Genomic DNA, 144179 nt, shown 5'->3' with positions numbered 1-144179 from the left:
ACCAATGTCTACTGCTGAAATACATTATAATCCATTGAGTAGTTTCAAAGATTTGAGTGAGCAGTCAAAGCTAAAAACACACTCAAAAATTACAATAATATTAAGATTGTAAAATTGCGCATACTACTGTCTGTATTCTGTACATTGGAAAAGCCATTTGACAATGACTGCCACTGCCTCTATGTATAGTCTAAAAAACATTTGGTTTCCAACCCTCACTTTCTAAGTTTCTAATATCATCATTAAAACCTACACCATTAACGCCTGGGTTTCTGAGGTATTTTTTAATCTATCAATCCCCAAGCGGCACCCGGCTGCCGCATTACAATTGAAAATCGATTGTATCTGCTATTCCCACGATCAAGGTATAGGTTTATGTTTTTGACGCTTTTTTACCGGCCGCTTTTTAAAAGGCCGGCAAGCAACGCACCTGCAGCTCTTCTGATGCTGCAAATGTCCATTAAAGTTAATCTCTCCTAGTGGATAGACAAACTGCCATCAGAAAACCCTTAGAAACTGAACAATACATCAAATAAAGCGCAAACAAATGGAAGAAGTAACAAATGCATCAGAATTATCATACATACAATAATGTTTAAATTTTACTATCAACAAAGGATTTGTGTAGGAAGCTTCTTAGATCTTTTATAAAAAGTTCAGGATTCTTGAAATGCAAGTCATGATCCCCCTCTACAGTAATCATTGTGCAATTCTTCTGTTGGCTCATGTACTCCAGCAGCTTCAGTGACTCTACCCAGGTGTCTCGGTAGGAAAACTTGCTGTGACTCTGGGTACATGCCACCATAAACAAAGGTGGCGAGTTTTTACTGAATAGCTCCTTCTGATATTCCAATGTATTTTGTAGGGGATAAAGTACTTTTAAACGTCTCTCCCAGGACAATCTGAAATTTAAAAAATAATTTATTACTAATACTTTTAAACATCTCTCTCAGGACTTTATTTATTTCATCCAAAAAAAGTTGTCTTTGAGTTTAGAGTTCTGTAAACAAGAAACTCTTATTGTTCAGCTCTTTTTATTGCTCAGATAATTCAGTGTGTAGAGATTACAACTAACAAACATAGAGACATTAATTTTTAATTAATTAATAAAGAATAACTCACTTGTACTTATCTTCGCCAACTTTAATTAAGTTTCTGGACAGCAATAGCTCTGCCTGGTCTCTGGTCATGCTCCTGTTCCTCATGACAGCTTTAATAGCACTTTCTTTAGTATAAACTTGATCATCCTTCGTAAAGAATTTGTAGTTATCATAGTAACTTGCACACAAGTCTTTGAAATTCCTCCTGGGCTCATACGCAACTAAAAATTGAAATGACGGACCTGGGTCTAGGAGCACCATCTTTTTTATTCTGTTAGGATGTAGGACACTGTAGAAAAGACCTAATTCAGAGGCCATGGAATGCCCAATGTATATAAACTGTTGCCAGTCGAGGTGGTCCACAGCTACTTTCACTGCCAATACATATGTTACTCTCTGAATTTGAGATCCTGGAACAATAAAAACTGTACCGTATTTGATTTCTAAAATCCAAATTGAAAGATTTTTAGCCTAGGTAGACTAAGCTCATATTTGTGGCAGAGTAGCTAAAATATATATGTATCTCTAGAGCTCTTATCTGATAAGATAAGCCCTGGCCACAATGTATACAAAAAAAAACTGTAAACATTACAACTTTAACTACAAGTTGTGTGTTACTATTAACTATTTTGTCACCTTTTGGAAATCCATCAGACTTGCCGTGACCGGGTAGATCAAAGGCGACATAGTGGTATGAGTCCGGTAACAACTTTAGCAGAGGTTCAAAAGTCACCAAGCTGTCCTGGCGTCCATGGACCAGAAGAACAGGCTCCCCATTGGGGTTTCCCCATGACATAACTGTAATATTATCATTTGATATGCTATTTAGCAGCCGAATAAGTAAAGTTTACACATCGTAAAATACCATGTGTCGAAATTATGTAACTTTGGAGTATGTAAAGTAAGTTATAAGTAGTTAATTTACTTACATGCAATTTTTCCCCAAGGTGCATCTATGCACCATTCCTTTAAGACCTTCATAATGATAATTATAGTACCCAATGAAACCTCGTTCTTAAATCATATCAATTTATTCAATTGAATCACATTAGTAATGTTTTATTTGCCATATGTTTGCTATTATCTAAAATTAAAACTTAACCCTGTCTGTACCTACAGAGTATCTATTGATAATAGTTATCATTTCTCAATAAAATGTAAAGCTTATTTTTATCATATTACCTAAAATTTTATCAGGTCGGTACCAGAAAACTTATTTGAGTCGAGTTTGTAACAATTTTTTGGTTTCAACCTCAGACATATATATTTTTAGAAAAATAAGTTTTATCACGCAAGGCAAACAATTTATATAAAAATTAACTCCTTTTATTTGCCTAATAAAACTGGTAAACTTATAATTTTTATTAAGTTGGAATCACAGATTACTAGTATATATTTGTAGGTTGGAATTGCAACCTATTAGTTTCCTTCGAATATCGACTTGCTACTTGTCATTTCTGACAGACACTCTTTCCAAAAAACAAAAAAAAAAAAAGACACTTTTTTTTTCTTCTTATAATGGCACTTCGGCTATAACCATGGCCAGTGTCGAGTATAATATTATGACGGGAAAACAATATTCTTTAATACAATTTTTTCTATTATATCGTCAGGTCAGTCAAGTCTAAATTCTAGTCAAAGTCTAAGTATATAGTCAATACAGTCAAGAAGTCAAGTCAATCGATTCAGTAAAGTGGTAGACGCTTTACTGAAACTTTCGATGGAGTTTTGGAGGGAACACAAAAGAGCACGTTTCTGGTTATTACATCACTTTCCTACACTTGTGCACGATAATCTAATGGTTAAAATCCTACCCATATTACACATTAAACACCCAGATTTAGGAAAATAATATAAAAATACAACATCACTTTTCACATTCCCGGCAAAACTCCCAGACACTCTTTGTTCTGACACTGACATTGACTATTTTTTTTATGATGTGATGTGACAGCCATTGCTAATGCCAAGTTAAAGGCGGGAATTTCCCCCCGGGAAAAAAAATCACGGCACACTGGGTCGGTTGAGTTCGACAGTTTTTAGACAATCTTGTTTCACATAGACGAGCCAGACTTTACGATTAAAGAGAAGCAGTTGTGTCTGCCACGCGGCGCATACCAAGACGAAACTATTTTGTCTACAACGACGCAACGCATACCGCTCGGATCGGGAAACCAATTCTCAGAATGTGAGAAAATCTCACCTTCGGAAAAAAATACTCAATTATGAGATTTTTACGAACGTAACATAGTTTGTGTATTCTCAAAACTTCATATTCGAAATATTCCGTGAAAACGTTTAAACGTCGCTCGAGGAGTCGAAACGAACGAGTGCTAGGGACCGGTAGATGTCCGAATTCTAACGCAAATTTATTCTCCTATTGGTGGATAAATGTTGCAAAGTAGTTGTCAAATAAATAAGTAATGAACAAAAATTCAATATGTCCGCTTGCGTACTTGTTTATATTGCGTATTATAAATTATAAGTTTAAATTACAATATTTGCATACGTTTGTGTTTGTTTCGAGTTATTTATAAGTTTATGTGACTTTAAAAGAAACTATTTATAATTTCGATTAGACTATTAAAATTTGTTAAATACTACTTGGAAAATACTACTTGAAATGGAGGAAACTAGGTACACCGCTAAACAGTATTGTCGTTGATATGCGCGCTCGCATACACTTCATAGGGAAGCCGACAGTCGTTAGTCAGACTTGTCGCCGTGCATTTCTTGTACGCATTAGACAACTTTGTCTATGAGACGTTTTGTTTTAAATGTGCGCGTCTAGTACTTTTTATTATGCGATAGTCTGTCTATAGTTTGTGCGTTATAAGATGATATGGGTGACAGTTTTCATATTCCTTGCTGCGGGTTTTTTTTACAAGAAAACAAAAAAAAATTAAAATGCAATAAATTATATTCCATCTACAAAAACAAATGTTTCCTATAATTGTAAATAAATAAAAATGAAAAGTTGCTAAAAGCTAACTTATTAATATAAAATTATAAATATTAACTGTGAAATAGGAGTATAAAATTATTGTTACGAAAATATTTGAAAAATATCAGATGCATGAAACGGAACTTATGTCAATAGAGATTGACTCTGTTGAATCGAAATCAAATCGATAAAAAGGGCGGCCATCTTAAATCGCCGGCACCACTGAAATGTCGCGGTCGGTACGAAATCGATAATTTCGATTGCAATTCCTTTACGAAGTGATTCGATATTTTTAAATTATCGATTAATTTTTGTTAGGTAACTTCCCTACTATTGTCAATTATAATGTGTCACGCATATCAAACTATAAAAATTGTCGTGTCTCAAATGTGCGGTCGCCCTTACCCAAACTTGGGTAAAAAGTATATTTAGTAGCAGCTTTATAACGTGGTAGAGCCATGCTTTGGCACGAATGGGCCGGCTCAACCGGAGAAATACCACGGGCTCACGGAAAACCGGCATGAAACAGCGCTTGCGTTGTGTTTCGCCGAGTGAGTGAGTTTACCGGAGGTCCAATCCCCTACCCTATTCCCTTCCTTACCCTTCCCTATTCCCTCTTAAATGTTGATGTTGCAAGTGTCCATGGGCGACGAAAGTTGCTTTCCATCAGGTGACCCGTTTGCTCGTTTGCCCCATTAAAAAAAAGCTAGGCATTTTAATATTGACATCTGATCTTGTCTTTGTTTGATACGTAGTAAAAATCACAGGACAAGCAAGGGCTGTAATAAAAATCAATATCGCATTATTGCTTTGAAGTAGTAATTAAGATCATTGACCTAAGAAACTATAATTATGATCTCCGTAGGGCTGCTGGAAGAAATTTCCTTTTTGAAATAATATAGCAAATAATAATAATAGTACACAAGTATTGCATTGAGGCAACAGCGTACAGCCTCAATGCCAAAGCACTTGCTAGATTTTGTTAATAAAGTATAAAAAGGGTAAGAAGGAGTTTGCCGCGGAATTTTAAAATTCAAATAAAAATAGAAAAGAAGATTGAGAGAATTTTCCGAGCTCCGCGCGCTAACTTGTTTTTCGCATATTTTATATTTAATTTCATTAGTTTAATATTTACAATTTTGTTTTATTGTCATAATTTAGTTTTTTAATGTGTTTCTTTCAATATATTTTAATTAACTTTTACGCGAGTGTGTTTCTTATGACAAAAAGTCCCGCCACCCGTGTACAGACACCAGCACTAAATTTTCATTTACAATAATAATCTTTATGCCATCTTCGGTCTTTCTGTGCAATATTGTAAATTTCTCATGTTTAAATAAATTATGTAATGACTATATTGCTTATATCTTATATAAGTAGAGTAAGAATAATATTATGACTGAGAATCTATCATAATTCATAACTTACAAAAAATTAATGATCTTTTGTTACATTCTTCTTTTATAAAATTAATCATAACATCAGAAAATCTTTCGGGATTTGTAACGTGGACATCGTGAGTGCCAACCACGTTGAATATATGGAAATTAGGTATCGTGTCTGCAAACTTCTTTATAAGTTCAACACCAAGTACGTTTTTAACTTCGATGCTGTCTTGTGCGACTATGTTTAATGTTGGCGGAGACATTTTCATCAGGCTATGGAATTGTTCTTCAGTTATCGGAAGAGCGGCTACTTTTTTCATGGATGGTTCCCAGGAAAACCTAAAAAAGTAGTAGGTATTAGCTCTCACACAGTATGGTAAACCATCCGACGGGGTCCCGTTAGGCAAAGTTTAGAACGGTCGTTCTAAACTTTGCCTAACGACCTTACTGAAGGGCAACTTAATGGGAGTGGATCCGATCCGAGAAATTCGAGTAAGTATGTTATTGTGATTCTTAAGCTGTGATATTAGGGTAGTTAAATGTTGTGCTGTATTTTTATTGTTTTTAATTTTGACATTGATAATTATTTTTAATCGGAATGTTATTTATTTGAATCGTTAATTATTAATCGTTAGTTAGTTTAATTGGAATAATTTTATAAGAATTTAATATTTGAATGTAATGTACTTAATTTTTAATGTAAATTGATTGTTATGTTGCTTAAACTTAATTGGGATGAGTATTAAAAAAAACAGAATAATTTCTAATTTTCGAAGCGATTTTAACCAATACGGCAATAATCCTTATTCAATTAAATACTTTATATACATTTTTGATTATGGCCCTTTACAGCATTTTTTTAAATGAAATAAGGGGGCAAACGAGCATACGGGTCACCTGATGGAAAGCAACTTCCGTCGCCAATGGACACTCGCAGCATCAGAAGAGCTGCAATTGCGTTGCCGGCCTTTTAAGAGGGAATAGGGTAACAGGGGAGGGTAGGGGAGGGAAGGGAAGGGAATAGGGGAGGGTAGGGAAGGGAACAGGGGAGGGTAGGGAAGGGAATAGGGTAGGGGATTGGGCCTCCGGTAAACTCACTCACTCGGCGAAACACAGCGCAAGCGCTGTTTCACGCCCGTTTTCTGTGAGAACATGGTATTTCCGGTCGAGCCGGCTCATTCGTGCCGAAGTATGGCTCTTCCACGTATGAAAGCGTGTAAAGCATATTATGATTTAATTTTTAAATGAATATTTTCGAAGATATTACAGATTTAAAATTTGCGGGACGTAGCTTTTGCGGCAGTAGTGGCAGTAGGTACCGACTGCCGACCAATGCGGGCCACGGGTAGTAATGAATATAAATTATTTATCAAAACTACTGAATTGATTTTAATCATTTTTTTAGTGACCTAGGCTGTAATATATTTTATACCCGTGCGAAGCCGGGGCGGGTCACTAGTTACGTATAAACGAATTTAGGCGCAAGGGAGATGCGACTTGCGGGCGTCATCTAGTACCTACTACAGTACTTACCTGTACATTGCTTCTCCAGCGTTAACGAGGCCGCGGGAGAGCAGCACCTCTGCTTGTTCACGATTGACCTTTCTTTTTCGCATGACTGAATTCACAGCATCCTCATAGCAGAACGTTTTATTTCTTTGAAGGTCCCATCTGTAAAAGCGCAGAATACGGTAATACGGTGGTAACAACGAATACGCTTTAGTATCCGATGTTGGAACATATGGAACCTCCTTCTTTTTTGGAAGTCTGTTATAAAGCGCTCTTAATATATCAAAATATATTATGTAGTCCCACTGTACTTAGTCCATTGAAATGTTACATGAGCCTTGCATTTGCATACGTGGGAGAGCCATGCTTCGGCACGAATGGGCCAGCTCGACCGGAGAAATACCACGTTCTCACAGAAAACCGGCGTGAACAAGTGCTAGCGCTGTGTTTCGCTGAGTGAGTGAGTTTACCGGAGGCCCAATCCCCTACCCTATTCCCTTCCCTACCCTCCCAAATTCCCTTCCCATCCCTACCCTCCCCTATTACCCTATTCCCTCTTAAAAGGCCGGCAACGCACCTGCAGCTCTTCTGATGCTGCGAGTGTCCATGGGCGACGGAAGTTGCTTTCCATCAGGTGACCCGTTTGCACGTTTGCCCCCTTATTTCATTAAAAAAAAAATTAGAGGACGCAATTTTGGGACATGTGGAGGGGGTCAATAGAAGCTTAACCTAAAGTTTGTGGGGTCGCCGCCGCCTTTGTCCCCCGGCCGCCATCTTTCAGTAACATAAAATTTTTCTCCCTTTTTTGCTTAAGTATAACATTTTTAAATTTTAATTTAGGGTAAAAAGTTTTATGAACATTTTTGTAGGCAATGTAATTTGCAACAAATCATGATTTCACTAATTTTTCGTAAGACGAAGAGAGCAAAGTTTCTGAGATATCGCAAAAATAGTGTTGTCACCTCTTTTCCAAGATGGCGGCCGGGGGACAAGAGTGGCGACCCCAAAAACAGGTTATTATTATATTGACTGTTGTACTGGCTACAACTTGTCCCAAAAATAAAATTGCGTCCTCTAATAAATGCAATATTCGGTCCTTAAATTGTAACATTTCAATGGACTAATGGTGTTGACTGTGTCTTGTGGACTGTGGTAGGTATAATATGTGTTTAATTTGTTTCCAGTTTGCCGTATTGCGTAATGTGTAAACAGTTTACTGTATATATATATCATAGAACAACTAACTGGTTCTCGTAGTACTCCTCATGCGTGAAGGCGAACCACACGGTGAGGTGGTAGTGGTGGTAGCAGTAGGCGGTGAGCGGCGGCACAGGGTCGAGGTGCACCATCCGCGTTACCCGACCCGGGTACACCACGTTGTATAAAACACCTAGAAATACAAAAAATACATACTAATATTTTAAATGCGGAAGTGTGTCTGTCTGTTACCTCTTCACGCTTAAACCACTGAGCCGATTTTGTTGAAATTTAGTGTGGAGATACCCGGATACTTTTTATCCGGGAAAAATGTGCGGTTCCCACGCGTTAAACGGATTTTGGCACAACGAAATTGCAAATGTCATCTAGTTAAGTATTATTAATTTCACCTAAATGCATTTCTGCTTTACAATTGAAATTTTAAATTTCTAAATTCAAGTCATACGTCTATAGTTTTTAAATTTTTTATAAAACTACCGTACGTATTTAAAAGGAGTGAGCAGACTGTGCCGGGGCTCAGCGTGCCGCCGCATCGCAAAAATCCGCCTTCATACAATTTGTATGGAAGCGGATGCGCGTATCGCTCACTGTGCCGGGGCGAATCGGCGCGGATTTTTTCGCGGCAGATTAATTCCGTCAATGCGTCACGGCCCGGCAAGACCCGCTGCGCCCCGGCAACAGTGTGACCGCATTTAGTAGATTTCTACTTTTTGGTAGATTTGAGGTCAAATAAATGACGATTTAGTAGACAAAAATCGTTTAGTACATTTTAGTAGAAAATCGATATTATAGAATAAATAATATAAAAATTTTAAAAAGATAATGAAGACTGTCCATATAAACATTTTAGTTTTATTTTAGTTTCAACCACGTAGAATACATTGATTAATAAAGGTAGATTTTCGGTGGAAGCAAAAAACACGGTCTAGTAGATTTTAGTACAATATAGTAACGTTTTTGGTACATCGAGTCACGAGTGATTTAACCCATCAAACCCCATAAGCTCACCACGAGCCGGTGAGCGAGACACAATAGAATAACTATAGATTTCCAAGAATCCACGATCGAAGGATTAAAAGTGGTCACACTGGAGCTATCCAAACGTACTCAAAATCAAATCAAAATTTTGCGCTGCGCTGCAACCCGACCCGCCCCGGTACACCCCGACAAAGTGTGCGCGAACCTTTAGTCTACATCAGCCGGATTTATATATTTTATCATAACTAGGTATTCGATAAAACACGAATAAAATGATATTTTCTAAAAATGATTACTAGCTAGATCGATTTATCGCCCCCGAAACCCCCTATAATAAAAATTTCATGAAAATCGTTGGAGCCGATTCCGAGATTCCAATTATATAATACTAGATGTCCCGCGCGGCTTCGCCCGCGTCAGTTAGGAATTTTACAGAAACCGTACATTTACCCATAAAAATAGCTTATGTCTTCCGAACCACGGTATACCAGGTATACCTCGGTGCAAAATCTTACTCACTCTAACGGGAAAACGCTGCACTATATAACTTATCTCTCTAATAATCCTTTTCGTAATAATTTTACCGATGATAAATCCAACGGAATGCGATACAAAGATGAAGCTGGTCCAGCCGAGATGTTCCACCACCCTCCTGGCTGCCTCCAGCTGGTGCGCGTGGGACACTACCGGACCCACGGGGAATGGATCCGAGCTGCCGTGCCCTGAAATGCATCAAAATTCAAAGCATAATGGAGTATCGAATTAAAAAATAAGTTTTCAAAGTATTAAATAAATTACTATAAATTGTGTTTGGTATAATATAGGCCATGCACAAATACACTAGGAGACGATAGGGGCATTATTGTAAGTTACAGGAGTAGGAGTATCCACTGATCCTCTCCTACCTCATGCAGGCTACAAATTACAACTGCCAATAAAATGTCACCAATCAGACTAATTTTAACTTAACTCACTAAGCTTGTCCTGAGTGTCCGTGGCCTAATGGGTAGACCTTCGGTTCGCACTCGTAGAGGGTGCAGGTTCGAACCCGGGTGTAGGCGTGTACCAATGAGACATTTTCTGATCTCAAGTACATAATACGGACGCTCGTACGGTGAAGGAAAACATCGTGAGGAAACCCGCACATAGTTGGTCCCAGACGTATTGACTAGTTCTTTTCTCTGGACTAGGCCGACTATGTTGCGAGAATGCCGTATGTGTTTGGGCAACAATATATACTAGTAATCTGTGTGGGCAACCATACGGTCATTTAAATCTTGTCCCAGGCACTACAGTATTTGAGGAGTGGTTATTTCGCTCTGAAAATACTGTATAAGTAAATCATCCACAACGGATGCAAAGGCCTAGTTGTCCTGAGCGCGCACCCGCTTTTGATAGTCTAAACTTTTAGGCTAATTTTTTTTTAGCGCAGTGCAGCTAAAACATAAATTATTGTAATATGCAACCCAAAAAACATTACCTGGCATATCAATAGCGACGTAGTAGTGTTCTCGTGGCAGCAACCTGACTAGGGGTATGAAGGTTGCGGCGCTGTCCATGTACCCGTGCACCAGCAGCACCCCCGGGTCACGGCTAGAGCCCCATGACACACCTGACAATAACTGAATCCTATATTACCAACGCAAACGGCGGGCAAAAAGACCGCGCTGCAGGTGCCAGTCGGCGCATGTCGCCGCCCGCCGTGGATCACACAAACCGGTAGGCCTACTACGAAACTGTTTTGAGTGTCGTCAATGCGACACGGCCCGACAAGACCCGCAGCGCCCCGGCAAGACTCGCTGCGCCCCGGCAAGCGCGCGGATGTGATGCGATGCGGCCCGGCAAGCCTCGGCTCAAAATCCGTCAATGCGTTGCGCGCCGACCCGCCCCGGCACGCCCCGGTACGCCCCGGCACAGTGAGCGTTGAAATCCGTCAATGAGATGCGATCCGACCCGGCAATAGTGTGCTATAGCACATTTTGCGCTGCGCTGCGCCCCGACCCGCCCCGGCACGCGCCGACAAAGTGTGCGCGAACCTTAAGGCCGCAACTGCTTTTCTGAGTGCGACCTCATTCACGGTCCAGGGAATGCGATCCTCATATTTTGCAATTTGCATACCTTCTCAACTCTACCCAGCAAGCACCCGCTCTATAAGTTGTGTCATCCACGACCCGTAGATATTCGAATTTTACCGTGGCAAGAGAATGCGTCCATATTATGAAGAGGTTCTGGACATACATTTTTAACGACTTCTAAAAATGAGGAGATTATTCTGATGGATAAATGATTTTTTAAGAGCCTATGCAGTCCCACTGCTGGGCAAAGGCCTCCCCCAAGTCCTTCCATTCATCCCGATCCATCGCCACCGTCGGCCAACAATGGGCCGGCTCGACCGGAGAAATACCACGTTCTCACAGAAAACCGACGTGAAACAACGCTTGCGCTGTGTTTCGCCGAGTGAGTGAGTTCACCGGAGGCCCAATCCCCTACCCTATTCCCTTCCCTACCCTCCCCTATTCCCTTCCCTTCCCATCCCTACCCTATCCCCTATTGCCCTATTTCCTCTTAAAAGGCAGGCAACGCACCTGCAGCTCTTCTGATGCTGCAAGTGTCCATGGGGATGGAAGTTGCTTTCCATCATTTGACCCTTACTTATTTCATAAAAAAAAAACAATGATAATATAGGTACTTAAATTATTATTTTAACATAATAATATAATATTGTTCTAGTGTAAACTTTAATCACAACTCACAAGGTTAAGTTTTAACTACTCTTTCACCAACCACAGACGGCAAAATGCATCGTTATGCTTGAATTGTGGTTCATTTTAAATGCTCGTTTTTACGATGAAACCTTTTACGATTATGGCAACCATGAGGAGCTATCCTAAATAACAACATAAAACATGGGTGTTAGTTGTAACGCATTAAGTAAGCAGTAGCCAGTAAGATATCAGTGCAAGTGTCAAATCTCGCCGTTGTCCTTCCATTCAAAGAAGTTAATGTTTCAGCGCTGCTACTTTTACAGTGAACTCTATTTAAGGGACACAACATGTACCTTGAAAGTTGAACCTTGTTACCATTGTAATTGTTCACCCGGTATAATTTTTGTTATACTTACTTTACATTATAATAGGTATACAGGGTTAGCTCGTATGAGTCGTAAGTCGACCTAGATCCTTTTAGGGGCTATAGTTTAGATCATTTCTGACTGATTTGACTATGAAATACCCTATTATTGTACCTCCTTTTTGTAATCTGAGGCTATGGTATGTTTGTTTATACGTTTTATTTTAGAAGATGAATTGCTCTACCCATTACCATAAAAAAAAATACAATTGCAGAATAAAATGAGTCGTAAAAGATGGAGAAAAGTGAAAAATCAAACAAGAAAAAAACCTAAGATGTGTCTTTCTTTAAGCGATACTTTAAAAAAATCTATGGAAGTCTGTTTGCAGATGAGCTTAAAAACATCTCCATTTTGTCAGCTATCCAAAAAGGTATAACATTATAGGGTAATAGCAGTTTTTATTACAAAAAACTCAGATGATAGCCTCCCCGGGCATTGAAATAAAATTATTAGTTAGGTAGTTCTAAAAATTAAACAAAAAAATGTAAACAGTAAATATTTATTAAATTTTGTTTTTACAGTTCATTTTCTACATGTCCGCCTCTGTTTCGGACACAATATCACATTCTTTTTCTCAAAGCACTTTCACTACTCCAGTTGTTAGTGTAGTTCGCATTTTATCGGCAGCATCAATAATCTTTTGGCGTAAAACTTCTACACTCGTTATGGGATTGGGGTCGTCCTACACCAGAGTCTTCATGTGTCCCCATACGTAATAGTCCATGGTGGTTAAGTCGGGACTTCTGGCTGGCCATGGTGTAGGTCCACCTCTCCCAATCCACTTATTGGGATACGTCGTATCTAGCAATTGCCGACAATTATATGTATATATCCCAATAAGTGGATTGGGAGAGGTGGACCTACACCATGGCCAGCCAGAAGTCCCGACTTAACCCCCATGGACTATTACGTATGGGGACACATGAAGACTCTGGTGTATGACGACCCCAGTCCGAGACTGATCTTGAACTATGAATGTGCAGGACAACCGTCGTGTTGAAACCACATATTTTGGGTGATTTCCATCGGTAAGTCCTGCAATAGTTGTGGTAATTCTTCAGTCAAAAAGTTTTCATATGTTTCTCCATTTAAATTTTCAGGTAGAAAATATGGGCCAATTAAATGGTTACAAACTATACCCATCCGCACATTCAAACTAAATCACCTCTGGGATCCCTTTGCTCTTTTCTTTTTTGGATTTCCGTCTGCCTTTGAGGCCCAATAGTGAGCATTGTGGTAATTTGTTATACCATCTTTGTCAAATTTGGACTCATCAGTCCACAAAGTGCGTTTAAAAAAATTTGGGTCTTCTAAATCGGCATGCAGCATAAATCTGCAGAAATCCAATCTCCTCACAGGATCGCCTTCTTCGATAACTTGTACGGGCGTGTAATGGTATGGGTATAAGCCAGCTGTATGGATGGTGGACCACACTTTCCACTGCGAGCATCCAAGATCTCGGGCAACAACACTCGTTGTTGTAGTTGGATTGATGATACACCATCGCAATATCCGTAACACAATAACATGTCAGCATATTCCTCGTTCGTATAGGCCGCCATTTTCAACAGTTCCAAATCAGAAGCACAAAACAAAGTCCACAAAGCAAGCACAGGTACTAGGTAGTAGGGTTGCTGAGGATTCCTCTTCCTCTTCCTCATAATGAGGAAGTTCCGCAATATTTTGGGTTCCTCAACCGTTACCGCATCTTCATAAATAAAAATACAAAAATCCTCTTCCGCTATCGCTTCCTCAAAATTTAAGAGGAATTTATGAGGAATTTCACTGCGCATGCGCTTCGGGTATCCGATCAGCAACGCACACGCCAGAGCGCGATGCCGGACCGAACGGGCGAGCGAGACCTCCCCTCTCGCCACCCGCGCTGTTCCTTGCTTGTTTGTTTTAATTTGACATACCTATTAGCAAGCGTTGTTTTGTTTACGCGTGTACGCAGCTACGCACGCATTGCGAATAATCTAATAATTTGATTTATTTTATCGAAAATCGAAATTAGACCGAAGTGTAGTGCTATATCAGGTGTTCCCAGCCTTTTTTCTCCACTGCCCACTTTGAGGACAAAATATGTTTCGCGCCCCCATTGTTTCACGGTTCACCTACTTTCTTTTCCTAATTTAAAGTAAAGGGCATTTGCCACAAATTTGTCGGTAATATTAGCCCCCCCAGCCTCTACAAAACGCCGCCATTTTTGCTGAGTCCCACACTACCCCCCTTTAGATTCAGCGCCCACAAGGGGGCGTTATTGCCCACATTGAGACGCTGTACTATATGGACGTACTTCCTCTTCCGCTTCCTCATCCGCATCCTCTTCCTCAAAAAATATCCTCTTCCTCATCCGCATTCTCTAAATTTGCGCGTGACAATTCCTCTTCCTCATAATCACTTCCTCAACAACCCTACTAGGTAGTCACGAAGATAAAACGGGATCAGTCCAGAAATTCAAGCCGAGTCAAAAAACAGAGAGAGCACAGAGCAAGAATCGCATCTACCACGGACGAATAGCATGAGCAGACTAAGTAAAATCTTTTGTTTAGCCATCCAAACTCCAAAGTAACTCAAACTATCTTTTTTCTCACTCCCACATACACAAAACGTATCTCATCTCGTTCGCACGTATCCCATTCCAAACAAGGACACTTAACAAAAGACCGGAATTTTCGCTAAGTGTCCTTGTTTGAAATGGGGCCTTCTAACTAAGTTTTTTTATGAGGTTTTGATGTTACGAGTACCCTATAATGTTATACCTTTTTGGATAGCTGACAAAATGGAGATGTTTTTAAGATTATCTGCAAACAGACTTCGATAGATTTTTTTTAAGTATCGCTTAAAGAAAGACACATCTTAGGTTTTATTTTTGTTTGATTTTTCACTTTTCACCATCTTATACGAGTCTCTTTTTTTTTTTTTTATGAAATAAGGGGGCAAACGAGACAACGGGTCACCTGATGGAAAGCAACTTCCATCGCCCATGGACACTCGCAGCATCAGAAGAGCTGCAAGTGCGTTGCCGACCTTTTAAGAGGGAACAGGGTAATAGGGGAGGGTAGGGAAGGGAAGAGAAGGGAATAGTTGAGGGTAGGGAAGGGAATAGGGTAGGGGTTAGGGGATTGGGCCTCCGGTAAACTCACTCACTCGGCGAAACACAGCGCAAGCGCTGTTTCACGCCGGTTTTCTGTTAGAACGTGGTATTTATCCGGTCGATCCGGCCCATTCGTGCCGAAGCATGGCTCTCCCACGTATAAAGCACAAAACAAAGTCCACAACAATAAAAAATATATATTCTGAAATTGTATTTTTTTTTATTGTTATGGATAGTGCAATTCATCTTCTAAAATAAAACGTATAAACAAACATACCAGAAAAAAAGGAGATACAACAAAAGGCAAAAAATGGACTGTTTATGAAAAATACTTAAAATTAGATTATCTCGAAAACCATTGGATTTAGGATAGGGTGTTTCATAGTCAAATCAGTCAGAAATTATCTTAACTATAGCCCCTTAAGGGATCTAGGTCGACTTACGAGGTAACCCTGTATATATCTATATGATATTATACTACTTACCTAATATTATAGGTAAAATATTATTCTGTCTTACTTACAGGCAATTTTTCCCCAAGGTGCTTCAACGGAGAAATCCATTTTTCACAATTAAGTAGTAACTTAACGTATTTTAAAGATTTTTCTATTAACAAACGAAAAATATTAGAATATAACTAATCGTGTTGTGTAATCAAAGAGATTACTGTAATCACTGATGTAAAAATGTATTTTGTACCCGTTTTGTGCCGTGTTAGATCTGGCTTTGGATAAACTAATAAAGGTGGCTTTCCGATCCTTGCCGGAAGCGACCGCGACTTACAAAGAATCAAATAAAATGCCACTTTATGAACTAGGCTATAGGTTGCATTTTCTTCTGACATTGGTCTAGTTTTCCATGCCGTCGCTGCTTGGTATCATTGGTAGTGGCGTAGTGCAAAATAAAACTTATTGTCAAAATCATAAAGTGGCATTTTGTTTCAATTTTTAATGGACTCGGTCGCGGTCGCTTGCGGCATGGATCGGAAAGCCACCTTTAGGTTTTCATTGGAAGTCGCTTTATGAGATTTATAATATAAACGTTTTCTTTTTTATGTCCCAAAAGTTCAATAGTTCAAACTTCAAGGTCAAGGCAGTCTACATGCCGTGGGCCGTGGGCCGTGGCACAGACATCTCTGCAAAAAATACATATATTGCAACATTAATTCATACTTACTTAATATTATAAATGCGAAAGTCTGCCTGCATGATACCCATTCGCGCCCAAACCACTGAACCGATTTTGCTAAAATTTGGTATGGAGGATATATATTTATTCGCGAATTTTTATCGACGATGGAAATTAGATATTTTCCCGCAGTAAAATATAGCCTGTAATATTATGTTAATCTAGGATATCAGCTAACTCCATAGAATATTTTTTAAATCACTTCAGCCGCCGTAGACAAGTGGCAAAACGCTAACGCTAACGCTAACGCTAGCGCTACAAAATGTATGGATTTGACATTAGTATTCGCTAACGAAGCGATGATTTATATCAAATCGCATACATTTTGTAGCGCTAGCGTTAGCGTTAGCGCTTTGCCACTTGTCTACAGGCCCACTGTTTAAACGTGATTCGTGAAGAAGCAACAAACACACACACTCACACAATTCACGATCTCACAATATACTTTCCCCTAGCTTAATATTAGTAGGGTCGAAACTCGAAAGTTTTGTATGGTTGTTAGGGTAAACACCGTTATCCTAAAAACCATCAAATGAGCCCGTCAAAATGAACAACTTTTTCTATGAGGACAATGCTGGGAAGTGGGAACCCAAAAAAAATGCATAACATTGAACAACCTGTATGTATAACTGAGTGTATAGCAAAGTCTATGCATCTGTCTGTCTGTCTGTCTGTATGTCTATTTTTTCCTCGTCCACCCCAGTTTGTGGGGTCGCTAGTGTCGTTGGATAGTTTTTTTTTAAATTATGATTTATGAGTATTCAAATACCATTTTCCGATTAAGGGATCCATTTGTGAAATATGAAGTTTTAAAGTGGAAAAAATTATTAGAGTCCCCCCCCCTCCTACCAGCTAAACGGTTGCTTCTGGAAATGTGAAAAAATTTACGAGGGTAGGAAATATGCTGAATTTAAAAGGAAAACTATCACGGCTAAAAAGACTTCATAAGTTATTGAGTAATAGTCGATCAACTAAAAAAAATGTATTCGGCGAAGTACAAAGGAACTTTTCGTTCAAATATGAGATGATGTTGTTAGTAGTGTAAATGTACATTCATTGGACCATACAAAAAGTTTCAATAACTAGCGGTACTACGACATATAAAAATAAAAAATAGCACAACAACTAAGGAATAAATACAGAAAATCTTAAAATTAATGCCACAAGGAAGACATTTCAAATTGAATTAAAAAATACATTTAACGATTTAGCTGTAGAGGACACAAATATAGATAATATTTGGACAACAACAAGAGACACCATCAAAGAAGTTGCACTAAAAACGCTTGGACGCAAGACCAGGAAAAAAGGAAAGCTTGTTGGAACGAAGATTGCGAAAGAATCATTGAAGAAAAAAGGAAATATAAAATTTTGGCAGAACAGAATAGCAAATTTTTAGAATATTTTAAAGTATTAAAAATAGAATCGTGACGATTATTAACAAGAGCAAAAAGGAATCACCTAGATAGTAAAGTTAGAAATATAAATACCCTTTGGCAAGCAAACGAATCACGGAAATTCTACCAGGAGCTGAGATCTTTTAGGGGGGGCAACCAACCTAGCTCTCAAATACTCTTAGATGATAGTGGCAATCTTATAGCAGATAACACGGACATCAAAAATGCTTGGAGCGACTACTTTAAACATCTGCTGAATTGTCCTTCACCTCATATTGTATTTACACGTACAACCAGTGATAACCACGCCGAATTGAAACCTCTATCTTTTAGGGAAGTCCGACAAGCAATTATGAAGCTCAAAAATAACAAGGCTCCCGGGATAGACGGCTTACCATCTGAAATATGGAAGTATGGGGGAGAGACCATACAACTAAGATTATTTCACATTATAAGTAAGATCTGGCAAGATGAAAAACAACCAAAAGAGTGGAACACAGGCTTAAACAAGGAGATGCGCTGTCACCTGTGCTTTTCAATTTAGTTCTGGAATATGTCCTCAAAGAAGTGATTGCACTAGATGTAGGGCTACAACTGAATGAGAAACATAGGTTGATAGGTTATGCAGACGACCTGGCATTACTGGATGAAACTCCAGAGGAAGTGGCCAGCGCGGCCGAAGTCTTAGAAAACGAAGCCCTTAAGGTAGGCCTAAGTATAAACCGCGAGAAAACAAAATACCTCCACATTAAACGCTATAAAAACACGCGCACAAAACGAGAAGACCTGAATGTGAGAGGGATTTCTTATAAAGGGACGGATAAATTTAAATACTTAGGCTGCACCATTACCGACACCAATACGAGACAGGAGGAAATAAACACCCGCATCCAAAACACCTTACAATGCAGCGCGGCACTTCATGGAGTGTTAGTGTCCAATCTCCTAAGTAGAAAAAGTAAGATCGCCATTTACAAGTCTGTAATAAGGCCAATACTTATGTACGGATGCGAGACCCTGGACACTGACACTCGATGAAGATAATAAATTACTGGTAGCCGAAAGAAAAATCCTCCGCAAGATCTTGGGCCCGGTAAAGACAGAAGACGGAGGAACCAGAATCCGAACCAACGCCGAAGTTGAAGACCTCATGGCTGAGCCCAATATTATTGGCATATCAAAAGCCCAGCGACTCCGATGGCTCAGTCATGTTGCAAGAATGGGGGAGGATCGTGCCACAAAAATGGCGTTTCTTGGGCGTCCGATCGGGCGACGACCTGTCGGCCGTCCACGGTACCGGTGGCTAGATGTCGTGGAGTCGGACCTGCGCGATCTTCAAGTCACAGAGTGGCAAGAAACTGCGCAAGACCGCGACAAGTGGCGCAAGACCGCGACAAGTGGCGCAAACTCGTGTCGGAGGCCAAGATCCACTTTGGTTCGCTGAGCCATCGTAGTAAGTAAGTAAGTAAGCGGTACTACGGAACTTTATATTGCGCGTGGCCCGACACGCACTTGGTCGGTTTTTTTCCCTACTTTCGCTCTATAACGGTACGGAACCCTTCGTGCGCGAGTCCGACTCTCACTTTTCTATGGGGAAACTCGTGACGCTCGGGCCATACAAAAATGAAAAAAAAATTCGTCTTTCAGCGCTGCTACTTTCACTGTGAACTCTCTACAAGGAACACGTACACATCCTAAAGTATTATCACTTATTTTTGTTACACACTGTATATATATATAGGGTGTAACAAAACAAAGTGCTTTAGAGCGTGTATGTATGAAAGTCTTTAAAGGGATACTTAAAGACATTTTTTTGTGATTTAAGTAGGTATATGGGCAAAAGCCCGAGACGTCCCGACGAGCCCGAGACGTCGCAGGATGCTCTAGGAGTTTTTTGCGATCTCTCAAAGGCCTTTGATTGCGTGCAACACAAAACATTGGTCAGGAAACTCTGTCACTATGGCATAAAAGGCACAGCACTCGCCCTCCTAAAATCGTACTTGTCAAATAGAACTCAGAGGGTTGAGATAAATGGTAAAAAATCTGCTGGTGCAAAAATTGAAATGGGGGTCCCACAGGGGTCTATATTAGGACCCTTCCTGTTTCTTATTTATATAAATGACCTGCCATTCTTAATTAAAGATAAACATGGGATAGTATTATTTGCTGATGATACATCTCTTACATTCAATATCAAACGGCTTAATGCGTGTTATGACGAAGTAAATAATGCTCTCTCAAAGATTGTACATTGGTTTAGTGTTAATAATCTTTTACTTAATAGTAAAAAAACAAAATGTATTAAATTCAAATTGCCCAATGTAAGGCAAACGGAAACCAATGTGCTTTTAAATGGTGATGTTATGGAGCTAGTGGATACAGCTGTATTTTTAGGTATTACACTAGACTCCAAGCTTCAGTGGGGCCCTCATATTGCTGGGTTGGCCGACAGACTCAGTTCAGCAGCATATGCAGTAAGTAAGATTAGACAATTTTCAGATGAAACAACAGCACGTCTAGTGTATTTTAGTTACTTTCATAGTATTATGTCCTACGGCATTTTGCTGTGGGGCAATGCTGCAGATATAAATACAATTTTTGTGCTGCAGAAGCGAGCTGTGCGGGCAATCTACAAGTTGGCCCGTAATACTTCACTTAGAGAAAAATTTAAGGAAACTGGAATCTTAACTGTTGCTTCTCAATATGTCCTATCAAATGTATTATATGTTAAAAAGAATATATATCAATTCACGAAAAAATGTGATACCCATGGGAGAAATACTCGTAATAAACATAAGCTTGAAATTCCGGTGACTAGACTTACTAAAGTCAAAAATTCTTTTAAAGGTCAATGTATACGCCTTTATAATAAGATCCCAGAAAGCGTTCAAAATCTCTCAATTAATAGATTTAAAAAAGTTGTTAAAGAACGTTTGTGTACCAAAGCGTACTATAAAGTTACTGATTTCATGAATGATAGTACACCATGGGAATAAGGTCGCCCCCTGCAGAGCTGTTTCATTATAATATATTGTATAATAATTGTACATTCGTTGTATTTTATTTAGTCATAATGACACTGTTATTTTATAATAATATATTTTTTGTAATTTTCCATCTTTTTAGAAAAAGATGGCCCCGTGCGAGTTTCTTACGCCGGTTCTTCTCGCCGGGTTAGTTCCCGAACCGGTGGTAGGCATCTGTGTAGCCCCGACGTTCAGAGAATATTTGAAAAAATTTATTCTGAATAAAAATTTTTGAGTTTGAGTTTGAGTTTGAGTTTTGAGTTTGAGCCGTCGTGCGTCGTGAATTTTCCCATACTAAAGTAAAAAAAGCTTGTCTTACAGAGCTGCTACTTTCACAGTGAACTCCATCCAGGTTACTCTATATATTAAACGTTACAGTCAACGTCTTGACGAACTGTCCTTTGATAATTCTATTAAATTGTGTCAATTGAATTGCAGATTAAACCCAACGAATTCTTTTTAAACTAAACCAGATGACTGCGACATATACACACCCTAAGGCCTAAAGTATTATATCACATTACGGGGTGTACCCCGTAATTCCGCATGCTGCGGATAACGGAAACCCAAAAGGGAAATAATAAACCAAAACAAAAGCTTCGATCTCGTATAATTATAAAACTTATCTTCTAAATAATTAAATAATATAATTGAGCCTAAATCGTTCCTGGGATGTCTGGAGCTGGTGCAGCTTGTGTGGGAGTCTCGGTGCAGCTTGTCGTGGATGTAACCTTTCACTAACAAGCTGTTGAGGTATAGCCTGGGTTGTGTTCTCGTGTCGTCTGTGCTCGCTGATACTTCAGAAGACCTGAAAAAAGTAATGGGACACATTATTACAATGTTTTCTGTAGTATAGAGGCAGCACAGTAAACAAAAGTTTTGTCCGAAATTGACAACGTTTCTGACGTGAGCAGCGGGCATTAATGATAAAATTCATGCAAATTCATGCATATAAAATTGATGCATACGGCATACCTAGAACCTATACGAGTTACGACCTTTAATTTACAACACCTTATTTCGCTAGTGGATCACCTTGTTTTGCACAAAAACACTTTTACTTCCGTTTATTGTGGAATAATGCATTATAGACTAATAATGCAATATAGATGTTGCAGCCATCTAGTTTAATGGTCAGCCACTTCGACATTAGATTATTCTAAATCGTTAGTACAATAATATTTCTTAAGCCATCCTTAATTTCTTTCTAATCTATTTAAAGGTTCTCACAGAAAACCGGCGTTTCGCCGAGTGAGTGAGTTTACCGGAGGCCCAATTCCCTTCCCTATCCTCCCCTATAACCTCCCATTTCCATCCCTACCCTCCCCTATTACCCTATTCCCATATGCTATATGCTATATTTGCAGCTCTTCTGATGCTGCGAGTGTCCATGGGCGACGGAAGTTGCTTTCCATCAGGTGACCCGTTTGCTCATTTGCCCCCTTATGTCATAAAAAAAAGTCTCTATAGGTGACTCTTTAGTCTCTACTCTCCAGACATTTGGCTGGCCGATAGGATATATTATATATTTACTGACGCTGCAATGTTTTCACTATAGTCGACAGCACCAGCACTGGTAGTAAACTTAAAGTTTTGTTCGACAACGTTTCTGTCAAAATTCTGATATGACGTGTGCAACATGTCGGATTTTAGTCAGATTATCTACTGTATGTGCTAGTAGCGACCTCTGCTTTGACCTTTGCTGCAAATAAATCGCCTCCTTAAGCAACCAACATCATTCCCCATACGAGAATATTTACCATATTTGAGTTATTATTCAGCTTAAGATAGTCATTGCCTAGGTTCCTGTACAAAGATTCACTGCAAAATATTTACATACCACAAATATGAACGATTACAATATTTACATACTAAATTGTACCTAATCGTTCATATTTTTTGGTATGTAAATATGTTCCAGTGAATCTTTGTACAGGAACCTAGGTAATTACTATCTTAAGCTGAATAATAACTCAAATATGGTAAATATTCTCGTATGGGAATTGATCTTGGTAAATTACGTTTGTATGAGAATTTCGATGGCATCCGGACTCTTACGTATAGTGAGTTGCCACACTCAGTGCGCCCACCCGGCAAGGCTAGGCTGATGGGCCAATCAGCAGTATGGAAAAATAGCTGTATGACGCACTTTGCCACACTTACCTTCAATAATTATATTGTGGTAAGTCCAAAAATCTAACTTGTGTAGGTACTTCAAGTAAAGAGGCGAAATATCTTTTTTTTCTATCTACCTGACGCAATACTGCCTATATCTGCACAGCCAGTCGTCGAAGTCGGTGAGCATGTCCTGGAGGCCGCATATGCTCCTCCTCTCTTTGTCTAGAAAGTTATATAACAAGCTTATTAATAAACCGGACAGGTGCGAGTCGGATTTATGCTTAAAGGGTTCCAACCAAATGGTTCTGTTTCTTTTTTAGTATTTTTTTTGTCTGTTTTTAGGTAGGTTTTTGGTATATAAAGGGATTATTATAGCTAGGTATATGGCGCACTTGCCGGGGTGGCGCGCTTTGCCACACTCACTATAATTTATGTTTCTTAACTTACACTTTAAACGAAACTCTCTACACACGTATATTTTAATTTAATGTAAACGATTTCTCGGCAAAGTCTGTCAGTATCCATTCTACTATTATAAATCGAAAGTGTGTCTGTCTGTCTGTCTATTACCTCTTCACGCCCAAGCCGCTGAACCGATTTTGCTGAAATTTGGTATGGATATACTTTGAGACCCAGAAAAAGAACATTGGATACTTTTTATCCCGAAACAATGTACGATTCCAGCGCAATAAACGAATTTTGGCGCAACAGACAGCCTACTACGAAACCGTTTTGAGACTCAAACAATCGGACGAGAATGCCGCGTCCTGCTCTAACAACGTCATTTCATGTTTGTTAGAGTAGGAGGCGGCATTCTCATACGATTGTTTGAGCCTCAAAACCGTTTCGTGGTACGGGCTCAGATTTGCGGGCATCGTCTAGTTTAATATAATTTACGAGTTTTGACTCTTGGGGCTAAGACAGAATAATCTAATCCCTATAGTCCAGGGTTTCTCAAAGTGGGGTACGCGAACCCTAGGGGTTCGCCATTCGACGGTAGGGGGTTCGCGACAAGATTTACGTAATGGTGGCAACAGGAGTCATTATTATTTATTAGGTATATCCGTTGTTGAAACTCTTCAAGCTGATTTCAAAAGGATGTCTTTGATAGATTTTTGGGCAGCTAGACAGGTAGAGTATTTCGAACTCTCACCCAAAGCGGTGAATTCCCCTTCCTAAAGGGGAGATATTAATATAAGTAAGGGGTTCGCTGTCACCTGGAAATTTAATAGTTTTTAGAAACCGTTTGAGAAACCCTGCTATAGTCATTTTGGTCCAGTCTCGGGGTAACCGAGCAAACTGCAAAATATACTTCAAGTAGTTATTATTTTTTAATTTAACTCCAACAGAACACGTCATCATGGTTAAAAAAATACAGCCTCGATATGGATCTACTGACGAACAGACAGACAAGAAAGGTTCAGTAATAAGGTTTTTGCCCTTTGGGTACGAAACTCTAAAAAAAGGTCGTCTCAAAGTTAATTTTTCTGCGACCTTTAATTTATAAATGTGTATGCCAATTTGAAATGTAATTCCAAGATGTAAGACACAAATTCGTATACTTAAACATTAATATTTTGGTAGTCGTGCATCAGCTGATTAGTACAATTGGTAATGTTTTGTTTATCGTGTTTGTTTGTTACTGACCTGAGGTTGTTACACTTTGTATCTTATCATTGATTGTATATTATAATAAAACATATTTAAACATTACAATATAATGTTTAAAACGCACGTCATAATAATTTAGCTAAAATAAATTGAAAATATCAGGGAAAACATTCATACATATTTTTAAGGTTTTCCCAGGAATGCGAAGCGCTTAGGTAATTAGCGCTACGTAGGTACTTACGCAGCTAAATAAGTAATATTATGTCGTATATTATAGAATAATAATTAATTAAGATTCGTGAAAAAGGACTCAAAATAAAATATAATAAAAAGTTTTTACTACTCATGCAACTTTCCGTCCTGTAATAAAATTATTATCACATGATCTGAAAATAACATCGCGCATCGCGAAAATTAAATAAACAAGTAAGTACATAAGATGTTGCTTATATTATTTCCATTTTAAATTAAATTTATTGTTATGTTAAAATCAAAACAAAACACTATTACACTTTATAACACAAACACAATAATATTTCCGATCGAGAAAATTACTGGGAAAAATCTTGAAGTGCATCATTAAATAGTAGTTAATGATAATGAAAGAGTAATTACCTGTTTGGTTCGCCATGTCACGAGTCACGACATAGCACGCGGCCCGTTCGAGGTGTATACAAACACTGCGCCTGCGCACAGCCTTCGCTAGGGACGGGCAAACTTGTTTACTGTCGATAATGCATAATACTGACAGAAGACTGTTGCACTGGATTTGCCTTAAACTTCTGGTGAGGGCTCATCTTGAGCGGTGAATTGGCATTAGGGCTTCACACGAGACGAGAGTAAGCGAGAGTAACATTAAAAATCTCGTCTCGGTCACGTCAATCCTCAAAAAATTAAGTCTCGTTCAAGTCTCGGTCTCGTCTCGTTATCAGTTGTCTCGTCTCATCTCGCTTAATTGTAAATAATGATATATTTCTATATAATTAAGAAGAGAATAAAAAATATTTCATAACTAGCGTATTCATATAATAAAATGCATTTTTATAAATAAATTTAGTATCATCGGAAAGGTCTTGATCTGAATTTGTGCCTTTTCAAGGTTTCAAATTGTTCTAAGTAGACCTTTTCTGATTTTTCGAATAAAAACTTCATTAAAAAAAATTAACGAGACACATAACAAGACTCTCGGGTTGCCCTGTATGCAATATTTTCCAAAACGTCTCGTCTCGTCTCGTCTCAAAAAAGCGAGACGAGAACGAGAACGAGACGAGACGAGAAAAATCTCGCTCTTGCGTGAAGCCCTAATTGGCAATGTGCTGGTGACGCGCCAGGTCTCGGTGAACATAATAATATTGCCACCCAAAGTAGAGTTAGCTGTTAGGTGAGCTATGTTACGGAATACACTGTTTGTACTTCAGAAACTATAGATGCTACGGATTTGAGAAATACATAAAAAATTATTAAGTACATCAATTTTTTTTTCTATCATTCAACAAACAAATTATAGATAGTTGTACACTGCGAGACATCTACACGATAAGAAGTCGTTATTCTAATCAAGTTAGCCACAGTCTTTCGCAACAGTTTATGTGCCGATTATAGTATGGGTATTGGGTACACATTTACACAACTACATACAAAGTCACGTTTCTGCATTAATTTATCAGTTTCATATAACTTGTGTCATAACTCATAACAAATTCTTGTTAATACATACCTGATGTTAATTGCATATATTATTATGTATTTTTGATCTTATAATATAAACTTCGAACCAGTAGGCCTACCACGAAACCGTTTTGAGACTCAAACAATCGGACGAGAATGCCGCGTCCTGCTCTAACAACGTCATTTCACGTTTGTTGGAGTAGGACGCGGCATTCTTGTACGATTGTTTGAGTCTCAAAACGGTTTCGTGGTACGGCCCCAGTGGGCAGTGGCGTAACAATAGGGTGGCAGGGCTGGCTAAATGTCACGGGCCCTCAACCCTCAGAAATATACTTTTTATATAGTACCTGTTTTTCTATTATCGTGACGATTTTTACCAATAAGGCTAGCAAAAGAATTTGCCACGGGCCCTAAATAGTAGAGTTACGCCACTGATTCGAACCTGCAGGTCACTAGATTTCGTTGATATTTTGATAAGGGTTAATAACATTTTAACAAAGTCAAATAACATGACGCATCAGTAAAATCGTAAGTTTATTGTGCAAAATAGTGTAATCTTTTGTACACCAAACTTTATAATATTTATTAATACCTATTGATATCGACACGAAGAAAGTTGACATCACTAAGCGTTATCAACCATAATATTTGTGTACCAAAGTTCAATAGTAGCGAACGTTTTTGTTGTGGTTTTTGCTGTCAATGTACTCTGCCAAACGAGTTATCGAAGGAAAAATTTGAATTTGTAAAACCCACTCGAATTAGAGTATGTAGGACAAAACACTTTAAAAACTTCGTTTAGTAGTTTACATCAGTAATCCAGAGTTTTTCATAGTATGATTGACCTTTAATAGGTTGAAAAAGATACAATGAAATAGCAACATTAAATTTTAAATGGGAAAGCTTGTCTGTTACCTAGGCTCTACTGTATACTACCACAGTATATAGGGATTAGGGACTAATATTGCTATACTGTGACTCTACCTAGTTACCTAGTCTTTAACTTAAACTGCTGAACCTATTTTAATGAAAGTTATGGAGATACTTTGAGTCCCGGGAAAGAGAGAGAGGGAAAGAGGGAAAGGATACTTTCATCCTGAAAAATGTACGGTACCCAGGCGCTAAAAGAATTTCTGCGGACCGGAGTTGTGTGCGCCAACTAGTGCAGGTCTTTAAATACATCTTTCAAGTGGTCTTTAAAGTATATTTGTACATCTTTTCTACTACTTGTGACTACTCTACTAAACTACTTACTCCAATCCATGAAGTTGTCTTTTTCTGGTGCGTTGCAAGAGCCGCTTGATTTGCAGCGATTAGTGTAGATTATTTTTTTATTACTAAGCACCCTGTTTTTATCCTAATTGATAAGAGAGATGATGTGACATTTTTAAAATAAAAATATAAACAATCTTTTACAGGGGTAGAGAGAAACTTCAAAGCCACCCTCTCGTTTTTTGTCGCATTCACGTGCGGCCCTATTGATGTGCGCTGACTCCTACTGATTCGGCCTTAAGAATTTCATTAATCCATCCCTAAAAGTCAGCGGTGACCCTTTTTAACCCCCGACGCAAAAAGAGGGGTATTATAAGTTTGACGTGTCTGTCTGTCTGTATGATATAGTTTTTTGTGTGGAAGCAAACATGATTGAACTTACGTGGTTCTTACCAATTCATTCATTATCATCTTGCTCACTGCTAGAAGATTTGATTTAAGGCTCTATCAACATCCAACATCAAGTTGTTTAAGCGGTTCCAAGATTTTGCAATCTGACTCTTGAAATATTACTTTTCTTTTTTTTGGGATTTTAAAAGAATTCTTCACTTATTTTATTACAATAGCACCTTAGCTGTCAGCTGATTATTTAAGTGTTATCTAAACGCAATAGTTAATAAAACAGTTACGGCACTGTTACGTACCTAAGTGTTTTGCGCAACTTCGGCGCAACACGGTCGGCGGCCGCAATAGGAAATAAAATGTGTGCTCAATGCCTATTGCCAACCTGGGCCTCTATCATGAGCTCTTAAATCCATTCACTTTACGTCCTTATACTTACTGTATAAGGACGTAAAGTGAATGGATTTAAGAGCTCATGATAGAGGCCCTGTAGACTGTAGAGTGTAGAGTGTAGTAGACTAGTGTGCGATTTTTAGGGTTCCGTACCCAAAGGGGTAAAAACGGGACCCTATTACTAAGACTTCGATGTCTGTCCGTCTGTTTGTCTGTCTGTCTGTCTGTCATGTATCTCAAGAACCGTTATAGCTTCTGAAATTTTCACAGATTGTGTATTTCTGTTGCCGCTATAACAACAAATACTAAAAACCAAATAAAGTTAATATTTAAACTTTATTTTGTTTTTTTTTTTGTTTATACAAAAAACACATTTTCCCTACTATCGATACTCTATAACGGTACGGAACCCTTCGTGCGCGAGTCCGACTCGCACTTGGCGGATTGTTAAACATTGAGGAGACCTTTTAGGGTTAGTATAAACTGCAAGGCTAGGCTCTAGGCTCTATCACAGATCTAGAGGGACTCTAGGTTTCGCCAGCTAATTTATTGTAATTTTTTTGTCAAACTATTAAGCTACTCTCTTTCATAAAATATATTAAAATATGAAGTACTTTGTAACAGATTAAGTGTTATGGTTCTAAACAAAATGATATGTTTTCTACTCTATCACGCTAAAACTACTAAGCCGATTTTAATGATATTTTTAATTGCAATCGTTTATCTTTGGATTGATATCCTACTTTATATTCCAAAAAAGTTTGTTTATGTCGGGTGTAGTCATAAGTCACGACATACCTAAGCTAGAAAGTATTTCATTTCAATAAGTAAATAAGACAATTCCAATAAGGTTTAAACTACTTCTATAGGAAAGGACTTCAATCTACATTTCAATCAAACCTTTTTTCGTCTTAGTATATTTATTTTACCATTTTATTACAATATAATATTAATGTATTTTATTAAATTTATTAACTTACTCTATGACTAGATTTAATTTTAGAACTAAGTCGTCCTAAAGATATAAACACCAAGATGGACTATGAACGTAAGTCTGTCATCTGCCTATGACTCTATTTCACTGAAAACATAACGAATTAATAGAGATAAATAAATTATGTAGACGTAACTTTTTTTCTTTAATTTAATTAAATAAAATTAAAATAAAAGCTTTATGTTTCACTGTTAATTACTTATTCACAATATAAATTTCGTCCATCTTAGTCGTAGTACTTTTGAGCATTTTCTGTACACTATTACCCTTAAATGCAGGGGCGGATCTACTATATGGCTTTTTGGGCTTCAGCCCAGGGCCCCGCGAATACAGAGGGCCCCCAACCGATCTGAAACTAATTATAGACGATATTGTCAATAATAAAAATTATCTAGAATAAAAAAAAACCGATCATAAGGTTGGCGCATTATCCAAATGCCATAGACGAACATCTAAATGTGTGTAAAATGAATGAGTGCATTCAGTTAAAATCGTACTTACTGCAGTCTAAGACAGAGTCTTACACCTCTTGCAGTGAAATTTTTTGGCTAATTTATGAAAAGAAACTCGTTGATGTTTTCCCAAACTACTATACCATCTTAAAGATTTTTTAACGATGCCGATCACTAGCTGTGAAGCAGAGTCATAGAGAAATATAATACACGGGGAGCAGAGCGTTCTTTCTCCAGGATGTCGTATATAGAAAACAAATACAGGACAACAATGTTATCATTAATTATTATCAGTTCTTTCGATAAATTTTGATTTAACAAAGGACCTACAGTGCGATGACCAAATAAAAGAATTTGCAGTTTGTTTGTTAGTTTGAACGCGCTAATCTCAGGAACTACTGGTCCGATTTGAAAAATTCTTTCAGTGGTAGATAGCCCATTTATCGAGGAAGGCTATAGGCTATAATTTATCACGCTACCTGGACTAAAAGGAGCGAAGAAATAGAGGAAAATGTGGAAAAAAAGGGGAGAAATTATTTGACAGGGCTTATTTGAGCGCGCTACTCTCAGGAACTACTAGTCCGATTTGAAAAATCCTTTCAGTGTTAGATAACGCATTTATAGAGGAAGGCTATAAGCTATATTTTATTACGCTAAGATTAATAGGAGCGAAGAAATAGAGGAAAGTGTGGAAAAAACGGGAGAAATTATTTGAAATGACTTATTTGAACGCGCTAATCTCAGGAACTACTGGTCCGCTTTAAAAAAATATTTCAGTGTTAGATAGCCTACTTATATCTAAAGCTATATTTTATCACGCTAAGACTAATAGGAGCGAAGAAATAGAGGAAAGTGTGGAAAAAACATGGGAAATTATTTGAAAGGGCTTATTTAAACGTACTACAGCAATTTTTTTGCTATTTGGCACACATTTGATCGCGTATCTGAGTTCCGCAAGAGGCTCAAATGGTTACCCATCCGCTTTCGTCGCAATGCCCGTGCACTCTCCTTCCTTTATAACATCCTATTTGATTCCAACAGTCCTAAATACCTAAAAGAAATCTTTAACTTCCGTTCCCCCGACAGGCATGAGCTGCGTCCTTCAAAAAAAATCCTCCTTGATATCCCTATTCACCACACCAAGTATTTCCACTCATCCTATACCATACAATCCGTCTTACTCTGGAACTCTCTCCCCACCAATATAAGACTATCAAAAACATTAAACACATTCAAGTCATCCCTGAAAGAATACTATCTCAATACCTCTTCGTAATGGCATTACATTAATTGATTTGGAACTGTGCATAATTTTCATGTGTTATTTAACGCAAATCATATACCAAGTATTTATCTTATGTTATCTACAATATTAAATACTCAGTAATTATATATGTAATAGTATTATTGATAAAATATTTATTTTATAATATTTTGTGTGTAGTATTGTATTATATTGTAATATATATTATATTACTATTATAACATATATTATATATGTAAGTATTTTATTTATTATTTATGATTGTATTTATATATTGTTATTGATAGTGTTTAGTTTTAATCTTTCATTTCTAATCTTTTTATACTTTAAGCACATCGCCCTTTTCTCCAGCAATTTGCTTCTTTCTTTCAAAGGTTGCCTGGAAGAAATTGCTATGTAGTAATAAGGCCGCCTTTGTGTGCTCTCGCCATTTTATGTCTTTTTATTTTATGTATATTGTTATTGTAACTGTGATTGTGCACAATAAAGTATTCATTCATTCATTCATTCATGAAAAATAGACCACGTGAAAGGACATAGATTTCTTTTTTTGCGGAAAAATGTACGGTTTCCGTGACATTCCTAAATTACGCGGACGAAGCCGCGCGGAACGTCTAGTAGCCCATATAAATAAATTAAAAATTTTCTTCCTGAACTTAACATAATATACATACACCACTACAGAAAACAGTTTATTGTCAAAATGGCAATTAGTTGAGGTAGGGCCCCTAAGCATTATTAGCCCAGGGCCCCACAAATTCAAGATCCGCCCCTGCTTAAATGTCTAAAACCTTAACCTAGATCTAAAATTCTAGACTGATATTCAGATAAAATAGATTGCAGAAAATCAAAACCTATTGTTTTTTTTATCTACAAGGTGTAACAAAACTGAGTGATAATAGTTTAGGGTGTGTATGAGTCCCCTGTATAGCGTTCACTATGAAAATAGTAGGGCTGAATGAGCAACTTTTTTTAACTTTTGTATGGGCAAATTCTTGATGCTTGCGGTCGCGCGCCCATACAAATCACAAAAAACTGCGCTTCCAGCGCTGCTACTTTCAAAGTTAATTTTATACAAGATGTTAGTGTAAACACCGTTGTCCGTGAAACCATTATTGAACTTACAGAAAACCGGCGTGAAACAGCGCTAGCGGTGTGTTTCGCCGAGTGAGTGAGTTTACCGGAGGCCCAATCCGTAGGGGATTGCCTATTCCAGAGCAGACCCTACCCTCCCCTAATCCCTTCCCATCCCAACACTTCCCTATTACCCTATTCCCTCTTAAAAGGCCGGCAACGCACCTGCAGCTCTTCTGATGCTGCGAGTGTCCATGGGCGACGGAAGTTGCTTTCCATCAGGTGACCCGTTTGCTCGTTTGCCCCTTATTTCATTTAAAAAAAAAACCATCACTTGATGGTTTCAAGGATTCGGTGTCTGCACTAACATACAGTATAAAGAACTCATACACACCCTAAAGTATTGTCGCTTTGTTTTGCCATTGTGTGTGACCGCCATTAAAGATTTATGTTCCTTATAATGCAAGACTGGTTAAGGAAAATTCATGGAAAATTGAATTTATTTGTAATTTTAAATTGTTTGTAGATGTTGTAGGTTTAACGATCTATGTAATGTATGTTATTGGGCCACGGCTCGACCGGTCTTGCAGCTCGATACTAAATTACATAGATAACGGACTAAGTCATTTATGTAAATTGGGGGCTCTAGACGAGCAATTTTATTGTGCAATATCACGTATTGCGTAATATAATATTATTGACCGTCTAGGGTTGATATTGAACTTCGCGCGCCTTCAATCTAATTGTCTAATAAACTGTTCAATACAATTGAAGCGTGATATTGCACAATACAATAATTGATCGTCTAGGAGCCAGCATACCGGCAGCCGGCATACCATTTCGGTGAACATAATATAGCCATAACCATCTATGACGTCTGAGGACCACTTGTATGTATCTAGGTTATGTTAACCTTGGGTCACTTAAAATATTTAATGTTTGTTCCTAAATTAATTTGAAGAAACACCGAGACGGCATTGTAACTTTAAAGTGATTGCATAGTTATCATGCCGGATTTGAAGATTCGTATCGAATTTTTAGCATTGGGTTCTCAGAACCCAATGCCAAAATTAAATATTTTAAAGGAAATGTTATTCATAATGCTCTACAATTACTACCAATTCTGTGCAGTCACAGACTACCACAGACCATGGTAGTGCCAGAATAATGTAGTGTTGTCAAGTCTATTTCTTTGAAATTACTAAAAAATAAAATAACGTTTTTCGTTAAACGTTGCTGCAATCAATGATATTATTAGCTGCATTATTATTATACGCGTATACAGTAAATATAATACAGATTCATTCAAACGCCGGCTTTAGGGTAGAGCTAGTAATATTAAAGTATTTCTACTGCTTTATATTCTGTAGCAATAGGGAATAACCCAAAAATCGGAGCTGAGAATGTTACTGGCACATACAGTAATGAATTCGACTAAAGTGGCCCATTTACTATCCTGCATTGCAGTCCGCCGGCTTATGCAGAATTATTGTGAATGGTGTCGCAAGCCGGCCGCCATGCAGGTCCGCGATACCATTCACTATCCTGCATAAGCCGACGGACTGCCGTGAATGGGCCCTTCAAAATCCGACATACAGTTGCATACGCCATATCAGAATATTGACAGAAACTTTGTCGAACAAAGAGCGCTTACAGACGAACCGCACTTGTCGACGGCTGTCGACAAGTGCCGTTCGGCTGTAAGAAACCTTACTGTCTATGCTGGTCCTGTACGCTAACATGAAAACATGGCGATAATACTACGAATAATAAAAACTAAGAAAGAGTAGGTCACTGTGTCAAAAAATTTGTCCACGAGGCTACAAAATGTGACCCGAATACATGCATACTTTATGCATGTATTCGGTACACAATTTTGTGTATTTAGAAGTGCCAATTATTGTCAACTGCTTTATTTCGTTAATTTGAGTGTTAGTGTTTCATTGCTATTGCTATATTTTAGTGTGCGAAAAGGAACCAAATTCAAAACGTTTCAAGTATGGGAGTTACGTTTCCTTAGTTTTTATTATTTGTAGTAGTAATACATATTATATTATCATCCTATTGCATATAGAGAACAGACTCTACCTTGATAAACAGCTCTACGTCTAAAGCCAGCTTCTTCCCCCTTTCTATCTCTATCGGTTACTCTATCTACACGTCCTCTCCCTCCGGCCTGTGCCTCTGCAGCACTGCTAGCCGCTGCTGCGTCACCTCCAGGTGGTGCTTCCTCCACTTGATGCGCCGGTTCTGGAACCACACCTTCACCTGTAATGAGCAGACGATTAATATGTGTGCATTTGAGCTAGTGTGCGTGTGTGTGTGTTTGTGTGTGTGCACACATATTAAATGTGTGCATTTGAGCTAGTGTGCGTGTGCGTGCTTGTGTGTGTGTGTGGGGGGGTGTACCTGCGCCTCAGTGAGCTGCAGCGCGTGGGCGAGGTACAGTCTCTCGGGGCCGACCATGTACTGCTGGCGCTCGAACTCGGCCTCCAGCCGCTCCAGCTGCTCCGGCGTGAAGATCGTTCGTATCCGCTTGCTTCGACCTGAGCTGCCGGGTTGGGAAAGAAATAAAAACACTTATTGATGCACACAATCGCTCGGCAAAAATAAGAGAGGGCGCTGCAGTGTTCGATTTTAGCTCCATTTCTTTTGAGCGAGGCGAGTTCGTCCACGGGGGCACGATGTTGGTGGACCAGTGATCTAAGTGTAAATTAGTAGCTTGCGATCAAAACAACACGTTATTATTATTAATAACGTATTTGTACGTTATTGGCTGTGCCGGGTTTATATTTTATTTTATTAATGTAGGCCACTTTATTTCCGCCGCCCCATGTATGAAATCTGCCGCCACCCTAGCTTATATGGCCTATTTAGAAATCCAGGGCTGGTTATGGGTTGTATGATTATCAATTTACGCTGGTTAATGGTTATACTGCATATTCGACATACAGTAACGCCGAGCCAACATATTAATGTTCTAAAATGTAGGTATAAATTTTGGGCGGCATATAGATTATTCGTTTGAATATTTTTATTAGTAAGGATCATCATGCCTGGAAAACCGACTGTCACTTTAGAATTCAGTAAGTAGCAATATACATAGCGCTATTTTTATTGTTGGGCGATTGGTCACACCGATTTTCACGGTGACGCGCGAAATGTCCGCGCCAATCGTGTTTTTTTTTTAAATGAAATAAGGGGGCAAACGACACTCGCAGCATTAGAAGAGCTGCAGGTGCGTTGCCGGCCTTTTAAGAGGGAATAGGGTAATAGGGGAGGGTAAGGAAGGGAATAGGGTAGGGGATATAGTCCTCCGTTAAACTCACTCACTCGGCGAAACACAGCGCAAGCGCTGTTTCACGCCGGTTTTCTGTGAGAACGTGGTATTTCTCCGGTCGAGCCGGCCCATTCGTGCCGAAGCATGGCTCTCCCACGTTATAGTAACTCCCACGTGTTATACGGTGTTTTCCAATAAGTACTGGCTTTTACTGGTTTGACGTTTCATGACAAGGGTCTCCTATCTTCTTTGCAGCGACTTTGCTGTTCAAAATGGTAGACTTGTTAATTGTTATACCTACGTAACACTGAAAATGTTTAGAAAATGAAAAACGGCTTAATGTAGAAAGTTGCCAATACTTTTATTGTTTTTAGAAGTAATCTCCGTTCCTCTCTACACATCGTCACATTCGATGGAATCACCGAAAAAAGCAGTGGGCCCAGCCTTCCTTAGGGGTCTCTTCTGGGGCATTTTCGTACGCTTTCATCGCATCTTCAGGGCTCGTAATGCGAGTACCTCGAATTTTATCTTTATATCTTGGGAATAAATTAAAGCCGCAGGGCGCCAGGCCAGGACTATATGGCGTATGGCTCAATATCTCAACACGTGCCATAGTTAAATATTCAACAGTCCGTCTCGCGGAGTGCGCTGAAGCATTGTTGTGGTGAAGGAGTGTCCTGCTTCGAGGGCGCTGCTGTCGAAATATTTCCAAGACGACAGGCACACAGCGATTGACATACCATTTTGCAGTAACTGTCCTTCTAGCACAACTATCGCAAAATGACATTTCCGATCAAATAATGAGGCAATCATCTTTTTGCCTTGACTTCTTCCTTTCTTTACCTTAGTTGGCCAAACCTCGAAAGGAAACACCCCTTGAGCTGATTGTCTTTTGGTTTCGGGTTCGAAGCAATATATCCAGCTTTCATCACCCGTGAGGTTGTCAAATACAGCATTTGAGTCACCACCGTTGAACTTATCTAACATTTGGCGACATCAGTCCATGCGAAGGCGTTTCTGGTCGTCGATTAAAGTATGGGGAATGCATCTGGTACAAAGCTTCCTGACGCCTAAATGTTCATGTAATATTTGTTGAACTTGACTCATAGCAATGCCTAGGCTTGCCCGTATCTGCTGGTAGGTCACTCTTTTATCTTCCTCTATCATGCGTCGCACAGCACTGTTGAGAGTATTCACACAAAGATAGAGGAGGAAAAAGGAAAGTTAGTAGAAACGTTTACACAAGAAGTAGGGAAAGCTGTAAATATGTTGAATGGCACAATCGGGGGGCGGGAGGTCATGATACAGGGCGAACCGGAGCGGGAGACACCCCCAACATATGCGAGTGTCGCCCGGGGCAAGCCTAAGTACAGGACCCTCCACTCCCTGATTGTGGCAGACAAAGAAAACTTCATGCCGACCACTGAAATAGTCCAGGAGATGGGAAAGATAATAGAGGCGAGAAAGGAAGGCATACAAGTTGATAGGATTATAAAAGGGAAAGGGAGAAAGGTAATTGTGGGCTTCAGAGACAAAAAAAGATAGGGACAAAATTTTAAATAAGATAGAGAAATTGGAAGGAAAGTTGGAGGCACAAAAAATAGAGAATAAAGACCCCCAGGTTGTGTTATATGGGGTGCTTAAAAATAATACTGATGACGAAGTGTTAGAGTCCATCAGATCTCAAAATGGGCAGCTTGTGAAAGACATCCTGGGAAGATAGAATGAAGGTGAAGTACAGGAGGAAAGGAAAGGATGATCACACTGAGCATGTGGTGCTTACTGTGTCTCCGGGGCTGTGGGCGCGTTTCACCGAGGCAGGACACCTATATATAGATGTCCAACGCGTCAGGGTCGCCGACCAGTCCCCCCTAATCCAGTGCTCGCGCTGCTTGGGGTACGGACATGGGCGGCGATTCTGTAGTGCCACCGAGGAGAAATGCGCACACTGCTCCGGGGCGCATCACCAATCTCAGTGTGATGATCGTAAGGAGGGTGTCAGGCCGTGCTGCACTAACTGTCACAAAGATCATCTAGATGACACAGGCCACAATGCACTCAGTGCGGAGTGTCCGGTACGGCAAAAGTGGGATGTCATAGCGCGTGCAACAGTCGCATACGATCCCGACTATAAATAGAACTAATTATAGTGTTAAGTAGTCACGTAGCAATTGATAAATGTAGTTGGATGTGATTTATTATGTAATTAAACACACCAATGCAAACAAATTGTAAATGTGTTGTGTAAAAAAAAAAAACTTTTGCACCTACATGAGATTATTGATGGCAATAAGACGGCATGTAAGGCATAAGAAATATAATAGCACAACACATACTAAGACTTACTTGTAACGACACACACTATCAGCACCATTTGTAATTGCACGCGCTATGAAACCGCCACAAATAGCATGATGATATGTTATGATTGCATAACACAATGCTAACATTAACCAGCCGGATGCTCCGGGCTACTGCATGCAAATGCCTGCATATGAATAACCTGTACTTACCTTATTGAGATCTTAGAGACAACTCCAAAATGACAAAATGAGATTTAATATTAAAAGACAGGATTACACAATGTCAGACAATAGAATGTATATCAATATATGTACGATAATAAATAAATGAACATTTGTAAAATGAATCATTAATGTCGCAAAGAAATTTTATGTAAACTAGAGATAATAAAAATATATAACGATCTAATATCTAATTTAAATTAATTTTGAAACTTAAAATATCAATAATGAATCTCGCAAATAAATTTTATGAAAGGAGAGACAATAAAAATGTATAACCACTAATGTGTAAGTAATTTAAAAAATTTAAAATCTGTATTATGAATTATGAATGTCGCAAAGAAATTGTATGTAAATGAGTGATAACAAAAATGTATAATAATATAATATGTAAATTAGAAGTAATGAAAAATTTGCAATATGAATTATGAATATCATACAGAAATCTATGTAAATGAGAGACAATAAAAATGCTTTTAAAATGTATGTATTATAAGAAGAAATGTAAAATGAAGTAAAGAAATAAATGTAAAATTAGAATATAAATCAAATATGATATGTTAATTTAAAGTAAAAAATCTTAGTAAATAAAACCTAAAAAATTAATACAAATGTAAAAAAGTACATATATGTAAGTAATTGTCCTTCTCCTTGAAGGGGGAACAAGAGGTCCCATAACAGGGGCCATTAAAAAAAAAAACACTTTCAGTGTGACCCACGTATTTTAGATAGTTACGAAAAAAATATGTTTGAAAATTGAATACTTTGCGATTACATTAAGTTATAGCGCCTACTAAAATTAAAGTGCAATGTTGCCGAAAAAATAATATCCCACCAAAAACATTAAAAAAATAAAAAATATCCACAGCCGAACATATAACCTCCTCGTTTTTGGAAGTCGGTTAAAAATGTAGAGCCAAGTTCCATATAACTTTATTCTTGTCCATGGTCTTCGCCGTAAAAAGGATGTAGATCTAAATGAGTGCCAAGTTCTATGGAAAATTGAAATTTTCATCAGAATTATTACTTTTTAACAAAAAATTTAAACCGAATTCCCAGGTATAGGTATACTATTCTTAAAAATATTCTTTCAATACTATTCTTAAAAATATGATCTAAAAAGTATGAAAAAATTCTTATTCTTCATTAGTGCCTTTTTCATTCGTTTGAAGTCGATACCAGCCCAGAACTGAGATGCCTACTTGACATGAATCTTGGCCGGTAGCGACATCAAAAGAATGAAAATTGAGTATAGAATTGGTTGAGGTTAAATCGAATTTCGAAAAAGGCACTAATGAAGAATAAGAATTATTTCATACTTTTTAACCGACTTCCAAAAAAGGAGGAGGTTATATGTTCGGCAGTGGATATTTTTTTAGATCATATTTTCAAGAATATTATGGTTTTACCTTGGAAGTCGGTTTAAATTTTTTGTTAAAAAATAACAATTTTACTCTTTTTAGTTATCTACAAGATAAGGCTATATGCGTAAATAACCATTACGAATGTTAACTATTCACATTATGTTACTATAAGTGAAATTGTAGTAAATGCTTGCAGTTATCTAAGCGATGCTGCAATTTCCAAACTTTTATCTTTAAAGGTTCAGGAGTTCTGTTCAGTGCCTTTGGAATTCGGATCAAGAGATACCTTCGTATGAAATTTCACTTATTTTAACCATAATATTATGTTTAAGTTACTAGAAACAACATCGTAAGCACCATTTGTGTTTTAATAAACAAGGATTTACCTCGATTGCTGATCGGTGATCCCATCATCAGATCACCACTTTCGTAATGTTTATATGAAATTAAGATTCTATCTTATACAACAACACAAGATTTTTGAAAATCAGTCCACAAACAGCGAAATAATCATCAACATCATCTGCTTCGATGCAAAATATCATGAAAAGTACTTACCAATAAATGTGTAATAATGTGATGATGCATGGCATAATTATAGTTATGATGATGATGATTAATCAAATTTATATATTGGTTTATGCTTTCAGTTGTTTAAGCAACGCCAAAATCCCCGAATCTGTATAAAAATAGAAGGATTCAAAAGTTCTGTTGGATACCTTCGGATATAACCTGGTGTGAAATCTTACTTTTTGGTAGCATATGCCTCGAATACTTCAGAAACAATCAAAATCACTATATGTTTCCATACAAATTTTAAAGAGTCCCCTCGATTACTCATGGATCCCATCGTCAGATCACCACTTTTGTGAACATGGTACTAAATTGAAGTTAAACCCTATATAATACAAAAAGAATTTTGAAAATCGGCCCACAAACGGCTGAGTAATCGTTGAACATACAAAAAAGATACATACAGCCGAACGTATTACCTCCTCCTTTTTGGAAGTCGGTCAATTAAAATGTTCAATAACTTTATGAAATGACTGACGTAATGAAAACTGGCCAAGTTAAATCTAATCTACTTTAAGATCTCACATTATTTAAATAACATCAATTGTTTATATAGATCCATACTAATATTATAAATGCGAAAGTGTGTCTGTCTGTCTGTCTGTTACCTCTTTACGCCTAAACCACTGTACCGATTTGACTGAAATTTGACATGGACATACTTGGAGTCCCGGGAAAGGACATAATAATATGATACTTTTCGTCCCAGAAAAATGTACGGTTCCCGCGTGATACACGAGTCTTGGCGCAACGGAGTTGCGGGCGTCATCTAGTATTCAATTAAGCAAAGAAATAGACTATTATTTGTTCATAATGTTATTTGGTTCCTATACATAAGTACCATCGAGGAAGTTGATTCCTATGCAATTGACAGACCAACGTTATTTGGTCGAATATGTCAATTCAATGTTAATAATTTATTGTGATCTGTCAGCTCTCAGCTGGGTTTGACGTAACGCGACCAAACTACTTAGGTCCCCGATTTGCATAGGAATCAACTTCTCTGATAGTACATATTTCAATTTTCCATAGAACTTGGCACTCATTTAGATCTCCATCCTTTTTACGGCGAAGACCATAGACAAGAATAATGTTTATATGGAACTAGGCTCTCCATTTTTACATAAATATGTTTTTGGTGGGATATCATTACTTTTTGTAAAGTAAACTTTCCGAGCAAGGGTGGACAGCTGTGGACACCTTAATCTTCCCAGTTCAAACATAGATAATATTCGACTATATTCAATCACAACCTTAAGGGGCTGTTTCACCACTTCCCGACAAGTGTCGGATATGCTATCCGAAACATATCTGACAGATACTTCATCTGTCAGATAAGTTGTGGATAGCCTATCTGAAACTTATCAGTGGAAGTGGGGAAACAGCAACTAAGACTTGTTGAGTATCAGTCGAATAAAACAAAGAAAATCCAAGCGAATGGAAAAAGCAGCTACCTGCATCAGCAGGTATTGGAATAATACGGTATAACACAAGTGTATTTCCAACCATTAACTATAGGGTACAACTTATTGTGCGGAGGTTAAGTAGCTATTACATTATGTGAGCGGAAAATAGTTAAAGTTTAAAAAAAATATAAAAGTGAGGTTAAAGTTTATCTTTTCAGCTGCGCGAAAAAAGGTGACTGCTGTGCCAGGGAAAAGCGGCCTAGTTACAGCTGTAATAGCTACCACCAGCTGGGCTAGCATAGCGCTTAAGATTTGTTTCCGGTCTTCGTAGATAAGAAATTACTAAAGTTTTATTAACTTTGAAGCAGGAACTTTTATCCAAGGAGCTATAGTCATTTCTTCTTTACGAAGACTGGAAACCACTTCTACAGGGCCATTCTAAGCGGGCTGGTATGGAGTTGACTAATATACGGTTCCAACTTCCACTGTATGGTGTAGACAAGCCTTTCCCAAAGTAAGCGATAACGCCCACTTGTGGGCGCTGAAGGTCTAAAAGGGGGCGGTGTGGGACCCAAAAAAAAACAGGGGCGTTGTGTAGAGGATTTTATTTAAAAGTAGGTGAAACAAAGGGGGTGCCAAAAAAATATTTTTTCTCAAAGTGGGTGGTAGACAAAATAAGTTTGGGAACCCCTGGACTGTAGTTACCTGCTGGAGCACGTCATGGGGTGCGGGCGGGGCTTCAGCTGCGCGCCGCCGCCGGCCCGCAGCTCCGGCCGAGGGCCGTCTGCAGACAATAAAGGACATCAGGCAATTTCCATACAATCTATACTAATATTATAATTGGGAAGAGTTTGTTTGTTTGTTTGTTTGAACGCGCTAATCTCAGGAACTACTGGTCCGATTTGAAAAATTCTTTCACTGTTAGATAGCCCATTTATCGAGGAAGGCTATAGGCTATATTTCATCACGCTAATACTAATGAGAGCGAAGAAATAGAGGAAAAAGAGAAAAAAAAGGGGGAAATTATTTGAAAGAACTTATTTGAACGCGCTAATCTCAGGAACTACTGGTCCGATTTGAAAAATTCTTTCAGTGTTAGATAGCCTATTTATCGAGAAAGGCTATAGGCTATATTTTATTACACTAAGACTAATATGAGCGAAGAAATAGAGGAAAATGTGGAAAAAAACAGGGGGAAATTATTTGAAATATACTTTTATGATTTGCGCGTAAACTATTCAATCTATTTTGATGGAATTTGGTATGGAGATACTTTGAGTCTCGGGAGAGGACAAGGAATACTAATTTTGTCCTGGAAAATATACGGTTCCCACTCAATAAACTTCTCTGATTTGCGCGTAAACGACTTAATCGATGTACGGAAACAATTACTATAAACTAAGGTGTTGGTATAAAAAAGATACGCAGCCAGACCTAGGATTATTTAAAATAGATAGGCCATATTAAGAACTTAAAAAAATATATGGACTTAACCCTGTAACTGCATTTTTTTATATTATGATATAGTACATTATTTTAACCTAGCTATTAGAAATATTCTTAGTTCTGACCGCGCATTTATTTATTTTTAGACCAGAATCCTTTGTTATTAATTATTATTATATAATAAGTAACATATTTTATTACATAAATTATATACTTAGGAGAGCGGAGGCATGGCTCTGCCTACAGGGGTAAGCAGTTACACGCCTTTTTGTAGAGTCTGCGCCTAAAGGGTGTAACAAAACTATAAAACTGTCTAACAACGAAAGAATATTTGAAATCGAACCAGTTGTTCCTGAGATTAGCGCGTTTAAGCAAACAAACAAACTCTTCAGCTTATAATATTAGTATCTAAGATATTATCTATCAGTTTTTCTACATAAATAAAAATAGATTTTTAATTAAATTTTAATCAATTTAAACTCGAAAATGGCTGAACCGATTATGGAAATTTTAGTCTATATGATATATTCGTGGAAGTCCACAGGTGCTTAATTACATTAATGGTCCGAGTAAAGTGATACGAAGTTGCTAGCTCTGTCAGCGCTGCTACTTTCACAGTGAACTCTAGATAGATATTAAGAAATACATAAAATATACCCTAAAGCTAGAGTATTAACTATATCATTTTGTTTTGTTACCCCTTGTAGTAGCTTTACACGTTTCACATGTACTTATCGTTATTATCTATAGTCGGTTAAAGTTCCTTAGCATTTATGCTTAATATTATAAAGCGCAAGAGGGTCATCTGATGGAAAGCAACTTCCGTCGCCCATGGACACTCGCAACATCAAAAGAGCTGCAGGTGCGTTGCCGGCCTTTAGAGGGAATAGGGAAGGGTAAGGATGGGAATAGGGGAAGGGTAGGGAAGGGAATAGGGTAGGGAATTGGGCCTCCAGTAAATTCACTCACTCAGCGAAGCATAGCGCAAGCGCTGTTTCACGCCGGTTTTCTGTGAGCCCGTGGTATTTCTCCGGTCGAGCCGGCCCATTCGTGCCGAAGTATGGCTCTACCACGTTAAGGCTATAAGCTATATTTTATCACGCTAAGACTAATAGGAGCGAAGAAATAGAGAAAAATGTGGAAAAAACGAGGAAATTATTTGAAAGGATAAGCCCTTTCAAATAATTTCCTCACGATTCACAAACTACTGAAACAATTTTTCTGTTATTCGGCACACATAATAAGTAGACACGTGAAGGATCATAGTCTATTTTTGTGGACTAATTATTATTTGTCTGTGCAATACCGCGCGGAACGTCTAGTTTTATATAAAAATTCAAAAGGTTTTTTTATAAAGTTTATTTACAATTGACTTAAAGTATATATATTTGCCATTTTGTGCGATAACTTTTTGCCATCTTGTTGGTAGGGACATGATCCCATTGCTATAAAATTTTTGGGCTTCTGATGATAAAACTGCGACAAGTGGTTTTGGCAGTCCTCTTGTGATGTCAACCTAACACTGCCTAAGGAATTCTGCAACGACCGAAAGAGGGGAAAATCTGAAGGTGCAAGGTCAGGACTGTACGGCGGATGCATTAACACCTCCCAGCCAAACTCCCGTAATTTTTGCTGAGAGGCTAAAGATGTGTGAGGTCTAGCGTTATCATGGTGAAAACCCACACCCCTTCTGTTGATTAATTCCGGACGCTTTCTCTCAACTTCTTGTCCTAATCTCATCAGTTGTTCGCAGTACAGTTCAGAATATCGATCCGAATCAGAATCAGAATCGAATTCTGGACCATCGGGTCCTGCCTGGCGGTAACAGCTCATAACGAATAATGCCCTTCCAATCCCACCACACACACAGCATCACCTTGTTGCGAGTTAACCCGGGTTTCGCCACAGTCTGATAGCCTGACCGGCCTTTAACCACGATCTTTTTCGCACGTTCTTGTCGTACGCTTTTCATCACCAGTTATCAACTTCTTCAAAAATGGTTCGGTTTCATTACGTCGTAATAAGGAATCACAAAAGAGCACAATAAACCATTAGGTTTCTTTCAGGGAGCTCATCAGGCACCCAAATATCGAGCTTTTTTGTGTACCCAGCTTTTTTCAAATGCGCCAAAACCGTTTTGTAGTCAATGCCCAGTTCTCCAGCTACATGGTAACTACTAATATGCCGATCTTGCTCCACTTTTTCAAAAATGGCATCAGTTTTGTCCGTAACACGACCAGAGCGACGTGCATCTTTGATATCAAAATTTCCGGATTGAAAACGCTTAAATCAAATTTGCGCTACTCTCACAGATACTGCATTAGGTCCATAAACCTCACAATTTTTTTTGCGGCTTGTGTTGCATTTTTACCATTTTTGTAATAAAATTTTAAAATGTATCGAATTCAATGATATTCTACTTATACAGATATGTTACGTCCATACTATTTTCCGGCTTATATCTCTTCCGAACAATTTTCAAATTCAAAATTGCAAACATTGACAAATTTGACAGATAAGTGAAACAATAGATACGAAAAACCATTTACATAAAAGAGACAGTTCTATTTTTAAACGTCTAATCGTATCGCTGTCTCTTTCGTCGCCTGAGCTATTACGAAAATTCGACTTTTTCCAGATTGTTCGAAAAAATAATTGAAAATGTAAATAATCGCGGTATTTAATGCAATCAAGACATGTGGTAACAGATTCCATGTGTTTTGTTTACTTTCGAGTCATAATTGGTACATTTTCGATACACACACGACGTCATTTTCAATTTATTTAGGTAAGACAAGACGTGGCACTTTCGTGACTGCGCTCGATGCAGACTCAACAACAGACGGCCCAATTGGGCCGTATTTGAATCTTCACAACGCGCGCGGTAGTAACATATCTGCTTTAAGTTTTTCATCATTGATCGAATTTCTTCATTAGAATCACTCATTTTAACAATAATAAAAACAAATGAAAATCTCACGTTTACCTAATTTGAATTTGGAATTGTCTTCTGTACAAAATTAAAACTTTTTAACAAAAAACTAACTTGGCGATGATTCGCTTGTCGTCCTCTTTCACCTGGCGTGAGTGTGAAGAGAGCAGGACCATGTTTGATTGTTTGCTTTATTCGCCCTCTTAATCGTGATCTATTCCTAGTTATAGGTATATTATATTAAACTTGTACGTATGCTTTGTCTATTGTATATTTTGTGTACTTAAGTATAAATAAAGAATTTGAATGTTCATCTGAAGAGTTTAGTCTATCTAAAGTAAAGTATATTAGCTTCTTAATTGTAGTTCTAAATTAACTTGGAAATAAAACATTTTTTACGGTATGTCCTCTTACCTTGTCTCAGAGCCGCCGGCACGCCGAGCGTCCGACAGAACCCGTCGTTGAGGGCGTGCACATCGTGCGAGTACAGGTAGCTGAGCTGGCGGCGCTCCTGCAGCCGCTCCTGCACGCTCAGGTTCATGGCGTCCCCTTCCCCGCCCGCCAGGCCCAAGATGGCGGCGATCGTGAACGACTTGCCGCCCAGACTCGTGCCCTTCTCCGTCAGGTCCACCCCGAAGGCGGACTGGCTGCTGTCCTCCTCCTCCGTGGACGAAGGCGCATCGTTCTCCCCGAACCCCTCGAACTTGTCCGAGAGCCGCTCGATGTTCTGCTGGTACAGCAGGTCAGACAGGTTGGGGTAGCCCGGGCTGGGTCGCTGCTCCATCATCCTGCCGCCCTCAGTTCACCTCGTACCACTTGACTCTACACTCGCGCATCGTAGGAGACGGTCGATCGGAGGAGTAGTTTTAGGCGGACATAATTATCGACTCGATTACCGTAAGGTTAATTTATTAATTGAGCCCCCTAATTGCGATGCAGTCGACGGGCGCACCGCGCGGCGGTCGGGGGACGATTGACTTGCGGTTTATGATTAAAAAGCACATTTTAAAATCAGAGCGAGGGCGGGGCCGGCCGTCGAACGATCGGTTTGGCGGTAAAAAAATGACATCGCATAAAGCGGTCAATTGAGGGTAGATTATTGCGTATCGGGCGGCGCGGGGGGCGGGGGCGGCGGGCGCGCGCCGATTGGCCGGCGCGGCGCATGCGCGGCGGGCGGGGCGGCGCTGGGCGGGGCCCGCCGTGATTTGCGGTCGGAAAGCCTTTATTGAGCCAGGCACGTATTCGGAAACTCATTACGGGAAAATCCGAGCATAATTTTCGCGAGATAATTATCCTAATAATGTCGTTAGAATTAGGGGATTTGCATATTATTTACTATTAATAGGTAGACTTTGGATTTACAAGAAAGAGTTAGCCAAGCACCATTTAAACATCTGTGTTGCATTACAGATACTACAAGCGCGTACCTATAACATTAAAAGCAATCTTCCTAAGTGCACAACAACTCATGAATGTGATCATTAAACAAGACTTATATGCTGGCTACTGGCTAGCATCTCAAGTGATGTACATCTAGAAATTTTACAAGTAATAAGTATATTAAGAGAAATAATCCTGCCAGGTAACATGTTGTGCGAGTCCGGCCCCGGGCGCCGCCCGCCGAAACAATTTAATATCATAATCGGGCGATCAGACGCAGCGAAGTACGAAATTCGGATCCGCGCATCACACAGCTCTAGAATCTTGGATGTGGGATTTGGATCTGAATAATAATTTCACTGACATTATAAGCTTTTATGACAAATATGTACCATCGAAAATATTGATTCATAGGCTACAGACAGACCTACGTCATTTGGTCGGATATCAATTCTGTTAGCTGTCAGCTGGGTTTGGATTTGTGGGCGCTGAAGGCCTAAAGTGGGTGTAGGACCCATAAAAAATAGGCCAAGTGCGAGTTGGATTCGCCCACATAGGGTTCAGTAACATTATAGAGCAAAACTAGCCAAAAATTTGTGTTTTTGTATGGGAATCCCTCTTAATTATTTAGTTTTGGAGGCGACTTCTTAGAATATATCTATTTTGTTAAACAAAAATCTCGGAATTCCGGAGAAAAATCGGGAACGCAAAGTAAGTCGGTGGTAATGGTAAAAATATGTTATGAAAACGACTTATTTAGCATTTTTGCCCCTTAATTTAAATAAAGATAAGAAAGTAAGTGAAACAAGGGGGGCGCTAAAAATATTTTGTTCTCAAAGTGGGCAGTAAGTATATAGACAAAATAGGTTTGGGAACACCCGGTATAGGCCTTGTAGCTTCGGAGAAATGTGGCTGTGACATACAGACAGACTAAAGCGTTTATGTAGCTATTTTGTGCTACCTGGGATAATAATAATAACTCCCATATCGGTTTCAAGACCTCCGAGTCAAGAGCCACGCTAATACCACTGGACCACGAAGGCGTTACCTGGGATGACAAATCTATAAGGGTTCCGATTTTGTCTTTTAACTACGGAACCCTTAAGGCTCAACTCAGACCGCAGCGCGACGAGGCCAGGCGCAGATTTCAATTGCGTGAGGCGTCTTGCGAATGTGTCAAATCCATATTTTAGAAATGCATCTACGCGTCGTGTTGCGGTCTGAATCAACCTTAAGGTACAGTTGGAACCGAGCGACACAACTGCAACTGCAACTTTCCATGAAATACCCGTATTTTATACGTGGGAGAGCCATGCTTCGCCACGAATGGGCCGGCTCGACCGAATAAATACCACGTTCTCACAGAAAACCGGCGTGAAACAGCGCTTGCGCTGTATTTCGCCGAGTGAGTGAGTTTACCGGAGGCCCAATCCCCTACCCTATTCCCTTTCCTACCCTCCCCTATTCCCTTCCCTTCCCTACCCTCTTCTATTACCCTATTCCCTCTTAAAAGGCCGGCAACGCACATGCAGCTCTTCTGATGCTGCGAGTGTCCATGGGCGACGGAAGTTGCTTTCCATCAGGTGACCCGTTTGCTCGTTTGGCCCCTTATTTCATTAAAAAAAAAAAAAAAACCCTCCGCAGCTAGCGACACTTATTCATAGAAATACATGTAGAAACCAGTAGTGTCGTGACTCGCGACGACACGTCGTCTGCTGTCGATTCATGTAGCGGACTTCCAACTTGTAAGTTTTGTTTTTTAAAGTAACCTTTAAAAAACAAAAAAAAATGGAGATGATTGTTTTGAGTTTGTGATAATCGAAATGGATTTTGCTTATCACAAACTCACTTATATATAAATAAAGATTTTTACTTAGATATAAGTGAGTATTACGATAATTTATTTTTCTGCCTGAACGGTCATGTAACGTGCCTTAAATATCCGTATCAACTTCGGCGAAGCCAAGAGGAAGGGTGATTCGTAAGGAGAGAAAGCGAGATACTGGGTCTATATATTAAGTCTATGGGGTCTATGGACTTCTCTCTGAAGAAAAATCAGAGGCCATAGACAAAGTATCTATCTTTCGTTAAAAACGATTATGCAATTTGACATAAGTCATCTCTAAATGACAATTCGCTTGCGAAGACTAATGTCAAATCACATACATTTTGATAACGAATTTCGTCATCGTTTTTAACGAAAGGGACTTTGGCTACGGCCTCAGTCTTCAGTATGTTATGTATGTATGTTTTATTCAATGTTCACGTTATCTACTGACTTTGAATTAATGTTATCAGAGAAGTTGATTCCTAGGCAGATGACGGACCGATGGCGAAGTAATTTGGTTGCGTTACGCCAAAACCATCCGATCGATCGATCACAGCTAACATTGAATTGACATAAGCCGACCAAATGACGTAGATTCGTCAACTGCCTAGGAATCAATTTTCTCGATGGTACATTAGCTTCGTATTGCACACCTTGGGAAAAAAGTGCTGATAGACTGAAAACTGTTTCTATATACGAACATATTTTATGTACGTACTTAATTTATTTTAGGTAATAACCTACGAATAATATCTAAGTTTTTATTAAACATTGAAATTTATTATTCAGATATCATTTTATCTACCTTTTTCCAAAACTTCTTCCTTCCGATTTTCACAACGCGCCGGTTTTTCTCGCCGAGTTTTTTCGAACCATTTAACTATTCTGAAAGTGTTAATTTCTTACCAATATTGAAATAATTTTCATTTCATATTTTATTTACTTATTTCATTTTAAAAATGTTTCGCTATTCCATATTTGGGGGATCAAAGAAAAAGAAATTCTTATCCCAAATAATTTAATTATTATTCGTTGTCCCGCATCTAAGCATTTGCTATAATCTGCTCGCCTGTCCTGGATCCGTCGCGTCTGCACAACTTCTGTACGCGTGGTTTTATGTTTAAATTAAAACTGTAGCTACCTAACTATAATTTTACTTACCGTGAATGTTCGCTAAAGCCATAACAATAAAGGGTAATAAAAATGAAGGGTTCCGCAGCAGCAATAAGGTTTATTTCTATGAAATTAAAAGGTTATTGATTTATTTTTATATTTCAGTTGATTTAATGAAAGTTAAATAATTATTAAGGTTTACCATTTATGACGTAAGTATAAAAAAAAAACTACTTGCTAGATGTAGTTCAAACCAATTTTCGTTGGTAGTTTTTATAGTAATGTACATCATATATATTTTTTAGAATTATCATACTACTTTAGAAGTTAGAGGGGGGGGGGGGGGGGTATGTATGAATTTGATATTTTAAATTTATTTAGATTATTCGCGAATCGCGAGGCGCGTGCCGACGGGTCATTGCAAACATTAGATTTGCCTATTAAGCGGATACACCAGGGGCTAGAGAAATGAAAAAAAACTACGTGTAATATCTATAGCTGTCTCCCTTACCTCAAGCCTATACCGCAGAACGCGATAGAGACAACTGCAGAAAATCAACGATTCGTTGTCCCCTGATTCCTTCTCCAAAACTTAACCGATTTAAGTAATTTTTTCATTAAAGATTTAAAAAAGGCTTCAGCTGTGTTCCCTTGTTTTTTTTTTTTTTGTATAATCTAGCCAACGGATAGCAAAGTGTGGACTCCTCTTAAGTACCTAAATAAAATAGGTACTATATACCTATCTAAATAAACACTACAACCTATCTAAAAATATAGACTTTTACGGTCTATAAAGTTTAAGAAAAACTTTTTGTTTTAAACAGTTGTTTTATACTTTGTAGCATTTACGGTAAAACTGCAGTTCACAAAATGTTAACATATTGCATGTTAAAATTTAAAATGCGAAAATGTGTCTGTCTATTTGTCTGTCTGATAACACTTTACTCTGAAACCCTTGAACCAATTCCTCGGATAGTAATTTGAATATTTGATTTGAGGAATACGTTTTATGTAGGTAATAATATCATGCCTACGTAACTTATCGATCAGGGTTCCTCAAAGTGGCGATACTACATAAAATTAAACGCAATCTCCATACACCCCTCATTATCCTATTATATCACAAAATTACATCCCCGTTTTCAAAATTAAACAAACAGAACTCTTCACAACTTAACAACTCCGTCGGTGGCATATTGAAACAAATAATTGCCGGTATAAAATTAATTTCCGACTCCGGTCCCCCCCCCCCCCTTGTGTCAAGTGCCCCCCTCCCCCCCCCCCCCCCCCTCCGTCGCCATTTATTACGACGGGCGAGTGTATTGGCGGGGGTCACGGAGATGCGCTTTTTGTTAACTGCACAGCGCGCAGGGCTGGCAAGTGGCAGTTGAGAAAAGTGTTTAAAAGAAATAAAAAGAAGTTTTTAATATGGCTCGACGGCTGTTTAAGCCATTTACAGTGTCAAGTAAAAAAAATATTGTAGCACTATGTACTAATTTGAAAATGGAATGTGGAAGGGAAATCAGAATTTATCTTCGTGATACAATCATAAAGTTATTATACCTAGCGGAATAGAGAAACAAAGGCCTGAGCAAGAGAGATGTCACTATCAGTAACACTACGTGGTAAAAAGAGACGTGTGATACATGACAGCAGCACTCTTTTTTGACGTCCAGTCGGCACGTGCCGCACGTTGACAATTTAATCTCATAGAATTCATGTTCAGTCATGCTTAATGTGTAAGTGTCATACGTGCGTACATATTTTCACACAGATGAAAACCAATTTCGGTTTCGTTTGACAGCTCGAGATTGTTGCTCTATTCCGCTAGGTATATTAACTTTATGGATACAATTTTTAATTTTGAGTACTAACTCAGAAGCATGTGACGATTAAATATTTAAATATTAAAAAAAAATATTTTCAAAAACATGTGCGTCGGGATTTCGTAACGTTGCCTAGACGCACCGTTACGACGTAGCCCGTAGTAGTGTACGCCGTAGTGCTACGCCACGTAGACGGGCTACGTCTACTGAAACACGTCGCACGGTTACGCCGTAGCACTGCTACGTGGCTCTACGCTTCGTAGCCTGGATATTCATTTTTTTTCAGCATCCTTTATCAATTTTTTCCCCTGGAAATCGTCGTCTATCAATATTCTAAATTTCCCCGACCGTCCCCGATCGAATGAAACCGATAGAATGTAGCATGCGTGCGACTTGACGTATGTGAATTATAATTGCATAAGTTGATCAAAAATGCTACTTGTGGTCTTGTGCAATAGTTTTACCGCGGCAGTCCCCGAGTGCCACACGTATTTAGTGCTGTGCCAGCCCTGCGGGTGTAGGGGCTAGGGCGCAGGGCCGCGCACAGATTAAAATTCCGCGATCTAATATCAAACCCATACATTAGCGCTAATCGACGGAACTGACAACGGCTACAAGTGTTCCTTTTTGTGTATTCACTGCCTGCTCACTTGTGAGGGGAGGACAATTATTGTATGAGGAATTTTTATTGATACTGCAGCTGCTTGGGATAGGTTATTTATATTTAAAAGTTAACAAAAGAGTTATAGCATCTAATAGTTTAGTAAAAATCCTGAACACGTTGCCCTAGTTCTTCTATAGGTAATTATTATTAACTAGTGTGTTATGTTATTTTGCGCCGTTGTCAGGAACTATTAATTTTACCATAACAAAATCTGTCTTGTACTTTTCTGGCTTTCTAAATATTCTCTACCCGTCAAAATCAGTTTAATAGTTTAAACATGACAGGCGCGGTCGCAGCCTGAAACTTTGGAGGGGTCACTCGCTATACTAAAAATTTATTGGCAAAAATTTTCTTTTATTATTTGGTAAGATTAAAGATTTTTCAATTTGACCTGAGATTTTGAGAGGGTGGTCATGTCCCCTGTGACCCCTCCCCCCCTTCGGACCGCGCCTGAAACACGAAGAGTTAACTGAAATGCTTCTTCATTCATAATATTAGTATGATGTTTTAATAATATTTTGTAATTCCTTTCTAAAGGTGAACCCTTTGTGGACAAATATTTATCTCAATATTAAATCCCATTAAACGTTACAATATACGTTTAATATCGGCATCAAATAAAGACTTTAATGCGCCATTCTGTTGAAGCACAAAGTCAGAAACATCATAGGAATATTAGCGAAATTCGGCTTGGGATAAATCACGGGAATATCGGCCTTGTGTGCGGGCGTGCGGAGGCGGGCGGGGTTATAATGGCGTGGCAGGCGGCGGCAATATTACGCGCTACCTCACTATCTCATTATGTGCCGCGTGCCTACTGAATCAGCGACCCGAAGGCGTGGAGTTGACTTACCATTATTTATTTTTAACTAGATGACGCCCGCAACTCCGTTGCGCCAAAATTAGTTTATCGCGCGGGAACCGTACATTTTTTCGGGATAAAAAGTATCCTATGTCCTTTCCCGGGACTCAAGGTATCTCCATGCCAAATTTCAGCAAAATCGGTTCAGCGGTTTGGGCGTGAAGAGGTAACAGACAGACAGACAGACACACTTTCGCATTTATAATATTAGTATGGATATGTATAAGTTTAAGATTATCTTATATATAAAATTCTCGAGTTACAATGTTAGGCCGCGTACTCCTCCGAAACGGCTTTACTGATTTTAACCAAATTTTATATGCATATTCAGTGGGTCTGAGAATCGGCTACTGGGTACTTTTTATATTGATAAGTGCATTTGTTGAATAAATAATAGTAAATTATAACAACTCGAGATTGACGGCGACCATTGTTTACGGGACGGGATAGCGATGGACGTTGCCATGGTGACATACTTATTTAGTCACTTCAATAAAATAATACGGGCGAAATACTTTATATGGCAAAGAAACGTTTGCCGGGACAGCTAGTATTATTGTAATAAAGTGTACACAATAAATAAAGGTTTTTATTTTACTAGATTGTTCGTCGCAACTTCTTGAGCCGTACTTTAATCAGGAATTCTACGTCTTTTGAAACGTCGCTATCAATGATAATCTATGTTACTAACGTAACTAGATTGGAAGTTTACGGTAGCAACGCGTTGCCACTTCGAAGATGCCTGCAGGCATATCTCACATACATAATGACATAACGAATATATGACTTGACATTGTCTTTTGAACAAAAAAGTGGTTACGCATTTCTGAGAATCTTTTGTAAGACATTGCTACTCTAGTATTTTAGAAACTCATTGGTAAAGACAGACATAGAAATTAACTCACTAAACAGAATTTTGAATTAGATTTGTTATGATTTTTTCCCAGTACCTTAACTAGGCCAGGTAAAGACAGTAAACTAAAAATAATATTTTTAGTTTACTGTCTTTACCTGGCCTAGTTAAGGTACTGGGAAAAAATATTATAATAACTAATAATATTATATACAGCGTGTAACAAAAATAAATGATAATACTTTAAGGGTGAGTACGTGTTCCTTGTAGTTGTTGAGTTCACTGTGATAGTAGCAGCTCTGAAAGACGAAAAATTTTTTTCACTTTTGTATGGGCAAAGGCCCGAGCGTCACGTCGAGTTTCCCCATTACAAAAGTGAAAAAAAATTTTGGTCTTTCAGCGCTGCTACTTTCACAGTGAACTCTCTACAAGGAACACGTACACACCCTAAAGTATTATCACTTATTTTTGTTACATTCTGTATAATACCCCCCACACCGGTTTCGGTCACGGTGGCCGGTTTCATTGAATCCCAGCCAGGTACGCAGGAGTAATTTTACAGTGCCCAAGTAAAGTACTATACTGATAGACATACGGACATTTTCAAGTTTGTAATAGGTATATTTAAACATATGGAAGTGTGAATGGATATAATATTCACGTCAATCGTCATGTACGAGTAGATTAAGGATCATAATATATCCCTAATTAATTACCAGCAAATATTTACCAAACGCGACTCCACCTCCGTCTGTATGCGACAAACTCGCGAAGTACCCTCATAACGTCGCCAATAAACCTGATTCCTTTGTCAACGGCAATTTGTCATCCATTGTTGGGCCGAGCGGCGGGCGGCCCTCCATAACATGTTGTTGAGCGCCGGCACGCGACAGAAAAAACAATTAAATATTGTCTCGGGTCATTCATCGCGGGAGATTTTGTTCCACATTCAAATTAGGATTCGATGATTAAAAACAAAGTTATTGTTTGTTTAGAAACTTAATTAAATAAGTATTACGATTTTATGTTATTCATATTTCATATCTAATAATATTATAATAGTTATAAGTTTAATATAATGGTAATAAGCTTTTGACGTGGCAGAGCCATGCTTCGGCACGAATGGGCCGGCTCGACCGGAGAAATACCACGTCCTCACAGAAAACCGGCGTGAAACAGCGCTTCCGCTGTGTTTCGCCGAGTGAGTGAGTTTACCGGAGGCCCAATACCCTACCCTTTTCCTTTCCCTACCCTCCCCTATTTCCTTCCGTACCCTCCCCTATTCCCTTCCGTACCCTCCCCTATTCCCACCCCTACCCTCCCCTATTACCCCTTAAAAGGCCGGCAATGCACCTGCAGTTCTTCTGATGCTGCGAGTGTCCATGGGCGACGGAAGTTGCTTTCGATCAGGTGACCCGTTTGCTCGTTTGCCCCCTTATTACATAAAAAAAATTAAAATAAAAAAAGTTACGATTATTAAGTGAGTATTGTCTTGTACTATTATCTATTCTGTGGTATTGTATTATTTCGTATGTTGGAAATTATTTGGAAAACTTCCTGTCCATCGAAAAAGTGTAGACTGGTAGGTGTACCGTATCTAAGCTAACATGTTTTAACCATAGAGTTAATATTACCTAATAGGTAAAGGTAATATTAACTCTATGGTTTTAACATATTCCTAATATTTTGTGCTGAGAATTGAGATACACCTAGCGCCCCATACACGGTAAAGATAAAAGCTATATTTTATATGTACGATCCGTCGCGTCAAACCGATCGAAACGACGAATCGATGGTGTATCACCCGTGTTACATGTCAAGATCGTTAACGATTTACTCGAAGACGATGTCGGACATCGCAACAAAAAACCATGCAATATCGTAACGATGAATGGACAGTTTTTTCCTCTTTACGATCAACGATTCGATTTTGATTCACTCTGGCGCCACATTCTTCTAGAACCTAGGGCATTTTAGGCTTTCTTTTTTCTTTTGAATCCAATCAACTCTACCGCGCTGCTACCGCCACATAGGTAAGGAAAAGAAGTTCATTTTCCATTTTATGGGGCACGTATTTAATTACCTATTTGAACATTTAGCTCCAAACAAGTTAATGATCGATCGTTACAACCAATCGTTTCGTGTATGAGCGACTTTTTTATGCGAACAATCGTCAGGATTTTCATCAGATCGATCGTGTAGAGCAGAGGTTCCCAAACTTATTTTGTCTACCGCCCACTTTGAGAAAAAAAAATTGACGCCCCCTTTGTTTCACCTACTTTTAAATTAAAGCCTCTACACAACGCCCCCATTTTTTTTGGATCCCACACCGTCCCCTTTAAGCCTTCAGCGCCCACAAGGGGTCGTTATCGCCCACTTTGGGAAAGGCTGGTGTAGAGTATAGACGAATCGTACCGCATATGGGGCGCTAGTCTTAGTTCTATTTCAATTCTTAGCACAAAATATTAGGAATTACTATGTGAAAACATGTTACCTACATGGTTAATATATATTTTAATAGCTGGCATAATAATTAGTTGGTAAGCTTTTTAGTTCGATGTTACATTAATGGTATTAATAAAATATCGCGTAATTACGGATGAAATGGCGTTGAAACTTAAAACAAACTATCATTTTATTAATATTATGTGGTTATGATTACAGAGTTTAGAAACGTGGAGTGTGGACATGTTGAAAATTAAAATAATCAAACTAGTTTTTGTTGATTGCAACTTTTTGACCGACTTCCAAAAAGGAGGAGGTAATGCGTTCGGCTGTATGTATCTTACTTTTTTTTAATGTTCAACGATTACTCAGCCGTTTATGATCCGATTTTCAAAATTATTTTTGTGTTGTATAGGGTTTAGCTGGAATTTGGTACCATGTAGTATCTCAGTTCTGGGCTAGTACCGACTTCAAACGAATGAAAATTGAGAACAGAATTGGTCGAATTTCGAACAAGGCGCTAAAGAAAAATTAGATTGGGTTGCACCAGATGCGTGATTAAAGGTAAAGTTAATAAGTTATGGTTATAGTTAAATATGGCGTCCTTTAGCTTTAACTTTAACCTTAACTTTAACCGGAGAAATTCACAGATGTCTGTTGCGTTTATTTTTTTTATTGAAGCTACAGGTAACGGGATCGAGGGTATAAAAATTGAATTATCCGTAAAAATCGTCAGGAAATACATAAACACTGTAAAACATAGTAAATTTTCAGATATAAGTACGTATAAGCGGAGGTTAAATATGGCGTCCTTAGACGCCATATTTAACTTTAACCAAAGATTTGACATTTTGCACTGTAGTTATAGTTAAACTTACAGTTATAGTTAAAGTTAGTTGATGCAACCCAACTTTAAAGAATTATTTCATACTTTTTAGATCATATTTTTAAGAATATTGTTTTTACCTTGGAAGTCGGTTTAAATTTTTTGTTAAAAAATAATAATTAATAGAATTTAGATACTTTATAGTTTGAATCGTTTGCGACGGAGCGAGGCTTCTCTAGGTATAAGCCACACTAGCGCGGTAAACGTTATGCTTAGCATAACCATTAACCATAAGGTATTTAAAAACTATAAATGTGTAAGAATATTGCGATTTCACCTTTCGGGAATAATTAATATTATGTTGCAGTTGCAGTTGCTCTTAACCTTCCTTCTTACGGTGGTCATAGTCACTATGGTGAACAAGTTAATATACTGGCGGGTCTCCCCATCTCGAACCTGTGGTTCTGCATTCGGCCGCGTCCGCGTCAGTGTGGTGTAACTTTTGCAGATCATATTTCCCCGTGGGCGCCGCGGAATGCAATAATTATCCCCACCCCACCCCCGGTATGTCGGTGTTGCCAGGTTTCAAATTATTGAAAAATGTCGGTAAAATATTTTTATACTGTGTCTGTAACAGGCAACTTGGCTTAGTAGCCAATACTTACAGACTACAGTGAAGTTTATTTGCGTATATTTTAGATGAATAGAATTGAAAATGAGTATTAAAGATTATATTGCAATTTTGCAAAAATAAATATTAAATTGTAACAGACAGTGCAAAGTTATTTTGTACCATCTAGATAGAACTTTGCGTCAATAATTCTTATTATGTTCACGTTACATGTAAGATTTTAATTGATTTAATGAATAAAAATTATTGACGATATGAATTGAACAATTTAAGAAGAGAAATAAGTGGTCTAACCACAGATTTTAGATTTTCCTGTTCTGAGGGTCTAACTATTAAAAGCAGATTATATCCAGCCGACTTTAAAATTTTTATAAGTACGTCCTAACAAAGATAACGTAAATTAAAGTATAATATTATTGGTGATTATATTAATGGGTTCTCAAAATATAAATACAAATGTCACAATAATATATTTTACCTACCTACTATTATCCGCAAAATAAATCAAGTAGGCTGGCAACCCGTCGGCGGTATGCTTTGCTATGATATTGAATGTTTTTATTAATAACCGACGGATCAAAGGCGGGTTTATGAAATTATTCGCCGTTTGATGTCGAACCAACTCCACCACCGACCAGTGCAGGATACCAGCATCGCTGAGTGGGGCGCCCGGCAAGTTTTGCTCAAAAATTTTTGTTTTAATTTTTAAGTAAGTAAGAAACATAACACACCAGGGCTCCAAAATAATGTTGTATTGTAGCCTTTACGCGAATTATTTCTTTTACTATGTAGCAATTGAAATACTTTAATAATTATAGGTAGGTACGTAACAATAGGCATGATGACATTTTTTTTTTCTTATTGGTAATGTAAAGACCCTTAAAAAATAGAAACATTGGTGAAAGAATTACTCTGATAGCTTAAAAATTCTTCAAGATATGACAATTCAAACATCTCATAAAACAGATCTGCCCGAAACGCTCCATACAAAGTGCTACGAAATATGATGTCACTCTTTCGTAGTTTGTACGCATCGAGAGAGAACTTTGTTCGAAAGGTATATTAAGTATTGCGTTTATGAAAGTGGTTTCATAACAAAAGTGGCTTTTAATTGCATAAGTTATCGAATGGCATACAAATATTAACAAATTTAATTGAAAAAAAAATCGACTTAAATATTGAACAACTTTGAAGGCGCATAACAAAAAAATACAAAAGCTATCAAGCTGAAATTTTGGAAACATTTATTTTTTACCATGATTTATTTATTTTTTTAACAAAATTCGCTAATCTTTGACCTTGTCATCATCCCTATTGCTAGTATCTATAAAATCACTTTAATAATAATAATTACGAGCTTTTACTACTAAAAAAAATACTTATTTACTACTAAAGGCCTCTGTCTGGCAAATGGAAAATGTTGCGTTGTTGCATTATAATATGCGGTGTATAAATAAATATATTTTTCAGTGGTTACAGCATCGCAGCAGACGATATTTGTATTAAAATTTAAAGCCAAGCTCACTGGTTGCAAATCCGTTAATCCGCCACTGTACCGGGCGAAATTAATTCAAACACCGAGCTATTTATCATTTATTCGGGAACTTTGACTTTTGATTTGGGGTTGGGGCTATATTTTTGTATCATATTGTTCTTTGGTACTCGACTACTGGTTTGAGCGATACTTATAATTATTACCACTAATTAATTACTACATAATAATAAGTATAGGTAAATGATTATAATATTATTTAGTATTTTTTTAAATAATAAACCATGGAGGTCTATTATTATTATTATTGCTCTATGATTAAACTAAATATTATGTACTTACATAAATTAAACAATTATTGGTGAATTAGTTGAGTTACTTTTTAAGAGGGCGACTAACCCCAAAAATCAAACATCGTCCTTCTCTCTTCACACTCACGCCCGTCTTTCATATGCCAGGTGAAAAAGAACGACGCGGATTCATCGCCAAATTAGTTTTTTCTCAATAACTCGATAAATACTTATACAACATTTTTAAAATCCGCTAGGTCGATCTCTCAATGTGTATAAAATTCTATCATATTATATATTGTAATGTGTATAATAATATTAACTTGGTTCAATGCACGGTTATGGCAATAAATGAAAAATTCGTGAAAATTAGATGCATCTTTGTGATTTTTTTCTATCGAGAAAATTTTAAGATATCGTGTTTTTGCTCAGATCGAATTCTCGGAAATATAATGTAGTATCTAATTTTAGAAAATGAAACAATTCGGGGCTTATTTTCAAGTATAAAAATGAATTATAAAATCGACACTTTTGGGATAGTAGCCCCCTTAAAACAAAAGTTGGAGGCCTTGGAGCCAAATTTCCTCTGGAAAATTCCATTTTACGCGAAAATAGGCACCTATAACCTAGCATTCCATAATGGCACGTTATAGAACGGAATATTAGGGTACGCAATGGTCGGAGCAGAGGGCGTTACTATAGCACATACCTACACGGGCTACAGTCCTACAGTAAATATGTAATTTGACCAAAATCCGACATGTTACGGACGTATTAATAGAATATTGACAGAGCGTTGTCAAACGTCGAACAGGTTATTTGTTTACCGTATATGCTGGTGCTGCGCTCTAGCGTGATAACATTGCAGTATGCTAAGTAGGTAGGTTATAGGTATATCACGGTGTTGACACAGATAATAATGATGATGATGATGAGTTCTGCACGTGCGCTCCTTTATCAGCGGTAATTGATAACACAATCCCCGCACGGATCGATCGCGGCACAGTCCCGGACTCTGACATAAGTACTAATTATTAGAGAGTACGCATGTGACGTACATACCACACACCTAATATTATAAATTAAGTGAGGTGTATAGGTATGAAATATAGGTAGGTATTACGTACGAGTATTATAGATATCCATAATCCATATTAATATTGAAATGCGAAAGTGTGTCTGTCTGTCGGTATGTCTGTCTGTTACCTCTTCACGCCCAAACCCGCTGAACCGATTTTGACTTTTGAGTCCCGGGAGAGGGCAAAGGGTTCATTATTTATCCCGGGAAAAATATACGGTTCCCGCGCGATAAACGAATTCTGGCGCAACGGACTTGTGGGCGGGCGTCGTCTAGTTGCTTATTCCTTTGATCGCGGATTCTTGGAAATCTATTGTTATTCTATTGTTGTCGCGGTCGTCGGTGTCCTTATGGGTTTTTTTTTTCAGAGCATCTCGCCCGGAGATTCTTCGCACCCCTAACCCCAGCGCCAGGTCGACCCCCGTCCTGGTCTCCCCGGCATCTGGAGTTGCCGGGAACTTGGGGCCTGTGTCTGTGAACTTGTGCCATGATAAGAAGGGGGATGGACTGTATGGTTAAACCATATAACCCGCCGCGCTTGTCCAATGCGTGTTGGCGGGGGGGCTTTCGCCAGAGCCTCAGGGTATATATACCACGTGCAGGTGAGGTTGGCTTGGGCTCCTAAGGTGTAAGATGGGCAGGGGCCCATCTTACACCTTAGGAGCCCAAGCCAACCAAGGGGTATAAGGGTATACCCCCCTTATTTAATAGACCAACGTGTTGAGAAGGCATGGAGAAGCTTTTGGTCAATGAAACATCTGATGAAAGGGGACCTACCAATATGCCTAAAACGTAAACTCGTGGACATGTGTATCTTGCCTATTCTGACCTACGGTGCCCAGTCCTGGTCTTTGACAGCTTCACAGAAGTCCCGACTCGGAGTTTGCCAACGAGCTATGGAACGCAGCATTCTAGGTATAAAAAGGATTGACCGCGTCCGGAATACCACCCTGCGTTCCCAAACGAAGCTCGTTGACGTAGCCTTAAGTGGAGCTGGGCAGGGCACGTCTCCCGTATGCACCCGGACAGGTGGGCGCGTCTAGTTTCGGAGTGGCTACCGAATGGTCGGCGTAACAGAGGCCGACCCAAGAAAAGGTGGCGCGGCGAACTAGATGCGTTTGATAAAGAGTGGCCAACAACTTCACAGGATCGTGAACTTTGGAAAGAGAGAGGGGAGGCCTTTGCCCAGCAGTGGGACACTGTAGGCTGATAATAATAATAATTAAAAAAAATTTTTTTTTTGCTGAAGGCAGGTCAAGTAGCCCTGATGTCACTGCGACCCTTGAGGATCTATTGTGACTCCTTCGCATTAGAGTACCGTCCCCAACCCAATGCTGCTCATAAATTGAACGATGTGGTTGGGGTTGGTGCCACGAATTTCCTCGGTGGATGTGTATTCGTAGCAACCAAGATGTCTGTTCCTGCTCTGTAGTAGAGCAGGGCAGTCAAGGAGAAGGTGTATAGGTGTTTCATCCTCCTCCTCGCAGAATCTGCAAGTCATTGAGCTACTAACACCTATTCTGTTAAGGTGCTTATTGAGCTTGCAGTGCCCAGTTAGGCTTCTGGTAAGGATTCTTAATTAATTCCTTCCCATGGTGAGCACTATTCCTGACAGTTTCTTGTTGAAGCCAGAAATTAGTGCCTTAGAGTGTTCAAGGCCAGGGGTCTCAACCCATTGCTTCCTGCTCAGTTTGCGAACCCATTCCTCGAGCACTTGCTTTGTGGTACTGGGAGATATTCCACAGACTGGTTCTGGGCCATATATGAGACTCTCAGCCCCAAGCCTAGCCAGTTCGTCCGCGGTTTCGTTACCAGGGACGTTACTGTGGCCCTTACGGGACTTGCTCAACTTGTAAAACTCTCGTATCGTTCTGCGTTCATCATAGCATTTTTATACTAAACTTTGATCTGATGGAGGCAGGCGCGGTCCGAAGGGGGGGGGGGTCACAGGGGACATGACCCCCCCCAAAATCTAAGGTAAAATTGAAAAAAAATCTCAAAATCTTGCCAAAGAATAAAAGGAAATTTCTAGCTATTCCCTAACCACCACTTCGCCCAACCTTATGCTACGACGGAACAAATTTACATACTTACAGATTATAGACAGTAGAGTATAGACTATATAGGTAGACAATTACAACAATAAAATAATTATCCCTATATTATGTGTACTATAAGGTATTATGGCGACAGCCTCGCCGCAATCGAAGAATTTCAGACCATCCCCACCAGTTATGTCGGCTTTAAATAGTTAGACAACTTTTTGATTCTAAAATAAGTTGAGAATAATCTTGAGATATAAATATTAACGAAAAAATTGCAACTTGTAGCCGAAAATCTTTAAATTTCGTACTTATTGAAGGAATAAGAATTCCTTCAACTATAGTGGAATCCGGTCCTGTGAAGTTGGAATGCTCGCTATTCAAATTAAATCGCAAAGGGAGGCGGCGCTCCACTAAATACTAGATTTACAATCACAGATGTTATGTAATTTCGAGTGACAAACGTACCTACTTCGCGATTATTAGGTTACTAGATGTGGCCCGCAACATATCACAGGAACTCATACAGATACCGTACATTTTGCCAGTCATAACAAAATGTACCCCCCCTTAATTTATCAAAATGTAGGTACCTATTATGTTAATGTGTTTTGTAATAATATCTAATTTTGGTGTCCTCTACTGCGAAAAATTTTGAATCCGAGATGTCGATTGACAATATACCAATTACCAACCTGCGCCAAAATTCATTACCGCGCGGGTTCCCACATTTTTTCGAGGCCATATAAGGACATAGCCGATAGGATACTAGTCTAGTCCCGGGACTCCAAGTATATCCATACGGATTGGTTCAGCAGTTTAAGCGTGAATAGGTAACATACAGACAAACATACGGACAGACAGACACACCTTCGCATTTATAATATAATGATATGGATACAATTTTTTTTTTGTCCTGAATCCATGCTTTCATGCCTTCATAGCCCTGATGTCACTGCAACCGTTGAGGATCTATTGCGACTAGGGAATGTTATTATTCGACAAATTTACTATTCGAATAATTCGAATATTTTACAAAAGTTTTCGAATAATTCGAATATTATTCGAATAATTCAACATTTTTGAAAAATGCTGAAAACTCTGAACAAAAGTAACAAAAACCTTCGTACAACCATGTACAACCTATTTTGTTAATACTACGAAGTAAGCAATTCTAATTTTTACTTTTATCAACATAAATCTTTGTAAATGACATAGTTAATTTTTATCGTTAAACACTTTAAAAATGTAAACGGTATTTTAAGGTTACAGCTGGGCAATAAAAAAAAGGCTGTAAAGTGTAAACCGTTTTCGATCGTAGCACCTTTTACTTTTCTCATGTGATTATGCTTGAAAGAAGTCAACGGATACAGACCGTGAGTGACCATTACTGACGATATTGAAATCCATGACTGAAAGGAGTTTATAATATCTTCATTTTCATGTCTTTAGGCAAAATTGTTATTTTGCCTAAAAACATGCAAATGAATTTATTAGACGTTTCTAAAACATGGTCAACGGCGACGATGAATGGTCGTATACTCATTAGTTAGACTAATAAATTAATTAAAAATCAAAAAACCCGACTGCAAAAAATGTTAACTAAAAAGAACGAAACAAGACGCCGGAGGCATGGAATCCATGTTTTAATTTTTACGACTCTTGCTTACGAGTTTCATGCCAGGATAAATAGATGGTTACATAGAAAAATGTAGAAGAAGAAAGTGGATTATAAAATGCAGTCGGAGGCATGTCGCACCAAGTCTAACATTAATTCATAAGTCATAAAATATTAATTGTAGAACTTATAAATAAGTTCTACAATTACTTAGAACATTTCATGGTTCTATTTTTTATAGTTTAGGCAGCGTACGTAAAATAAGTAACTTTTCTGGTTGATTTTTTACACCTTGCGTCCGAAGAACCCAAATATCTTACGGAACCCTACTTTTTCCAAAATAAATTTTTGGCCTATTTTCAGCAAAAATAATGTAGAATTCAAATGGTGAAATAATTTTCCAAATCGGTCCAGTAGTTTCAGAGCCAAACAAACAAAAAATCAAATCTTTCCTCTTTATAATATTAGTGTAGATTTATCGTTCCATTTAATATTAAAACTGCAAGTTATATACATATTTAGAATCAGCGTTTAAAATCCTTTATTTTGATACCCCACTCGATATGCTTGGTAGAATTTTATTTTTTTTACCTCACAATATGGCGTCAAACATCTGGCATTTTAGTTTTTTTAAATGCCACCTATCTAAAAACACTTGGGTCATTAAGAAAAATCTAACGATACCTCAAATGTGAAAATCCGTTAAGCGGTTCTGGAGATACAAGGTAATAAAGAATATTACAAACATACAAGATACGCGCCAAACACATAACCCTCCCGGCAGTCGGGTAAAAACAGATTTATGTATAATTTAATATGACGATGATAAAAAAGATATGCATATTTTCTAGTCGTTTACTGAAATACATAATCAAGAATCAAGATATAATCTATCGTAATTCGTAGACAATATACTCAAATTCCATTACCATGCTAGTTTTTTAGACATTGTTAAACATATCATCAAACATCTGTTCATATCTTTTTTCATTGTTCTGACAATACTTTATTACTTTTAGAGAAACAGCTAATATCGCTATTGGACCGCCCGCGCCCACGCGCCGGGTTCAGAAGCTGCATGTCGAATTTATTGATTGATAATAATAATACAATAATAATATGTATATAATTGATGAAACTTGCACTACTCCCTAAGTTGAACAATACCTAGTAAAACGAAGTAAGAATTACTGAAATTGGACTGGTTGTTCCAGAGATATGCGAACACAAACATACATTACACACATACACTTTGAAATTTGGCACATTTGTTCAAACGCTGATATAGACTAACATATACGAAAACTGGGCAGTTCTGGAAATATTACATACATACGCGTCGAAATTATTGATAACCTCCTTTTTTGAAGTCGGTTAAAAATAGGTGCATTTCTGGCAGGCGCTTAAACATAAGCCATAAACAAGTGACCTATGTTTGGGAATCCCAGCATATTATTTGGAATAAAAAAAAATCTAGCCATCGTTAGCTTTTTTAGCCTACCAAAAACTACCAAATTAAAACTCGTGAACTAAAATATTGGTAACACGTATTTAGTGACAATATATAATATTTAAACGAAATTTAATTTTTAAAGGCGTCCATATTATATTTTTATGGCAGTAAATAATAAGAAAAATAGCATTCATTTGATAATATTTTAGGAAACGTAATTTGGTGATCAAATATCCATTTTGGTGATCGTTTCGAATTTTATTGGTAGTAAATAGGTACATTTTTGAGCATCGTTTAAACATAAGCCTTTATGTATTATAATATTATCATTAAAGATGTAGAATATTCATAAATAATATTATTTTTCTGAAATAAACTTAATTATGTTCTTATTCCATGTTAATTTTATGTTTGATAGCATTTTAAACAAACATAAAAAATATTTTGCTATTCGAATTATTCGAAAAATAATTTGGCGAATATTCGAATAATAATATCGTCGAATATTCGAATAAAACGAGTATTCGAATATTCGAATAACATACCCTAATTGCGACTAAAATGGATACCATACTCATTTTAATTTTTATATTGAACCACCAAAGAAAAAGGGGTGTAATAACATAAGAGGTGTGTCTGCATATCTGCTATCTGTCCCAATTCCCAAATATATTTTTTTTTTATAAAATAAGGGGGCAAACGAGCCATCGGGCCACCTGATGGAAAGCAACTAATGTCGCCCATGGACACTCGCAACATTAGAAGAGCTGCAGGTGCGTTTTCGGCCTTTTAAGAGGGATACGCTCTCTTCTTGAAGTAAGGCAGGTCGTGTTGGTCCGGAAATACTGCTGGTTTTACAGTGCAGCGCGGCAGAAAGTTACGCGAAAAACGCACTCTGGAAGGCTGCCACTCATCAAGGTGATGAGGATGGTGATTGGTAGGTTATATTTTTTGCGTGGAACGATGGCGAAAAGTTGCAGGAGGTAGGTATGATTCCGAACAATTAGGTTTTTTTTTGTTTAAAAGACATGTCTAAGGGTCAATTTATACTAGCGCAGAGTAGAAGCGTATCGAAGCGAATTATTAAAACTGAACATAACAAATTCAACCATAACTCCAAAGCGTTACACCCCTTTTTCTTTGGTGGTTCAATATAAAATTTAAAATGAGTATGGTATCCATTTTAGTCGCAATAGATCCTCAACGGTTGCAGTGACATCAGGGCTATGAAGGCATGAAAGCATGGATTCAGGACAAAAAAAAATAGCATCCATATCATTATATTATAAATGCGAAGGTGTGTCTGTCTGTCCGTCTGTTTGTCTGTATGTTACCTATTCACGCTTAAACTGCTGAACCAATCGGTATGGAGATACTTGGAGTCCCGGGACTAGACTAGTATCCTATCGGATATGTCCTTTCCCGGGATACTTATATACTTTTTATCTCGAAAAAATGTGTGATTCCCGGGCGATAATGAATTTTGGCGCAACATTGGTACCTAATGGGCATTGTCCAAAAAAAATCACATGCACTTTTTATATTTTTTTTCGTTAAAATAGAGTATTTTAAGAATATAAATTAAATAATTTTGAAATTCATTGGCTAGTTTTTTCTCAATACATTTTTAAAGTTTCACTCTGACGTCATCATGGGCGGCCAATAATTGACCTCTGCAGTAGGTATGTTTTTTCCTTTCAATCTTATTTATAATGGCTGGTTCGTCAAATGCAAGTTCTCATTACCTATGTGAAAGCTGATACGAGAAGCCTACCAAAAGTTCGAAACGTAATGTTGGTCGAATTTATTGCTAATTTAACGCCATTAATGGTCAAACAAAGGTGCAAAACATATTTGTTCAAAAATATAAGTGACTAATGGGTATTTTTTTCGTTTATATACTTACAGAAAAACGATCACTGACCTTATTCCTCGAAATGTTTTTGTAATGAGCAAAATTAAAAAAAATGTAGGCATTCTGGCGAACCCGCGCGCATTCGTTCTACTTGTTGCGAATTTGACGCTTCGACGCGCTTCGCTGTGCTTCGACTCTGCACTATTATAAATTGACCCTAAGAGGCCATAAAAATTCATTATACATTATATTTTTAAAAGATTAATTTTTTCCCATTTTTTTTTGGTAAAAAATGGGCCTCGTGCGAGTTTCTGTCGCCGTTTCTTGTCGCCGGGCACCGGTTATAGTAGCGACGTTCTAAAAATATTTGATTCAAAATTCAGTTAAAAATATTTTTATGAGACTTTCAGTTCAATATACTTGGGGTTAAAACGACCAGTGCATCTGTGCAGAGCTATAAAAGGATCAAAACTCCAAATTAATGTTCTTAAAATTATTATTAGAAGTTTTTATTTTAATAAATAAAAGAGTTTATTAAATAACAGATCTTGTGTATTTATAACTTTTTTAAAGCACCATCGCCTACATCTGAAAAAACCTATCAGCAACATTATTTGTGACCATTAAAAAAATTAGAATGTCTCGGTCTATACTTTTCTAGAATACGTAGCTTCTAAATGTTTACACAGTTCAGTATTTTCAGTCTCCATATAAACAGTTACTTGAAGAGTATTTTGATCTAGCAACTTAATTGTCCTCTTAAATCGCAACACTGCTGGCGGCTTTGCAAACGACATCCTGGATATTGAGACGGAGGTCAAGTCTATCACATGGGTTGACTCATCAAATTGCCCCTCTTCCAAGGAGGTCAGACCAAAGTTGTGGCTGACCATGAAAGCCAGTTCCTTAGTCCCAGGCTTGACGCGCAGGAACCCTCGCTCCTGATGCAGAGGTGTACCTTTTTCTGGATGCACCGCTTTTGACGTGTAGTTGAACATTGGTTGTCCTGGAAATAAAAATTGTAAAGTTGGTTTTATAAGGACAGCATTTTAGAATATTATGAGCTGTTAAAAAATAAAATGATTTTATGTGGGACCATTTATTTCCTGTTTTATATTACTTACCTGGTACTATGAACTAAAATATGTTTCATTTTGCCTGAGCCTCCTGTATATGATATTACCCCCTTATACTATTTGAATTATATTATGAGATATATTGTATGTAAAACTTCAAAATGTCATTGCAAGCATCATCACAATATATTATTATAATAATATGACATGTTATATGGGATGGTGGGATCAGAGGAGTTACCTAAGTGTTAGTTAGCCAGTGACGGATTAATCAAATCACGTCTGAGGGGGCACCAGAAGAAGGACAAAAAACATCTGTCCTTAGGGCATCACATCTCACCACTCTCACTTCACCAAAACCTCACCAAAAAAAGTTTCTAAAAAATAACTAATGTTTTTAGGAGGCAAAACAGATTCTAGTTGACATATGGATGGACGGAGGAGGGGGGGAGGGAGGCATGGATTGCTTAGGGCATCAAGTAGTCTTAATCCGTCACTGTACAGAGCACAGGTATAACAAATTTTCGTCAAGAGCTACTTTGGTGTAAGCCCTAAGCCTTAGGTAACCACATCTTGTCTCCCATCCCCTTTATTATTACATTAATAACTACCTATGCATATAAACTCCAACTCTTCATGGTATTGAAAGTCCTTCATGGTGGGATATTGACAGAGCCCATTCTTAGTCTCCCAAGTACCGGCGAGCCACGCCAGCGGCTGCAGATCATTGTGAAGGCCGGATGGAGTAGACATTTCCTCTGGAACAACAGAAAAACAAATGTAAAGTTTTTAACAAGAGCCATGTTGTTTTTTTAATTCAATACCCACTTGTATTTAGTTTTATTGTCTTTTTCTAGTCGTTTAAGAGTATTCATATAACATGTTCCCACAGGCCACAGCCCATTCATAGTTGTGCAGTGTAGCGGAAAACAGTAATTTAGTAATTGCTTTCAATCTGTATAAGTCCATGTTTTAAATTTGTTACTTTCTTGTGTGAAGTGTCAACTGCTTATTCATTATTTAGGTTAAGTACTTAAAAGTCTATAAAGAGATAAAAATAACGCAAAAGAAAAATAAATAATTAAAAATTAAATTGTTTACCTTTTACCGCTGAGGCCTGAGGCAGATGCAGCTGATAATGACAATTGACATTTGACAAACGTGAAATGACAGTACTGTCCTGTTGACAGTTGACGGTGACAACTAACAGATGCCCAGAGCTGCCAGGCTTAAAAATCGACAGTCGTTTAAATTTTCAGTCTATTCCCAGGGCTTCATAACGTTACCGATTACCAAAAAATAACAATAAAATTATCAGTAGAGTGCGTTTCATCGAATAGTTCCTTTGCCGTCATGTTGGCATTACTGTCTGTCAATAACGTAAACACGGCAGAAAAGCTCTGCGAGTATTAATAAGTTTTACTGTGATTTAGTGAGAAAATCATGCCGAAAACATTAAAGAGTGGTGAAAGAATGACGGTGTTAAGAGTAAAAGTGTTTTGTGAGCGTGAAAAACGTAACGGGGGCCCAATAAATATGAATAACTCAGGTTGCCGCCATTTCAGCTTAGTGAAATAGGGTTACCAGCATCACTTTAATCACCCTGAAATACAGTAAAACTTATGAATTATACTCGCAGAGCGTGTCTACCGTGTTAACGTTATTAACAGACAGAAATGCCAACATGATGGCAAAGGAACTATTTGATTAAACGCACTTTTAATGACGAAAACTACTTACATGCGTCATGCGAACGAAGTCGCGGGTAAAAGATAGTACTTATATTATTATTATCAGGGCGAGCGAAACGGGCCCTTGTCTTAGAGCATTAAACCAGGCTGGTTTAATGCTCTAAGGCCCTTGTATATCCCACAACCTGTACAAAATTAGGGAATTATTAAAAGTATTTTGTGATAACATATTATTATCTCCCCTAATTTAAAGTAGCACAGTAAAGATAATGAGGCAACACTAATTTGCATTAGTGCTAACATGACGGCAATGGAACTATTTGATAAAACGCACTATATTAGTAGGTAACGTTATTTTATACCTTAGATAATGCCCGTGTTCGTCGGCGTAATTTTTAGCGCATTCGCTGCAAAACCTAGTTATTGCGCATGTCCAAATCATGTCATGCCATGACAACGACAACTGTTTACGACTTGACATTTAACCCAATTGCAATTTGTTGGTAGCGTTGCAATGAACAAACTAGTGGGAGAGCCATGCTTCGGCACGAATGGGCCGGCTTGACCGGAGAAATACCACGCTCTCACAGAAAACCGGCGTGAAACAGCGCTTGCGCTGTGTTTCACCGAGTGAGTGAGTTTACCGGAGGCCCAATCCCCTACCCTATTCCCTTTCCCTATTCCCTTCCCTTCCCATCCCTACCCTCCCCTGTTACCCTATTCCCTTTTAAAAGGCCGGCAACGCACCTGCATCTCTTCTGATGCTACGAGTGTCCATGGGTGACGGAAGTTGCTTTCCATCAGGTGACCCGTTTGCTCGTTTGCCCTCTTATTTCATAAAAAAAACAATTAAATTTTTTAATTTTTCCAAGTGATCCATATCCATATTTTCCAAAATAAAATAATCAAACACTATCATAGTGTTAAATAAATTATTTGTGCTGCTGTTAGACAATTTAGGCTTATGTATTTATGTTTGGCTTTTATTATTTTAATCATGTATATACATATACAAGAATTGCTCGAGGAAAACATATTTCAGCCCAAAAAAATTACATCTGGAAATTCAAGTTCCTATGTCTATGAAACTCGATTTTCAATCCACTGTGCGGCGCTCTAAAGGTAGCATGCGGCCGCCAGCAGCCGCGAGCGTCCACAAGCGGCCGCCCGCGGCGACGCGAGCCGCCTCTGCCGGCCTCGCCGCGCCTCGCCTCGCCTCTTCGCGCCGCTGCCGGCCTCGTCGCGCCTCTTCGCGCCGCTGCCGATCCGGTGTGAATTGGCCCTAACAGTATGAAGGGTCGCAACCGCAGTCGCGATCGCGACCAAGTCGCGAGTCGCGACTGCGGTTGCGGGACGGGGGACCATTTCCATTTGGCTGTCAAAATGTCAAACTTTCCACGTGATTACGTAACTATCAAGTGGCGCTAGTTTCCTTTAGCACTGTGCGTCAAGCGCGGTGTGGTGTGTAGAAAAAGCTCCATTTGGATTTAAACATGTAAGTATTCATTTTAATTATTTCCTTATTATGGATTTAACTTAATTATGGATCAATCGCGGCTGTAAAAATTGGTCAATTCTATTTAAGGTGTAGTTTAAACTTGGCCTCTAATTTTACTTACGTAATGAAATTGTTTGCACGTGACCTTGTACTATAATTATTATAAATTCATAATTATCTAATTTTCACCAATATATCACAATATACTCTTGAGGGACATATTGAAATCGAAGTCGTAAGAAACCCTGTGCAAAAGCAATCAGCTGTAGGTACCCAGTTCTACCCAGTATTGATTGGTTCACCCTGTCGGTTGTCTGGCGGCGACAACGTATCAAAAATGCAATGCGTGTTAAAACTTAAAACTTAATTAAATTGGTAACTTAACTAAGTAAAGGAAATTGTAAGCGTCGTGTAAAACTAATGTATTTCTTTTTATTTACTTACTAAAATAGTATGAGTCTCTAACATTGTGACATAGACACTACTAACCTCTAACGTTTTTCTTCACAAGAATCAAAAACCAAGGGCCTAAATTTTTATATTCATTTTATAGAAACAGTGCAATAAATGTAGGAAATCGTTATTACCATTATTTATTTGTAGCCTATTGATAAGCAGCCTACTAACAGTAATATGGTCATATTTTTTCCAGCAAAATGTTCTCATCCCTGTTGGACGCAGCCCGGAGCTCCCCCTTCCGCGGCCCCCTCTCCCCGGCACAGTGCGAAGCCGCCCCTGGTAACCAGGTACATATAAAAACTCATTTTGACAATATACAAAAAGTTTTTGTATGCTACATAAACTTTTTTAGAAGCCTGAATTGTGAGCATTCCCTATTTCTTGCCCAATGATGACAACTCATGCTAGAGGGGGACTGCTGTGCCGAGGGCTGGTGGTTGGTGACTGACCATCACCTCTGCATCTGCAGCGTGGCCACTGGCTCTGGTGCAGCAGGGGTGCCCGATGAACAATAGATTATGAGAGCTGAGGGCTTTATCTTAACATTATTTTTTAGTGTCTAATAAACTTCTACATTAAAATTCTATGGTGCAACTGACACATTACAATTTTGTTGCATGGTATTATATTATACCATACTTGATGTTAAAACAGGACATTGTTTCAAAATATAACCATAAGAATTCACATAAATTACCATTAATAACTTATATTTATATTTTACATACTGAATCTAATTAACATAGTATCTGTGACTAATGAAGCTATTATCTCATAGTAATTGTGGTAAAGTTATTGAAAGGAAAATTAGCAAGAAACTTTATAGGAAATAGTTAATGGAAAGAAAGCCATTTTGATTACATCATACTGCAGCAAACTGTGTTATATCTTATGCCTCATCTATGTCGGTAATTTGCTGATGTATTTCACACTGTACCATCTTATTGTCAATGACATGTTTTTTCACATATTTTGTATTGCGATAGTTTAAAGCAAATGCTTGTGTTGATCAGGGTATGGCAGCCGCGGCCGTCACCAATGGGGACTCCTGTGAGTTTGGATCCACCAAATATTTTGCCCTGTGCGGTTTGGGTGGCATCCTCTCTTGCGGTAAGTGTATAATTTTTCTAATTCTTTGTCCTGTTAAATACAAATTGCTTTATTTTAAATATGCAATTACATACCATTGAGACAAAAATGCTCAACTTTTTTCCAAAGAATGTATTTTACATAATATTATAATTATACATGTATTACTTAAAATAATAGTCTTAATAATAATTATTGTAATTTAAAATATTTATAAAATGCACTGGTCATGTGAGAGTTTTGTAAAGTTGATAAAATATTCTTATCTAATAATGAACTGCACCCACTAATATTCCAAATCCAGTAATCCATTACATAATGACAAAGACTATGTTTAGTAAATCAGTTAATCAAAATATTAACTTATTAAACAATATGTAGTCTGCTTCTGGCAGTGGGCATGACTGTTTCAGTCTCTAAAATCAAAATCACAAATATTTTACAAAACATGAACCATAATTTAACTTATTATCTAAGATGTGACTGATCACATGAACATTGAGTAGAAAGGTAATATTGGGATTTGCCCAACGGAACCTTATTTTGTAGACCTAGTTTACATTAATTTTACCTAGTAAGGTTTGAACAAAATTACTTGATACAATTAATTTTTAATTCTTAGCTATGAAATAATTACACTTAAAGCTCTTCAAGGGCCATGTTATCACAATGATAACAACTAATTTATCAACTTAACATGTCCAGAATGTTTACATCTTTTATTAAAATTCATAAAACTAAGATGCATCATAAAATCTTATGTAAAGTTATGATTTGGCAGAGGACCAAATACAGCACACAAAGTCTGTTTCACCTTGCACTTTTCATTGAAGTATAAATAACATAAAAAATTACAAAATAATAGGTAAAAATACTAATATCTAGCTAAGAGTTACAATAAATTATATATTACTGATTTCTAAAGTAGATGTTCTGCACTTTAAACATAAACCTAGTTAGTGTAGAAGGGCATTTTCAAAAAAATGTGTACCCCTGGTTTTTACCTTGTCCCTTGACTTCGCTACAGATTATTTGTAAAAAATTACATACTAACATTTTGTAATTTTAATGTAGGAGCATAAACAAGTTTTCTTTTATTAAAATACATTCACGTTTGTATATAATTTTATTTAGTATGAGATTTATAAGGGTTTTTAAGTACCGAAACCTATTAAATTCACCTGTCCCTTTCCCAGAAGTTGTAACAAAATCTTTAATAACTATTTTTTTTCTTAAAGTAAGTTACTTAAAAAACATATGTTAGATTCTTAAATACTTAATGTATCAATTGAATGTCTTGTTATTGAAAAATCTAACATAATTTAACTACAAATTAATTAAAATTATAATCATGAAAAAACAACCCGGCCGGAATGTTCGGTTTAGTGACCGTTTTTTTTAGTTTTATAAACATACTACAAAAATATTTTCGGCACTAAATGATAGCACTATATTTCATTGTACATCGAGAAACTTCAATTTAAATTTAGTAGTTAAAAATCTGCTACAAGACGCGGACGCAGGTTGGATGGTTCTTCAGGAACGGTTTATTTGTTCAGATAAGTGACCATATTTTGTAAGCATTATTATACTTTCTCCAACTGTTTTTACTGTTGACACGTTGCAAAATTAGTTTAGTATTTAGTATAAAAAATGAAATTGTGATAACTATTATCGGTTATTTACAAACACTTTAAAAGTAAAAGAAAGTAATATTACGTGACTTCCGACTTGTGACTTTTCGTATGGTCACATATAATGGAACGGACAAGTCACAACAGGCGGAAAGCATAAGGCTTAGTTCACATTTTAAATTAATTATTTTTTTATTCACAGATTTTATTAAGAAAATTGGAGATTTTTAAACTGGTACGATTAACGTACAAATATATTTTTTATTACTTATGTGTTAAGGTGACGCCGCGTTAAAGTAAAAAACCGTTTTGGATATGTTTTAGATTGCTAGTTTTCTATGAAAGGCCGGCCCGGCCTCTCACAGAAAACAAGCAATGGAACAGCAAAAAATGGAAAGGGCGTAAGCGACAAAATAGTTTTGTCGCGTAATTTAAAAACCATAAATACATTTCATATAAGCTATGGGCAAATTAAAGTGTATGCTTGAACCAATCCATGTACATTTTTGGAAGCTTAAATCACTCTCCTCTGTAGGGAAAAATAGGAATCCTTTTTTTTTACACAGGTCTATTTGATTGATTATTCTGTGTTATAAAAGTTGACCAATCGTGTTATGCTATGGGTAAATCAAAGACAAAGACATGATAAATACTGCCAATGAACTTTAATTTCTTAGCTTTAGTTATTGCTGAGAAAAATCGATATCGCTACAGCCAAATCATAAAGGCGTCGACTTTACTTAACAATAACAAATATACTATTTAAAATTTAAGTACCTAAAAGTTTTATGTTTTTTAAAAATTTTGATTTTATTTCCACTACTTTTCTATCAGTAAAGTTGAAAATCATTTTGTGTCGTTGATATTTGCAGATTTATAATAACTAGACATCAGATTATATGCATTTGCATACTTGCATATGCAAATGCATATAATGTCACTTTTTAGGCGATAGTGCATATTTTGGCAATTTTTCGTTGATAGTGCATATTTCGGTAGTTTAACTTCCATGGGCATTAAGATTGCAATCGGAAAATGTTGGTAGAAAATTATTATTGGCGTATAATAAATAAATAAAAAGTCTTTATTTCAAGAAATTAAAAATCCTGGATTTTATGAAATTATAAAAATTGGCGCTTTTATTAATGTCACTACCGGAAAAGTCTTCAAAAAAATAATAAATTTTAATATTAAGTGACTTTTGATTGTGCATATTTTGTGCATATTTCGACCATTTTTCGTGCATATTTGCATGGATATTTCGGCACTTTGATCGTGCATATAATCCGATGTCATTAATAACTTAGGAATTCGTAGACATGTGAACACATCTTTATGATTATGAGATGTTCGTCCCTCTAATTATTGAAGTTAAATCTATGAAATCAAAGAATTTTTTACTTTTATAAGTAGTGCAACAATAAAAATGTTTAAATAAAAGGTTTTTGTGTTATAAAAACTCCTTTAAATATGTTAAATATTACTTACTCATGTAAAAAAATGAAAAATAACGTAGTGGTTGGGTCACATAGTCACACTATGGATTAAAAATAATTGCTACTCTTGTTGATCCTTGAAATTATCTAAATTTTTTTTAATAAACAATTAAATATGCATTTCACTAGATTAAATTAACGAAGAAATCCATTTATTGCTGTATTTTTTTGTATTAAATTATATTTTACATTTAGTCGCACAACGGAATCTGTTTCGTCGAAAATTCGATTTTGTTTCAATAATATCAGAATAATATAACGTTTTCAGCGTTCTTTTTAACTTATTCCATTAGTTCAATATTTTTCCTTGTATATGACATTCAAAAAAAGGTAAATAAATGACCTTAAAAAATATAGACATATTTTTGCAAGGGTACACGTTTTTTTGAAAATGCCCAGAACAGCTTTTCCCAAAGTGGATGATAACGCCCCCTTGTATGCTGAAGGTCTAAAGGAGTGTGGTGTGGGACCCAGAAAAAAATGGGATTATTGTTAGAGGCTTTAATTTAAATGTAGCTGAAATAAAGGGGGCGCCAAAAAAAATGTTTTTTTTTCTCAAATTTGTGATAGACAAAATAAGTTTGGGAACCCCTGGACTGTAGAATAAGGGTGGGTTGCACCAGAGGCGTGGTTAAAGTTAAAGTTATGGCCAAAATTATGGTTATAGTTAAGGCAAATTTAATTTTAACCTTAACTTTGACCACAGAATTTGACAGAAGACATTGCTGGTCCGACAAGGCTTTAAATGAATGTGGGCGGGGACGCTGCTGGTAAAGGAGAACTGTCAAAAATGGCGTTTTTGTACGATGACAGCGTTAGTTCCTTTTTTCGCCACGTGCATTTAAAGCCTTGTTGAGCTCTATGGTTATGGTTAAATATGGCGTCCATTTTTTACTTTAACCAAAGATTTGACATTTTGCATTGTAGTTACAGTTAAATAGTTAAAGTAAGTTAGTGCAACCCTAACTCTTATCATTCACAAATTAAAATGTTATGGTTGATTAATTATTTTTTGGACATGTCATAAAATATTTATAATTCTTACTGCCGCACTCATAGTGGAACATTAATTACTTCTTCTTCTTCTTTTAAAAATGGCCGCCTCGGTGAGTTGCCAATGTCAGAGTGGCTTAAAGGACTTAAATGTAATTAATTCAAAATTTTGACATAAGCCCCATACATTATCTGTCAAACTCTTCATTAAATTGAAGGTTAATCATAAATAAATGTCTCTGAGTATGGCAGTTAGTTACACTTTTTACTGTGTACCTATTTATTTTTAGATTTTCCCTTTACCAATAAAAATATCTACACTTTTTTGTCCTAGTTAGATACATTAGAATTGTCGCTTAATAGGCAAAAAAAATACATTGTATGACAATAATAGCTGTTTATACCATGTAAATCTTTTTGTAAGTAAGGTGGTATAAATAATGACAAGTTTGTATAAAAATTATAGTTACACTGAGAAAAAACATGAAATTGATCGTTGAGGTTTGCAGGAAACCTGAGAAGTGTACAGTAGGTAACATAATTAAGTTTGATGTTAGTGTTACTATGCAGAGCTGTCTAGACATACTTGTTAGATGACTTCATGCTGTGTTTTTATCAACTTAGGGTGTGTTGAGTATGATTTGACTAGATTTTTCTGGTTAGCTTGATATCAGATGGACCAGTATAAAGTAACAAGTTTAAAAAGGCACACTTTTTCATAACTTTTCTTCCTTAACAGCTTTGTTTGCAATAGCTTATCAATAAGTTTGCTTGTTCCAGGTATCACACACACCGCTGTAGTGCCCCTAGATTTAGTGAAATGCCGTCTCCAAGTAGACCCTGACAAGTACAAGAATGTAGTCAACGGTTTCAAAGTGTCAGTCCAGGAGGAGGGCATGCGTGGTCTTGCCAAGGGCTGGGCACCCACCTTCATCGGATACTCCCTACAGGTGCTATATTATTTTTCTTGCAGGTTTATCCAGATCCAATTTAATATCTTTAATAAATTGTTGTGCCATTTATAGTTTTTAACTATGTGGTTAACTATAAGGTATTTCACATTAAATTGATGTAATGCATGCACACTTTAACACTTTGATGGGTCATAAAATTTGTCTGAAAAATGCGGCCCTGCACGAAGTGTTAGTGTGTTTTATTAAATTGAATCTGGATAAAGAATAGCAAAAAGCTGGTTTTAATCCAATATCCAATGATTATAAATAAATTCCAATTGTTCCAACTGAAAGCATTGAAGACGTTACATAGGTTATGAGATTTTACTCACATTATATAAATTGGTTTCGTGTTGAACAATTCTGACATAGAATGTTGTTACAGGGTCTCTGCAAGTTCGGTCTGTATGAGGTGTTCAAAGTGGGCTACTCGGGTATGCTAGATGAGGAGACCGCATACACGTACCGTACCGGAGTCTACCTGGCCGCTTCTGCCTCTGCTGAGTTCTTTGCTGATATTGCCCTGTCGCCACTAGAGGCAGCTAAAGTAAGTTGATATATTTTTGTACAGTCTGTGGCCGTTGTCACAAAAAGCTTTATTAAATACATAATCACATAAGGCCTGATTAAATATAATAATAATTTTTGGTACCCCTTATTATAGCAATAATGAAATACATATTATATGCTTGATAAAAAATATGTGCTTAATTTCATGTAAGATTAAAACGACATGTAGGCAGTAGGCTTAGTAATTTATAAAGTTTAAAATTCTGGCATTATTATAGTATGCATATAAATACCTAAATTATTACATGACTACTTGTATGATAGCTAGAGGGAAATTTTAAAAAATTTCTGTTTAGGTGCGCATCCAAACTATGCCCGGTTTCGCCAGCACGCTCCGCGAGGCCTGGCCCAAGATGGTGCAGAACGAGGGTGTGGGTACCTTCTACAAGGGTCTGGTGCCGCTGTGGGGCAGACAGATCCCCTACACCATGATGAAGTTCGCCTGCTTCGAGAAGACCCTCGAGCTGCTGTACAAGGTAACATTTTTTGTCAAATTTGTGAAAGATTTTGGATATTAAGAAATATATTTTATACTTTCTGCACTTTGTATACATACAATGACAGACGTACAAGGTGTCTTAGGCATTTTCTGCCAGTCATTCTTGTTATATATTTTTTTATTGTGAAAAATGCCCAATGATGACAACTCATGCTAGAGGGGGACAGCTGTGCCGAGGGCTGGTGGTTGGTGACTGACCGTCACCTCTGCATCTGCAGTGTGGCCACTGGCTCTGGTGCAGCAGGGGTGCCCGATGAACAATAGATTATGAGATCTGAGGGTAAAAAACTAAAAAAAATTGGATTAAACATCATCTAATACTAGTATTTGCAAGTGCTGTTTTGGAGCAGAGTACCTAGTGATCTTTCATATTAAGCTAGTTTTGATAGCGAAGTTAGATGACAAGAAGTCGGTTAAAAATGAATAAAAAAAGGAGTTATGTCATATTCCAAATATTCGACATGTAACTTTGCTATCTAAACTAGCAAATGCAATATTTCTAAGCACTCTGGTTAAAATTAAAAAATCAAGCTGGAATTAACATTATGCGGTTGCGGTGTTAATTAGTAAAATTAACACCGCAACCGCATTCCAGTCTAATTTTCCACTATTTTGCAAAAAGTAACCTCGTACGAGTTTCATACTACTAGTTCCCGAACCGGTGATAGGTAAACACTTAGTTATTATGAAAGATTTGTTCTAAATTTCCTCAGAAATAAAACAATTTATATATATTTTATTTCTAAACGTTATCGTGTGTTCCAGTACGTGGTGCCGAAGCCCCGCGACCAGTGTACGAAGGGCGAGCAGCTGGTGGTGACGTTCGCGGCCGGTTATATCGCCGGCGTGTTCTGCGCCATCGTCTCCCACCCCGCCGACACCGTCGTGTCGAAACTCAACCAGGTTTGTCCCTTCGCTATATTGCATATAGGATCTGATTCACCATATTATTTGTTATTCGGATTCGACAATTCTCCTGCACAATAGACAGTAACGCTTTCCGCGCCTTGTAATGCCTAAAAATATGTATATGAAAGTTTTAAAAACCAAAGATCAATTCTTATGATGAGTGGCGATCACTATATCTTAAAGGCTGCCTTACAATCGAATGAAAATCGGAGGCACGAGACGGCAAAGCCCTTGAAAGCAAAAAGTACTTGACGTTGTATCTAAATGATATAAAAAATCTTGCCCAATGATGACAACTCATGCTGGAGGGGGACTGCTGTGCTGAGGGCTGATGGTTGGTGACTGACCGTCGCCTCTGCATCTGCAGCGTGGCCACTGGCTCTGGTGCAGCAGGGGTGCCCGATGAACAATAGATTATGAGAGCTGAGGGCTAAAATATTATGTTAACAATAGTAAAAAGCTAAAATAATAAATATGTTGTTGCTAAACATCACTGGATTAAAGAAAATATTTCCAAGAACATGAAGATTACAAGAATATTTTTGTATATTTTCAGGATAAGACCGCGACAGTGGGCTCCATCATCGGCAAGCTGGGTATGGCTGGAGTATGGAAGGGTCTCGGCCCCAGGATCGTCATGATCGGTACCCTCACCGCCCTGCAGTGGTTCATATATGACGCCGTCAAGGTAACACACTCATTCAATAGCTTTATAAGCAGGGCCCCCACTACCATATGTGCAATGTGTGCAATGCACACGGGCGCCATCCTCTAGGGGCGCCAAAACAAAGGACCCAAAAAAATTGTCTAAAGGGTCGCCATTGAAATCCTTATTTTGCACACAGGCGCCAGTAGCCTTTACCTGTTTATAAGGTGCTATAAAATAAAAGTCTTGATATTTTTTAAAATTTTAAATCAATGATTATTAAATTTACAATTGTTCCTACCGAAATGAACATGTGGAAGCAGTGTTATGAGATAACAAAATTACTATAAATTATATGTTGTCTTCTTCGACGTGTCTGATAAATGTGTGTTGTAGGTGTGGCTGAGGATGCCCCGCCCCCCACCAGCGGAGATGCCCGAGTCCATGCGCAGACGGCTCGAGGCCGAGGAAGCCGGCAAGGCCAAGTGAACACCCACAAGTTACTAGTACGCTGCTCCTGACGACCGACGCCTCGTCCTAAGACACTGCCAGTGACTTTATGTTAAGGCTACATCTTTATTTTGCGATCCTTTTTCTTCAACATGCCGCCTCTGCTGTGAGGATATCAAAATAAACCGGTGGCTCATACCGTCGCGATGCGAGGCTTAGCGTACTGTAGTTAATTGACTAGCACCCTGTAGGCCTACTACGAAATTGTTTTGAGACTCAAACAATGTCGCGTCCTGCCCTAACAACATCATTTCACGTCTGTTAGAGTGGGACGCGGCATTCTCGTACGATTGTTAGAGTCTCAAAACGGTTTCGTGGTACGGCCCCTGTATAGACATAAGATTACCTAAACACTACCAGACTCGGAAGTGGAACATTCGATATTTATTCGTTGTTGATATTAATTGTTGGATATTTAAAATTCTTCATTTAAAATGGATAATCAATATGTAAATAAGTGCTAGAACTATTCCAAATACCGTCATGTTGGGGCCGGTCTCTCTCCGGTCGACCGGTCCTAGTAGATTGTGATTACCGACTTCAGTATGTAAGTAAATAATTCATGTAAATTATTTTTTTTCTTTGAAATGATTATTTTTATTTATTTTTGCGTGCGAGAGTGGCGACGTGGCTCGCAGTAACTGGCAATAAATGAAATAGAACACTCCAAATGTTTTGTTATTTTCCTCCTTTCATTTTCCTCCCACAATATAATCTGCATACTGCATAATTTTGAACATAAATAATTATGAAAATTAACGAATCTATTAGCCACACTCAGAGATACCTATATCATGATTATTTAAAAGAAAAATAAAACAAACAAATACTATTTGTGAGTTTATTTGTACAGACAAAATAATAGAAAACTATCGTACAAAATAATGCGTAGATAATATTAGACTGGAGGTAAAACATTCAGTAGCACCATCCCCGATGTAACCGACATCATACAAATAGTTTGTTTTAAATACATATTTCAAAGCTAATATCAAGAGGACGTGATGTTTACAAATGTATAGTGCCTAGTGAATTAACTTATAATTATTATAAGTAGTAAAATCAGATCACAAAAATAAATGTTTTATACGTCTAAACACAACATTATAATTAATTAAGCATCCGAGTGAAGTTTTCAGTAAAATAGACACGAAATCGTTGGCTATATAAATAAACTATAAAAGAATAAGGCAGGCTAAATAATTCCATATTTCATTTCAAAGCTCAAAAAGCCAAATAATTTAGTTCAGCTAAACTTAACCTGCGGTCCGATGGGACTTTGTTAGGGGCCCGCGTGAAGTCATAAGCTATTTATTTACTACAAAGAGCACTTAGCAATAGAGTAACTTATATTATATAGTCGTGAAGTTAAACCATCAATTCAAGCTCACCGGCCAATAGTGCAGTGCAGTGCGTTGTGAAAGTCATGAAAATGTTTTCACCTTTAGCGCCTCTAGTCCACCGACGCGACGCTTCGAACTGCGAAACAGCGGCGAACCGATTCACTGTCTTATCCGCCCATGGAGAAAAATAATACACGGGGCACATCCGCCACACGACAGGGCGTTATATTATTGCATCTCGCTCTGTTACAGTTTCGCACAAGTTTCGCAGTTGTTTCGCGTTTCTCAGCGTCGGTGGACTAGAGGCGAAAGTCGAAAATTTTTAAGAACGTTATGTTTTACCCTTAAAAATGTTGGTTGCGGCCCCGAGTCCCGACACCAAGACCAAAATGTGTTTGTGGCCCGTATAAAAAAAGGTTGAGTACGACTGATTCAGTTAGTCCTGTCTTATTCGTTTATTAAGAAAGCCGTAAGAATATAGTAGTTAAAGCTAAGCACATCGCTAACTAATCTTAAAAACTACAACGGCGCCAAATAACGAGCACCAGCTAAGCGTAATACTCAAAATGAGATCAACATTTCATATTTAAAAACATCTTAAGTTAGCTTTGGTTTACAAATTCATGGAGCAGTCACCGTTTGTGACTGTGTTTGATGCGATCATAAAACACAAAAGTAAAAAATATACAAAGAGGAATGTTATAGGTACTAATATAAGCAATAGCAATTTTAGTCATTACATTCTCATTCTACATACCTACAAGTTCTTAATAGTATATTAAGTAGTAATAACTACTCACTGGGTGTACTAACTCTTCTGGCGATCCACAAGCTAAAGGTCATTATCGCTTTAGCAGATTTTTAAATACAGAAAGACAAAAAAGAATCTGTTTTTAACATCATTAAAGGTCCAACGACGATACTGGTCACATTTATATGAATGACTAGCTTGCCGACTTGGGCCATAGCTAACTAATTGAACAAATGAGTATTGTAGTTTACGTACTGATGTTTTACGTTGGGGCATTAGCAATGTCATTTTAGTTGTAGAGATTCATCTTCTACTAGTAGAAATACCCCCTCAGGTACAGATATTAGGCTACTCTTATATAAGACACATTTACACACAAAAAAGCTACAATGCTGTAACGATTTAAATATTAAAAAAACTAAATGATTCGTCGTGACAAAACTAACAGTCTTAACTTTTTTGACACTGGAACTACATTTTCTCACACGATAAATTCAGTTGAACAATGAATAAAATCTTTTTAAGTTTTTCACTCAATTTCGCACAATACACAGGAGATTCGCCCATTTTTAACTAGCCATTCTCATTTTTTCGCCCATAAATCACATAGTCTCACTGGACAACATCGTTAAAATATCAAAATACAACCAAATACAACTTTGATAATCTAACAACATAATTCGGACCAAAATATGCCAAGCACATCATAATAATATTATAAAATGTGACAAATATTACATATTCCAAACTTCACAAAAGCCTTATGAAGAAACTCTATAACTGTCTACCTACTCATGGAAGGCGTATGGACTCCTAAAAGTAGACTTTTCTCAAGCCTTTATAAATTCTCTGTATTCAAAGCAACTATCTCCATCTGTGGGTACTTTTACAAAGTTCTATATTCTAGAACGGTCTATGTCCTGGAGGCTTCTCTTCTTGCAGTCTAGTCTGGCAGCCAGTGCTGCGCCCGCCACAACAGACAGTACAGCCCCGTGTAGCTCGTAGGGTTGGACTGCAAGAGGTTAAGTAAGGTTCAAAATTGTAGTTTATATTTGGGTTTCTCTGATATACTGTACATGCACTTGGACACTATCCGCCTTACTAATAAATTTAAAGTTAAAAATGGACGCCATCAAGACGCCATATTAAACCGTAACCATAGAGCTCGACGGTTTTAAATGCACGTGGCGAAAAAAGGAACTAACGCTGTCATACAAAAATGCAATTTTTGACAGTTCTCCTTTACCAGCAGCGCCCCCGCCCACGTTCATTTATAACCTTGTTGGACCAGCTGTCATCTGTCAATTTCTCCAGTCAAAGTTAAGGTTAAAGTTAAAGCTAAATTTAGCCTCCGCCTCTCGCCTCTGGTGCAACCCAACCTAAATATGCGTTTTGTTACGAGTCTATACTATCCCATTACTAGGTGGCTACCGTGGTTGAGGGGATTACTTTACATTTTTGGTTTACAATTACATCGGTATGAATTGAGGCGGTGCTAACCTGCTGCGGCGCGTACCGCTGCAGTAGGGGGCGGTACCCGTCGCCAAGCGTCGCCAACATGGGCGGGGCCTGCGCGGCATGCGGGGGGAGCGGCAGCAGCACGCGTGCGGCGGCGTCGTACGGCCGGCAGACTGTGAGCGGCTGCAGCGCCCGCGTCGCCACCACCACGCAGCCCCACGCCGTGCCCGCCACCACCACCTCGCCCGACACGCACACGCCCGTCACCTGCGTACAGTATTGCATTAGAAATTAGAATAAAAATACAAGCCCATTTTATTATGATTTTTACAATCAAAAAATCATATAAAAGATCACCGAGATCACTGAGTTAAAATAAGAATGCTCTTTTTAATGGCATGTTATCGTTCATGTGAATAGTGATGTATCATGTAGGATGTCGCCTCATAGTTATACCCAGTTGTAGGCGACGCACTACACCATAGGCCATAAGTTATGATAATTTATTAGAATTAGTTATATGTAAGAAACAGTGTTGACTGTTGAATGTATGATCTATACTTAAGTTTAATAATAAGCTCTTTGTATTGGTTTTAAAATACTGCTCACACTTTGTGATTTGTATGCTTTCGATAAATAAAGATTAGGCTGAAAGAGCGTTCCCACAGGAAAGGGTTCAGGCCCTTAGCCCGACTCCCCGGGGGCCGGGACCCACAGTCGTAACCTAGTCGCAACTAAAGCCGCACGCAAGTCGCACGCGAGGTGACACTCAACTTATTGAACGTTCCGACGCACCATAGTTTTTCTAATTCGTGGTTTTATTAAATTACCTATACTAGTAATAAATGCTTCCATCGCGTGAATGATTAGTGATTATCGTGCATTAATTTTTTTTTATTTATTAGGTACGCGAAGGAAGCTTAATTACAACATTCATTTATCAGCGAATAGAGTTAAATGCTCCGCAACTTCAATTTAGTACGACAGTATGTATCGACAGTACGATACCTAAGACTAAAGTAAAAATAAGTGTCTTACTCGACATCGCTCCTCATTGAGGCTCTCGTCGATGGCGATGGACTGCAGGCTCTCGGAGCACGGCACCAGCTTGCTGCAGTCCAGACGCGTCGCCACGCGCTTGCGTAAAGCGCACCACGAGTACACCTGTGTACCTGAGAAGACGGACTCGCTAGGTTACGGATTTCATTTAATATGAATAAAGATTTGTTTGTATTGTACAATCGAGGAAATTGATTCCTAGGCAGTTGACAGACCTACATCGTTTGGTAAACTTATGTCAATTCAATGTTAGCTGTGATCGGTCGGATGAGTTTGACTTAGCGCGACCAAATTACTTAGGTCCGCCCGCGCCATCTGCCTAGGAATCAACTGCTGTGACAGTACGTACTTACGTAGGCTCTGAAATCACAAGATTTTGATTTATATTTGGCACAACATTAAAAAAAAAAAAACTAAAAAAATATGATAGATTAGGGATTACTTTTTAATGGGACAAGAAGTATCGCGCGTCTACCATGTACGCGGGATTCTCTTTTGCGCGCACGAAGCCATAGGCTCGAAGACATAAAAGATATTAGTAGATATTCGTTTCTCGTTTGTTTCTTTGCATTGCGCTTAAAAAACAATCTCAAAGGAATGTAGAATACTCACTGTCTTTATACACAGCATACACGAAAGTGGAATCCGCAGCGGCTGCAAGTAACGACACCGTATCGGCGTCCTCAGGATCGGAGCTAGCGTCCGCGTCGTGGGCGGCGTCAGGGGCGGACCTACGCGCGGGCAACGTGCACGCCGCACTCACGCCCTCCGCGCTCACCGCGTACGCGTGTAGACCGTCCCCGCCCGCCCAAAGCTCCACCCTGTCACGAACATTGTGCATATTTTTTTTAAGATCAGGGGATCTAATCAGGAGATTTAAGAAAAGTTACATCATATTTGTTACGACTTACGAGTGCCCTGAGACCTCAACACATTATAATATTTCTTATTCTTTTACGTCTAATCGAAAATGTCACTTATGTTGTGGGTGCCGCCACATCGTTATCTAAGCTGTGACGTACCGCTGGTCGATGTGCAGCGCGGCGAGGCACGCGAGTGAGGTGGCGGTGCCGAGCTCCGTCAGCACGAAGCTGCCCTCCTCCTCCGGCCGGCTGGAGCTCACCAGGAACAGCCTGGGAGTAGATATGATTTGTAAAGACAAAGTTTTTGAGCTGTATGATTTACTTATATTTTCATAAATTATTATTATTAGTTTTCAGTTTTATTTAAATATGTAAATGAATGCTAAATTATACTTCTGCTTTGCAGCGTGTCGGCCGTTTTTATTGTTAATTGATGTATTTATCTTCTACCAAGAGATATATCGGGTCTATTACTATTTACTATTAGAAGTGAATTTTTGATTTATATTCATACAAAAAAAAAATCATGAATGAATGTAAATAATGTAATAGAATTCAATACGCACCGTCCCGTCTCAAGTGCGAGCGCGACGCGCGGCAGCGGCGCGAGTGCGTGCAGCGCCGCCACCGGCGACGCGGCCCCGCCCACCGCCTCCACCACGCGTGTCACCCACTGCAGCGCACACGTCGACGCCCTGTTACAGAAGGATGTTATTTAAGTATTTTTTTTATTGACCCAACGAAGAAAGTCCAGTGGAGTCTAATGTTTACATACCCAGTCTTTCAATTACAGTACAAGAGCGCATTATGCGGCATAATGCTCAATATTCTCGTTTGACAATGTTTTAACTACATCAACGTTTCGCACAATCAAGAACTCTCAAACAAACTAATTCATCATCCAATTAAGCATTAGCACACTTTATATTGTGCGCCACAGCGCGACTAAGTCGCATTATTATCCTTTAAACAGGGATAGTAACGGTTACAATAATTTCCACAGTAACTCACGAATACACGCAGACGCGTCCGGCGGAGTCGCCGACCCATACGCTCGCGCCGACGCGGCACATCGCCGTCACCACCACCGCGCTGCCCTCCTCTAAATATGTCAAAATATATACATAATATGTCAGTACACACGCGTAATATTGTCTCAATCTTTTAATACAAGGATCACTGATCAGAAAGAAAGGGGGCAACAGAAAATCTTAAATCCAAACACCAATTTATATTCTGGTTTAACTCACCAGAAAATAAATTGGTATTTGGATAAAATCTCTATAAAGACTCTGACCTGCGCTGAAGCTTTGAAAATTGCCTTAATTCCAGTTCCTTTTTACCTATAGTAAATGACGTGTAACAATGGACTTTAAAAATGTGTCATGGTAATCAAGTCTCATATCCCAACCCACGATTAGGACTAAATAACATTATAAAGGTAACCTGGAGGCACTCGCACGGTGTGGTGATGCAGGAACGTGGTGGGCGTGGCCAGCAGCGTGTGCACGCGCTCGCCCCCGCCGTACCACACCTCCCACCCCTCCGCGCCCTCGTCTGTAACAAACATCTGTCATTTACTTCAATTTACTTAAAGAAATAAATAGTAGATTTAAGGCCTGTTTCACCACATGCTGATAAGGCTATCCACAACTTAACTTGACAGATAGAGTATGAAGAATCTGCCAAATAAGCCTATCCGGCACCTTAGGAAGTGGTGAAACAGGCCCTTAGAGTCAATTCAGACCGCAACGTCACGCGTAGATGCATTTCTAGATTTGTATGGATTTGACAGATTTGCTCGACGCCTCACGTAATTAAAGTCTGTCAAATCCATACAAATTTAGAAATGCATCTACGCGTCGCGTTGCGGTCTGAAGCAATCCTTTCAATTAATTCAACAATATGTATATAATGCGCCTGTACGTGTGGGCCCAGAATCACTCGCAATTAGCAAAGTAGTACATACATACAACGTGCTGCGAACGCGTCATGTAAACATTCGTACTGACAATTCTAAGTAAATATTGTTACGTGCTAGGGTTCGAGGATTTGGAGAGAAAGACCTGGTGACTCTCTTGAATACTTTATTAACACTGCACTAAACACTAAGTCACAACACTTAGCACTAAGTCCAAGCACTAATCACTAGGTCCAATCACTAAGCACTATCACTGTCCTAGGTCGTAGCCAAGTCGCAGGTTTCACTGGTTCACTCACTACTGATCACTTGTTGTCACTCCGAAATCGCCTTGATGATAGCTCGAAACGAACTGAACCCTGCGGCTTTTTTATATGGCGAGACGAATTCCAGAAAGTTCCCGATTCACGTAAACAAGTAAACAACCGTGGGAACTTTCTAGGAGGCTCGAGCATGTACCACAATAAAACTGCTGTCCTTACGATAAGTGCAGTAAGTTGAATATTTTTGGCAAATTTAATTTAGACCTTATGGACTCAATCATAAGGTCTAAATTAAAACACGTAAACAAACATTGGACCTTTCTAGAAGGTTCGAGTATGTACTTGTGCACCTCATGCCATCTAGTATTGAGTAGGGGATTTATGTTGCCTGTGCTCCCTCGGTAAGTTTCGCTGGTTTGTCGTTAGATGGCACCACATGTCCGTATACCATGTACCGTAACACTACTCCCCTCTTAGAGATGCTCGTCCCGAGTATAATTGTTACTGCCATGGTAACGCGCCAGACGGTCTATGTGTACCACTTTGAATGTCCCTCTTGGTCGCTTTTGAATCCTGTAAGTCACATCATTCAATCGGGTAACCACTTCATATGGGCCGTCCCACTTGGTCTGCAACTTTGGAGATTTGCCTTTTCGGCGAGTTGGGTTATACAGCCACACCAGTGACCCTTCTTCGAAGCCGCTCGTGTTCGATTTCCGATCGTATCTGGTCTTCATGTTCTCACTTGACTGTAACCCATTTTCCAGAACCATGGCGTGTATATAGCGCATCTTTTCCCTTAAATCGCAGACATAGTCTTGTACGGTTCCTCGGGTGACCCTCCTGTCAAGAGGTCTACTGGTACTCGCAGTTCTCTACCGTAATTGACATACGCCGGGGTAGCTTTTATGCTCTCATGCTCGGCGGTACGGTACGACAGAAGGAAGAGCGGTATATACTTGTCCCAGTCCTTTTGTTTGTCATCTACCAATTTCGCCAAATGCCTCTCAAGGGTCTGGTTAAATCTCTCAACCATTCCATCAGACTTTGGATGGTACGCGGTGGTCCTCGTTTTATGCATTCCCAAAATTCTGCACACTTCCTGGAAGACCTGCGATTCGAAATTCCTGCCCTGATCAGAATGGATTTCCAGAGGCACACCAAACCGAGATATCACTTCTTCGACTAATTTAGAAGCGACTGTTGTAGCTTCTTGGTTTGGTATGGCGAACACTTCGGGCCATTTGGTGAAGTAATCCATGACGACCATAAAATACTTGTTTCCCGATTCTGTCACGGGAAATGGCCCAGCTACGTCAACTGCAATTCGTTCCCACGGTGCGCCAACGTTATACAACCGCAGGTTCCCACGGCTCCGGGTCTGTGGTCCCTTCACTGCAGCGCAAGTAGTGCATTTGCGGCACCAATCCTGTACATCATCTCGACAATGCAACCAGTAGAATCGTTCTCGCACTTTTGTTTTTAATCAGTAGCCCAATAATAAAGCTTCATGTTTCTAACTCAAGAAATAACGGACTTTCATTCACACTTTCAACCCCTATTTCAGCCCCTTGGGGGTAGAATTTCCAGAAACGCTTAAACACGTATCCATTAATATTTAATCATTAGCCTAAAAATAAAGTTTCATGTTTCTAACTCAAGAAATAACGGACTTTCATTCACACTTTCAACCCCTATTTCACCCCCTTGGGGGTAGAATTTCCAGAAACGCTTAAACACGTATCCATTAATATTTAATCATTAGCCTAAAAATAAAGTTTCATGTTTCTAACTCAAGAAATAACGGACTTTCATTCACACTTTCAACCCCTATTTCACCCCCTTGGGGATAGAATTTCCAAAAACGCTCAAATACGTATTCATTCATTTTTAATCCGTAACTCAAAAATAGAGTTTCATGTTCCTAACTTAAGAAATGACGGACTTTCATTCAGACTTAAGTCAATCCCTATTTCACCCCCTTCGGGGTAAAATTTTCAAAATTCCTTCCTTAGTGGGTGTCTACTTAATAAAACAACCCTACCTACCAAATTTCGTGACTGTAACTTTAACAGATTTTGCTCAGCGATGATGAATCAGTCAGTCAGTCAGTCAGGACATGTAATTTTATAAGTATAGATCAGCAAGATCTCATCGTGTGTCAATAAAGGTAACCGAACAATGTCCGTTAGACATTAACATTGCAGACGTTGTAAATAAACTTATTACGATATTGATAATAAGAAAAATTATATAATGCTGACCGTTGAGAGCGCGTAGCGGCACTGCGGTGGCGGGCACGTGCGTGTTTGGCTCGGGCGGCGGGGGCGGAACGCCAGGGGGTACCGGCGCGCAGGCGGCGGCCGCGTCCTGGAGCGCGAGGCTCTCGGGCGCCGCGGCCACAGCCACGAGGGCGGCGGCCGAGGGGCGGAGCTCCGGCGCGCCCGCCCAGCACCGGCGCATCGTCTCTAACAGGCTGCATGGGTACTGCAGCTCCTAAGATATTACATTATATTTTGTTTTCATATGCGGTCTTTTGTGAAAACATTTTAGGAGATGGAACGTCAGACGTCGGACGTCACTATCTAATGCTTCGCTTATTTGTTCACATAACCTAGCACCAAAAAAAGTTGACACAACAAACTTCTAAAATAACACATTCAACCTTTTCGCTGAAGCAATATGTTGTATATAACGGTTGTCGAGTCATATTCGACCTTGCTGCTATAGCAATAAGGTATACAACTCACCCGCGGCGAGAGCGGCGGGCGGGCGCCCTCTAGCACCGCCTCCTTAACGGCCTCGTGGCCCTCGAACGGCTGTCGGAGCGTGAAGATCTCGTACAGCAGCATGCCGAACGAGAAACAGTCCACCTGACGAGAAAACAGTCATTTAAAAAATTTAAAATCCGATGCCATTTTTGTGTAACTTGAAGTAGAAAATCCGCCATATTGTTTTCTTATAAATTTTAACATGAATCTAACGACACTTTTTAGGTGTGTACGCTAGCTGAAACGGACGCCCATCGTGTGAATCCACTGCGGGCGTCCGGGTCACCTAACAGAGCCGTTGTGACTTGAGGCCTTCGCTAGCGCTACAGACCGTGCAGAGCGCTGGAGAATGCTGCCACGCTGCAGAGCTGCCAAGTAATAATTTTACATGCATAATGTATCATTATTTGGCAGCTCTGCAGCGTGGAATATTGGCTCTCGAAAAACATAACCTACAAAATACACTTTATGAGCACACAATTTTGTAGTTTGTTAGTATTTCAGTACCTTTTCCGTGTACTCCTCCTCGCCGTTGTATCGCATGATCTCCGGCGCCATGAACCCCTCAGTCCCGCCGAAACCCTTCGTGCCCGACGGCGCCGCCAGACGGGATATACCTGCAACACGACTGATATTGCACTTGCGTATCTATACATATAAAAATGGATTTCCAATTGTGTTAGTAACGCGATCCTCGCTTTGGTAAATCAGTTGAACTGTCAACATTCTCACCATAGTCTCCCAGTTTGATGTGCACGTCAATGGGGTCGGCGCTGAGCTCGGCGGCGGGCGCCTCCTGCGGCGACGGCAGCGACCACACCAGCACGTTCTCAGACTAAGGCCCAATTTCACCAAAGTTTGTTAGTGTTAACAGCTTGTTAAAATGTCATGTCTTCTCTTTCATTCATATGAAAAACGAAAGACGTAACATGATACTAATTTGAGCATTAAGTTAAACATGCGTTGATGATGAACTATAAATGTAAGGGTCAGGTTTTCTGTGCCTTTTGTTATGACCTTTTTCATTTTCTCTTTTTTTTTAATACGACATCACTGATCAGTGATCACTTACCAGGCATTTTTCCTTTGAGCACGTACCTTAAGGTCTCTGTATAAAACGCGATGTGCGTGCAGGTACTCGAGCGCGCGCGCCGCCTGCAGCGCCAGCGCCCGCGCCGCGCGCGCACCGATACGCCGCCCGCAGCCGCGGTACCGCCGCAGTGCGGCCTCCAGCGAACCCTGCATTGAAAAATGAGCGTTTTGATTGCTGAAGGGAAACTATTTATGTAAAAAAGCCGTTATCAATTTGTTTGTTTGTTATCGATATGCAGGAGCCGAAAATTTTGATCTTAATTTTTTCAAAAGTAATTCTCAAGACCGCGCAAAACTCTCCTCGCTTTTCGTAGATCATCAAATAAATCGCTATTGGTAGATCGCAAACAAACGGTGACAGGTTACTAGAAGCTATTTTACGTAATTGGTACCGAATGATGAGGATTCAGCCTATAGTATAGTATACCTGCGGTGCGATGTCGAGCAGCAGCGCGAGCGGCGCGGCGCAGGCGGCGAGCAGCGGCAGTACGTGCGCGTGCCGCAGTCGGCTGAGGATGCCCAGCTCCTGCCGCAACCCGCAGTACGCGCGACACGCCGCCGCCACCGGCGACCGCTCCCACCGTGACGCCGCCACCTACAGTAGATAAACTTGTGAGTTGACGTTATCTATAATATTATGTAATGTATCATGAAAGTAACTCATTATAGTATCACCTTATAGGCCTGCAGAGCTGGCACATCAGCTGGCGAGGGCGGCGGCACCGGCTGCAGCGCCTTCACGGCGACCGGCAGGGGCGGTCGGCCGGGGCGCCGCCAGGTCCCTCGCAGCACCGTGCCGAACGCGCCCCGCCCCACCACGCCCGACACCACCACGTCGTCCCAACGCGCGCGACGACACGACTCCACGTCCAGCAGCAGCTGTAACGTCATCACGTATATTGATTTCTAAAAGTCACTAAGAACTTTATCATACAGGACCCGATCTTAATGAACTCGTGTCCATCACACAGCCATCTTGATCGCATTTACCACATCACTGTTTGAACTTAATCCTTAACCATAAGGCTGGAAACTTCACGTGACATACCGTGTCCGGCGCGACGTCGGCGAGCGCGACGTGCGCGTGCAGCGGGCAGCGCAGGTCTGCGCCGCCGCACGCCGCCGCGATACACTCCTCCAGCGCCCAGCACGTGGCGCGCGCGCGCTCCTCGCCCCGCCCCCCGCCCTCCGTCGAGCCCACGCGCGACGACGCTGTAATGTAAACGCTTATTAAATTAATGTGCGTTATGTCTAGGTTTGATAGTTTTTCAAGTAAGGCGCTGAATGCATTTCCATCACCATTGATAATAAAGGTCACGTCAAGGCGAAAGAAAATAGACACAATTTAACTTTGCAAAATAAAATTTGCGCCGCGTGACATTTCAATATATTATATATTATATAATAATACATATATTTTTCAATATAATATATAATATATATAAGGCATCGTCACGTCGAGTAACGTTAATCGTTATTTATCAGTTTCGTGTGAGCTGCATTCGTGAAACATTAAACTGTAGGATAATCAGCAACTTACAGTTAGACTCCGCACCGACGCCGCTGTCGCCGTCGGACATGCGCGACTCCTCCGACAGTCGCAATCGCCTCCCCTCCATGTGGCCCAGGTCCAGGCGACGAAACGCCTGAGCGTACGATTTATTATTTAGATTTTCCATTTTGTCGATTTTTTGGAATTTTGTAGATTTTTGGGTCATTATAATATTTATGGGTCATTATAAAATGCTATGTCCTATCTAAGTAGGACATAGCATTTTGCCATAAATGGCCTACCATACATTTTTTTGCAATTTTGTGTGTGATGTCAGTAATTCGGGGTAGTAACCAGCCACAACATGAACATGGTGTCTGTGCAACCTGCTCGAGACCACTAATGGCTACTACATTACATGACAGAAATAGCTGTACCTGAGCTATGTGATCGTTGACAGGCTCATGCGGAGCGTCGCGCAGGCAGGCGGGGCACGGCACCACGCGCGTTATGAGGCATCGCCCCTCGGAAGTGTGCACAAACCGTGTACCTGTACAAGTGACAAATTTAAGACACAAAAGAGTGGGAACACCAATGTCTAATAGGTATTAATAATATCGTCATACGGAAATTAAACGATTAGTGAATTCTCGGCTGATTTCAGATGCCATTTGAACAGTTTCAAAGACGAAAACGTTATTAGTTATGTGCTACAAACAAATACGCAGAATATGAAAAACAAACACTTTAAAGACATTACATAAAAAAACTAGGCCTTTACATCAGTTATGGATGATTTATACAGTATTTTTTCAGAGCGAAGTAACCACTCCTCAAATACTGTAGTGCCTGGGACAAGATTTTTAAATGTCCGGGCAACCCAAGCGCACACGGCATTCTCGCATCATAGTCGGCCTAGTCCAGAGGAATGTGCGGGTTTCCTCACGATGTTTTCCTTCACCGTACGAGTGTAAGTATTATATCCTTGAGATCAGAAAATGTCTCATAGGTACACGGCTCCACCAGGGTTCGAACCTGCACCCTCTAAGAGTGCGAACCAAAGGTCTACCCATTAGGCCACGGACGCTTAAACTTAGACTTAGACAAACGGCTCTATATTTTACATGTCATAAAGTATGACGTACCGAGCGATGGATACCAGTCCTCCAGCAGGAGGTCGACGTGGTCGGAGACGAGCGCCAGGATCTTCGCCAGCACCTCCAGGTTCGGGTCCAGGCTAATACTCTAAAAACATTAAGTTATCATTCAAAATGCGTCCTAGATGACAACCATCGATAACGAAAACATTAAACGTCCTTTTGTCATTGTTACCATAAAGAAAGTGACTATATTTATGACAGAAAATCCAATAACAACGATGCCATACAAGTTGCAGTTAATCTCTCCATAACGAATCGTGCATCTCAAACCGCACTCTCTCACACCTCCTGCGCACTGTTGTATAGCTGCTGTGCGGAGCGAGTTGACCACGCCGACTGTTACGTCACAGGGTGGCTGGTGGTACTCACCTGGTAGGCGGCGATGGGCAGGCCGTCGTCGCGGCGCACGACGCACACCGGCGCGGGCAGTACTATCTCCACGCACGCTGACGACTGGAAGTCAAGGTCGCACCACGCCCCCTCCTGCCGCACGCGGAACCTGGGAAAAGAGATTGTTATAACGCAACTTCTGGCACAGGATTAACTAAACTAAAAGAATCGTTTTTGTAATAATACGCCACTTACCACGCTAAAAGCGAGACAGCAGCGACACTACGTTGCAGCGACACGACACTTCACTTTTCATTCAACTAACGTATTGTAACGCCGAGTGTACGCGGCATTAGGTACCTCATATGATTTCATACTTGAAAGAATATTGTCGTGTCGCGTCGCTATACAGTGTTTTAAAGAACCGTTTTTTACTACATGCATACGAATGTACATAAAAATGTTGTTTTGGTGTATGTAACGTAGGGGTTCCCAAACTTATTTTGTCAATAGACAGAAAATCATATGAGGTACCTAATGCCGCGTACACTCGGCGTTACAATACGTTAGTTGAATGAAAAGTTATAATGTTTTAGCGCCCCCATTGTTTCAATTTCAAATGCATCCAGAGAAATAAAATATAACCCTTCAAGCCTCGTCTGGGTTTGCGCCCGTCACGTTCGGACGCGCTCCGTGTTACGATCTCTGTGACGTCAATTTTCATTTCATATTTGCGAGTTTTTTTTGTTTCCGAGTTTAAATATTCTGAAGTATGATTATTTCGTTTATAATTATTAATAATTATCAAATTAAAAGTGAACTTATGTGAATAGTTTTGTTTCTTTAACAAACTTTCGTATTATTATTTTTTTCGATCTACCCGCATTGTGTTGTAATTATGAGTGAACCTGAGGAAGAAGGTACGATGGAGCCTGCACTCAATGAGATGGCTGCGGAGGCTGTTAACATAATAGTGCTGGAATCTGGAGAATATGAAGGAGAGGTAGACTTAGAGTGGGATGATGCAGGTATGTCAGTAGGTCATAATAATCTCGACGATGTTGGAAGTGAAGCGATGTTGCAGCCAGGCAACAAAAGGCGACTAGCAGGTAGTTCTCCAGAGCCGCTAGCTGATGATGGCTTTACACTGGTCACGAGATATAAGCGCAGGAACCTGCAGAGAACCCCTCCATCTGCATCACCTAATCCGCCAGCTAATTTACGTAATAATTTTGAAGTTTCTATAACCGCCAAGACCGATTTTCTACCGAAGCAGTTAGCGTTTGCAAAACTATTGGCTAAATACAATATCCAGGGCATAGAAACTATCAAATATAAAAGTCCTTTCAAACTTTTAATTAAATTTAAATCCGAGCTAGACGCAAACAATTTTCTGAATAATAAGATTACACAGGATTATGAGTGGGTTTGTAGAAATACTAATGAGTTGCATTACTGTTATGGCGTGGTCCGGGATATTGACATTGATATAGAAGATAAGGAATTGAAAGAGATTTTCGAATGTGACACGAAGATTTTATCCATTAAGAGGTTGTTACGTAAAGATTCGGATGGAAAATGGATAAAGTCTGAAACCGTTCGAATAGGGTTCGAAGGTTCAAATCTTCCAGAATTTATAAAAGCTTATGGGTGTCGAATGGCCGTAGATTCTTACATGTATCCTGTGACTCAATGCTCTAAATGTTGGCGATACGGTCACGTCAATCAGATTTGTCCATCTAAGACCCCAATTTGTCCTAAGTGTAGCGGGAAACATGAAAACTGCGAAACGAAAAGTTATAGATGTGTTAACTGCAAAGGGAATCACTTATCTTTTATGAAATCTGCTTGTCCTGTATTTAAGAAAGAAAGAAATATTCGGATGTATATGGGAAATCATATGTGCTCTTATAAGTTTGCATTAAATAAGTTGAAGGAAGAGACACTGAATAAGACTTCGACCAGATTGGAACCCGAGATGCTTTTTGTTAAACCTATTATTTCCCACGCCAGGACCGACGGGGCTTCGGCTCCCACTTACAGAGATGTTACTGTTGGCGACTATGCAGCCGTTGAAACTTTACATGATAGTGATGATGACATTATGGAATTAGATGAGTGTGTTTCTTCGATGCCTAATCAAGAGTCGTCTACCACAACTGAGTTCAAGAAAAAGAACAAAAATAAATCAAGGAAAAAAAGTCTAGACGTCAGACGCGATGACGAGGATGTTTTTCATACATTTCAGATAACTAGTGCTGAAATTCATACTGAAAATAAGCAAGTTGAAAAGTCTAGCTCTAGTACTAATCGTAAGGAAAGGAAACGTTTGCTAGAAAGGATTTTAGATAAAATAAGAGAAGTTTTTGTAGCAGAAGGAAGTTTAAAAGATAAGTTTAAAATGTTGATTGAATTTTTCTGGTCCGAAGTAGTAGATGTTTTACAAGAATATTTGAATTTTGAGACGGTGCTTAAGTTTATGGGAAGAAACAATAATGGCCAGTAATATCAATTCTTTACACAGCGGTATCAACATTTTTCAATGGAATGCTAACAGTTTAAAACGTAAGGCCAGTGACTTTGAACTTTTGATGTCACAAGACAAAATACATATGGCTTTTGTGAGTGAAACGTGGCTTTCATCTAGTGTAAGCCTGAAATTTTCTGGTTATAATATAGTGAGAGCAGACAGAGACGATTCATATGGTGGTTTGTGCGCCATAATACATAAATCAATAAACTATTCTGAACGAGTTTCTAATATTTCTAACTCTGATATCCAGATAATCAATATTGAAGTTTTTAACGTACCTACATTAAAGCACGTGATTGCTGTGTATTGTCCGCCTTCAATTTCTACAAGTCAACAGGATTGGGATGCGATTTTCAATACATTCAAAACAGGTTGTCTTATAATCGGAGATTTTAATGCGCATCACACTCTATGGTCTTGCAAGTCCGATAGAAGAGGTGAAGCTGTTTATAAAGCTATGTTTGAAAATGATTTTATATGTCTTAATGACGGTGCGCCTACTAGAGTGAAGTGGGTTAACGGTAGCCTTCAAAAAACCTCGCCTGATATATCATTTGCTTCCACAGACATTGCTGTCAATATGAGTTGGCAGGTTACAAATGAATCCTTAGGCAGTGATCATCTAGTGTTAAAGTTAAGTTGTGGTTTTTATAAAACGAACAGATACATTAAAAAAAGAAATTATAAAGCAGCTAACTGGGTAGAATATACTAAAGAAGGAACGACAATGTTTATTCATGAAGAGGTGAATGATGTCCAAACGAGCTATGATAGTTTTACAAATCAAATTAAATATTTGGCTGATAAGCACATCCCTTGGATTAAAATTTGTCAAGACCCCACATCAAACTTCAAACCCAAACATTATTGGAATAATGATCTTTCAAAGGCAGTTGCTGAACGGCGTCTTGCATTGGCGCAGTTACGGCGTAATCCTACACCTTCTAATTTGCTTCTATGGAAAAACAAAGTATCCCAAGCCAAATTACTTATAAGAAAAGAAAAATCTAAGTCGTGGAGAGAATTTTGTTCCAGTATCAACCACGAAACATCAGCATCCGTTATGTGGAGAAAGATGCGATGGATCAAAGGCAACACTGGACGCAGAGATACTGTAGATCCTCTTAATGCTGAAAAGCTATTGCATTCCTTGACCCCTGATTATGTTGCCGAGCAGGAGCCAACTTTGCCAGAAAGACAACCTTCCATTATAGAATCACCCATTACTCTCGCGGAGCTTCGTAACTGTTTAAAAAAGAAAGATACATCTCCAGGAATGGATAATATATCATATACTATGATCTATTATCTTCCAAATAATGCTAAGTGTATGCTTTTAAAAATTTTCAATTTAATTTTAATGTCAAGTAATATACCTGATCAGTGGAGAGACATACAAATAGTCCCTATTCTTAAACCGGGAAGGGATCCCACTCTTGCCTCCTCATTACGTCCTATCTCATTAATGTCTTGTCCGTGTAAGATATTCCATTTGATTCTATTAAGAAGATTGGAGTGGTTTATTGAAAGCCAGGGCCTCCTTCCCGGCACGTCGACTGGTTTTAGACGTGGACAATCTTGTGTTGATAACCTAGCTTTACTTACATCTCATATACAATTAGGTTTTGCCAGAAGAGAGCCAACAATCGCTTGCTTCATAGACATTGAGAATGCCTACAACAATGTAAATATAACTGCATTAATTCATATCTTACAGGAAATTGGAATCGGTAATTTTATTTGTAAATATTTATTTAATTTTTTGTCTAATCGTCGTTGTACAATTGTTTTAGATGATCTAAGTAAAGTAGTAGCATTATTAATTAGATGTACAAACCAGGGACTAGCTCAAGGGGACCCCCTTTCTCCTAGTTTATTTAATATTGCAACTAGAGGTATTTCTAGAATTATTGTAAATAATAATGTTTATAACTCCCAATACGCTGATGATTTCGTGTTATACAAAACAGTTGTAAATGGTAATACTCTAGAAGCAGTTTGCTCTCTTAAGTTAGCTATAAAGGCCGTGATTAACTATTTAGATAGTATTGGTCTCCAATTATCCGTATCTAAATCTAATATTTGTGTATTTAATAGAACTAGAAGAAGTTTTAATATTGATATTGAGATTAACGGTTCATCTCTTAACGTGGTGGATAAAGTTAAATACTTAGGTTTATGGCTGGACTCGTCCTTAAGATGGAGTCATCATGTAAATGAATTGTGTGCTAAAAACTATAAATGTTTGAACGTCTTAAAAGTTCTATCGGGTAGGTCGTGGGGAGTTCACCCTCAATATATTCGCCGTCTTTATATTTCTCTTGTAAGGAGCCGACTGGACTATGCTAGCTTTATATATGGTAGTTGTGCTAAAACACATCTTAAAAAGCTCGATATTCTACAAAACAGAGCGTTGAGAATATGTGGCTCTTTTATACGTAGCACTCCAGTGTTTGTTATGCAGAGTGAACTCTCCATTCCTCCCTTACATATACGTAGGTACGTGTTGGCGAGTAGGTTCTTGCTTAAATTTAAGTCTAGACTAGGCAACGATTTGTTATATTCTTTAGATCAGTTAAATTTAGTACGAAATTATTTTAGGAATACTAATCTCCCAATTCTAGCACAAATTAACTCTGAATGGAGTAATATTAATGTATATGTAAGTGAAAAGTTAGAGGCGTATTCATTAAACACATGGGTGTCTTCAATAGATGTCGAAGAACTCATTGTACATAAAGTTGGCGACATGGCTCCAAAACGGAGCTTATCTGATTGTGAACTTAAAAATTATTTTTTGCAATTCATATCTGATAATTATTCTGATTGTTATAAGTTATATACGGATGGCTCTAAATGTACTCAAGGTGTCGGAGCTGCCTTCTTCGATCCCCAATTAGACGTTTCACAGAAGTTTAAATTACATAGAGATAATAATATAATGACTGCTGAACTTCTTGCTATTAAGGAATCACTAACTTATGTTAATAACTTGAACAACAATAACAGTATAGTTATTTTATCAGACTCGAGAAGTGCTCTCCAACACCTTCGTCGGTGCGCCACGAAGCAACGTGGCTCTCCGATAGCCTTCGAAGCTTTGGATTTACTCCGGCATGTTTCTGGAAAAGTTTCAATTAAACTGCAATGGGTTCCTGCCCATGTCGGTTTAATTGGAAACGAAACTGCGGATGCGCTTGCCAAGAGTGCAGTTATGGATGGTCCCGTGGTCTGTTCTAAACCTTTTGTAAATGAGCTTCGTCATCAGATTAAGGAAAAGGCGCTCGAGAAATGGGAATACCATTTCGGTGAGGAATTACAAAGAGGTGTTGGAGTTTGGTACGGAACCATCCAGAATAAACCAGTATGGGAGCCTTGGTTTATTTCGTGTAATTTATCGAGAAAGTTGTTGGTGTCAGCCTTTAGATTACGATCTGGGCACATTCCAGCAAATAAATTTTGCTACTTGGTTGGAATTAAGCCTTCGCCTAATTGCGATGTGTGCGACAAGCCGGAAGACCTGTTTCATGTTTTACTGGAGTGTGCTCGGACTGCAGAGCTAAGATCAAGGCTCTTAGGTGACTTTGGCTGCCTGCACAATGGACGGATCAATAGTGTACTTTCGGAGCCGTTGTCCCCAGAGGCAATAAAATTATATAGTTTTTTGGATCTGTCCCTTATGTAGGGAACACTGTATTCACCTATGAGGCTGACATTAACACTGAGTGTTAAAAGCCTCTGTAAAATAAAAAGATTAAAAAAAAAAAAAAAAAAAAAAAACCCTTCAAGCCTCCACACAACGCCCCCATTTATTTTCTGGGTTCCACACCAACCCCCTTTAGACCTTCAGCGCCCATAAGGGGACGTTATCGCCCACTTTGGGAAAGGCTAGTGTAACGCCTAGTGCAGTCTTACATTAACACTGAATAAACATCAACTAGCTTAGCATAATTTTTAAACGTTCCACATCATCTAACCCCTACCTCATGGTATGATATATCTCATCAGGCTCGTCGTCCTCAGCAACAGCGCCCAGCAGCGGGTCCCGGCGCGGGGGGATCTCACGCAGCGCCAGCAGCGTCAGCTCGCCGCTCACCAGCTTCAGCCCTGTCCGCCACAGCTTCCAGCTCCAGTTGAGCTCCAGGGCCTTGCCCACTGACTCGTCCACGTCCATCTGATAAAGAAATAGCCATTGATGGTATGACAAAAGGTGATAACTTAGCGGATCCCTAGACGATCAATTTTATTGTGTAATATCACGTATCGCGCAATAATATTGACAGTCTAGGGTTATTATTGAACGCTTTCAATCTTATTGTTAAGTTATTCAATAAATAGTGTGTGTGACATTGCGCAATAAATTGAATCGTCTAGGGGGCCGCTAAGAACGTGTACGTCCTTGCCGTGTCGTTGTAAGAATCACTAATACCGGATCAAAAAGCAAACAGCAATTTTGTTACCAACAAAAATATTTACACAGCAAATAAATATACAAGGTCTTGGTCTTCTTATCTTTGTTTAGAACATTGGTAAACGTCACATGACAGACAGAATGCTTAAGATTTATTATATTTATCCGCTGTGCTAATATTTTTATTAGTATGGTAAATATTTTTGCAAGAAAGTTAAATTAGGTTATACTATATTCTAAAAACAATCGAAAAAATTTGTAGCATATTATTTTGTGGCAGCAGTTACCTCTGGCGGCGTATACAACTGCGGCGCGTACGTCGGCAGGGCGGGGTCGGCGAGCAGGCGCGCGCACAGCCGCGGCCAGAACCCGCTCGGCACGTACGACATGAGCAGCACGCGCCGCAACGCCGCACCGCCGGCGCGCGCGTGTGCTCGACACACGCCATTAGCCTCCTCGTCTGCTGATAAAAATAATTATTATTTTTACAAAATGAAAACCGACTTCAAACAGTATTTCCTTATCATTGGACCACCTTTGAAATGTCTTCCTTCCAACATAAATATACAAACGACGAAGTTATGCGCGAACAAACAAAAAAAGCATAAACATACGACCCAATTGAGAAACATCCCCATTTTTTTTAATCGGTAAAAGGATCAAAATACAAAATAAAACTTCGTGTGAAATAAAAAAATCTCAAACTAAGACAACAAAAAATAAATAAAAAGGCTTACTTATAAGCATGGGTGATTCTGTACCGTGGACTGATTCAATGTGCGGCAGCGCACTGAGCGAGCTCGGCGCGGAGCGGCGCGGCGTGCCCGGCCACGGACGAGACTTGAGCGCCAGCTGACAATCATAATGTGAAGTATAGAACCAGCGGTACAAACGTAAAATAAACGTAATTACACAAACATTATAACAATATCACTGTTCTTCTATGTTCAAAGATATTTACATTCCTTTCAGGCACTGCAACCATCTCGCTAATGTGCGCCGCACGGCGCAAGCCTGTCTGCCCATCTGTGCCTGTGCTATATACCTGTCACTCTCGCACGCTACTAACGTATACCCATATAATGCTCACCTCAACGCAAGGCACACGTCCGCGTCCCCCGAGCTTAGTGATGAACAAAATCGGTCTTGGTATTGTTTTTTTTTGCAAGACCAAGACCGATTTTGCTCATGGTCTTGCAGTCTTTGTCTTACAAAAAGCAAGACCAAGACCAATTTTGCTCTCGCACGCTCCTGGCGTCTCACCTGCGGGCGCACGGGCTCGGTGAGCGGCAGCAGCGGCGGCACGAGCAGCGCGCGGTGGTCCCAGCTCAGCGCCAGCTCGAACTTGTTGAGCAGCGACACGGCCAGCGCGCGCGCCTCCTCCCCGCCCCCCGCGCCGCCCCCCAGCACCGGCGACGACTTGAACACGTGGCAGAGATCGTCCACCTTCATTATACCTACAGGATACCCAGATCAGTAATACAGCTTGCTACACTTATAACACTCACGGGAAAAATATATTCTTTGACGTAATAGTAATGGTCGATTAACGCGGGTGACTAACGGGTCGATTTTAGTCACCCGGCGAGTCACCAGTCGACAGGTAGTATTCGCAGCAAGCGATCGCTTGCGACTGAGCGTTTGCACGGTCGATTTTAGCCACCAGCCTCATGCGGCTATTGGCCGCACGACTTTGGGGCTTGCGACTTTAGCCGCATGCGGCGTAGTCGAATTGCCATTTAGACGGTCGATTTTCGCCGTGCGGCGTAAACCGTGCGGCTTTAGTCACCCGTGTAAATCGGCCATAACAGATCGTCATTGGTAGATAGCGATCAAACGGTGACACGATATTGGTGGCTCTTGTAAGTAATCTTAAATTGCGCTTGGCTTACACGTACCATTGTTAGCGAAGGGATTGATCTCGCGTATGGTGACGACGTGTGCGAGCACGTCGCACAGCCACTGCGGCCGCAGGAAGTACAGCTCCTTGAGCGTCGCGTCGTCGTAGTGGAGTAGCACACCTGCGGACAATATATTTTTATTGCCAACTTTACAAGTTTAACGTGATTGGGAAAAAATTGGCCATAATAGGTGCACTTTCAAACCAACACACTTCCGCGTGCCATAAACTTGTTGTAAAACAAAATTCCACATTCTCCAACGTTATAATTTCAAGACGTTAAATGCAAGTACCTCTTTTCTTCCCTCTTTATGAAAGGAAGGAATTAGAATTCTTAGTTTAGGAATCAGACTACTTTTTTACATTACCGTTTTCATGCAGGAACATGGTAGCCTGATGCAGCTCGGCCGCGTCGCGGAACATCCGCAGATTCTTCTGCTGCATGTACTGAGTCACCTACACAATACACAAACGGTAAGAATATGTAAATTGTATATTTTCCATCAGGTTGCCCGCCAAGTTTTAGGTTAATCAGGGTAAGTTCGGACACAGGGTAAGTCCGGGTAGGACTTACCCTGTGTCCGAACTTACCTTTCAACTTATCACTAAATTAGTCAGTGCTTTTTTTTTCCTGGCGCTACGGGCATATACGCCATACTTCCACTGCAACCGCAAACTGTGGCGCGTACCTTAACTGTAGTTAAATTTAGAGTTAACTTGAATATCCGGACTTACCCTGTATTACCCGAATTTACTCTGATTAACAATATGTAATGCACTTACCAGTCGTTTGTATGTATCGTGTCTGAGCACGGGCTCGGGCAGGTCGGCGGCGAGGTGCGACACGCACTCCTCCAGCGCCAGGTACGTCGCCGGCACGCGCTGCTCCAGCAGCGGCTCCTTGCTACCTGATCATTATTAAATATCACACATTATATTCTGTTGGCGACTGACTGGATAGATAAGTATTTTATACTTTTTTAAATTTTGAAATCTGTACTTTTCTATGTCATATTTTTGCTTATTGACATTTTATATTTTTGTACACAATTTACCGAGACTCGAGAGAATACAGTTGTCGTTGCAGTTCGAGTGTATCATTTAGTAGCTACAGTTATCTTCATCTTCGTATACAGTCCACCTCTCCCGTCGCTATCATACTCCGTTTCATTTAATTTAATTTATACGAAGCTACTGTATTTCGGGGCATGCGTCATCGGAACGTAACAGCATTGTGTGCGTCGTCCGTTGGGGCGAGTTAACACAAACGCAATATGGTGACAGCGTAACCCGTTATTAATCCTCTCACTTCATCTTCTATCCGTTGTTCCGTCAAAATACCGCACCCGACGATGCAAAGCAATGTTGCATATCGTACGAGTACGTAAAACGGCTAATCGACGCCGCACCGCAACGCAATGGAGCATTATGGCTTTATTTACCCTGGTCGCTAATAAAATATTACTGTCTGAAATATACGAATTGTATTTACCTGGTGGTTTGACGCTGAACGCGACGGAGTAGATGACGTCAGCGAGCAGCTTGATATTGTGTTTAGTACTACACGACACCTGATAGAAAAAAGGATAAAATACGTTTTAGATATACCAAAAAAGATATTGGGATCTCAAATATTATAAGCTAGCTGATAATCTAGCTTTAAGCAATACTTATGGTTTGTTAGCTAATTTCTCCATTTTTAGAAATGTTAGATGGTAAAAATAAAACGACAATTTTTATATTTACCTCATCGTTGTATTCAGTTTAAAGAAAGATAGCATTACAACACACGTGAGTGGGAAAGAGACAGACCTCTACGGAGTCGAGGACGCGGGGCAGGCCGAGCTTGTCGGCGTCGGGGGCGGCCATCACCGCGCCGCGGATCAGACGCTGCAGCGCTAACGGGCTCTCGCTTTCAGGCACCGTACTCTGATATACAAAAAACGCTATTAATAGCCGAGTAACATTAAATAAAACTGAGTAGTATTTACGAACTATTTAAAAAAGATTTTTAAATATTACTCAAAAAATAGGTAGCTGTCGGCGTCGGTCAGAATTGGTCAGTCGGTCTTGAGACTGGATTTGATGCCACCCATCATTACAGAGCGAAATTGCGTATTTGGTCAATGAGGGTTTATAACAGATACTAGCTGTTGCCCGCGACTTCGTCCGCGTGGACTTCAGTTTATAGCGCGCGGTGTCAACAAAATTGGTGTCACTCAAACGCTTTTTAAACCCTGGTACCCCTTAAATCAAAATACCCAAAACAGCCGTGTAGTGTGCACATATATATATTTTTTAATTAAACTTTTTTATACCAAATTTTAAAGCTTATTTAGCTTTACACAACTTAGCTGCATTACACGACTTTAGCTTTACCCATAAACTATTTAGTATTTATTATTGGTATTTGGTATACTGTTGTTTCTGATATCTATGTTGGTACTGTGAGTTATTTGATAACGTGTATAACAATCGAAAGAATCAAAAAACTAAGCCTAACATGGTACCACCTCTTATAGAAACACATAATATGAGGAAGCGATAGCGCGATCTAGGCGGCTCTTGGCGCCCTCTGTTATGAGTTTTTGGAACTAACTTAATTTGAACAAATTTACGCATTTTCACCCCCTTACAACCCCTTTTTCCAGTTAAAAAGTAGCCTATGTCCTTTCTCAGGCTTTAGACTGTGTACAAAATTTAATTACAATTGGGCAGTAGTTTTGGCGTGAAAGCGAGACAGACAGAGATACTTTCGCATTTATAATATTAGTATAGATTTGACACGACAATTGAAGAGGAAGACCCTTTTTTTACATAGCACCGACTGACTATTATTATAGGTGGTAGGAAAAAAAGCTACGAATAATAAAAACTAAGGAAGAGTAACTCCGTCAAAAAACATGCTCCAAAATACTTGTCAAAAAAGTGTACCTTAGGTACACATTTCAATACATTTGCAATATTTCGGTGGCCTTGAGCGGTAAAAAGGCTGACGTTACATGACAGTTCGAATGGAACCAAATTTAAAACGGTAATAGTGTGGGAGTTATGTTTCCTTAGTTTTTATTATTCGTAGAAAAAAAGTATCAAAAAATCTTATGAATAAAAGAAAATGAAAAAAAATATCTTATGAAAACACGTCCACCTAGCGACGCTAACTTGAGACTTACTTATAATTATTATTGACAACTACAAACACTTACATGATTAACCAGGTCGTAGTGCGTCCCAACCATGATGACTGGCGAGCCAGGCGCGCGCGCCTGAATCGAGCGCAGCCAGTGCAGCGCCTGCGCTAGCCCGCGCCGCCCGTCCGGGACGCGCCACACCACGAGGTAAAGCGAGCGACGGGACAAGAAGTACTGGTGCGTCGCGTAGTACCTGGACACATAGGGTTTGTTCTCATTCTTATACTCGTAACAGTGTACTGGGCTGTGATATCTCAAGTTTCAGTAGCCAATCAAATTTCACCGAGTAGTCCATGATGTTGGAAAAGTAAATTAAATTAAGAAATTAAAAAAAACCCCCGCCAAACAACTTTAAAAAAATTGTATGGACTAAAATATCACTTTACACTTAGGAATTAACTATTTAAACTTAAAGTCAGTAAAATATATTATTTCATTACTTTTTAAAGTTGTTTGGCGGGGGTTTTTTTTAATTTCTTAATTTAATTTAATTTCATGCTTTTTAAACTTGTGTTAGTTATAGTGCAGAATAATTCCTATCAACAGAATCACATTATATCCCAATGAATACCATCTACGAATGTCCTTTTGGATGAGGCCGTCAATATGAGTCCAAACATGAAACCTCCACTTTGTGTTCATATGGAGCTCGGCTCCTATAGAATCCAGGTGATGCTGCAGCAGCAGCATGTAAAAAATTTATTGGTTATCTATGTCTTAGTAGTTGTCGTAATTCAAATGAGCCCAAACACGAAACCGTTGCTCTAAGTTGGTGAAGAGTTGGGTATCCTATTGATTACCAGGTGATGCTGCAGCACCAGGTCAACTTTCCATTAATGTGTGAATATTCATACTGCAAGTTGCTAATCGGCCCGTCACGAACCAGATGAACCGCGATTTTTCAGCACGAAGCAAACTGATGATGATGAACTATAGCTAAGAACATTCTCAATGAAGTCAGCTTTCAAACAAAAAAAACTAGATCAAAATCGGTCCACCCGTTTTGATGCTACGATGCCACAGACAGACAGACAGACAGACCGACAGACAGACACGTCAAACTTATAACACCCCTCTTTTTTGTCGGGGGTTAAAAAAAGGCTGTGTCATTTGACGACTCGATAGCCAGTCAAACTTCAATAGTCAGCTTTTCATATTATGTTGAAAAAGCCGCTTGATAGACAAAGATAGCGATGTAAATAGGCGAAAATTACGTATGTGTAAACGAGACGGAGATATTGACTAATGTATACTGTCCATGTGTCTCATTTTATGGTAGGAAGCCTACGCCTGTTCGTTCATCCACGTCCCCTGCCCACATCACCACACACGTCACACTCACTCCTGCTGTCCGCCGAAGTCCCAGGTGCTGAAGGTGACGGGCCCGCGGCTGGAGCGCGCCTGCTCGTACACCCACGTGCCGATGTCCACGCCCACTGTCGACATACCGCGCCGTACCGACTTGTTGCCCATGCGTTTCGCCCAGTGCTGTGAGACAGAAAGTTTTGTAAGTGACTTTTAAAGAAGAAAGGCAGTTTTTGCACTGTTCGCTGTCTAACAAAATAAATTACTATTACTTACTTCAGTAGGTTTCCTTCTGTGATGTAAAGCAGATTCTTGTCTGAGGCACTCCAGCAGGCTGGTCTTTCCAATACCCTGAAAAAAAACCATTCATTAAAAGAAAATCTCATTTGAAGCCTACTTTTGAAGTTAGGGCTACAACGAAAGCACAGAAGAAAGCGACAGACTGAGATAGGATTATTACAATTATAACAACAGATTACTCTTTCTCGCGGTTCGCGTCGGCGTTCCAACAACGTATCACCAGGGGGGAGCGACATACCTGCACGCCAACAAGCATCAACTTCATGCGCGCGTACGGCCGTGCCTCCTGCAGCACGGAGCGGAGATATCCCACCACGTCGACGGAGCGCGTGCGTCCGCGCACAACCGAGCGGAGCGGCTCGGCCAGCGTGCAGCCCGCCGTGTTCAGACTCCACAGCCGCGATAACAGACCCATCTGCGGCGGTAGATCCGTGATCTCTGGGTATAGAGAGACCACGAGTCAGATGATTTTTTGACAAAAATGTTTATAGTAAGGTCACCCATAGAAAAACTCCGTTTTCGACCCCGACAAATGCTCCTATTGTAACTTATCAGTAATCAGCTATAGGAAGGTCACAAATGAAACTAAAGTGGTATGTTTCCACTGAGGTTAAGCACGGAGAGATTAGTGTGGAAGTGTAAAACAAAAGCGAAGGTTTTGTACCCTTATTTCCACTAAGATTGAGCACGGAGAGGTTGGTGAGCAGGTGTATGGCGGGCGGCACGGCGCGCAACAGGTTGCACGACACGTCCAGCATCGACAGCAGCGGGAACAGCAGTCGCGCCTTGAGCGACGACTCGCCGTTCTGATGAATTCATCATTATGTAACATATGTTACTTGGAGGTGGAAAATTTACAAAAAATATACCGCGACATTTTTGACAGCCTCCGATGTCTCGGAGCTCGATTGCACAGAAGGCATAGCTTATAGTGATTATAAATAAATAATAATAATAAATTGAAGACGTGAGTGAAAGAATCGAACAAGTACCATTTCGTAACATACGGACCATAACTAATTTTTTTCCCTTATTATATTCATAAAACTTGTAACTTATTTACTTCACAAGTCATAACCTACCTAATATATCTGGCTACACATATAATCCATCACGTCTTGAATTGATAAACCTCCATTGCTAATAAATTATTTGCAGTGATTATCTAACACAATTTAGTCCTTGCAACAAAGTATAACAGAGACAGCTCAACCTTGTATAATTTTAAGTTGTGATGATTTGTAATATATAAGTCACAGAAGACATTGTGTACATTGTAAGTAGACAAACATAAAAATTATACTGGTATTAATCGATAGAATATCGTACGATGGTACTGCATTATAATCATTACCCATTCATCATCATTCTCCTCGGCAGCGGCGGCGTCGCAGGCGGCTATGAGGCCGTCGTCGTCCGTGGTCAGCTGTATGCGCGTGAGCAGGTTGTTCGATAGAATCTGAGATACAAAACGTCTTATCAAAAATCACATAGGTAGAGCAATGAAACAAAAACAAAACCTTAACTGCCCGAGTCTATAATGTATACCGATCGCATTTATCGAAACACTTTTCGGTATATATTTTAAGCTTGAAAACTTTGTGTCAAACAGTGTAACAAACATCCATTCTCAAAAAACTGTCACAACTACTCGTAGGACAGTAGAAAAAAGCGTCGTCGGAGAAACTGTGGCGGTACCCACAATTCGCCTAACAATCCTGCATCGCGTTATCGATGTTTCGGAGAACGGCAAGATGTATACAACGTCTGAAATGACGCAGGACTTCGGCCTGACCGTGCATGCTATCCCGCTCGGTCGGAAGATCTTCCTTTTCGGCCGCCACTAACATCGTTAAAAAATTAGTTGTCTGTAAAGTCGGTTTACAGACGGTAGTTTGACGTGACAACTACGAACTACGAACTACGAACTGAGCCGATCCCTCAAGCCGATCGTGCCTCTCTCTCGTTCGTGATACAGCCCGGCGTCGTACTAACCAGCGTCCGCACGCCCTCCAGCCGCAGATGTCGTCTGGCGGGGCAGGCGGCGCTGAGCAGCTGTGAACGCACGGAGCCGCCGGAGCGGGGGCGTGGCCGGCCCGCCCGCGCGCGACAGTAGCACGCCAGCGGGTCGTCCGCCGATGTGCCCAGCTTCTCCACCTGAGTATAGATATAATAGGATGTTACTTCTTACTATGTAAATACTCTAAAATAAAATGTCATAAGTTGCAGAAACTGCTTTAAACTTAAACACAAGTAAAAATCAAGAACGTTATGACACGGGAACAAGAATATAATTTCAGTAATCGGTATCATCGACAGTAATACCTGCGGCAAACTTGGCCAGCAGCTGATCTGGTTGTGGCTGAGATCGAGCTGCCGCAGCCCGGTGGGGTATGACGTCACGTACGACATGGACCTACAAATGTATCAATAGACATTATATCTCAAAGGATCGACCACTCATTGGCGCATTGCCAAAATGTAATTTCCATGTGTCCTGTCATTGGTGACCATTTTACATGTATCCAAAATTTGACCTAATGTTGGTTTTGTGACAGCTGTTTCACATCTACGGACCCATTTTAATGTTATCAAAGTGAACATAATTATCTTCTTAGGACTATATTTCACACGATCAAGACAAAGAAAAGTAACAATTACATACAGTAAAGTCGTCGTTATCATTACATAAATGAAACACGAACCTCAAATTATTATACGCCATATTGAGCCGTGTGAGGGCGGGGGCCATGCACGCTAGCGGCGGGGGCACGCACGCGAACTGGTTGTGCGCGAGGTTGAGCGAGGTGAGCACGCTGGCACCGGCCGCCTGCCCGCTCGGCGCGTCGCGGCACGGCGACGTCGCGCGCGGGCCCCGCCACGCGTGCGCGCGCTTCGCTTCCGTCCAGCTGGGGGAGATATGCTTTTAATACCATTATTAGACCAGACAACTTTTTATTGAACCTTTATCGATGGCTCGGACTACATTTGAAACTTATTATCCGGTCCAACACTAATATTTTGTTTGCGATTGTCCATGACATAATATCTTATAAATTCTAAAAACCCTCTGTATATTTTCTGTATTTTACCTTATAGTTCGATGCTTATTCCTTTGTTATGAAAAAGAATACGTATGATTATTGATTTTTTAATAAATTTTGTTAATACACAGTCTACCGCAATGGAGTAGGCCGCGTTTTCTAAACCTTGTGAAGTAGCTTGTGAACATAAAAACTGGTCATTAAAATCGTACAAAAGGTGTCAAACTTACATCGCGTGTCCAGCTCTGTTGCCGAGTGCGGGTATGTCGTCGTCGTCGGGCGACGCCTCGCTGTGCTCGATAGACGGACTTCGAGACATCGACTTCTGTTGGAAAACATATTTTATATTAGTGTACTTTCATTCTAAGACAATTGGAAACGATAAACTGTTAGTGAATATTACAGTAGAATGAACTTTAAAGAGTATTAAAACTAGGTACGAAATATAATCATACACATTTCATACTTAACTAGCTGTTTGACCGAGCTTTGCTCGGTATTCGATAAAACACCAATAAAATGACATTTTCTAAAAATGCTTTCTAGCTAGATCGATTTATCGCCCCCGAAACCCCCTATATACTTCATTTCATGAAAATCGTTGGAGGCGATTCCGAGATTCCAATTATATATATATATATATATATATATATATATATATATATATATATATACAAGAATTGCTCGTTATATATAATAAAGATATAAGATTAAGGTGGTACCTAGCAGAGATGTTGACGTTTAGTCGATATAATTTCTTTCAAAATATTTACTATATGCCTATCGATGCTGCCGTAACCAATCACAGTTTCAAATATCGTAATCATGTATATAGTTAAAGACTTACCGAGTTATCGAGCGCGAACGGCGCGCAGTTTGTTGTCGGCGACGCAACGGAGGATTCTGACGTCATCGACGTCCGCCTGTCGTCCTGCACCTGGTTATATTCAATATCTTTATAAGTTGGCTTGAAGTTTAAGTTAATTTTGATAGTGGAAGTCAGCCATATTGTTTTGATAATTAATTTTTAAGCTTGGGCCAAACCTACGCGACCAGGCGACTGCGAAGCGGAGCGTCAAGTTGTCAAATGTGTTTTTTGTATACAAAACAGACATTTGACACGCTCCGCTTCGCAGTCGCCTGGTCGCGTAGGTTTGGCCTAAGCTTAAGTGTTTCTTTTTACAGATTGTCACTTTGCTTATACATTGACAAAGATGGCATCAAGTGAGTTAAGCACCACTAATTAGAACTTGAGTCACCCTCCCAGCAGGTCCTGCTTCGGAGCAGATGCAGCGGAAGAAGGGGGGAGAGGGTACTATTCCATATATATGCGGCGGCAGATGTTGCTGTATGGGGATATTGGGGAGGAGTACTCACGCGGTCCCCAGCCGGCAGGTCCTGCAGATGGTTGAGCGCAGCACTAAGGTCGCGAAGCGCGGGCGCGCTCCACATCTGCGGCGGCAACTCGCGCAGCTTGTTGTTGGACACGTCCAGGCTGCTCAGCGCCGGCAGCGAGAACAGCTCCGGCGGAAGCTCCTCTAGACGGTTGTCCTGGGGAATATCAACATACTTATTAGGCAAACGGCTAAGACATACTTGTGTCAGGCAAAATTATCCGTAATCGTGTATGAAAATATCATGTTCTCCCTTTTTAAAACTGAATCCAGACTAACGCATGTGCGAATAAGTAAAAATATTATAAAAGGACACGCGTGAGACGGTAAAAATTACAAGAGCATTCCCAGTACCTAAAGTCTATCTGAGTTTTACTTTATTACAAGTGACAAGCGGCTAAGTCCTATCTTACCTTAATAAATTGCAAGTCGTACTGTCAAGTACTTTTTATTCTTACTTAAAGGTGCCGTGCTACGCTGCAACGGAGCTAAGCTAAGGACATGGATTGATGAATTGTACAAAACTAAGTCAGGTACTTACAAAACAGCATTATTTATATAAGTACCTGCAGATACAGCTCCTGCAGCACGGGCGCCGTGTAAACTGGCGTGGCGCGCTTGGCCGGCTTCTTCCCGCGCCGCTTCGTGTCCTCCTCCTCGAACGGATCGTCCGACGTCGGCAAACGCTCCAGCTTGTTCTGAGCCGCGTTTAGATACCTTTAACACGTGGTAAGCTCTCAGTTATATGGCATGACACACACATGCAATAAGTAAGCACAAACGCACGCACGCACATGCGTACACGTAAGTATGTACGCTAGAACAAATTCCGTGGCATCATATTTAAAAATTCTAAGCTAATTGTTACTAACTGTCACTAACAAATCTATGGACAAAATTAGTCTGAAATAAAGTTTTATTTATTTATTATAAAAAGTCTTATATTTAAATAATGTGCTTCGTTATTTTGATTTAAATATTTTTACCTAAGGCTGACGAGGCTGAACAGCTCGCGGGGCAGCAGGCGCAGCTCGTTGTTGGCCAGCTCGAGCCGCGTGAGCGCCTGCGCCGCCGCCGCGCCCGCGCTCACCGCCGGGTTCACGCGCAGCGCCGCCTGGCGGATCCACGACATCCTGTAGCAATATTCACCTAGTTAGTAAGTTTTTATACATTTGAGCCTTTCGTCTCCCTTTCCTTCTATATCAATAAAGCAAAGTCATAATAAACAACTTAGTTGTGTGGCGTACTCGCCGCGTAAGCGGTCCGTCGTTTTAACTTTTATGATAAGACTTATAAAAGCGTTGTGTGGTCAGACACGCTTTTTCATCAGTTAAGAGGATACCACAGCGGCTAGAGAAATGAAAAAAAAGTACGTGTAATATCTATAGTTGTCTCCCTTACCTCAAGCCTATACCGCAGAACGCGATAGAGACAACTGCAGAAAATCCAGAAAATCAACGATTCGTTGTCCCCTGATTCCTTCTCCAAAACTTAACCGATTTAAGTACTTTTTTCATTAAAGATTAAAAAAAGGCTTGAGCTGTGTTCCTATGTTTTGCTTTTTTTGTATAATCTATCCAAATCTGTTTTCTGGACGTTTGAACACAGTGGAAAATCTGGCCATTTTTTTGGGTTTTTGAACGTTCATATCTTATTTAATAATTAAATTATGAAAAAAAAGAAAACATAGGGACATTGTATTAGTGGCCGTAGATATTCAGGAAAAAAATTATAACTCTACTAGCATTATCCAGGGAGGAAACAGGGGACAGCGTTTGTATGGAAAAAATGGCGGTGTGGAATCCTCTTAACGGAGAATACGGGACGCTCTGGCGGGTCTTGGGCGTATATTGAACAATAATGATAATACGCTAACAGTCAATTCTAGGTCACCTGATGTGCGTGAGATGGCAGCGCAGCTTGCGCCAGTTGAGCAGCACGGGCGTGGTGGAGCAGCGCACGTGGTACGTGAGCGCAGCGTCGGCATCGCGCGCGCCCAGCACCCGCTCCGCCATCGACGACCGGTAGTGTGTGTATATGTCAGTATATGCCACTGTACTCACCTAATGTGCGTGAAATGGCAGCGTAGCTCACGCCAGTTGAGCAGCATGGGCGTGGTGGGGCAGCGCGCGTAGTACGTGAGCGCAGCGTCGGCATCGCGCGCGCCCAGCACCCGCTCCGCCATCGACGACCGGTAGTATGTGTATATGTCAGTATATGCCACTGTACTCACCTGATGTGCGTGAGATGGCAGCGTAGCTCACGCCAGTTGAGCAGCACGGGCGTGGTGGGGCAGCGCGCGCGGTACGTGAGCGCGGCGTCGGCATCGCGCGCGCCCAGCACCCGCTCCGCCATCGCCGACCGGTTCAACTTGTACTCGGGATCCGCGTACGCCTAGAATAGAGAGCTGGTTAGCAACTGGTACAAGCTATCAAGTATTAAATGGGGAAAATAGCATATTATATTTGAACGTCCGGGTTTGCCGCTAGCCAGTCTATTTCTATATTGTATAAGTAAATACGTTTACGTAAAGACATACAGAACACAAATAAAGGCTTTACAATATACATATTATGTCGATTGTAAACTACGCTCAGTCACTTCGTACCTCCATTCGCCAGTTGCATTCGTCCTGCTAGATTAAATTGAAACAGAGAGAACGCTCCTTTTTTATTACGCACACGCTTAGGCCCTACAAAATGCGAAGTTCGCCTAGTGTCACAGAGGGTGGTCGGAATGACAGCTTTGAAAGATACAACATCTCTTACCCTGGTGGCGAGCAGAGCAGCAGTGAGATGATGCAGGCCGTGTTTAGCGCACTCACGCAGGGCGCGGCCACCGACGTCACTGGCGCCCGCCGCCAGCAGCAGCTCGACCGCACCGGCTTGTCGCGCGCGTGCTGCTGCCGCCAGCGCCGTCCATCCACCCTCGCCTATAAACGTCATGGATACAGTGTGAAACTGCAATCAAAACCTACGTTTCTACGTCCACTGCCCGGTTTTATAACAGAAATTCATAAGCACTTTTGATTGGCTGACGCCAAGAAATTTGCCAGTTAAACGCTGTTGAATAGATAAGCTGTCAAAAAGGCTCAGAAGCTCTACACAATATAACTATCAAAACGAAACACATAACATTTTCAGTTAACTTCAACAGTTACACAAAATTTTCAGTAAATTCCTCAGAGCGCAAGAATTAATCTTAGTGATCTGAGCAAGGATTTCTTTATTTATCAAACAATTTATGCAAACAATTAACTTAAGTGTTTACACTCACGATCCTCATTGTATCCTGCAGGTGAGGGCGAGGGGGAGGCTCGCGAGCGAGTGACGGACGCACTGCGAGAACGCCGCCGCTCGCGCGACTCCGAGCCGGTTAACTCCTGTCAATGGAATAATAATTGTTACATTAAAATCTAGACTATCCTTCTTAATATTGTAGAGGAGGATAGTTTTGATTAATGTAGTGTAGTGTAAGAAATTAATATAAATAATATTGAAATTGAGTGCGGATTTCTAAAAGTGGTTCCATTAAAAACCCGCGCCTTTTATTTCTTAATTCTCACTTTTTTTATTGCTTAGATAAGTTCACATTTGAATGTGTTCAGTGGTACATATATTAACCCTTACAAAAAAATTTCGCTATAAAATGTTTTGTCCCTTTTTATCAAGCGTTCTTTCCAACTTTCTAGACAAGAACAAAACATAGTATATCTATTGTGTGACGTATGAATAATCATGTCTTATTACCTGCGGTGGCGCAGCGCTGGCGTCTGCGCGTGCGCCGGCATCGAGCAGTTTCCGCAGCACGCGCGCGTGTCCGAGCCGCGCCGCCACCGCGACGCACGAGTCCGCGCCGCGCGCTGCGTCCACGCGCACAACGCGTACGCGCCGCTCTACCGGCTCGCTGACGTTCTGGGGAGGCAACTTTTTTAATGGAAAGGTGCGCTTAAATCTTATTTTTGTTTAAAATTATAAACATAGATTTACGTACGGTTTTTCACCCATATTAAACTATGATACCATTGCAGTTATTACCAAAATATTCAAATTGCTGAATACTTTTATACTTTTTTCAAATAGTGAAATTATATACAGTGTGTAACAAAAATAAGTGTATAAAACCCTGTATAAATATCATGTTTACCTTGGAATACTTTAGGGTGTGTACGTGTTCCTTGTAGAGAGCTTACTGTGAAAGTAGCAGCACTGAAAGACAAAAAAAAATTTCACTTTTGTATGGGCAAGGGCCCGAGCGTCACGAGTTTCCCCATACAAAAGTGAAAAAAAAATTTGGTCTTTCACCGCTGCTACTTTCACAGTGAACTCTCTACAAGGAACACGCACACACCCTAAAGTATTAGCACTTATTTTTGTTACACCCTGTATAAATATTATGTTTACCTTGGAATGTAAAATTTTCTTAAATTAAGAAAGGTGCAGAACACAAATACGTAGAATGATCAAGCAAAACACGGTACTGTTTAGTAAGGTCGAGGAGGACGTAGAAATTCGTATTGTATCCCGTTACACTTCTCTCCTTGTTTCTTTCTCTCAAGCACGAATAAGCTTTAATAAGAGACTGATATCAATAATTTTGTGTCAAAGAAACAAGTATCAATATCTCTCGAATTCATACCTACCTCTGGCCCATACTTTATCGTACTCACATTCCTGCTAGCACCGGTCAGTTTGCTGACTATAGCATGTATGCCCATGGAGATGCCGGCTCGGTGCGGACTCAGCACCTGCGCCGCCTCGCTCGGCGGGCTCGCATCCTTCTCTAGCGGCTGTAACGTTTCCCGCCGTAAATCAAAATGGCGGCGGCTTTGACAGCTGTCAATATCACAACGGAAGCGTCGCTTTTGATTTTAGCATAGCAGGAAGACAGTGTGAGATAGTAAAGATGGATAGAGAAAATAATTTAAGCTTATAGTTACTTATACTTAGCTTATTTCAATAAAGCGTAAAAAAATATTCTTATAATAAATTTTAGCAATACTAGGATCACACGTCTCAACGCTTGAAACACTTTGCCGAAGGCATACATTTTGTAGGTTCGCCCGTAAGTTTTGAGCCTTATTATCTTTTTAATAAGGCCACAAATCGCTAGTTTGTACCTGCGTAGGCGTAACGGGCGCGCTCAGGCGATATTTTGGTCCTTACTTTCTTAGTAATGATATCTATACCTGCGTAGGCGCAGCGGGCGCGGTGCATGCGAGCAGGGCGTCGACTACTGCGGCGTTGCCGAGCGTGCACGCCACGTACAGCGCGCTCTGCCCACTCGCGTCGCGCGCGTTCACGTCGAACGCGAACCGGTACTGCCACTTGCCCGTACTGTCGCTTAATAATAGTCCAATATTAGGAAATAATTCCAAACTGTCGCAGCAAAATAGAAGAGTGAGGGTGCGTTTCCACCGGAGCTGCGTTGCTAGGGATATGTTTTTGAGAACCAATATAATCGCTTCATTTGCCTGAGCTCGCTAAGCGCAGCGATTCTATTGGTTATCGAAAACACATTCCTCGCAACGCATCTCCGGTGGAAACGCAGCCTCAGGCTGCGCCTGCTGCTGCTTTAACTTTTTTCCTGATCCGGTTAACACAGCAATTATAATATTGGAACTGTAAAATATATTGCTCGCAACGCGGCTCGGTTCAGCTTTGGTGGAAAGGCAGCATTAAGACGGGATACGGGACAGCGAGCGAAGCGACGTTGCGTAGTTTTATGAGATATCATTGTGTCGTTTTTTTTTTCGCTTTGCTGCCACTTAATTACTTTTCAAGTACTCGCTTTTTTGGTGATATCTTTTAGTTACTTACGTGTAGGTATTCATCAAGTGTTCAGGATACGGGTAGTCCAGCAGTAGCGTCACCAGCTCTGCATGGCCGCCGATACACGCGGCGTGCAGAGGCAGCCATTTCTCCACTGTCTCTTGCTGAAACATTATTTTGTTTGTTAGGATCTTACCAGCTGCATTTGCTAGCAAACCTTAAATGCTTAGAAACTTAGGTAAAGGAATCTGTCAACTAAAAATATGGTTTCACGGTTTTTAGTTAGTCGGTCATATAATTTGAATTGCCCTACGCATTTATGACTGTAACAGGAGCCATATTAGAGCGGTGCAATGAATTAATGTTATTTTAGTATTTCGACGCCATGGCTTCAAGGTGAGAGCGCACTAGGGTCTTGGTATATCTGCACTACAGCGACACGTCGCGACACATCGAATGAGGTAAGCCACACTACGTGACACGAAACGTCAGTGCTCTAGAATATGAAATGTCGCGTCGCTCCACTGCAGTTTGGTTCGTCTAGCGGTATCAGCATCAGTTGATATACCTGCACGGCCTCCGGGAAGTGTCTCAGCAGCATGCGCGCGATGTCCCCGTGCCCGTGGTAGGCGGCGACGTAGAGCGGGCCGTAGCGCGTCACGGGGTGCGCGCGCCCGTCCGCGCCCGCCGCCACCAACGCCGCCGCCGCGCCCGCAGCGCCCAGCTCGCACGCACTGTCAATTAAAAAAAAGTCACTTGTCACATTAATGTCACTTGTCATTTTGACGGAGGTACTCCTCCTCCATATTTGTAGATGGCGCTAAATTACAAAATAATATAGGTAAGAAAACAGATGATAAGGATTAAGGGCAAAAAACAAAGCTTTAAAGTTTTGTAGACTAATCAACATGAGTTTCGTTAGTCGAAATTATCGAGTCGATGTTGAAAATCGCATGTAAAAATATGTAGGTGAGATGTCAAAAATTTTCATACCAGTAAATACCAGTAACCAAACCAGTAACTCATGCTAAACTAAGAAACAAGCTATATATCCGTAGTGACTGGTGCTATCCAAAGTTTTTATGATTTCTTGATTGAGTCATTCAACCAATCTTTTGCAGTTTGCATAAAATTGTATTTTTGTATATAAGCTGTGCATAACTGTTAAAGCTATTGTTTCATTTGCAAACAATGACTTTCCCAGCATAACATCATTTAATGATCAAATCCATATAATAATATATACAAAAAACTCCTTAGGAATATAATATTATATAAATTATAATGCATGACTTGTTTATAAAACCAACTTTAACAGCGTTTGTTCAGGACAATAATTTACATAACATTTAAATAACAAGCTATATAATAGAGGTGATAAATTTTCCTTATCTTAATAACATTGTTTTTTATAATTCATTTATCTAAATTCTATTGCATTTTATCAAAATTCCAAAAAAGATGAATATTTTATGTAATACAAAAATCTGTATTTATTTTTAAAATAATATAAAAATAGCTGTGTCTATTATTATTTATTAGGCATTTCACCGTCGCAAAAATAGATTTGACATTCAATTTTGTTTATTCAAATAACTGAATTAGCATTATAATAAAAATTAAAGTGTTTTTGTTATGGGTGACATTCTTTGCATATAAAATCACTCAACAATGATAAAAGCAGAAGCGTAGCTATACAAAATTTAATTGGGGCCCCCATTCGAGAGGGGAGAGCGTATAATTGATACGGTAGATACGGCAGTAGCTACGCCTCTGATTACAAGTTTTTAGCTGTTTTTTTTAGGTATCTTAACTTTTTTGGTTTTTATTAATCGACTTTTAGAGGCAGGTATGCCAAGTCATTTGTTACCTATTTTATTATTGTTGTTTTTAAGTTTTTAGGTGTTTGTTTTACACTGTTACACTGTAAATTGGACATAAACAAGTGTGAATGTCTGTATCCCTAATAATATCTACCCAACCTTGTACTCGCGGGGGAGATGTAAACGAACTTATAAATTATGTAATTGATAATTTGTGACATCAGCACATCAGGAAAACAATGACCGAACAGTTTGATAAACACTCAAAATTTAGACAAAGAAAGAAGACAAGTCATTGCATGGTAATTACATAATATGGTGCAATTTTTTAAATTTACCTATACGTGTTGCAACGTACGATGCGTACTGTATTCTTGTTCATTATGTCATACTATTTGGCTAAATATAGTGGACCTCGACCAAAACAACACTCGAAGCAGCAGCGTCGCTTTGCTGCCGTAACTTCCGCAGCACTATAGCAACAGGCAGCATTGCCTTGCTGCACTAACTTTCGCAGCACTATAGCAGAAGGCAGCGTTGCCTTGCTGCACAAACTTCCGCAGCACTATAGCAGCAGGCAGCGTTGCCTTGCTGCCCTAACTTCCGCAGCACTATAGCAGCATGCAGCGTTGCCTTGCTGCACTAACTTCCGCAGCACTATAGCAGCATGCAGCGTTGCCTTGCTGCACAAACTTGCACAGCACTGCGGCAGTAGCGTCGCCTTACTGCCCTAACTTCCGCAGCACTATAGCAGCTGGCAGCGTTGCCTCGCTGCACAAACTTGCACAGCACTGCGGCAGTAGCGTCGCCTTACTGCCCTAACTTCCGCAGCACTATAGCAGCAGGCAGCGTTGCTTTGCTGCACAAACTTGCACAGCACTGCGGCAGTAGCGTCGCCTTACTGCCCTAACTTCCGCAGCACTATAGCAGCTGGCAGCGTTGCCTTGCCGTACTAACTTGCGCAGCACTGCGGTTACAGCGTGACGTTGCTGAACCAGATTCCGCAGGACAGTAGCAGGCAGCACCGTCGCCTCGCTGGCCCAACTTCCGCAAGTCGCAACACACACATACTCACACGTATAGCAGCGTGTTGGTGCCGGCGGGGGTGAGGTTGGCAACGATACCGGCGGCGGTACCCATGTCGCGCAGCTTGTCCCGCAGCGCAGCAGCGTCGCCTCGCTGCACCAGCTCGCGCAGCGCTGCATGCTGCGACAGCCGTTCGCGTTCCTGCGCATCTGAAGAAGATAAAATAATTATAATATAAGAAACTAAGAGAACTCGACTCGAGAACGACTTAGACTATGCGAAAATAACGCGCTATGCAGCCCAGTGCAGCTACTGCTTTAACTGGCAATGAAACGTAGTTCTTGAGTAATGAGTAAAGATCAATTTTGTATCCCTATTCACACCTCTTCCGCTTCTGAACTGACGGCGCTTTCGCCTTTCTGTCAAATGGAAGGGTAGAAGGAGCATGCTGACTGCTGTAACTTGCCGCGGCTCAACATCGCCATTACCTTCTTTCCACGGATCTTTGACGTCATCGGCAAAGTACTGCGTCGCGTCGTACGCCTGCTCAGGTTCCTCGACAGGTTTCTCGTCCTTCCTAGCGCGCCTTGCGGCAGTCCGAAAACGACGCATCTCTGATCCACCAATCAAGCGCCTCCGTTGTTATTCCACGATAGAAACACCAATGGCAAGCGTCCAATTCTATTTCACCGCATAAAATCCACCAATCGGACACGATTGTTCTTGATTCAAATCTTCTTTCTTTTAAAGCAACGTTCATTTCCATTACTTATTGTAAACTGATTTTAACGTACGCTCTTTGTCTTGTTATTTTATTTCTCACGTGTTCAAGATTTAAAAGGCTTCTTCAAGGTCTTTGAAGGTGTACTTAAATGGATTATTATTCAAAGTTAAAACCTACCAAAATATTATGTAACTAATATGCGAGGTATATAAGTAGATAATATTATTTAACAAAATACGAATATTTGAGTCTAAAATTGAAAAAGTTTGTTTATTTGTTGGAACGCGTTAAGCTCACCAAATACTAGGGCGATTTTTATGTAATTTAGCACAGATATAGAGTAGACCACGGGGAAATACATAAGCTACGTTTATAGCGAAAAAATGTACGGTTCTCGCGAAATTCCTTATTTACGGAGGTGGAGCCGCGCGGAACGTGTCAAATAAAGGCCAACTGCACTCCCGCCGAACAAAGGGGATAGCACCCTATTTTGTACCTGGTACAAGCTTTCCTATCCTGTCCCTTACAAAGCTGTAGGTACCTGTTTATTGATCAATAAAAACTGATATTGACAAATGACAGAGTTTATTCTGGATACCAATTTATGATACGACTTAATTACCGGAAGTCAAAGTAATCAAATTAGAATAAGGTTATTACACCCTATGGAGTGAACCACATAGGACCAATCTATACTAATATATATATATATATATATATATATATATATATATATATATATATATATATATATATATATATATATATATATATATATATATTAGTATAGATAAGAGTTTGTTAGTTAGTTACTTTGATTGTTTGTTTGAACGCGCTAATCTCAGGAACTATTTTTCCGATTTGAAAAATTCTTTCAGTGTTAGATAGTCCATTTATCGAGGAAGGCTATAGGCTTTATTTTATCACGCTAAGACTAATAGGAGCGAGGAAATAGAGGAAAATGTGGAAATAACGAGGGAAATTATTTGAAAGGTCTTATCTCACGAGACACGAACTACTAGAGCATTTTTTCTGTTATTTGGATATAAGAAGTAGACCACGTGAAGGATCATAGGCTTTTTTTGTGGACTAATTTTTCTGTGAAATATCTCATTTACGCGGGCGAAGCCGCGCGGGACGTCTAGTGATATTATATGAAAAACGCAAAGCATAGGACCAAACCACAGTCGAAATAATATTTTGACATAAGAACCCTATTTTCAAGATTGGAATGCCCTATTCTGAAGGCTCGAAATAGTAAGAAATTCGAAGCATAAGAATAGGAAAATGGTTTGAAAAGGCAAATAGCTTGGGATTTGGTCTGAGTCCATTTGAGATTTGATTGAGTTTACCGGAGGCCCAATTCCCTTCCCTATCCTCCCCTTTTCCCTTCCCTTCCCATCCCTACCCTCCCCTATTATCCTATTCCCTCTTAAAAGGCCGGCAACGCACCTGCAGCTCTTCTGATGCTGCCAGTGTCCATGGGCGACGGAAGTTGCTTTCCATCAGGTGACCCGTTTGCTCGTTTGCCCCTTATTTCATTAAAAAAAAACTTTATCTAAATTATTCTACGAACTATAATGGTTACCTAAGTCAAAATGTTTTAATAGCTACGGAACCCTGGAAATGATGGTTGACTTGTTGACGAGATCGATTGACCGGATGTTACAATTGATCGAGTGAATGATCGGACCAATTGAATGGAACGTGTGTGTGAATGAGCGAATACAAAAATTCGACGACTAAATTGTAACTTTTGGACGCGGATAACAGGATAACAGAGATTGACCACCAGTCGCTACTTGTCTCTTTCACTTAGGGAATAGGGGAGGGTAGGGAAGGGAATAGGGCAGGGTAGGGAAGGGAATAGGGGAGGGTAGGGAAGGGAAAAGGTTAGGGGATTAGTCCTCCGGTAAACTCATTCACTCGGCGAAATAGAGCGCAAGCGCTGTTTCACGCCGGTTTTCTGTGAGCCCGTGGTATTTCTCCGGTCGAGCCAGCCCATTCGTGCCAAAGCATGGCTATCCTACGTCAGTTATAGAAAGTCTGCCTCAAAAAAATGGTCAGAGTTAAAGATAGGAAGACTTTACCCTTTAGATAATATTTTGCAGATCTTTAAAGTTCTAATCATGTGATCCATCAACTCATTTCAGTTAACAATGATGATACTTAATGAATGTAATATGTATTTAAAGACATTATAACTTGTAATACGGTGACCCTGACCCCCGTATCGTGGTAAAGTCTGACGCGGCAAAAACAGCTGTCTATCACAACTCGGTCTGTATGATCCTTATGATAATAGTCATAAGGTCGAGAATGTACGTCAATTCGTCTACCCTATAGCACCCTATAGTTAACGATATGTTTACATGAGCAGCGCTAATTGTAAGTTATAAAAACTTGTATACTTAATTGTTATTACATACATAGTATGTACGGTATACAAGTATGCTACTTTTGAGTTGCGTGGTAGTTAATAGTTATATAAAAGTTTTTCTTTCAAATACATAATTATATTACAGGGTTTCCCAAAGTTTTCCTAATGGAGCCTTTCATATTATGCTACCACTTGGACTCTAGACGTTGCCCGCAGGCCGCACTACGTCCGCGCAGAAATTCATTTTTTGCGCGGGAACTCTACCTATTTGTGATTTGTCGATAAACTATTCTATGGGTGGGTTGCACATTTTGCATTGTAGTTATAGTTAAAGTTATTCATTATTTTGAAGTCGGTACCAGCTAATTTAATCGTGAGTTCAGTCAATGTCAGAATATCTGAAACTTGGGACTGGTACCGACTTCAAAGTAATTAAGACTGTAGTATGTACAGAAATAGTTGAGATTTAGACGAATTCTGAAAAAGGCAATATTAAAGAGTAAGAGTTATTGACAGGTTCTCCTTTACCAGCAGCGCCCCCGACCACGTTTATAGCCTTGTCGAACCAGCAACAGACATCTGTCAAATTCTGTGGTCAAAGTTAAGGTTAAAGTTAAGTTAGCCTTAGCTATAACCATAACTTTGACCATAACTGTAACTATAACCACGCCTCTGGTGCAACCCACCCCTAATCTTTTCCTAGGACTCAAAGTAAACCCATCTATGTGGGTATATCGGTTTAGCGTCAAAACTGAAAAGGCAACATACAAAATGCGACTATAATATTATGAATAGTATACTTTTACTTTTATTCAGAACATAATATTATGTATATAATATGTATTTTCTATTTCTGTCTCTCTACCTGTAAAATTAGCTTACAAAATGCTAATTTAAATAACTTTAACTGTGTATGTACCGTACGTTTTTACAATTATTTACACATTACACACGTGGAGATTGGAGAATGGAGATACAATTCTTTTTCACACGAAGTTCCAAAGTTAATTAAATAGAAAGCCATGAACGGTGCTTATCTTAACACTGCCAAATCATACTAATTAAGCGTAAGTTCTCAGGACACTTTTTTTTTTAATGAAATAAGGGGGCAAACGAGCAAACGGGTCACCTGATGGAAAGCAACTTCCGTCGCCCATGGACACTCGCAGCATCAGAAGAGCTGCAAGTGCGTTGCCGGCCTTTTAAGAGGGAATAGGGTAATAAGGGAGGGTAGGGTAGGGAAGGGAAGGGAAGGGAAGGGAATAGTTGAGGGTAGGGAAGGGAATAGGGTAGGGGTTAGGGGATTGGGCCTCCGGTAAACTCACTCACTCGGCGAAACACAGCGCAAGCGCTGTTTCACGCCGGTTTGCTGTGAGAACGTGGTATTTATCCGGTCGAGCCGGCCCATTCGTGCCGAAGCATGGCTCTCCCACGTATAGAATTCTTTGGGAACATATAACTGTTCTTATGCTAATGGACTCCCATATATCTGTGATGCGCTGATAATATATCTGTGTAGAAATATTTAACAGAGAAAGGATTATTGGAATAGACTTCCAGGTGGATCGACTTTTTTTGGAGCAATTTTACAAAAAAAAACTGTTATATTATACTGCCTCGTGTTTTTAACTGTAAATCTAAATTAGACAAGAGAGGCCGTTCAAAATTGATGCCTACATCAACTAGTCGCCTGCTACATATACATCTTAATGAAAATTGGAGCGTAGATAAACAGCTGATCGTGATAATACGAGATCGCCGTGCAAATAACGAAAAGCCGGGAAACCTCACAAGCGAAGGCCACCACTTCCCCGACTTGCGTAACCGATATCTACCGCGGTAATCGCGGCACCAGTATGATATGTAACGACCCTATAGATGTAGCGATAGAAGATCCCGAATAGGCTAGAGGGCCGAGGGCGTCCATTTATTGCGTGAGGCATTTTTGAGGATTTTTTGATCCCCTCTCCCTCTTTGGTGAGATTTCGTAAGATTTTCCCAACCCCTAATCTCGTGCGAGATTTTCAAAATCTACGTTTTGGAATGAGTTTTGGCTGAAAACGAGTTGACTATTGAATGCAGGTGATCTCCAGATTTCGCCATATTCTATAATTAATTTTTCACGCAATTTTACACAGTTTTTTACTGGGAAAAAATAACGTGATAAATTCTACAACCTCCTCCTTCCTTCCCCCCTAAGCGAGATTTGGAAAGATTTAGTTTGATTCACTCCCCCCTAGAACACCTCACGTAAATCGTGATTAATGGACACCCTAGAATCTAGCCGATTTGAACCTAGCCTTTCTAGCAGCTAAATAACGACAGATCATATAATAGCTCTAATAAGCTAAGAGGTTAAAAAGGCTGACGATAAGAACTCTCTAATGGAATTTAATAGGATTTGGATAACGATGGAAAACCCCTAATAATATTATGTTCGAAGTTAGCTATAAAAATCTCTGATAAGCTCTATATCGATCGATAATCCCGAATAGGCTAGATAACGATAAGAACTCCCATAAAAGTAACATAGCTTGATTGAAGACCCTTAATAGGCTAGGTAAAGATAGAAAAGCTTCAATAGCCTATTTATATATTAGTGATAAAAATCCTGATAGGTTAAATTATTGTAAATAGCGCTCGAAAATCGCAAAAAGGCTAGATACCAAATAATCCTGATAGGCTCAATAGAAATACATAATAGGCTAGACAATGGTCAAGCTTTAAGCGTCTAGAAATAGCACTAAAATCGGATTAACGTATCTGATCCATACAAATACGAACAGGCCTAGGCAACAAATACGATGAAAATCCAATAACAACTTGGCTAGACATTAGACAAGTTGAGAGAAATTTTAACTAGAATCTATTCCCTTTGGCCATGCGATGCCATGGCAATATTTTTTCACAGCCATTAAGTGGTCTTGTCTGCTTGTCTTTGGCATACCTATTGAAAACGTCACATGACAGATAAATAGAGGAGACTTGGTTGCTTGAGCTGCTTAATTTTTTTAAGCAAGTATACAGGGTGTAAAAAAGTGATAATACTTTAGTTAGGGGATGGTGGTGGAGGTGGTTTGTGGGTCCCCTATACAGAGTTTACTGTGAAAGTAGCAGCGGTTTTTTTTGCTCTCATTTGCTCGTTCAGCGCTGCTACTTTCACAGTGAACTCTATAATATAAGGGACCCATACATACCCTAAAATATTATCACTTAGATTTGTTACACCTATAAATGCGTACGTCAAATTTCGTAGAGGCACAGAATAGATAATAGTACAAGTAGTATAGGGAAGAAAAAAATCAAAAAGTCCTAAAAAGCTACAAAATATTGAGCTTACAGACCTCAACGCACAAGGGCCTAAAATTACCGCATGTTCTAAGAATAAAAAAAATTGTAGTGTCTACTGTATATTGGGTATGTTAGTAACAAGTTACAAGACATAACAAAGTACGAGTAAGCTGGTCAAAATTGTTAACTGATAAGATAACTCATACTCAGCTCACAAAACTCATGGTGAGCATACAATATGTAAAAGCTCCTTGTTGTAATATTATAATTTTATAACAGACTCCTTCAAAATTGGCTCTACTTATAATCCCAATTAGTAGACAAATTGTAAATAACAGCTACCCCATATTTAATATTTTTTATCTATGGTCACTTAATTTTTGAGTTAATTAACTCACAAACCTGATTCTAATTAGAGATACCAATAAAACAAACCCTAGGGATGTCCAAACTAAAAACTATGAAAATCCTTCAAAAACCTCAAACTCTCCGTCCTCTCGAACACATACAACAAAACTTGTATTATAACATTTTTCACTACACATTTCACTATACTATTTATCAAATAAAATTTTCGTACGCGTTCACATTATTTCGACATGTTAAGGGTAACACACATGCGGCGCTGGTGCCCTCGCGTATGCGACTAGCATGTGTACTAGCAGTTAGCACGCGGGACCACCATGCGTCCCAAGCCAGTGCTAGCACATGTCGACCTTATGCCTATGATCATAAGACTCATAGTTGCTACGCTAGCTTGCTACCATACTTTGAACCCGTTATAGAATATTTTATTACAAAAAAGTAAAAATATTGTGTAACTTTACGCTAGGTATACTGTTTAGAGGAAATGACATGTAAAACTAACAAACCGGTCAGGGTCCAAGATGGAAGACTGGGGTCCAAACTACATGGACCAGAAATTGCATAGCTTCAAACGAGACACCGACAATGGGTCCTCGGTTGTAGATCAGTCAACCATCATAAATTTAAATTTAAAAAAAAAAATCGGATCGGTAGATCAAGAAGTTATTTTTTGTGTGGGGAAAAAGCTTTATAATTATCTTAGGTCCAAGATATTATACAAGCACCCCTCAGAAGTGAGAATATTAGGTACTTATAATTATATAGATTTTTTGTTCTGGTGACATAGCCATAGTTGCAGTGGTGATATACATAAATGTCATACATAAATGCCTAGATAAAACCAATTGGCCACTAGCCTTTTTTTGACAGGAACTTTAATTGCAGCTAGCACTAATGTAAATACAATAGTTCTAGAAATCATATTAAAACAATAATTATCCTATTATATATAATAAGGATGCTATTCTTTTCCTTTATTATTGATATTACAGCAAAATTTTATTATAAATAGCTCCTTCAATATTTTTAACGCAAATATTAAATATTATGTAAGTAATTATTGTATTTGCTAAGCTACGTGCATTGCATAAGGAAAAAGGATATAGTATACTTAGTTAGTATGTGTAACTAATCTAGATTCTAAACTAGGAATTAAACTAAATACAAGGTGTAACAAAACTAAGTGATAATACTTTAGGGTGTAGATGTGTTCCTTTTAGAGATTTTACTGTGAAAGTAGCAGCGCTGAAAGACCAAAAAATTTTTTCGCTTTTGTATGGGGAACCTCGTGACACTGGCGCGCTTGCCCTTACACAAATGAAAAAAGTGGTCTTTCAGCGCTGCTACTTTCACAGTGAACTCTTTACAAGGAACACGTACATACCCTTACTAAAGTATTATCACTTAGTTTTGTTACACCCTATAGTGTAAGTGTAATTCGTTTATCGTGCGGGAACCGTACATTTTTCAGGATAAAAACTAACCTAACTATCTCTATACCAAATTTCAACAAAAACGGTTCAGCGGTTTAGGCGTGAAGAGGTAACAGACAGACACACTTTCAAATTTATAATATTAGTATGGGTTTATAAACTAAACCCTTTGTTGAAAGTGTTCTACAAATCTATTTAAGTAACTAGTTAAGAAAAATAAAAAGAACCCTTCATCATAACATGCCTACGTGTGCAAGCATGTGTATCAGCCCTAATCCATGTAAAGTGAATAGCCTGTTCTAACTTCTAAGTTATATTAACCTGAAATATCCTTAATGCTCATGACATAAAGCTCATTCTAATGTAAACTTTAAGGTAAAATAACTTTGAACAGACCATACTTAGATGACGACCCACTTTAGGGCTTCTCATTTACATAACTACTTTTAGTTTATATCCATACTAATATTATTGTAAGTACGAAAGTGTGTCCGTCTATCTGTACCTCTTTACGCTTAAACTGCTAAACCGATTTTGATGTTTGGTTTGCAGACACCTACTTTCGAGCCCCGGAAAAGAACATCGGATACTTTTCATCCCGGAAAAATGTTCGGTTTTCGCGCGATAAAAGAACATTGGCGCAACGAGTTGAGGGCATCATCTACTATCTAAAATCCTACATAAAGACGATTGGCTGCTGGCTCCTTTGCCAGGAACAGCTAGCTGACATTAATGTAGAGTCCTAAAACGTTTAAAACTCTAACCTTTCAAAATTGGAATTTGGCAAGCCCTCCAAAATAACCGTTCCTTAAATAAATGAATGAAATATTATATAGTTGGTTCTAGAACTGCGCGACAATCGTCGAAGTGAGGCGATTCGGACAAGGTCAAGCTCCTAACTAGGGCTGGCTACTACAAAATTGTGAGAAGACTGAAGAGTTATACTAGACGAACGACACCCGCAACTCCGTTGCCCCAAAATTCTTTTATCTCTGAACTGTACCTTTTACCAGGATTAAAAGTATCCTATGTCTTTTCACGGAACTCAAACTATTTACATAGCAAATCTCAGCAAAATCGATTCCGTGGTTTGTAATATGAATAGCTCTTTAATAGACTGACTAAAAATATTATAGTCTAGATAGTGTAACTGCAATTAAGTCTCCAGTGATAAATCAATTCAAACAAAATATTGTTTTACAATTTACAAACTTAGGTAGTGACAACCCTAATACAATTGAACAACTATGAATATAGAGAAAGGATGAAGCAAGTTTCGACATAATTAACATAATATGGAGTATCGCAATTCTGATCTTAGTCATTTCATTGAGGTTAATAAACTTTATGTAATTTAGAAAAAAATATTTTTACGTCTTACGGGGTTTTGGTTGCAATTAAAAGGAATCAACAGTTACACATGATACAATTATTAGCTATAATATTTTTAATTTATATTTTTCTTTGATGTAAAAGGCAAAACTGATCGACTGATACATCAACCTACGCCAAACCTTCAGAGCTGGAAACTTTATAATTTCGCATGCGTCTTATAATATAAATTGATTATTTTTAAATTTTACTCTTATGGGGGTAAAGGGATCAGATTTTATGTATGCAAGTATTACTTTGCGATCGCTCATGAAGCCACGGTAATAGATTTGTTTGAGTTCGATTTTCTGATGTGCAAGAAGAACTGACTGTAGACGGCAAACAACACAGCAGGATGGCACGAAATTAATTTGTCTGGATAATAATATTAATATCGCACACAGAGGATGTGACCCCCCCCATAATCTAGATTCTATGTAATCCCTATTTGAGCCTTTAATTCAACATTTTATACGTGGGAGAGCCGGCACGAATGGGCCGGCTCGACCGGAGAAATACCACGTTCTCACAGAAAACCGGCGTGAAACAGCGCTTGCGCTGTGTTTCGCTGAGTGAGTGAGTTTACTGGAGGCCCAATCCCCTACCCTATTCCCTTCTCTTCCCTTCCCTACCTTCCCCTATTCCCTTCCCTAACCTCCCCTATTACCCTATTCCCTCTTAAAAGGCCGGCAACGCACTTGCAGCTCTTCTGATGCTGCGAGTGTCCATGGGCGACGGATGTTGCTTTCCATCAGGTGACCCGTTTGCTCGTTTGCCCCCTAATTTCATTAAAAAAAAATAAAAAAACAGGTATAATAATCCATACTTACTAATATGATAAATGCGAAAATTTGTCTGTCTGTGTCTTACCTCTTCACGCCCAAACTGCTGAACCGATTTTGCTGAAATTTGGTATGGAGATACTTCGAGTCCCGAGTAAGGATATAGGATACTTTTCATCCCAGAAAATGTATGGTTCTCGCGCGATAAACTAATTTGGCGCAACGGTTGTGCGGGCGTCATCTCGTCGTAATTAAATTTACAGATAGAAGAAAAAAAAAACAATTTCACCCACCTCGAGCCTCCCTCAGCAGGTTAGCAGCATGGCGGTGGCGGTGCCGCTCGGCCAGCGCGAGCGCGGTGTCGCCAGCCGCAGTGGTCGCCGCCAGCGCCGCGCCCGCCGCCAGCAGCGCCCGCACGTTCTCCGCGTGGCCGCGCTCCGCAGCGATGTGCAGCGCTGTCTGTAATGTTGTGGACTGTTAGTAGGCAGGCAGGGCATAAAATATATAGCCACTGAAAAAATTATTAAAATAAATAGCCTATGATCCTTCACATGGTCTACTTCTTATCCGTGCCAAATAACATAAAAATTGCTCCAATAGTTCGCCAGATAAGCCCTTTCAAATAATTTCCCCCGTTTTTTCCACATTCTCCTATTAGTCTTAGCATGATAAAATATAGCCTATAGCCTTCCTCAATAAATGGTCTATCTAATACTGAAAGAATTTCAAATCGGACATTCCTGAGATTAGCGTGTTCAAGTTAGCCCTTTCAAATAATTTTCCCTGTCTTTTCCACGTTTTCCTCTATTTCTTCGCTCCTAAGAATTATCAAAATCCATTGCATAGTTTTAAAGATTAGGAACAAAGGGACATGAGGGAAAAAAAGCGACTTTGTTTTATAATATTATGTATAGAGGTCTCAGTGGTATCATATTATTTTATAAAAATTTTAAGCCACCAATAATAATAAATTAAATATGATGTGACAAATTTCATAATTAATAAATACTAGCTATTTGAAAACACGAATAAAATGACATTTTCTAAAAATGATTCCTAGCTAGATCGATTTATCGTCCCTGAAACCCCCTATATACTAAATTTCATGAAAATCGTTGGAGCCGATTCCGAGATTCCAATTATATATTTATATAATATAAGAATTGCTCGTTTAAAGATATAAGATATGATCCATACTTATACTACTCTATATGGTTAATTCCTTTTCCAACACATCACAAAGGCAGCAACATGGATCAGTTTAAAGAAGAGTAAGTAATTTTATTAATAAAGGCCCCTTTTGTTATTTTAAAATGCAAAGATATTAATACCTTTCCACCAGTTTCCTCATCTGAGCGAGCATTCACATCAGCCCCAGCAGCACATAGAGCTGGCAAACAGCGGCTCCGTTCAGCCAGAGCTGCTGCATGTAGAGCATTCCGTTGATGGCTGTCTCTGGCATCAACTTCTGCTCCATTGCTTATCAACTCCTGTAGTAGTTCCAAATTGTCCCACAGTGCCGCCTGGAGTTTATTAATTACAACAGTTATTTCAACTTGAATAATTTTCATTAGACTCATATTTTATTAAATCTATTCTTTTACTTTTTTAGATTCATTTTAGATTTATTTATTAACCTATACGTGGGAGAGCCATGCTTCAGCATGGATGAGCCAACTCGACCGGAGAAATACCACATTCTCACAGAAAATCAGCGTGAAACAGCGCTTGCGCTGTGTTTCACCGAGTGAGTGAGTTATTTCATTTAAAAAAAACTAAGTAAAAAACTAAATTTTAAGTCACTGGTAAAATATTTTATTAACCCGTTGATCATGGAAAAACGAGACACAATAGAATTTATAGTGTCTCGGTCACCGGTGACCGTATGGGGCTTGATGAATTAATTATAAATTGAAATAGAATACTTTTATATTTACTTTAGATTTTCAATAACATTACAACTGACAAAAGTAAAATTTTAAGTACGGTATGCATAGGTTTGTGAAACTTTACCTGATGCAGGAGACGACCCTGAAAGTTCTCATCGTCTGGGGAAAGGTCCATTGTCTCATTTCCGAATAACTTCTAACAAAACATTACTATATCCGCACTTAAAGAGCGCTCAAGCGTTTCCATTTGCCGCACCTTCATTTACTTTCATATCTAGTCCAGTATGGAGTCCAGGCCCACTTCAAAGTACAGCAAATATATTACAAGTAATAAGTATATTACAATTAATGGTAATTTAATAGTAAATATGGTAAAGTAAATATTTAAAAGCAATTTTTACTATATTTTGCATCGATCGATTTCAAATTACCTACAGAAATGTCAACCAAACTTCAACTTCTACTGCACAGCTACTGTCAGTTGACAATTGACATTGACACAAAACAGATGTTAATTTTTTTAAGTAGCGATACCGATAGTACTGAGCAATCAGCAATGATAAGATAAAAATGTAAAAATAAATCATAAAGTTAATAATTTAATATACAATTGGGGAGGGGATTTCGGGACTAGCTGGAGCGTGTCAGATTAAGCTTGTATAGGCTTCCGTCATGTGTCTAGTCATCATGGTATAGAAATCAGATTTTTCACGTGGACCCACCACGATTATTATTTATTTTTTTATATTGAAATGTCATCGGATTTGTCAGATTAAGATAGGAGATGTTAAGTATACCCCGTGATAACAATATAAGATTGTGATGTCTCTACTAACATTTGTGTTTGTGTTTGTTTTAGGTTAATCAACTCCTGTAAATATGTAATTTTGTTTTGTAACCGTACACGTCTTGTTACTTCACCAGACCTTCGCTACATAGAGCAAAGTCCTTTAAGCCACTCTGACATTGGCAACTCACCGAGGCGGCCATTTTTAAAAGAAGAAGAAGAAGTATACCCCGAAGAAGCTTCCATATAAAGCACTGACGATTCAAAGGTTAGGTAAGCCTGTTGGGACATTTTAAAATATAAAAATATAAAGCTTCATATTTTCCTAACTAAGCTTCGCAGATATTTTATTTTGCACTAAACTAAATGATTTAGTCCTTGTTGTCTAAAATATAATACTAACTGACCGAAATAAGCAATTTTCTGAATATATTTTCTTTTTCAAAACTTTAAAATGGCCGCAGTTTCTGAACCTACCGCTAATATAATTATTATTTTTAACAAAAAATTTAAACCGACTTCCAAGGTAAAGACAATAATAATATGAACTAAAAAGTATTAAATAACTCTTACTCTATAATAGTGCCTTCATCAACCACAGAGATCTCAACTATTTCTGTACATACTACAGTCTTCATTATTTGAAGTCGGTACCAGCTAATTTTATCGTGAGTTCAGTCAATGTCAGAATATCTGAAGCTTTTAGGACTGGTACCGACTTCAAACTAATGAAGACTGTAGTATAATATGTACAGAAATAGTTGAGATTTAGACGAATTCTGAAAAAGGCACTATTATAGAGTAAGAGTTATTTAACACTTTTTAGTTCATATTATTATTGTTTTTACCTTGGAAGTCGGTTTAAATTTTTTGTTAAAAATAATAATTTCACTCTTTTTAGTTATCTACAAGATAAGGCTTTATGCGTAAATAACCACTACGAATGTTAACTATTCACATTATGTTACTGTAAGCGAAATTGTGGTAAATGCTTGCAGTTATCTAAGCGATGCTGCAATTTAAAAACTTTTATCTTTAAAGGTTTAGGAGTTCTGTTCAGTGCCTTTGGACCAAGAGACACCTTCGTATGAACTTTCTCTTATTCGTAACATATGTTTAAGTTACTAGAAACAACAAATTAACCACTATGAGTCTTTTGATTAATTTCAAGGATTTCCCCCGATTGCTCATAGATCCCATCATCAGCTCACCACTTTCGTAATTATTATACAAAATCAAGATTATACCCTATACAACAACACAATAATTTTGAAAATCGGTCCACAAACAGCGAAATAATCATCAAAAACATCTGCTTCGATGCAAAATATCACGAAAAGCATCAATAATTGGGTCATAATGTGATGACCCATGGCATAATTATGATTTTAATGATGATAATCAAATAAATTGATGTGTTGGCTTGTGCTTTCAGTTGTTTAAACAACGCCGAAATCCCCGAACCTGTATCTATAAGGATTCAAAAGTTCTGTTGGGCACCTTCGGATTCAGGGTATAACCTGGTGCGAAATCTTACTCTTTGGTAGTGTTTATCTTGAATGCTTCAGAAAAAATTGAAATCACTATATGTTTCCATACAAATTTCATGGAGACTCCTCGATTCCTCTAAGATCCCATCATCAGATCACCATTTTTGTGAACATGGTACCAAATTCAAGTTAAACCCTATACAACACAAAAAGAATTTTGAAAATCGGATCACAAACGGCTGAGTTATCGTTGAACATACAAAAAAAAAGATACATACAGCCGAACGTATAAGCTCCTCCTTTTTGGAAGTCGGTAAAAAAAACGCTCTTATTATTTTTTTATCAGTTTTATTTAATGTAAAAAAACCTACTAGGTCTCCATGACGTTCGAGTGACTACAAAATTAGCACCTTCCCCTCCCCTACTAATACCTGTGCTCACCTATGGTGCTCACTGACCTCTATAATACACTGGACAGACGATCGCTATCAAACAAATGTTCCTATTTGAAAGTCGCCATATTAGCGCTGATTGCTATGTGAAAGCAGTAGTGAGTGTACTTGGAACTACTATTTTGCAAATGGCGGTTGTAATTTTCTATGTAATTAGTTCACAGTACGCTCACCGCGGCGCTTCAAATCGGCACAAAAAATAGCTGTCATTTTGTACGGCATAGCCTGTAATATAGAGGTCAGTGCCTGTGCTGAAGTAACGTCCACACAATTTTTTATAAGAATACCCTCATTTTATATTCTGAACTTTTATCTTATGTCACTAGATGCCGTGTATTTATTTATGTTTTTGGGACATATTGTTATTTGTTACTTCAAGAGTAAAACTCTTCAACTACAATTTTATAAGCTACAGTTTGCTTATCAGCAAGAAATAAAATGAGCTGTTTTGACTATAGGAAAGAAGAATGGACGAGAAGAAAATCCTACTTGCTACGAAGCTTATTTGAAGATGATCCTTGTAAGTCACAAACAAAATATACATATAATAATAAGTACCTACTTGAATCATAATTTTACAGAAAAGTGTTAGTTAACTGGTCACTCATATAAATTAACTAGCTGTTGCCCGCGACTTCGTCCGCGTCAGCAAAATGTGATAAAAACAGAAAATGAAAAAGAGAGAAATTTTCCCCTTCCTTACCCAAATAGTAAAACTGGGATCTTGTTAAGTAGTTGATCTGATCACTTTTCATGAACCTAAAGTTGTAGATGAAAACGCCAAAACTGTATAGAAAATCTTAAGGATAACGAATAAGAGTAAATTATTATTTTTAAACAAAAATTGAAACCAACTTTCAAGGTAAAAAGACAATAGTAGTTTTCCTAAATGAACTAAAAAGTATTAATTAATAATTCATATTCTGTACTCAGTATTCTCAACCTTCATAATTTGAAGTCGGTACGTCGTCAGTCATATTATAAGTTGCAGTTATATTTTGTCATAGAACAGTGAACTGGGAGTACGTGGAACAGCCATGCTTCGGCACGAATCGGCCGGCTTGACCGGAGAAATACCACGTTCTCACAGAAAACCGGCGTGAAACAGCGCTTGCGCTGTGTTTCGCCAAGTGAGTGAGTTTACCGGAGGCCCAATCCCCTACCCTATTCCCTTCTCTGCCCTCCCCTATTCCCTTCCCTTCCCTACCCTCCCCTATTACCCTATTCCCTCTTAACCCTTAATTTACCTCCTTGGTCCGTGGGACACACTGGCCACTATTTTGAGCGCGTAACTTTTTTCGGTTTATTCCGTTGGTGTCGAGCGGCTCAGTACCTTCATTATTTTTCGCGCCAAACGCGGTGGCGAGCAGACGTGTCGCCACGCGGCTTGGATCGGTTTGTACTAGCTCCAAGTGTGTCCATGGGACCACAGCGGGGTAAGTATGTAACTATTTTTGTTTCTAACAGTATTTTTTTATATGATTTTCTTTTCTTTTTAGTGTACAAAATGGCTTCTAACAATATAATTAATGTCTTGGACGATAATGCAAAGTCAGTTGTTGCTAATTGGCTACGAAATCTCGATAAAAGTGATTCTGACGAAGAATGTAATATTCGCCATCATATCGGAAATAATCCAGGTTCTTTTGCCTTCTGAAGCCACAAAAAATGACCAAAAACGAGAGGAAAGTTTGTCATCTTTGCCCTTGTCGTCTTTGTGGGAGGACTGACCCGTGTCACAGCTGTTCAAAGCCAGTATGCCTATAAGCTGCACCAAAAATAAATGTTCGAACTGCGTCGAAAAGACCAATCATTGACCCCTGCACGTTTTTTTTGTTAAGATATAAACATTTAATTCATGTTCTTTTGTGTTTTTTAAAATACATTTTTTTAAGTTTATATGTTAAATATTTAGTAAAGTTACAAGAAGGTTGTGATTTTCAAGTCAGAAGTTGACACTTGTTATTTTATATGAAAAGTTCTGATATTTTGATTTATAGTTCCTATAAAAGTGTTCGCTTTTAATTATGTGTAATAATTCTATTGTTAAGACTTGTTTTGACAATAAAGCTGATTACAAGACTGTAAAAGCGTTTAACTGTAGTTTTGGAGCCATTTAATATGAGTGTGTCCCTGGGTCCACAGGAGGTAAATTACGTACTAAAAATCCACCGGGTAAACTGAGGGTTAAAAGGCCGGCAACGCAACTGCAGCTTCTCTGATGCTGCGAGTGTACATGGACGACGGAAGTTGCTTTCCATCAGGTGACCCATTTGCTCGTTGGTCCCTTTATTTCATAAAAAAAAGAACTGGCGATTAGGTTAGCTGGTAGTTGGTACCGACTTCAAAATAATGAAGACTGAGAACAGAAATACTGAGTACAGAATATGAATTATTTAATACTTTTTAGTTCATTTAATCTAGATCTACAAAAAAGGTAAATTGCACATAGACATTGCGCTAAAGTTAGCTGCTACGGAGTAAAAAATTATGAAGATTGAATACAGAAATAGTTGACGCGTCTATGTGTGTCCCAAAAAATATCCAGGTCTTCCCTCTAAATCTCACAAATTTCAGTATCAGATCACCATTTTCGTAAGCATTGTACCTATAAGTACCTATAAACACTAAATACCAACAAAAGAGTTTTGAAAATCAGTCAACAAACGGTGGAACAATAATATAATCAAAGGCAAGATTTTGATAATAATGTGATGACTCATGGCATAATTATAGTGATGATGATGATTAGTATTATTGACACATTGACATAATAATATGCTTTTAGTTGTTGAAACAACGCCAAAATAGCCGAACATTTATCTATAAGGATTCAAGAGTTATGTACAGCACCTTCGGAACCAGGGTGTACTTCGGCGCAAATTCTTATTTTTTGGTAGTTTAAGCTTGATGGATTATCAGAAAAATATAAAATCACTATATGTTTCCATATAAATTTTAAGGAGTCCCGTCGATTTCTCATGGATTGCATCATCAGATCACCACTTTTTTTGTGATCATGTTACCAAATTCGGGCTACATCTCATACAACTACAAAAGAATTTTGGAAATCGGTTTACAAACGACGGAGTTGTCCGCGAACCAATATAAAAAAAGTGAAATATATCCTCCTCCTTTTCGGAAGTCGGTTAAAAAGTAGCCTAAGTTATGCCTTACTACAAAAAAAGTCCCGTCAAAATCGCTCCAGCCATTTCAGAGATTAGCCGGAACAAACAGACAGACAGACATACAGACAAAAATTGTAAAAAAGTGTATGTAGCTTATATACATTCATAATTTGATATGCATATAGTGAAAAACGGTTCTTTCAATATTACAAACAGACACTCCAATTTTATTTATATGTATAGATAAAGGTACGTGTTAAGACGTACGTTTTGCTTTATTTTGTTTTTGAGTTAAGTCTGCAAAATCATTGACATTTCAGTGCTATCCACAATATCAGAAGAAGATGAATCTGGAGTTCAATATTCTCCAAAAACTCCAAGTGGGCATTATAGAGCCCGGCACTATGAAACACGATATCGATCACCCAGCCCACTACCAGACTTGGTCGTAGAAGTTGTGTCCAGAAGACCTAAAATATATGACGATGAACCAGAAGAATATTACAAACGCTTAGAGAAACAAATGAGGAAGCTCTATAGAAGGGATTATTTGAACCTGCCTTCTAGTAGCAGTGATAGCACTCACCCACAGAGCGAAAATGAATCTCATACATTCGAAGAGGATTATTGTGTTCGAGATAGCATTGACCAAGAGAAATCATTACAAGATGATTATAATATGAATCTGATAACTGAAGATGAAGTTGTTTATATTGTTGAACCACATGGTTTGTCTCCAATAACCGAAGAATCGAGCATTATAAAAAGTACTTCTTCAATGTCGATTGGCGAAAATCAGATTGAAACGACAGCGATTATAGAAAAAGAAATGGAACAAAGTGATGACAATAGTAAAGAATCTATACATACTTGTGAAGCATCTACTATTCGAAGTAGTGCTGAAGCTGAAGAATCATCTGAGGAAGGAGAGTCTGAAGGTGAACGAGACGAGGAACCGACGGAGCTAGCGGAAAACAATGGTTTGTTTTTTTTTAATATACACGATAAAACAATATACTCACCTTAACACCTAAAAAAATCAAGTTCCTTCGTGCGCGAGCCTAACTTGCACTTGTCCGATTTTGATATGTTCCATATAAGTGCCTCGACGTGGTCTCGACTAAAATTTGGACTTTGGACACAATTTTTGTTCGGAAGGTTTACCCAGAATAAGGGTGCGAATTAAATACTAAGTCGAGGTTTTGACTTAAAAAAAAAAAATTTCAGACCAACAGAGTTCTTACTACCAACAATCGAAATAATCCCTTAACTAATTTAAGTCTACGTTTGTATATAACTAAAGTGCAGATGATGTGTTTGTCAGCAGCTGTTCCACTTAGTAAGAGCTGACAAAGCTGATCTGGGTACGGCTGCCACTCTTAAATCGCGCGGTTGTCGGTACACCGTTTGCGGCACCGTGACACGATGCGGCACCGTATCGTGCAGTGTTACGGTGGCGGTGCCGTACCGTTGCACGGCAAACGGCGCCACACCGTGCACCGTAGACATGGGTCCACGCCCTTAGTGCAGTAGTTTCATTCAAAAATTAAACACACATTATTTGTTTTTTTTTCTATTTTTGGCTAGGCTTTAGTTTTTTTTAAGATCTTTGTTATAAAATATTAAATTATGTAACGTTTAATATTTATTTTATTACAGGTGCAAGCTTAAATAACGAATCCGTTTCGCCCATCCTAGAACCAGACGCAATGAGACGACAAGAAGTAAGATCGTCACGATTTTCCATAGGCAATGATTTTGAAAAATCAACAGAAAAAATTGTTCCATATCATAGAAAACAATTGGAATTTATGGAAGAAAGTTTAGAAAATTGTGACACAAACATTACATCTCGAGTAACGGACATTACAGGAAAAGCCACTTCTACTCCAAATTCAAGTCACAAATCCTACACATTCCGTTTATCTAAAAGAAAAAGTTTTGGTGATCGCTATAAACCATATTCAAGTAGTTCGAGTGGCAAGAGTTTCGATTCAAGTAGATCGAGTGGCAAGAGTTTCGTATCGAAATACGATCAGGCTCTGCAAACATCATTTTCAGAGGAGCAAACTAGTAATCAAGACTTTTGGAGAAATTTTATAGTAGGCACGCCCATAATTTATATGTTCCAATAATTAGACTACAGAGTGCAGACCATTATATTTTATAATAATTATGTTACTTATGTCAGGTATATATACTTTTTTATATTTTTATTAACTTTGTTTTGGTTTAGAGTTTCTTTTAAGTACACTTATTGCATTAAAATCAATACCACACGAGGGTATAAAACTTGAAAGTTAAAGTATTGTTTTTTAATGGGTACGCATAAAATATTATACTTAAGTATAATTTTAAAATGTAAGTTTAAGTATTAAGTTTGTTTTATTTAACAACAATAGTATTAATTGTTATATTACGATCCCAAACACAACAACCCTCTGATATATTTTATGCCCTACTGGCTACCTGCCGTGAGTTGTGAGTCACAAGTCACTAGTGTTGAGAAGTGAATAGCGATACAAATTGTTAAATTTATTAAAAAACCGAGTTATTTTGTGTTCCTTCCAAAACTCCATCGAAAGTTTTAGGCCCAATTTCACCAACGTCTGTTAGTATTAAGAGCTTGTTAAAATGTCATGTCTTCTCTTTCATTCGTATGAAAAATGAAAGAAGTAACGTGATACTAATCCGAGCGTTAACTTTAACAGTCGTTGGTGAAATTGTTCCTTAGTTGAAGAGAATAATATAATGGTTTTAGCAGAGTAGACAGAATTATAGAGTATGCCGACTTAGAGCTGATGTTGAAATTTTTAAATTTGACGTATTGTGACGAAAATCATCGCTAGGGTTGTTAACTTGTTACATACGAATTTAAAACTATGACATATTCGATGGACGTGTTCCTCTTTGGTCGTAT

The 144179-nt window shown here is 39.1% G+C and overlaps 8 protein-coding genes across 10 annotated transcripts; 2 read left to right on the top strand and 6 right to left on the bottom strand.

Moving 5' to 3' along the window:
- Nucleotides 1-465: 465 nt before the first annotated feature.
- LOC121725325 (serine hydrolase-like protein) lies at nt 466-2173 on the bottom strand. Its single transcript, XM_042112217.1, has 4 exons — nt 2030-2173; nt 1737-1898; nt 1123-1510; nt 466-902 (listed from the first exon to the last, which is right to left on the bottom strand). The coding sequence occupies exons 1-4, from the start codon at nt 2079-2081 to the stop codon at nt 596-598; spliced, it is 909 nt and encodes a 302-aa protein (XP_041968151.1). The 5' UTR covers nt 2082-2173; the 3' UTR covers nt 466-595.
- A 4785-nt stretch (nt 2174-6958) lies between these two features.
- On the bottom strand, nt 6959-12217 carry LOC121725494 (serine hydrolase-like protein). Its single transcript, XM_042112497.1, has 5 exons — nt 12193-12217; nt 10615-10746; nt 9719-9856; nt 8184-8328; nt 6959-7100 (listed from the first exon to the last, which is right to left on the bottom strand). Exons 1-5 carry the CDS (start codon nt 12215-12217, stop codon nt 6959-6961), a joined length of 582 nt encoding a protein of 193 aa, XP_041968431.1.
- A 9250-nt stretch (nt 12218-21467) lies between these two features.
- On the bottom strand, nt 21468-25457 carry LOC121725493. The gene is made up of 4 exons (XM_042112496.1): nt 25317-25457; nt 23225-23312; nt 21559-21780; nt 21468-21474 (listed from the first exon to the last, which is right to left on the bottom strand). The coding sequence occupies exons 1-4, from the start codon at nt 25330-25332 to the stop codon at nt 21468-21470; spliced, it is 333 nt and encodes a 110-aa protein (XP_041968430.1). The 5' UTR covers nt 25333-25457.
- An 8799-nt stretch (nt 25458-34256) lies between these two features.
- LOC121725326 (homeobox protein GBX-2-like) lies at nt 34257-46517 on the bottom strand. Its single transcript, XM_042112218.1, has 4 exons — nt 46101-46517; nt 42014-42092; nt 34570-34711; nt 34257-34428 (listed from the first exon to the last, which is right to left on the bottom strand). The coding sequence occupies exons 1-4, from the start codon at nt 46471-46473 to the stop codon at nt 34315-34317; spliced, it is 708 nt and encodes a 235-aa protein (XP_041968152.1). The 5' UTR covers nt 46474-46517; the 3' UTR covers nt 34257-34314.
- A 21965-nt stretch (nt 46518-68482) lies between these two features.
- LOC121740596 (peroxynitrite isomerase THAP4-like) lies at nt 68483-70162 on the bottom strand. The gene is made up of 3 exons (XM_042133329.1): nt 70120-70162; nt 69630-69776; nt 68483-68948 (listed from the first exon to the last, which is right to left on the bottom strand). Exons 2-3 carry the CDS (start codon nt 69769-69771, stop codon nt 68590-68592), a joined length of 501 nt encoding a protein of 166 aa, XP_041989263.1. The 5' UTR covers nt 69772-69776; nt 70120-70162; the 3' UTR covers nt 68483-68589.
- Nucleotides 70163-72060: 1898 nt separating this feature from the next.
- Nucleotides 72061-82081, top strand: LOC121740605 (phosphate carrier protein, mitochondrial-like). The gene is made up of 9 exons (XM_042133336.1): nt 72061-72204; nt 72860-72953; nt 73680-73776; nt 78659-78828; nt 79217-79378; nt 79698-79877; nt 80666-80803; nt 81366-81497; nt 81852-82081. The coding sequence occupies exons 2-9, from the start codon at nt 72864-72866 to the stop codon at nt 81942-81944; spliced, it is 1062 nt and encodes a 353-aa protein (XP_041989270.1). The 5' UTR covers nt 72061-72204; nt 72860-72863; the 3' UTR covers nt 81945-82081.
- A 1663-nt stretch (nt 82082-83744) lies between these two features.
- On the bottom strand, nt 83745-135801 carry LOC121740502 (leucine-rich repeat serine/threonine-protein kinase 1). Of its 2 annotated transcripts, none has more exons than XM_042133215.1 (55): nt 135527-135801; nt 134845-135036; nt 133807-133972; nt 123216-123375; nt 120886-121051; nt 120366-120481; nt 119735-119888; nt 119216-119335; nt 118296-118460; nt 117823-117928; nt 117315-117478; nt 116780-116940; nt 115533-115679; nt 115113-115263; nt 114530-114703; nt 114000-114089; nt 113383-113477; nt 112814-113017; nt 112434-112524; nt 112104-112265; nt 111463-111567; nt 110773-110914; nt 110347-110546; nt 110085-110159; nt 109846-109991; nt 108519-108696; nt 107125-107241; nt 106805-106883; nt 106096-106220; nt 105681-105768; nt 105311-105433; nt 104676-104869; nt 104150-104264; nt 103700-103872; nt 102985-103175; nt 96508-96637; nt 96124-96223; nt 95416-95528; nt 95027-95132; nt 94535-94698; nt 94162-94365; nt 93914-94081; nt 93493-93633; nt 93127-93229; nt 92902-93011; nt 92374-92496; nt 91888-92119; nt 88886-88996; nt 88451-88541; nt 88006-88134; nt 87599-87709; nt 87189-87397; nt 86556-86689; nt 85560-85784; nt 83745-85071 (listed from the first exon to the last, which is right to left on the bottom strand). In XM_042133215.1, the coding sequence occupies exons 1-55, from the start codon at nt 135575-135577 to the stop codon at nt 85003-85005; spliced, it is 7659 nt and encodes a 2552-aa protein (XP_041989149.1). In that variant the 5' UTR covers nt 135578-135801; the 3' UTR covers nt 83745-85002. The 2 variants fall into 2 exon arrangements, with proteins under 2 accessions (XP_041989149.1, XP_041989151.1); XM_042133217.1 differs by having other exon boundaries at nt 104174-104264.
- A 2672-nt stretch (nt 135802-138473) lies between these two features.
- LOC121740503 lies at nt 138474-143429 on the top strand. 2 transcript variants are annotated; one of them, XM_042133219.1, is made up of 4 exons: nt 138474-138651; nt 141580-142239; nt 142919-143232; nt 143263-143429. In XM_042133219.1, the coding sequence occupies exons 1-4, from the start codon at nt 138570-138572 to the stop codon at nt 143392-143394; spliced, it is 1188 nt and encodes a 395-aa protein (XP_041989153.1). In that variant the 5' UTR covers nt 138474-138569; the 3' UTR covers nt 143395-143429. The 2 variants fall into 2 exon arrangements, with proteins under 2 accessions (XP_041989153.1, XP_041989152.1); XM_042133218.1 differs by having other exon boundaries at nt 142919-143429.
- The last annotated feature ends 750 nt before the right edge of the window (nt 143430-144179 follow it).

This window comes from Aricia agestis, chromosome 3 (assembly GCF_905147365.1).
Source record: "Aricia agestis chromosome 3, ilAriAges1.1, whole genome shotgun sequence".
In the NCBI taxonomy this organism is placed as follows: Eukaryota; Metazoa; Arthropoda; class Insecta; order Lepidoptera; family Lycaenidae; genus Aricia; species Aricia agestis.
The sequence above is the reverse complement of the archived record's forward strand: the minus strand, read 5'-3'. Positions and strand labels throughout refer to the sequence as shown.

What these genes read in the sequence shown, in the direction of transcription:
- LOC121740605 (XM_042133336.1), top strand. Translation starts at nt 72,864, where the DNA reads ATGTTCTCATCCCTGTTGGACGCAGCCCGGAGCTCCCCCTTCCGCGGC. An exon ending in GGGTGGCATCCTCTCTTGCG is followed by an intron (nt 73,777 to 78,658) that starts GTAAGTGTATAA and finishes TGCTTGTTCCAG; the next exon opens with GTATCACACACACCGCTGTA. An exon ending in TCGTGTCGAAACTCAACCAG is followed by an intron (nt 80,804 to 81,365) that starts GTTTGTCCCTTC and finishes GTATATTTTCAG; the next exon opens with GATAAGACCGCGACAGTGGG.
- LOC121725325 (XM_042112217.1), bottom strand. Translation starts at nt 2,081, where the DNA reads ATGAAGGTCTTAAAGGAATGGTGCATAGATGCACCTTGGGGAAAAATT. An exon ending in ACCTTGGGGAAAAATTGCAT is followed by an intron (nt 1,899 to 2,029) that starts GTAAGTAAATTA and finishes ATAATATTACAG; the next exon opens with TTATGTCATGGGGAAACCCC. An exon ending in GTTGGCGAAGATAAGTACAA is followed by an intron (nt 903 to 1,122) that starts GTGAGTTATTCT and finishes TTTAAATTTCAG; the next exon opens with ATTGTCCTGGGAGAGACGTT.
- LOC121725493 (XM_042112496.1), bottom strand. An exon ending in TATAGGCAGTATTGCGTCAG is followed by an intron (nt 21,781 to 23,224) that starts GTAGATAGAAAA and finishes TACTTTTTTCAG; the next exon opens with GTCTTCTGAAGTATCAGCGA.
- LOC121725326 (XM_042112218.1), bottom strand. Translation starts at nt 46,473, where the DNA reads ATGATGGAGCAGCGACCCAGCCCGGGCTACCCCAACCTGTCTGACCTG. An exon ending in CCCATGACGTGCTCCAGCAG is followed by an intron (nt 34,712 to 42,013) that starts GTAACTACAGTC and finishes CCAACCCGGCAG; the next exon opens with CTCAGGTCGAAGCAAGCGGA. An exon ending in TGCAGCTCACTGAGGCGCAG is followed by an intron (nt 34,429 to 34,569) that starts GTACACCCCCCC and finishes TGCTCATTACAG; the next exon opens with GTGAAGGTGTGGTTCCAGAA.
- LOC121740503 (XM_042133218.1), top strand. Translation starts at nt 138,570, where the DNA reads ATGAGCTGTTTTGACTATAGGAAAGAAGAATGGACGAGAAGAAAATCC. An exon ending in CTTATTTGAAGATGATCCTT is followed by an intron (nt 138,652 to 141,579) that starts GTAAGTCACAAA and finishes TTGACATTTCAG; the next exon opens with TGCTATCCACAATATCAGAA. An exon ending in GGAGCTAGCGGAAAACAATG is followed by an intron (nt 142,240 to 142,918) that starts GTTTGTTTTTTT and finishes ATTTTATTACAG; the next exon opens with GTGCAAGCTTAAATAACGAA.
- LOC121740502 (XM_042133215.1), bottom strand. Translation starts at nt 135,577, where the DNA reads ATGGACCTTTCCCCAGACGATGAGAACTTTCAGGGTCGTCTCCTGCAT. An exon ending in GCGCTGCACATCGACCAGCG is followed by an intron (nt 87,398 to 87,598) that starts GTACGTCACAGC and finishes TGTTCGTGACAG; the next exon opens with GGTGGAGCTTTGGGCGGGCG. An exon ending in TCAATGAGGAGCGATGTCGA is followed by an intron (nt 85,785 to 86,555) that starts GTAAGACACTTA and finishes TACTGTACGCAG; the next exon opens with GTGACGGGCGTGTGCGTGTC.
- LOC121740596 (XM_042133329.1), bottom strand. Translation starts at nt 69,771, where the DNA reads ATGTCTACTCCATCCGGCCTTCACAATGATCTGCAGCCGCTGGCGTGG. An exon ending in GTTGGAGTTTATATGCATAG is followed by an intron (nt 68,949 to 69,629) that starts GTAGTTATTAAT and finishes TTTTATTTCCAG; the next exon opens with GACAACCAATGTTCAACTAC.
- LOC121725494 (XM_042112497.1), bottom strand. Translation starts at nt 12,217, where the DNA reads ATGGTAACAAGGTTCAACTTTCAAG. An exon ending in AACAAGGTTCAACTTTCAAG is followed by an intron (nt 10,747 to 12,192) that starts GTACATGTTGTG and finishes AGTTATTGTCAG; the next exon opens with GTGTGTCATGGGGCTCTAGC. An exon ending in CGTCGCTATTGATATGCCAG is followed by an intron (nt 9,857 to 10,614) that starts GTAATGTTTTTT and finishes GATGCATTTCAG; the next exon opens with GGCACGGCAGCTCGGATCCA.